We start from the raw sequence: 128,223 nt of genomic DNA, 5'->3' as shown, positions 1-128,223 counted from the left end.
AAGGTGAAGAAGCTTGGTGAGGTCTTCATTTAGTTTATTGAAATATGTATGAACTGTTTTTAAGTTTTAAATAAGTAACCAGAGTATGTAGCTTGCTAGTTGTGAGGCAAATGCTAAAGTGAGTGTTCATCCTGGAATCCTGATTATTGGATTGTAAATAGTAACGTGTTAGAATACTTGTTACTGAAACAAGGGTCAGATTAGAGTAACGCATTACTGATCAATCAATCAATCAAATTTTATTTGTATAGTGTCAAGAGCTGGTAGGTTATGGTGAGGAAGTGGACGCAGCTTGACCCAGGATGTAGTGAAAATAATATGTTTAATGATGAAACCCCAACAACAAGGAACAGCACGAGGAAAACTGGCAGCCACGGAGACAGACGATATCAATCGACAAGGACCCGACGAAGAACACAGACAACAGGTGAAACTAAATACACACGGGGCAACGAGACACACCTGGGAGACAATCCACGGGGAAAGACGCAGAGACAGGACTAACAGGGAACAAGATCACACAGAAACTCAAAAATAAACACATAGAAACACGGATCACGACATATAGCACATTTCAGCAGCAAGGCATTTCAAAGTGCTTTACATAATTAAAATAAAAACAGAAATAATCAGTGAGAAAGAGAGAGATTAAAAAAATTAAAAAACAAAAAACATTACATCATTAAAACGTCGGAAAGAAAGAAGAAGAAATTAAAAACATTAAAGACATAAAAACATGGAAGACATCAAAACCCGCACTCTAACCCTAATTTAGCCATAAGCAACAGGTGGGTTTTAAGTTGATTTTTAAAGGCATCCAGTGTTTCAGCTGTTTTACAATTTTCTGTAAGTTTGTTCCAAATCTGTGGTGCGTAGAAACTCAATGCTGCTTCTCCTCATTTGGTTCTGGTTCTGGGGATGTAGAGCAGACCAGAACCAGAAGATCTGAGGGGTCTATACGGTTGGTGCAGTAATAACAGATCTTTAAGGTTTTGTGGTGCTAAACCGTTCAGTGATTTATAAACTAACAACAGTATTTTAAAGTCTATTCTCTGAGCTACAGGGAGCCAGTGTAGGGACTTTAAAACTGGTGTTATGTTTCAATCTTCCTGGTTTTAGTGAGAACACGAGCAGCAGCATCTGGATCAGCTGCAGCTGTTTAATTGATTTATTAGTCAGACCTGTGAAGACGCTGTTGCAGTAATCAATGCGGCTAAAGATAAACGCATGGATGAGTTTCTATAGATTGCGCTGAGACATTAGTCTTCTAATCCTGGAGATGTTCTTCAGGTGATAGAAGGCCGACTTTGTGACCGTCTTAATGTGGCTCTGAAGGTTCAGGTCAGATTCCATCACTACTCCCAGGTTTCGGGCTGATCGCTGGTTTTTAGTTGTAATAACTAAAGCTGTGCATTGATTCTAGTTCGCTCCTCTTTAGGTCCAAAGATAATAACTTCAGTTTTGTTTCTGTTCAGCTGGAGAAAGTTTTGGCACATCCACATATTTATCTGTTCTAAGCATCTCTTCAGTGATTGGATGGGTTCAGAGTCACCTGGTGACATCGTGATGTAGAGCTGTGCATCATCCGCATAATTGCAGTAGCTAATCCTATGTCCTGTTATAACCTTAGCCAGTGGGAGAATATACATATACAAAAGAAGGGGTCCTAGGATTGAACCTTGGGGTACCCCACATGTGACCTTTGACCTCTCTGATGAGAAGTTTCCGATTGAAACAAAGAAATCCCTGTTCTTTATGTAGGATTCAAACCAGCTGAGCACTGGACCGGAGAGTCCGATCCAACTCTCCAGTCGATTCAGTAAAATGTCGTGGTCAACAGTGTTGAAAGCTGCACTGAGGTCCAACAGAACCAGCACTGTGGTTCTCCCACAGTCTGTATTTATATGGATGTCATTGAACACATTTACAAGGGCCGTCTCTGTGCTGTGGTGAGCACGAAAACTAGACTGGAAGGAGTTAAAGCAGTTTGTTATTGTTAGGAAATTATTTAATTGTTTAAAAACTGCTTTTTCAATAATTTTGCTCATGAATGGGAGGTTGGAGATCTGCCTGTAATTCTGCAGTAGTGATTTGTCTAGATTGTTCTTTTTTATCAGTGGTTTGATAACTGCTGTTTTCAAAGCATGGGGGAAAACACCTGAAGAGAGCGATGAGTTTACTATTTGGATCAGATCATTAGCAACAAGAGGCAGGACTTTCTTAAAGAAATGTGTGGGTAGGACATCCAGACAGCAGGAACTGGAGCTTAATTGACTTATGATTTCTTCTAGGGTTTTATAATTTAGTAGTTGAAATTTGGTCATTTTTCCTGCATTTGTTTTGTTTGGGCACAGCATTGGTACCGTTTTTGGAGTAGATGTGCAGATTAGTTCTCTGATCTTTTGAATTTTCTCTGAAAAGAAACTGGAAAACTTGCTGCAGGCGGCATTAGATTGAAGTTCAGGTGGCAACGTCATCGGATGATTTGTGAGCCTTTCAACAGTAGCAAATAAAGCTCGAGCTTTGTTAATGTTTTTGTTTATGACATCTGCAAAGAAAGCCTCTCTTGCATGTTTTAGTGTTGTGTGATAGTTACGTAGTCTTTCTTTATAGATGTCATAATAAACGTGCAGTTGACCTTTACGCCATTTCCGTTCGGCCCTACGGCAGAGTTGTTTTGCAGATTGAACTTTTTGTGCATTTCTCCATGGAGATTTCTTCCTACCAGTCACAACCTTCACTTTAATGGGGGCAATGTAATCAATGATATCTGAAAGTTTGCACTGAAAATCATCCACCAACTTATCTACGTCACTATAACTTAAGAGTGAGGAAGAACAGTAGATTTGATTAAATGTTTTTGCTGTGTTTTCTGTGAAAGTACGTTTTGTGATAGTAGCTTTTTGTACAAGTGGGTTAACGGATAAAGAACTGTCAGGGAAAACAGCAAAATGATCCGACAGGGCAATATCAGTTACAGAGACATTGGAAATATTCACACCCTTATTGATAACCAGGTCCAGTGGGTGTCCATGAGTGTGCGTTGCTTGTTTGACATGTTGTGTTAAACCAAAACTCTCTAATATATTACAGAGCTTTTTTGCCCCTCAGTCTTGGGGGTTGTCAACATGAATGTTGAAATCACCGACAATTATCAAACAATCGTAATCAATACATATGAGAGACAGAAGTTCATTCAAGTCCGTAAAGAAACCTTCCACATATGTTGGTGTTTTGTATAGAGTTAGTGTCAAAGTTCGTTTGTGGCCTTTTACCTCGATTCCAAGATATTCAAAAGACATAAAATTACCCAAAGAGATTTTACTACAGTTTAAGATATTCTTAAATATTGAAGCCACACCTCCTCCTTTTTTGAGTTTTCTATTCTCACTTAAAAAATTGTACGTAGGAGGCACTGATTCAATTAGTACGATTGCTTCATTATTGTCATTCAGCCATGTTTCTGTCAGAAATAAAACATCAATATTATGCTCAGTGATGAAATCATTAATTAATAGAGTTTTAGCACAGAGAGATCTGGTATTTAAAAGAGCCAGTTTAAGTGACTTGGGGGCTGAAAGTTCTTCAGTCTGAGGTTCCTTTAGGCAGGGGATCAGTCTGAGGTTTGAATTAAGACCACTGCTTTTTGTATTTCTGTTTTTTGTAACTGTTCTTGTAGTGATCCGGACAGGTATTGTCCTGCTACGCAATGTTGGGGGGCCAGACACATTCTGGAGGAAGACGGGTGTAAAGATAATATCTGGACCCCGGTCTCAGACCTCAGAAATGCGGAGTGCTGGATCTTCAGGGAGGTCAGAGGCAGGTGGCTTAGATGAAGTGAGAGTCGTGCCGAGGCGAACCTGTTGATCCATAATATCCAGCTGGGAGGAGAAAGAGTCCGTCCGTCTTTCTCTCTGACCTGAATTCTCCCCCAGCATTTTCAGGCGGCTCAGGTGAAGCACGACTCTCTTTAGTGGTTCACTTTCTGAGAAACTCTGATCTTGTGAGTGAGTGTAGGAGCAGAAAGGGAGGGGGGAAAGAGAAGGGAGGGGGGAAAGATGTGGGATGGGGGAAGGAGGAGGGGAACCAGTCATTCTGTTCACAGCCGATGTTTTATCAGTTTGTATTGGAATAGTTTGTTCTTGATACACGGAGGGCTCCATCCTAGTCAGACATCCTTGAGCCTGTTCTTCTGAAGCGATGGTCACATTGTTGTTCTTGTTGATAAAATGAAAAATGTTTGCAGTGAGCAGCCTTATTCCGTGTTTGTTAAGATTGCGTCCGCCTCTTCCAAAGAGGTGAAAGCGCTGCCAGTAGATCCAGAGGTTATCGATGAAGGTCACTGAGCTGGCAGAGCAGGTTTTAATCAGCCATTTGTTTATCATAAGCAGCCTGGAATGTTTTTTGTCTCCCCATTGAGGCGATGGAATTGGACCACTGAGAAATAACTTTGTTTTTAATTTTTCCATAGTGTTCAGAAGAATATTAAAGTCCTTTTTCAGAATCTCTGATTTTTGCTTTGCCAGATCGTTGGCTCCAACATGCACAACTAAAGTCTCAATGTTTGGCTGATCAGTGGTTAGACAGAGCACTTTGCCAGTCAAATCAGATCACCAAGAAAAGAAACCACTCTCGTTTTCTTGGGATTGCAAACATGACTGATTCCATTTACTGCCTCATCTCCAACAATAAGCACTCTTGGCATACCTTTCGTTTTCCTGGAGGTCACTTTGTCCTTCGGAGCTTTGTGCGGTGGATGCGTTGGTTTAGCCTCATTGCTGATGTTTGAAGGTGGGTTTTCACTCAGAGGCTCGTGCTGAAGTGCAGAAAATCAAATCTGTTTTTCAGTGGGATTCCCACGGAGTCGGAATGTTTTGAGGCTCGGGCTGGTCGCTTTGTCCTTGGGAGTGGGCTCGGTGTAGTCGTTTTGGTTCCAGCTGCTTGTTTGCCATTCTTTGGCGCAGCAGGTGTTGGAAGTTGAATGTGTGTTTCGGCTCAGAGCCGGCCACGCTGATTCATCCAGGTGAGGGGTTCTCCCCGTTAGTCGTCTCATAGGATCTGCAGTGTGAGACTTTTGTTTTGGCTTGGCGCCCTGAGCGATCCAGGGTGAGCTGCTTGGTGCGGGGTGTACGACCTCTCTGCTGATTTGAGGAAGAGTTGTTTCATATCTACAGGTAGCGTTGATCTCAAAGTTCACCTCCAGCCGTTGAATTTTTGTTTCTAAAAACTGAAGTCGTTGTAGAATACTGCTAATGTCCTTGGGATCGGACGGGGGCATTTTGCCCTAGTTCAACTTGGAGGTGAAGAAAAGTAAGGTAAAAATAAAAGTGAGAAAATCTCCCGGTCTTTAGGTTTGAAGTAATCCAGTTATGATGTCGATAATGTGAATAAAACCATAAAAATTGTGACTTTAAAAATAATTCACAAGCAAAGTTATCAGTAAGGACGGGAGAGAGCAGGATAAGCTGTTCCTCCTTCAGCTGCCAGACACAAATCAACACTTGAGATCAACGCTACCTGATGTGTTGATGGCATAATTGTTTGACATTTCTGCTCAAAATATTTACTGATCTGTCAGGTTTCCTATATGCGTCCCCCCCCAATGACAGACTCGTTCCTACGTCCTTGGGTGAAAGTAAGGGGGGTACGGCAGGGTACTGCATACCCCTAAAAGATTTAGCGGGGGTACGCAGTACCTGCAACAGAGGGGAGCGGCTGTCTGCTGTAAAAAAATCAGTGGGTTCACTGTGCAGCCTGGACTGTGCGCACTAATTAGCCATGACTGATTAGTTTTTCAAAAACAATCTGAAACACGACTTAATCAGTTATTGAATACATTTTTTCCCATTTCATATTGTTTCTGAACTGTTCGTTCTTTGCTAGAGCAGGGCTGCAACACGTCGATCGCGGAAGGTTTTGAGTGGATCTCGGCATTAGGTGACAAACTGAACGCAGCGCTGAGAGCAGCAAGTTCTCCTCTGGCTGGTTTAAAACGTTCATAACTTTATTAAAAAACAACAACAAAAATCAACAAAACGTGTTCAAATTAATGACCCAATAACAATAATAATCTCAGTGATTATTGTTTCAACAAGATGTTGCGCAATCCTGTGCGTTTCGGTTCCATTACCAAAATAACCAGCAGAGCAGGAGTTTAAAATTAACTAATCAACCACCACTGTGTTCAGGAAGCGCTTATCAATAATCGCAAGAATAAATATCAAGCCTGCAAACCTAATATTGTAACGGACTGAATGTTTGAACATAGTCTCTGGTCGGCTTGTGGAGCGCAGGAGGTTGCCATGGCAACTGGTGTGCTTAAATGACAGAAACGGAGAGTAAAAAGGTGCGAGTGGTTTAGAGTTGATCACCTGTTTGGGTTGTTTTACCTTTATCTTGGCGCGTCTCAGCCGCTGTAGTTTCTGAACGTTCAATAAACGACAAATTTGGACTAATTATCTCGTTCTTTGTGAGTATACGACACAACAAACATCTAACACGGTAAATAAGTTTCATTAAGTATTTAGCAAACAAATGGCTTCTACCGCGATAATTGTGTGAAATTAAATGAATTGTCTAATATATAAAAAATAGTTTGCTTGAGCACCTGCCCTTTTTGCTCCTTGCCCCCAAGTGCCCTTTTGGTCAATTTTTTGTTTTTATTTATTTTTTGTTGGTATTATTATTTCCTAAGCTCTCTTCAGACACATAAAAACATGTGCTAAAATTATTTGCTTTTTTGTTTCTTTTTTGTATAACATAATAAGCCCTCTGGTCACCTTGTTACCTTTGACCTTTTGCCCGTGACGCATTACGCAATTGCCTCTCGCGCAGTGAGATAAGGCGGCTAACTGCAGAGCTCAACGTAGCGAACGTTCCAGATTACAGAACAGTTTTTGGTGAATTAAAAAAAACATTTTTGGTGAATAAAGTGGAGTAGACTTGCTACTTGTCAGATGACGGAAAACGTTGAAGTATCGTTTCTGCTTCAGCTCGGAGTCGCGGTTTAAGCAGAGAGGTAATGAAATACAACAGACACAGACAGGCCTCTGCATCTGTCTTTCTCTGAAGAACTGCTGAGCGGGAGGAGACAGCCAGGTGAGGAAAAACTGTTCTGATCTATCGATTCAGTATTTTTATCATACAGACATTAGGCTGTTGTTGTTGTGCTATTAGCTAGCTGATAGCTAACAACTTTGCTGGCAAAACTTGATAACTAAAAGCTTCTCCCCTGTATCTAATGATATCAGTCATTCTTCAGTATCGCTTATGCAATAAGGGCACATCGCCCGTCCAAAACCGATCATCTCCATAATGAATATATGTCCGATCTTCTAATTTCCTTTGCTGCATAATGTACATTTCATTTATTCCAGCGTTTGGTAAATGTATCTTGAAGGAGAATAACAAATAATTGTCCAACAACATTCATTTAGAATTAAAAATAACTCAGCCTGAAGTACCATGATAGATATAATGAATGTAATAACAGTGTGTCATTAATGTAGGAAAAAACTCAATCCACACTTTAAGTTTAGGGTCTGGTTCGCAGAGTATGAAGTTAAATTTGTTTCCCAATTATTCAATGGAAAAAAAAACTAACCTCGGTTAAGTAAAATAAAATTGTAATCAAAACTTTTGGAATTGTAATGATTCCTTTAAAAAAAAAAGTTTTGTTAAAAGACTTTTTTTTTATTAACTCATTTTTACCAAACATAAACATTTGCACATATCAGTAATCTTTTGTTGTGATTTTAGGCCTTCTCAAGACGTCATGTGAGAATCACAAGCAAAACTTTGAGTCACAAACAAAAACTTAGAATAACAAGAAAAGATTTCTGACAAGCGCAAATAAGTTTGTTTTGTAAAAACGAAAGTTAACTTCATGAGTCAAAAATGTGTGATTTAAATGTTTTAAAAAGTTTTTTTAAGCTAAACTCAGTAGGCTTTTCTCATGGTGGCCTGCATTAACAATTCAATTTTTGCTTTTGTTTTTTTTTTTTTTTTTCGTTTTTCTGCAGTTCCACATGCAGCTCTGCTTTCCTGAATGGACCATCTTCATCTCCACTGCAGCAAACAGGCAGCTCTTGTTTTATAGATTACAGCCACTAAAAGGTTGCATTGTGCCCTTGTTTATATTTTTAATAGTCTAATTCTGTAAAGACAAAATATGTCTGGTGGTCTAGCTCTGATTTACACATCTTGCTAAATTGTGGGTTTGAATATTGAAATACTTTCCTATAACAAAGTAGACCTGCAGAAAGAAATTACTAATTAAATATCTTGCATAGGCATATATAGAGATGTTCGTTAGCTTTGATTGTATATCTCACAATTTTGTAATTTATTGTTGTTTATTAAACTCTGAAAGCTGAGAGGCTGTTAATATTCTGTCCTAGAATGAGGTTAGATGTGCCTTTTTTTGTTGTTGAGCACCTGCCCCTTTAGTGGTCTCTGCACGGCCCTGTTCAGATGAATGACCCAATAAAAATAATAATGATTATAATTTCAACACGCTGTTGAGCAACTCTTTGCGTTTCGGTTTCATTCGGTTCCAAAATACCTGGCAGAGCAGGAGTTTAAAACTAACTAACCAACCACTGCTGTGTTCAGGGAGCGCTTATTAATGATCACAAAATTAATATCAAGCCTGAAAATCTAATATTGTAACGGACTGAATGTTTTTAATGTAACCTCTGGTCAGCTTTGCGGAGCGCAGGCGGTTGCCACGGCAACGGATGTGCTTAAATGACAAAGAAAGAGAGAATAAAAAGGTGCGAGTGGTTTAGAGTTGATCACCTGTTCAGTTTATTTTACCTTTGCATTACAGCCGCTGTACAGTCATGGCCAAAAGTTTTGAGAATGACACAAATATTATATTTTCACATGATCTGCTGCCCTCTGGTTTTCATGTGTGTATGTCAGATGTTTTCATCACATACATAAATACAATTACAATCATATTATGAGTAACAAAAGCTTTTATTGACAGAATGAGTTAATGCAGCAAGTCAATATTTGCAGTGTTGATCCCTCTTCTTCAGGACCTCTGCAATTCTCCCTGGCATGCTCTCAATCAACTTCTGGACCAAATCCTGACTGATAGCCGTCCATTCTTGCATAATCAATGCTTGCATTTTGTCAGAATTCCTAGGTTTTTGTTTGTCCACCCGTCTCTTGATGATTGACCACAAGTTTTCAATGGGATTAAGATCTGGGGAGTTTCCAGGCCATGGACCCAAAATCTCTGTTTTGTTCCCTGATCCAGTTAGTTATCACCTTTGCTTTATGGCAAGGTGCTCCATCATGCTGGAAAAGCCATTGTTCATCACCAAACTGCTCTTGGACGGTTGGGAGAAGTTGCTCTTGGAGGACATTCTGGTACCATTCTTTATTCATGGCTGTGTTTTTAGGCCAGACTGTGAGAGAGCCGACTCCCTTGGCTGAGAAGCAACCCCACACATGAATGGTTTCAGGATGCTTTACAGTTGGCATGAGACAAGACTGGTGGTAGCGCTCACCTCGTCTTCTCCAAACAAGCTGTTTTCCAGATGTCCCAAACAATCGGAAAGGGGATTCATCAGAGAAAATGACTTTACCCCAGTCCTCAGCAGTCCACTCCCTGTACATCAGGGACAGAATATCAGTCTGTCCCTGATGTTTTTCCTGGAGAGAAGTGGCTTCTTTGCTGCCCTCCTTGAGACCAGGCCTTGCTCCAAGAGTCTCCGCCTCACAGTGTGTGCAGATGCACTCACACCTGCCTGCTGCCATTCCTGAGCAAGCTCTGCACTGCTGGTAGCCCGATCCCACAGCTGAAACACTTTTAAGAGACGGTCCTGGCGCTTGTTGGTCTTTCTTGGGCGCCCTGGAGCTTTTTTGGCAACAATGGAACCTCTCTCCTTGAAGTTCTTGATGAAGCAATAGATTGTTGACTGAGGTGAATCTTTCTAGCTGCTCTTCCCTGTTAGACCATTTTTGTGCAGTGCAATGATGACTGCATGTGTTTCTTTAGAGATAACCATGGTTCACAGAAGAGAAACAGTGATGCCAAGCACCAGCCTCTTTAAAGTGTCCAGTGGTGTCATTCTTACTTAATCATGACAGATTGATCTCCAGCCCTGTCCTCATCAACACCCACACCTGTGTTGATGGAGCAATCACTGAAACGATGTTAGCTGGTCCTTTTAAGGCTGCAATGAAGTTGAAATGTGTTTATGGGGATAAAGTTCATTTTCTAGGCAAATATTGACTTTGCAATTATTTGCTGTTAAGCTGATCACTCTTTATAACATTCTGGAGTATATGCAAATTGCCATTATAAAAACTGAAGCAGTAGACTTTGTAAATATTAACATTTGAATCATTCTCAAAACTTTTGGTCATGACTGTAGTTTCTGAACATTCAATAAACGACAAACTTGGACTAATTACCTCGTTCTTTGCGAGTATACGTCATTTACAACAAACATCAAACACGATAAATGTGTTTCATTAAGTATTTAACAAACAAATGGCTTCTACCGCGGTAATTTTGTAAAATTAAATTGTCTAATTAAAAAAAACAGCTTTTGAGACATTTTTCCTCTATCAAACAATTTTTTTGCCTCTTATTTAGTGGAAATATTGATGTTGATGATACGTTCTCCAAAATGACGACCTTTTTCAACCTTTATTGCTCCACTGTTGAAAATGAGAAGCTAACATTCACAAATGACAGTGAAATAAAATCCAGTCCAACATCTGGTTTGAGGTGATTCCTCTGGAACCAGTTGGAGGAAAAACATCCCAACTTCAGAAGATGAGCTTTAACTTAACAGAGCTCTGTGGTTCCTCCTGTCAGTATGAGAGTCAGGGTGAGGAGGCGCCATGTTAGGAAGATGAAGCTGCAGGATCTTCAGCACAAACAGGTCATGATGCTAGGCTACTGATTATCCCTCTGTCTGGACACAGGATCAATATAACCAGTTTAAAAGCTAAAATAAATGGTTATATGTCAGGCATGGAAAACTGGGATGCACTCCATGCCATGATTTTCAGGATTTAGGTCTCATGGCATCTCAAGGTGTCAACATTGCAGCCAGTGGGCTGAAGGAAATAGAGCTTTATTTTGTAGCAATTCAAGAGCTACACAGCTTTTATCGCTTCGCAAAAAAATTAATCAGCACAGAAAATTTTTGTCATAGTACCTCCAAGAATTTAAAACTACTTTCACCCCTGGATATATGGCTAATAATATCTAAAATTGATAAAAGAGGATTGAGATAACAAAAAATCTGCCTCCTATTAAGTTTGTTGTAAATCTGTCTGGCAATTTTTTTTATTTAACAGTCCACAATTAGTGCTTTGATAGACCGTGCTGTGATGTGGTGTCTGTGTTTCCACCGATGTACTGGAACCTCCTGTATTTATGTCACATGTGAATCCTATAAAAGATCAAACTGGGTCTGAAAGCTTTACAGTTGTTGTAAAACCCTGTCACTCTATTTCACATAGTGTTGCATGTCAACATATAAAAAACACATCTGGTTCTCAATGATCTAAAAGTGAGGTAAATTCAACCTCAGGGATCAACAGCAGGTCAAATTACCCTTCGTAGTAATTCAATTGACATAAATGAAGCCAAAACACAGAATCTGTGTTTTGAAACTGTCAGAATCTTGGGTTGTTTGAGTTTGTTTTGGGTTTTGTTATTTGTGTTCCTTACTGCTTTCTGCATTGTTTCTATTTTTACGTTCAGTTCTTTCTTACTGATTCTATTATTATGTTTATTCCTTGTGTCTACTCGTAGTTTCTCTAGTTTTTATTATATTTCTTAGGTCTAGTTCCCGGTGCCATTTTCTTTCTCTCTCACCTTAGCCTGTGTACTGCTCTCTCCCCTCACACCTACAACCAGTTTCTGTTTCTTGTTCAGTAATCCACAATCGGGGTATATACACATCTCATTTCCAGTTCTTCTTCGCTTGTTTCTCCCGTCTAATCCCGTCGCTTCCTGTGTTCTCCTTGTGAACTTCTGAATCTCTTGTCGGTTTTTTCATGTTGGGTTACTGTTTGTTTCTACCTTGTCTTTGTAAGTTTGCTCATCATTTTTTCTTTAAAACATTTTTTCAACATCTGCAAAATGCAGACCTTCTGTCTGCATTTTGGTCCACCATCAAGAAAATCACACCACATGATAGAAACAGTAAGAGAAAGACAAAAGTCACTCTTCCTGTTTCCAGATGATTCAGCAGAGTCAACAGCAGGAACCTCTGTGTATTGCAGTCATGGATTAATAATTCACCAGCGGGTGTGGACAGCTTTATAACAGTACAGCTTATTGCAGAATGTTGATCTATATCATCTCTGACATTGACAACACAATGCCAGAGAGGACATAGACTAGCGGTGATCAAAGGGAAAGGAAACCATGGAGAACATTCAAGACAGCAACTTATCTTCCTAGCAGTGAACCTACCCAGGTGGAAAAAAGTATACTTTAGTATACTTCAAACATACTTAAATTTGTGAAAGTACACTTGTGTTGCTAGCTGGTGGTAAGTTTGCTTATTAATTATCTTCATTTAATTATAAACAGTGCAGTAAAGATATATAACTTACACTGGTTTCTTAAATAATTATTTTATAAATTTTATTGTGACTTGTATGATTATTACTATAGCAATCATTCAGCTTCATGTTATAACTGCATGGAGGTTGTTTGTTGCGACTTATACTTTAATTCATAAACTAACCTGGTTTTAATTAAGCTCCTTAAGACAAAGATACTTTGATATTGTGAGGTTGTTGTTATAACTTGTTCATCAATGTTTTTATCTTCAACATATGTTTGCAGTCTTAAGCAAATGAAGATGAGAGATGAAGCCAGAGAAATCAGATGTTAGGAAATCTAAAGTCTTTTCTGTCTCAGAAGAAGCTCTGACTCGACCAGATCACCAACCAGCTCTAAGGATGAACCTCCACATTTTCTTCATGATGTAAGTTTGTTTTTGTTTTTGTAAAGAGGAGCTAGCTACATTTTCAACAACAAAAACTGCTGTGTTACCAACACTAAGTGCTTAATAAACATGATTTGATTTAAAGGTAACTGGAAAGAATTTTTCTCTTCTTGTTTATCTAACATTTATCTTTCTTTTTTTTATTTGTTGTTGATTTTCAGGGCCCTGTGATGGACTGGTGACCTGTCCATGGTGAACCCTGCCTCTCATCTGATGGCTGCAGTAGATGGGCACCACCAGCCCCCTCACCACCCTGCAAGGATCAGTGTGTTCAGTTCATGGATGGAAAGATTTTAAGGTAGTTTGTCTCCTTAAGTCCACACTTAAAACAGTTTCATAGTTAATGCCAACATCAGCTGATTCTATGACATTGCTGACTATTTTTTTCTACTTCTAACATTATCAGGCAAAGAAGACACCCAGAAATGTTTTTCCACCCAGGCATCCGGTCCCAATCATCAGTTCTTATGATGTCACATACATGGCGAGTCCACAACTTCTTAAAATTGTATTATTTTTGTATTTGCCATTTTTCTGTACTCTTTAAATACAAATGCTTTCTCTGTTTAATTGCTCTATTCTTTTTTGTAAGATTCTGTAAGGTGCAGTGAACGGGAATGTTCTGTCATTGATCCTCACTTTCATGTCACACTTAAATTTTCATGTTCATGTGTTCACTTTTGATGTGTAAACTGATAATTTATGTAAAGTTCATAAAGTTGTGAGTAAAATTGGACAATTTTAAAATGTCGGTAATAAAACAAAATATTTGAATTACCTTGAACATCTTGTGTAATTAATCTTTCCATTTAAGTGTAATTTAAATACATTACCAATATATTAGTATATTTAAAATATATTTGAAGCATATTAAATATATATTTTTAATATAATTCTGAGACAGAATTATTACACTCAAAATATAATAATTATATCAAAATATAATAATAAAGCTCTGAAATATGATATTTAAAAATTATACTTTAAGTACACTTGAAGTTGTTCCAAAAAAGTACATATAGTATACTAAAATATACTATTAGTTGTAATTTAATACTATTTAAATACTACTCAAGTGTACTAAGCAGAAAATTTGTTGTTCCAAAATAGTACAGTAATAGTACATCGATAAAAGTATACTAAAGTATGTTAAAATTTAGTATACTAAAGTATACTTTTTTTTCACCTGGGTATCTATTCACTCTGATCTCAGACTTTGCACAGCTCTGAGATATGACAGAGACAGGCAAAAGCTACATCTGACACACTACCAATAAGCTTGATGAATGTTACAGTTCATGTCCATAGCCCTAAGAAAATATCAAACTAGGACAGCTTCAGAAGAGGCCGTGCATGTTAGTCACTGATTTGTCCTGAATTAGATTTTTAAAATATAAATTTAATTGAATCAAATTATACTTTTGAACAATAATACTAATACAGTTACATAAAAAATGTTTGGGCAATGATTATTGCATCAATGCAGCGTTAGTCAATGAGATTAACCAGTGGTTCTGCTGAGGTGTTCAGGAAGTCCATGTAACTTAGATAGCTGCCTTCAGGTCATCTACATTGTTGGTTCTGGTGTCTCACCTTCCTCTTGACCATACTCAATAGATTCTCTTATGAGTTTCAGGTCAGGTTAGTCTGCTAGCTAATCATTGTAGGAGCTTTTGGTGCATCTCAGTGTGGGTCGGTACCAAGATCTCCTGGAAAATAAATTCAGAAAAGAAACAAGATGAAAGAACAGAAAGTCAGCTGTCAAGAATACTAGAACCTGTTTGATCCAGGTGCAAATGGTTTATTAAAAATGTTGGTCTGCTATGGATCATGCAACCATTCTTGAGGCCAAAATTATTTAAACATGATTATCATCATTTCTATTTTCTATCTTGAAGAACATTGTCATGCTGCACATTTAACATCATAAAACGGTCTCCTTTCCCGTACAACTGCTTTAAGAGGGTCATTTCATACCACAGCCTATAAAACATCTAAGACGCATCGCACAGACAACATGCTAAAAATGTTTGACATCAGCTCCTGTTTATTTCCCATTACAACATTTTACAACTTTGACAAAAGTTCCTTTAAAACATCTGAAATGACAGCAGTCAATGTGTGTGGCAGATTTGATCAAAGACTCTTCAGTCTTTTCCCCATCTGTATACATGTGCCTCATTACTTTTATAGGGTGTAAATGGCTATTTGATGGTTCCCAACATTAGCTGTGCTGTGTTTCTTTCCTTAACCATAAACTTTACATTTATGGTTAAGGTGATCAAAGGGAAACAGCCGTTGAGCAAACAAGCTCTATAAGCCCTTAAGTTTTCTCTTCCCTTCATTTTGAGTAGCTCAAAGTCACAACAGAAGCCATCTCCCAACATTGGCATAGAAACAAAACACTAAAAATGTGTTGCATCATTTCAGTCACTGGCAGAGTGCAGGTACAACTAAAACAATTAAATGTCATGACAAAAAGAATTTCACTTTTCAGAAAGTAAAAAGAGTGACAATTTCTGAAAAGTGTCACTCAGTATGTATAATGAGTGATGTATAGAGTGAAATTCATTATGTGTAGATTATATATATATATGTCCTTCTCAAAAAATTAGCACATTGTGATAAAGTTCATTTTTTTCCATAATGTAATGATAAAAATTAAACTGTCATATATTTTAGATTCATTGCACACCAACTGAAATATTTCAGGTCTTTTATTGTTTTAATACTGATTATTTTTGCATACAGCTCATGAAAACCCAAAGTCCCTGTCTCAAAAAATTAGCATATCATGAAAAGGTTCTCTGAACGAGCAGTTAACCTCATCATCTGAATCAACAAAGTAACTCTAAACACCTGCGAAAGATTCCTGAGGCTTTTGAAAACTCCCAGCCTGGTTCATTACTCAAAACCGTAATCATGGGTAAGACTGCTGACCTGACTGCTGTCCAGAAGGCCATCATTGACCCCTCAAGCAAGAGGGTAAGACACAGAAAGAAATTTCTGAATGAATAGACTGTTCACAGAGTGGTGCATCAAGGCACCTCAGTGGGAAGGAAAAAGTGTGGCAGAAAACGCTGCACAACGAGAAGAGGTGACCGGACCCTGAGGAAGATGTGGAGAAGGGCCAATTTCAGACCTTAGAGGACCTGAGGAAGCAGTGGACTGAGTCTGGAGTAGAAACATCCAGAGCCACCGTGCACAGGCATATGCAGGAAATGGGCTGCAGGTGGTGCATTCCCCAGGTCAAGCCACTTTTGAACCAGAAACAGCGGCAGAAGCTCCTGACCTGGGCTACAGAGAAGCAGCACTGGACTGTTGCTCAGTCAATCAGTCCAAAGTACTTTTTTTTCTGATAAAAGCAAATTTTGCATGTCATTCGGAAATCAAGGTGCCAGAATCTGGAGGAAGACTGGGGAGAAGGAAATGCCAAAGAGCCAGAAGTCCAGTGTCAAGTACCCACAGTCAGTGATGGTCTGGGGAGCTGCTGGTGTTGGTCCACTGTGTTTTCTCAAGGTCAGGGTCAATGCAGCAGCTATCAGGAGGTTTTGAAGCACTTCATGCTCCATCTGCTGAAAAGCTTTATGGAGATGAAGATTTCATTTTTCAGCACGACCTGGCACCTGCTCATAGTGAGAAAAACACTGATAAACGGTTTACTGACCATTACTGTGCTCAATTGGCCTGCCAACTCTCCTGACCTGAACCCCATAGTGAATCTGTGGGATATTGTGAAGAGAAAGTTGAGACACACAAGACCCAAAACTCTGGATGAGCTTAAGGCCATCAAAGCATCCTGGGCTCCATGACACCTCAGCAGAGCCACAGGCTGATGGCCTCCAGGCCGCATTGAAGGCTGCAAAAGGATTCCTGACCAAGTATTGAGTGCATAACTGAACATAATTATTTGAAGGTTGACTTTTTTGGTATTAAAACACATTTCTTTTATTGGCCAGATGAATGCTAATTTTTTGAGACAGGGATTTTGGGTTTTCATGAGCTGTATGCCAAAATCATCATTATTAAAACAATAAAAGACCTGAAATATTTCACGCTGATGATGGGAATAATTAACTTTATCACAATATGCACATATTTTGAGAAGGACGTGTATAATCCTCCAGTTGCATTATATAATTCATGCAACTGGAGGCCCAAACATTAGATGTAGATTATCTCAATATTTCAATCATTTAATTCTTGTAATTGTGATGATCATGATATACAGATAATGAAAACTCAGTGTCTGAGAAAATTTGAATATTGTGAAGAAGTATTGGGAATCAACTGATTACCTCAAAACACCTGCAAAGATTTCCTGAGCTTTAAATGGTCTGTCTAGGTCAGCGTGGGGAAGACTGCTGATTGAACAGATGGGCAGAAGACAATCACTGACACTCTCCACAAGCCACAAAGTCATTGCTAAAGAAGTTGCTGCTGTACCCAATCATGTTCATAGGTAGTTCAGTGGAATAAAAAACTGTTAGGAAAAGGTGCAGCAACTGGGTTGATCATAGCCTTGGGGGGTTACAATGAGTGGACTGAAGCTGGAGTCTGTGAATTAAGAGCTACTATCAGCTTTATTTATAATACCCTTTATATTTCAAATTGAAGTCTCGAAGGGAATATTCACACGCTGATGATGGGAAGCTACAGGAAACTGTAGCTACAGCTGACAGAAGGGAGGTAACAATTTTGCTCTTTCAGAAGAACCAAAGACCCTCTCAGTTGTCATTCATATGGCAAGTTGAACAAAGTCCTGTTGAGGCCTGAAGAATCTTATCAATATGGAGAGCATATATGGCAGTCATTTGGCCCCATCTACACCAGTCAGTGAAACAAACTTGTTCTTTTTGTGTTTGGATAAAATGTTCAATAAGTCTGAGTGTGGACAGAGTGGTTTCTCTTTATCCCTAATGACTGATAAAGATAAGATGCTTCAGAGGCTCATGAAAACAGACGCAATGAACAGTTAGAACCTGGTTTAGAATTCACCAACCCTTCTGGGTATCTAGTAATGTAGAAATCACCAGAATGTAACAGTTGGAGGAGTTCCTTTCCATGGGAAATACATCCATAATTACTCTTTCAGATGGTTGTTTTATCATTGGTATATTACTGTGACTTTAAATTAAGTCATAACAGAGTTACAAATTTAATCACTTTAGGCTTGATATAAACACAAAAACTTATGATTTGATTTGGACTTGAAGTACTGAGCTCCCTCAAAAACATACCTGGAGTGTATACATACCTTGATTCTGTCATGTATGCTTGGAAAACACATATTTATATACACACATATATGCACATACACAGCAGTCAATGTGCATCTAATAAATGCATGATGCAATATGGTGCATCTATTAGAGATGCACAATATTGGACTTTTGATCAATATCCAATATGCCGATATACAAAAACTCATTTGGCTGATAACCGATACCAATGTTGATTGATATTTATCCAAAGCTTGTAGAATGGACTGCTGGTGTTTTTTTGTTGTTGTTTTTTTCTCTGTGGTTAACCGCTCTTTCACTGTTCCTTTTGGCCACCATGAACTCATCGTAATAGTGGTTCTTGACATGGTTATTTAGTTGTAGGACTTTGTTGTTGTTCTTTTGTTAAAAACTGTACAGTAAAATTGTTCCAAAATGTCCCCAGTTGCAGGGCCGTGCAGAGCCCTTTGGAGGGGCTAGGGCTTAAAATTAAAAAAGGGGCACATCGAACAAGATCTTAAAACACCATACAACAACATAGCAACAACCCATATTAATCAAGAAACTAATATTTCATCGGATCATTGTCATCATGTGAGGGAAATACAAAGCAAATGTAGTCTCCGTTTTCCCCAATAGAGACTACATTGCTGTTTCTGCTGCTAAACAGACGATAGGAGAGAAGGTCGCTGGTTATGAAGCATGTTATGAAATAAGCTAATTTGCTGCTATTTTAATAAATAAGTCCTATTACTTATGTTTAACCTCTATAACAACTTGGCTGCAAACGGCTTTAAAGATCAAAAAAAGCTCAGGGGGTTAACTTTATAATATTTTTTGAAGTTAGCATCTTTGAGATCTAGAATTGTAAGACAGAGATACACTCCTGATCAAAATCTTAAGACCAGTCAAAAAATTGCAAGAATTTGCATTTTGCACTATTGGATCTTAAAAAGGTTCTAAGTAGAGCTTCACAATGTTAAAGGAAAAAATCAGTGCAAGAGACAAGATTTTTTGAGCAGGGAATTTTCTGAAAACTGCATTTACACTCAAACATGATTTTTTCAGCTGATCAAAAGTTTAAGTCCATAGTCTTTAAAAGCCAAAAGCTGTGCAAAAATCTGGATTCCATGTCATTTTCTGTCAAGTCTTTACACCGTCAAGACCTCCTGACAGCAAAAGCAAAAAGCTCACTGACTTTGAACGTGGTAGGATTGTTGAGCTGCATAAGCAAGGCCTCTCACAACGTGCCATCACTGCTGAGGTTGGACGCAGTAAGACAGTCATTTTCCATTTTTTAAATGATCCTGAGGGTTATGGAACAAAAAAGTCAAGTGGTAGACCCAAAATAATTTCACCAGTTCTGAGCTGCAGGATCCGATTGGCTGTCCGTCAAGACGCAGGATGATCCTCTACCCGAATTAAGGTGCTGACTGCAGCCCAATAACCATCAGACGGCATCTGCGAGAGAAGGGCTTCAGAAACAAAAAACGTCTTCAAAGGCCACCTCTTCTTCAACGCCACAAAATTGTCCGTTTGGACTTTGAAAGGGTGCACCAAACATGGGACATTGAAAGGTGGAAGAAAGTTGTCTTCTCTGATGAGAAAAAATGTAACCTTGATGGTCCTGATGGCTTCCAACGTTACTGGCATGACAAGGAGATCCCACCTGAGATGTTTTCTAAACGGCACAGTGGTGGGGGCGCCATCATGATCTGGGATGCGTTTTCCTTCAATGGAACAATGGAGCTTCAGGTTGTGCAGGGGTGTAAAACAGCAGCTGGCTATGTGGAGATGTTGTGGCTGTGTGGAGAGGGCCTTTGTGTGGTAATGATTGGGTTTTTCAACAGGACAATGCTGCAGATCACAATGCCCACCTGACAAAGGAGTTCTTCCAAGAGAATAACATCACTCTTTTGGACCATCCTGCATGTTCCCCAGATCTCAACCCAATTGAGAACATTTGGGGATGGATGGCAATGGAAGTTTACAAAAATGGACATCAGTTCCAGACAGTGGATGCCCTTCGTGAAGCCATCTTCAACACTTGGAGCAACGTTCCCACTAGCCTCCTGGAAACACTGGCATCAAGCCTAAACGATTGTTTGAAATCATCAACAAGAATGGTGGAGCTACTCATTACAGAGGCCTTTTTTCTTGACACTTTGATTTCTGTTTTGGGGGTTTTTCGTTTTTTTTTTAGCTATGGTCTTAAACTTTTGATCAGCTGAAAAAAATCATGTTTGAGTGTAAATGCAGTTTTCAATTAATTCCCCGCTCTAAAGTTTTTGTCTCTTACGATGATTTCTTCTTTTAACATTGTGAAGCTCTACTTAGAACCTTCTTAAGATCCAATAGTGCAAAATGCTAATTTTTGCAGTTTTTTAACTGATCTCAAGATTTTGATCAGGAGTGTATCAAGGCAAAGAAAACTCAGTAGCTGCTGGTAGGGCCGCTCCAGACATTCAGGGACCCTAAATGGTTGAATTGTAACACAGACCATAGATCTAACCCTGTAGCATTCATTTATTGAGAATGTCAATGTTATTACATTTTATTTAATGCATTCAACAGAGAAAAAATAGTACATTTAAAAATTAATTAGGAATTAATTAGTTCAGGGGGATGGGGGGTGGGGGATGGGGTGGGACCCCCCCATCTTGGAAAAGTCTAGAATTGTCCCCCTATCCCCCAAAAAAAAAATATTGAAGAAACGTTTGCTTTTAAATAATATCAATATGAAGAGGCAAAAGAAACAAAGAACAAAATAAATCTGCAATTTATCTAAAAAAAAAAAAAAAGAATTTTTAGGTCCCCCTCTACCATTGTTAGAATAAGGGTTCAGTCCATCTTGAAGGAGGAGCAACAGCAGCGCTGCGAGTGGCACAGGCTGAAATGATGAGCTAGCAGTTAGCTGTGGCTCTGCAGCACAAACAAAAACACCTCCAGTAAGTAAATACTTAAAGCAAAGGACATGCAACAACTTTTATTTACATTCACTGCTCAATAAGAAGAAACACATTAACAATAAAAATCAGACTGCAGTGTATTTTATTAGTTAATGAGCTGCCTCATTAGCAAAACTACTACATTGCTTTCATAGACCTAAGCTTTTTTGTCAAACATATCATTCATATTTAAGTTACTCTTTAAGTCTTAGTTAATGAGAAGAGTTTGAAACGGGAGGAGGGGCTGAGCAAGTGGCTGACAACTCACTGTGTGGGAGCCGAGAACAGAAGAGAGAACAAATAGAAAAACAGAAAGCTGCCTTTATTTCTCACCATCTTCAATGTAGAGCCTTTAAAACCACAAAATAAATCTGTTGAGTCCGTCCGTCCGTCGCGGGGGTAGCAGCTTCGGAAGGGAGGCCCAGACTTCCCTCTCCCCAGCCATTTGTTCCAACTCCTCCGAGGGAATCCCAAAGCGTGCCCTAGGTCTTCCACGGGGCCTCCTCCCGGTGGGACGTGCCTGGAACACCTCACCTGGGAGGCATCCTGACCAGATGCCCAAGCCACCTCAACAGGTTCCTCTCGATGTGAAGGAGCAGCAGCTCTACTCTTGAGTCCCTCACAGATGACAGAGCTTCTCACCAGGCACGTGCAGAGGGGGGAGCAGAGGGTGCTTGAGCACCTGCCCTTTTTGCTCCTTGCCCCAAAGTGCCCTTTTGGTCAATTGTTTTTTGTATTATTATTTCCTAAGCCCTCTTCTGACACATAAAAACATGTGCTAAAATTCTTTGCTTTTTTGTTTCTTTTTTTAATAACATAATAAACCGGTCACCTTGTTACCTTTGACCTTTTGCCCGTGACGCATGATGCAGTTGCCTCTCGCGCAGTGAGATAAGGTGGCTAACTGCGAAGCTCAATGCAGCGAACGTTCCAGATTACAGAACAGTTTTTGGTGAATTAAAAAAACGTTTTTGGTGAATAAAGTGGAGTAGACTTGCTACTTGTCAGATGACGGAAAACGTTGAAGTATCGTTTCTGCTTCAGCACGGAGTCGCGGTTTAAGCAGAGAGGTAATGAAATACAACAGACACCGACAGGCCTCTGCATCTGCCTTTCTCTGAAGAAGATCTTCTAATTTCCTTTGCTGCATAATGTACATTTCATTTATTCCAGCGTTTGGTAAATGTATCTTGAAGGAGAATAACAAATAATTGTCCAACAACATTCATTTAGAATTAAAAATAACTCACCCTGAAGTACCATGATAGATATAATGAATGTAATAACAGTGTGTCATTAATGTAGGAAAAAACTCAATCCACACTTTAAGTTTAGGGTCTGGTTCGCAGAGTATGAAGTTAAATTTGTTTCCCAATTATTCAATGGAAAAAAAACTAACCTCGGTTAAGTAAAATAAAATTGTAATCAAAACTTTTGGAATTGTAATGATTCCTTTAAAAAAAAAAAGTTTTGTTTAAAAGACTTTTTTTTATTAACTCATTTTTACCAAACAAACATTTGCACATATCAGTAATCTTTTGTTGTGATTTTAGGCCCTGCTTAAGACATCATGTGAGAATCACAAGCAAAACTTTGAGTCACAAACAAAAATTTAGAATAACAAGAAAAGATTTCTGACAAGCGCAAATAAGTTTGTTTTGCAAAAACAAAAGTTAACTTAATGAGTCAAAAATGTGTGATTTAAATTTTTTAAGTCTTTTTTTAAGCAAAATTCAGTAGGCTTTTCTCATGGTGACATGCATTAACAATTCAATTTTTGCTTTTGTTTTTTTTTTTTAGTTTTTCTGCAGTTCCACGATAAAGTTTGATGCAGCTCTGCTTTCCTGAATGGACCATCTTCATCTCCACTGCAGCAAACAGGCAGCTCTTTGTTTTAAAGATTACAGCCACTAAAAGGTTGCATTGTGCCCTTGTTTATATTTTTAATTGTGTAATTCTGTAAAGACAAAATATGTCTGGTGGTCTAGCTCTGATTTACATATCTTGCTAAATTGTGGGTTTGAATATTGAAATACTTTCCTATAACAAAGTAGACCTGCAGAAAGAAATTACTAATAAAATATCTTACATAGGCATAGTGTTATGCTCTATATGGAGATGTTCATTAGCTTTGATTGTATATCTCACATTTTTGTAATTTATCATTGTTTATTAAACTCTGAAAGCTGTGTGGCTTTGTTAATATTCTGTCCTAGAATGCGGTTAGATGTGCCCTTTTTTTGTTGTTGAGCACCTGCCCCTTTAGTGGCCTCTGCACGGCCCCGCTTCTCACCCCATCTGTAAGGGAGAGCCCAGCCACCCTGTGGAGAAAATCCAGTTCGGCCGCTTGTATAGGTGATCTCGTTCTTTCGGTCATGACCCAAAGCTCATGACCATAGATGAGGTTGATATAGATCAACCGGTAAATTGAGAGCTTCGCTGTTTGACTCAGCTCTCTCTTCACGACCTCAGGTCTCTCTTTACGACCGTGAAGCTGCTTCACGGCAGATGCTGCACCAATCCGCCCGTCAATCTCCCGCTCCCTTCCTCCCTCATTCGTGAACAAGATCCCGAGATACTTAAACTCCTCCACTTGGGCAGGGCGTCCCCCCCGATGCCCTGCCCCAAGAAGGCACTCTACCCTTTTCCGGCTCAAGAAGACCCTGGCTTCGTATTTGGAGGCACTGATCTTCATCCCGGCCGCGAACCACTCCAGCGAGAGCTGCAGATCACGATCTGATGGACAGTACACCACATTGATTTTTCCCTCTCTCAGTGCATCACGTATAAAATGATACTTCACATCAATGTGTTTGGATCTCTGTCTGTTCACAGGGTTCTTACACAATGCAATGGCCCCTTGGTTATCGCCATGAAGCATTGTACAGCTGTACTTTTTGTCATCAATACCATTTAAGAGTTGACTTAAATAGACTTTCTTGAGTAGTAGCTGTAGCTCCTTTCAAAGTCATTTTGTTCAAGATGATCGTTCAGGAGTTTGTACCAATTTCTCCCTGATTGTTTTAATCCATACAGAGATTTCTTTAATTTGTACACACATTTCTGTCCTGTTTCTGTCTGTTGTTCAAAACCCTCAGGCTGTTCCAAGTAAATTTCTTCTGCAATTGGGGCATGCAAATAAGCTGTTTTGACATCCATCTGATGTACTTTAAGGTTGTTCTGAACTGCTATCTGCATTAATGCTCGCACTGATGTTATGTTAGCTGTTGGAGCAAAGGTTTCATGGTAGTCAATACCTTCTGTTTGGCTGTAGCCTTTTGCTACATACCTAGCTTTGAAAATCTCTTTTCCTTCATTTTCTTTAAGCGTATATACCCACTTCCCTCCAACTGTGTTCCTACCTTCTGGTAGAACACTCAGTTCAAATGTTTCGTTTTCTTTAATCGAGTCAATTTCGTCCCTCATTGCCTGTCTCCATTTGTCTGCCTGTGGTGACTTCTGAGCCTCACTGAATGTTTGAGGGATACCAAACACAGCCCTGTAACAGTGATCAACATTAATCTGTGTTGCATCTTTATTTTTAGAATCTAATTGGTAATCTTCAAGGTATTTTGGGGGTCTGTTCTCTCTATTTGGATAACGATCACTTTGTTTTGTTTGAGTTTGATCATCAATTTCACTCCCAGTGATACAATCTGAAAACTCTGCATTTTGAGTTTCCTGAAGAGTAACGTCCTCTTTGTCACTTGGGGATACATTTTGGGTAACATCCTGGGTTAAGGGTGTTACATCATGTCTGTCTGCATCGGGTATCTGTGATCCTGGGTCCCTAGATCCCAAACATCTGTCTGTGTCTGTTGGTCAACACCATTTTCTTTGATGAACTTTACCAGCCTGTGTCTGGAAACTTTTCTCACCTGTGTACACCAAATAAGCTGGGCTGTTCTTGCTGTACCCTAAAAACAGTCCCTTTTCCCCTCTTGAGTCTAGTTTCTTGTGGTGGTTGTTGTACGAGTAACACTCTGATCCAAATACCCACATGTTTGAAAGATCAGGCTTTTTTCCCGCCATCAAGAAATATGGGGTGTTTTTGACGTTTTCTAAACATTACATTACACTACATTATTTTGTATTCTAAATAATGTATGTAATATGTCTCACAAAATGTCTGATTGATTATATTTTAAACTTAATGAAGAGCTTGAGTCTGAACAAATTGGTTTGTAAATGATTGTCTTCTACCCATTGTACATCTAATAATATTACCAACATTTCTCCTGTATATACTGATAATCCATCTGTGATTTGTTTCCCCATTTTAAGTTAAATTCTATTATCACAAATGCTATTCTTATTTTTTAAGTTTTTGATGCATATGTATAGATTAGAATACATTGACAATAACTGTTTATATATAGTTGTACTGAATGATTATAATGTAAGCTTCATCTTTCTTCTTTTCCATTAATGTTATGGAAAACACTATTGCCAAAGGTATTTGCTCACTTTGGCAAAATATACATATATCCAATCAAAATTGGAACACCTTATTTGGATTTCCAAATTATCAAAATCAGGTGTTCCAATCACTTCTATGGTCACAGGTGTATAAAATTAAGCACATAGATATGCAGACTGATTTTACAAACATTTGTGAAAAAGTGGGTCTCTCTCAGTCTGAGTTCTACACTGGAGCTCAGTGAATTCCAGTGTGGAACCGATAGGATGCCACCTGTGCAGCAAATCCTACAGTGAAATTTCCTTGCTCCTAAATATTTCAGTCAGCTGTATTATAAGAAAATGGAAGTGTTTGGTAATAATTGCAACTCAGCCACTAAGTGGTAAGGCCACATAAATTGATGGAGCATGGTCAGTGGATGCTGAAGCGCATAGTATGAAGAGGTCACCAACTTTCTCCAGTCAATCACTACAGACCTCCAAACTTCAGGTGGCCTTCAGATTAGCTCAAGAACAGCGCGCAGAGAATTTCATGTAATGGGTTTCCATGGTAAAAAGCTGCATCCAAGCCATACATCACCAGTAGAAGTGCAATGCAAAGCATCAGATGCAGTGGTGGACAGCCGCTGGACTCTGTTCCAGAGAACAGAGGTGTGTTTTCTGGAGTGACGAATCATGCTTCTCCATATCTGATGGACAAGTCTGGGTTTGGAGATTGCCATAACGGTACTTGTCTGACTGCATTGTGCCAAGTATAAAGTTTGGTGGCGGGGGATTATAGTGTGGGGTTGCTTTTTAGGAGATGGGATTTACTACTTGGTTCTAGTGAAAGGAACTCCAAATGCTTCAGCATACCAAGACATTTTGGACACCAAAACATATGAAAAGGTCTGGTTGCTTGGGTGTGTATGAAAAATATTAGCTGAAATATATAGAAATGGAGGACTCAAGATTACCAGATCTTTATCTGTTCTTTTGTGAGAAGAAAAACAACCCTTTGATATGTTTTTATCACAGTTTAATAGACCATCCTTGTAACACAATTTTCACTAAAGTTGGTTTGTTTATACATAAAGAATAAAATCTGTTCGAGAAACAAAATCTTATTTTATTACCTTAAAACATGTTCTAAATCTTCTGATGCTTCATTGTGTCACCATGCAAGCAGACTAACAAACACTTTGAAAACAGAGTAAGTGAGCTGTTAACCGTTTAGCCAGTCTTTGAAGTGAACACTAAATCTAAAAAATAATACATAGCTTAACTGAGAGCAAGCACATACTTTTTATTCTGATAGCCATTTCAACAGAACAAATGGCTTTTTTCTAGGTTTTGTTTTCTCTAATGAACAGAAGTGAGCCTAACAGAAAACAAAGTCACAATAAACTAATAAATTATACAGACAATAGAAAAATTTGTTATTCTGTGCTAGTGACTTGATAAAACTACAAATACCAAACATTTAACACTTATTAAGTATTTGGAGTGAGTCAAGTAATAGAAAATTGTCAGATTATTACCAATATGCTTGGAGTTGAAATACATCAAAACACAGTGAATACAGTGCTCATATTCACAAACTAACTCAGTGTGGCTGTGAGCTCCTAAAAGATTGAGCATAAAAATCCAAAGTTTAAACAGACAACTGAAAAAAAGGTATAAAATGTCTCCATCAGCAGCAAACTGTATCATTAAATAACTAAAAAAATCTGTCAGTGAATGAATCTACTCATTCTACTCCTTTAAATGCTGTTAGTAATCGTTACAAGGGAGTAGTGACTGAAAACTCCTTTGGCCTCTTGCCATTGTTACAAATTCCTATAATAATATCAGATATGATCCATATATAAATATTACAGAATATCGTAAGAAATTTGGGGACTATAAACAAACATAAGCTTTAGAAGGTGGAATCTGAATCCAAAGTCAAGGCATGTTTTTTTTCTATGCATAAACTCAATTGTTTTTTAAGAAACAATTAAAAACACATATAGTCTTTTTAACTGTTTAGAGACGTACTAAAATACATCACAGGGTGGTTGGAGTCAACTCAGGAAATTATTTAACCAGTAAAACAAAAATGCTATTTTTTCCCATACAGAATGAAGAAAAAAGGTATAATGAAGGCAATGTATTTTATAAATGTGTAGTCAGCCACATTTAGTATTCAGCCAATTTAGCCGAGACTTTGTAATGGTTTTGGTAACTAAGCAGTGGAAGCCATGATAGGAGTTAGCAAACTGTAACAGTGGCTCACAAGATGTTGGCTCATGTAAAAAATATAGAAAGTGGTTACAGGATATCTCAGGCAAAAAGGAAGCACACTAAAAGTCCCGAACACAAAGTGCACTTACAGTCAAACCAGTATACAACAGTAACAAGAAGAGGACAATGCATTTTCCCATACAGACCAGAAAAACTTGAACTTCCCTTTTGATGCGTTGATTCAGAACACAGCAGCAGGTACTTTAGAAGTTGGCACATCTGCTTTTAGAGAATAATAAAAGCTCAACAGACGTTCTTCATCACTATCTGGGACCCTTTCGCCATGTTTATAAAACATCCTTTGTTTTGGATGTAATGTGTATGACTGAGATTCTTTTCAGTCAGCACCATGCTTGGCTCCAGCTTCATCTTAGAGAGGTTGGTGGTTCACTTTTTGGTGTGGGCAGGTATTCAGTAGCAGTGTCTCTCATGTTGAGATTTATTGCCTATGGAGTTGCTAAGGACTGGAGCATCAGGCTTCAGAGCTCAAGGAGGTTCGTGTTGGACTGGGAGGGAGGCGAGCCGCTGCACTGTGCTCAGTGCGGAAGCTGTAATCATACTAAAAGATAAAAATACAAAAAAAAAAATAAAACAAATAAGCTAATTTTTCACCTCCAAAAAATGTGTCACTATTGGTCAACAACACATCAATTACACTATATTTGGTAAATAAATTTTGGTTTAGTTTTGTTGTGAGTGTTAGTACTACCAAAGTGGCATCTTGTGGACGTAATGTGTAACTACAAGGAAGATTTATTAATCCCCATTTACTTCTAGACACAGCGGGCGTCATTAAGCAAAAACAGAGAGATTACACCATTTGATAGCTGATATTAAATGTACTCAAAAATACCATCAAATAAACATGTCTGTTGATATGTCCTTAGAGTTGCAAATATCTATATTTCTGCTGTCATGTCAATACAGCACCTTGCAAAAGTATTCGGCCCCCTTGAACTTTTCAACCTTTTGCCGCTTTTCAGGCTTCCAACATAAAGATCTAAAATTGTTATTATTTTGTGAAGAATAAACAACAAATAGGACACAATCGTGAGGTGGAACAAAATGTATTGGATATTTTAAACTTTTTTAACAAATAAACTTGAAAGTGGGGCGTGCAATATTATTCGGCCCCTTTACTTTCAGTGCAGCAAACTCACTGCAGAAGTTCAGTGAGGATCTCTGAATGATCCATGTTGTACTAAATGACTGATGATGATAAATATAATCCACCTGTGTGTATTCAAGTGCCCATATAAATGCACCTGCTCTGTGATAGTCTCAGGGTTGTGTTTAAAATGCAGAGAACATCATGAAGACCAAGAAACACACCAAGCAGGTCTGAGACACAGTTGTGGAGAAGTTTAAAGCCGGATTTGAATACAAAAAGATTTCCCAAGCTTTAAACATCTCAAGGAGCACTGTGCAAGCGGTCATATTGAAATAGAAGAAGTATCAGACCACTGCAAATATACCAATATCTACTAATATTTCTGAGTTGACCAGTCAGAAATATTCCAGAAAGAATACAGGTATGCCAAAACGAGCTCAAGTCGCTCTCTGGATATTATTGGCATAACATTATTCGACCAATAATGTTATGAAAAAAGCAATTTCATAACATTATTGGTCAAATGTGGTGTCAATCAAAAGGGGGGGCTCTAGGCTGCCCAATAAAAATGGACATCGGCAGAGTTTAAACCCTTAAATCTCAGTCCCGGAAAATACAATGGAAAAACAGCACATGGGCATTCTGGTGCGGGTGAAGGGGTTAAAGTTTGCCACAAGCCACCTGGCAGACACACCAAATATGTGGAAGAAGGTGCTCTGGTCAGATGAAAGCAAAATTGAATTTTTTGGCCACAATGGAAAACAATATGTTTGGCGTAAAAGCAACACAGCTCACCCTGAACACACCATCCCCACTGTCAAACATGGTAGTGGCAGCATCATGGTTTGGGCCTGCTTTTCTTCTGGAGTGACAGGGAAGATGGTTAAAATTGATGGGAAGATGGATAGAGCCAAATACAGGACCATTCTGGAAGAAAGCCTGTTGGGAGTCTGCAAAACCTGCTGGAGACCTGAGACCGGGACGGAGATTTATCTTCCAACAAGACAATGATCCCAAACATAAAGCAAAACCTACAATGGAACGATAATTAATCCATTATCCAGGTGTTAGAATGGCCAAGTCAAAGTCCAGACCTGAATATAATCGAGAATCTGTGGAAAGAGCTGAAAACTGCTGTTCACAAGCGTTCCCCATCCAACCTCACTGACCTTGAGCTGTTTTGCAAGAAAGAATGGGCACGAATTTCAGTCTCTCGATGTGCAAAACTGAGAGAGATACACCAAGCAACTTGCAACTGTAATCACAGCAAAAGGTGGCGCTACAAAGTATTAACACAAGAAGGCCAAATAATATTGCACGCCCCACTTTGCAGTTTTTTATTTGATAAAAATAGTTTAAAATATCCAATAAATTTCATTCCACCTTATGATTGTGTCCAACTTGTTGATTCTTCACAAAATAATGAAAAATTAAGATCTTTATGTTTGAAGCCTGAAAAGTGGCAAAAGGTTGAAAAGTTCAAGGGGGTCGAATACTTTCTCAAAGCACTGTATATAATAAATAAGGGCCAAAAGACGAGTATTTGGATTCAATATAAACTGTCACCTGTTCTAGACAGGTTTCTAAGGTACGGAGTCCCCAAGAAGCGGTGTTTTTTTTTTTTTTTACTCTTTTGCTTTACCTGATAAAATGTTTGCGTTCTCTTGCAATAATGTACTGGTTCAATTATTTGGCATAATTAAGGTCTTTTTGCTGTAATATAACACTTTTGTAAGTTTTTTTCCATGTATGTTAATATCTCGTTTCTGAGATATCTGAATATATCTTCTTCTTGAGGATAATGCACCACAAATCTATGTGCAAGATGCAAAAGTAAAGCAAGTTGTGGGTTTTTCATCTCTTTCTATCCCTTTTAAGACAAACTAAAGTTTCCCTAAGAAGGACAGACAGAAACAATTTTTGAGTATTTTGAGTATTGGCAGAGAAATCATCTGATAGTTTTGTGTCTTTTTCATGTTGGCAGCCTGAATGGTTTAAAGGGCCGTTTTCATGTGGAGCCCCATCTCAAACTTACACAAACATGAACATGCGGATCAATTTTCAATGTTTTGTTGCACCATAGACTTAAGAATGTTTTCACCAGGGTCTTTAAATATGTATGTAATTTTAAACTGACATTTATCATTGTTACTGTATAAAAAATAAACCAGGGTGCTTTTGCCAATTTATTGCAAAAGAACGCAATACTTTTGCGAGGACACTCAACTGAATATATTTTTTCCTATGTCCCCTAAGGGCCTCCATACTAAAGAACTCCTCTAAGCAAATGAAGTGAAAAGTTTCTGTATTATATACTGTAGGTTTCTGCCCACAGAGGCTGATCTGCTATTTTGTATTTGAAGTCTGTTTTAAATACACTTCTTGTGAATCATTGTCAAGAAATATGTGAAAATGTGCTAAAAAATTAAGATAAATACAATAAAATAATAGCAAGCATGAGGTTTAGTGTTGGACACAGCATTGTTTCAGTACAGCATCTTAACTAATGAAAAGTGAATAAGTAATAAAGGCTTACTCTGAAACTAAGAAACCGTTTTTCCTCACCTCTTTTTCAATCTCAGCTAGAGACTTGATAGTAATGCCCATCAGATCCACCTGTTGCAGCTGGAACAGGACACAAGAGGCTCGTTAGACACACGAGCTCTATCCCAATGTTTCACTTCAGGCCTTTCCTACCCAAATATTTTTTTAAATCCATTAAACAATACATTTAGTACAGACGTCAGCAGCATGACACAATCCTTTTCCCACTTTCCCCACATCATAATGTTCTTAACGTTTTGACATGTGGTAGTCTCACAGGTAGGCACTGTTATACACATTCTGTTCTAAAACTTGGAACATTTTTAAAGGTCAAGTTTAGGTTTACAGCTAAAGATGTACAGAACCTAGTATCCATAAATCAACTTGTCACCAAGATCTTTCAGCTCCAGATACTTACATCAGGAGAGGTGCAGGCAAACTTCTCAGAAATCATAAAAGGCACTCCATCCATAGCTGAAAGAGAGAGAATTCTTACAACCATGCAGCTTTTACAGCCATAACAAAGTTCAAGCTAAAATGATACAACAGAACGACTTTAGTTCTTCAAAATTGAATTACTAAAGAATGTTTTATGATATGTTAAACACTCCAGGGCTGGTACTGGTGCATTCTGCCTCAAACATCTCTCATAATAATACAAACTGCTGAAACTAACAGTGACAGCTGAATACTGACCTCAACTGTATATCTAAGCCAGGCCCGGCGGCATTGGCCATTGTCCGCCCACCGAGACAGCTGTGCCCCACTCCCAGAACTGGAAGCTGTTTTTTTCCTTTTTATCAGAGTGGCCAACTTTCTATCATTCCCATCTCGATTTGGTACAGTAGGGGCTCCCGCACTTCCCATATCTGTGCTCTCTGTACCAGACTCTTTTTTTTAGCCGTTACAACAGTTTAATCCACTGTTAGGATGTTGCAACGTGTTTTTCCGAGCCACCTTTAAACTCAACATGAGTGCCAAGATGCTTGTGCCGGTTTTACACCTGTGCCGCAGCAACAGAGCCATGCTGCTGCTGCTGTTCAGAGCTGTGCAGGTGCATTAGAATCATGGCAGCAAACCAGCAAAAGGCAGAGAACTTTGCACAGTTTTTTGTTCACCCAAGCTAACCATTGATAGCTGAGTAATGCTGCTGGATACAAATGATGTTTTATATGTGATGACTAGCTAATGCCAATATATCACGTTAAGCTTGTTAACAAGTACAGTATACTAATATTGTTATTCATGTTCAAAAGTGCGTAATACTGGTTACATTTACTGGAGTAACTTTTTGAGAAAAAAGTAGTTAGAGTAGATTTACAGCAGTGTACTTTTTTCTTTTATTTGACTAATACTGGTATTGCTACTCTTACTTGAGTAGATTGATTTTGCATCTAAAGAAATAAGACTTCACATCTTGGAAACATTTGATTCTTAGAGTTCTGCAACACGAGCTAATGCAAATTTCAGCATAATTACTCAACATTTTATACATGTCGCTATTTACGTCCTTATTGTTTATTTTGTATTAATAAATCTGGTTATTATGGGTCATATACAGGTTTGGTATGTATTTATATGAAAGTAAAAGCTTGTTTAGTCTGCCCCTGCAAAAGAAGCCAATGCCTCCCAGCTAAACTCCTCGGCCAGGGCTGGTCTAGACAAAAATCTAAAATGATGGAATAAATCAAACTATTCCTTGGTTACCATTTTAAGCCAGGAAAATCATTTGGACTTAAATAACTTTTTTTTTTTAAATAAGAAAGTCTTACAGACCTGAGATAGCATACAGATTGGAGTTCTGGTGTTCATAGTCTGGTCTGGTGGTGTTCTTTCCTCTGAAGCTAGCTGGCAGGGTCATGGAAATATGCCTGCAAAAATGACCAAAGCAGTTTGCCTTTCTGAGGGCTGTTTCACAAAACCAGGATAGCAGATTAAGCCGGATTTGCCAGATATCCTATATTAATTAAGCCTCGATTCAGTGTCACAAAAGTGGCAACACATAAATTACCATGGCGATTTATCCTGTGCAGCTAGCCTGCTCCAGACCAGGCTAACAGCCAGGCTTAGTTATTCCTGGAGCCTTATCTGTTCAGTCAGCAGTCACATCTATCAGATCTATAAGGGCTCATTTTCATAAAATTATAGATTTTTAAATATTTTTAGTAACAGGCAGTGTGTTTTTAAAAAATCTCTAGGATTTAGGAAAACACAAGAATATTTAATACAATACATACTTGAATTTAGTATCCAATGAATATTTAGCCAAGCTTACTGACTCACCAGGGTCGATTTTACATATTTCTTTGAATTTATTTCACTTCTAAAAGAGACCACCATGGCATAGTAGCATAATTTAAGATCCACTGACTGACTACGTCTTTAGGATTTAACTGAAGTGCAAAAAAAAAATTATATTAATTGTATTCTTTTTATGTTTGCCTTTTTAATACTATATATTTAGTGTTTTGAGTATTGTCAATAAATAAATAAATAAATAAATAAATATTGTCAATAAAGTCTTGAAATAACACATAATTACCTAATCTTATTTTCACATTTCCTGTCTACTAGAAAAAAATTTTAAAACAAAAATACAGTGGAGCACTGTGGACTGCCTTAACTGCCCTACACCGTATGTTTTCTGGGAGAAATCCTGAGTTCACTGGACATACTTGGGCATAGGACCAGCTGAGACTGGAACAGTGGAGGAATTAGCATTTTGGACATTGTTGGTTGTTGGTGTGTGTGTCGAGTCTTGAGCACGAGGAACGTTTCCCATGCGATACCAGATTCCCATGTTGTTGAGCTCCCTGCAATCAAATGGAACACAGACAACAGAAGAAAAACCTTATCTAATTAAATAGCCCACACAACAAAACTCTCAATTACCAAAAATAAAAACTGAAGTGAACTTGTCTACAGTAGGTAAGTTGTTAAATATCAACTGCCATTACAATCACTATGGTACTAAATTTTCAGGAGAACATTTTTCAGTTGTTATAAATTCAAACCCTATTTGGTAAAAATATTTGCCCAAATGGACAGATTTCTGCTGCCTTTTTTCTATAACTAAATGTAGATTTTAGTGAATGAGAGCAATGGGGACACCAAGACAATGGAAAGAAAAAAGATGAAAATGTGGGTTAATCACAACTGATACTAACATAGCACTTTTCAGAACCAATATTGTGTCAAGTTTACATCAATTATGAAGAAATGAAATCAAGTTTTACTGACGTCATTTGGATTTTTAATTAGTGATAAGCTGAAAAGTCTAATTACTGTCACCGTTTCCAGTTGAGTGAAGTTGCCCCACTCACCTTCTTCAAATCTAACAAAATTGGTCTTAAATGTTTGTGCTACGTTGGTGCTAGTTTTGTGCAGAATTTTTTTTGTTTGTGCCGCTATCCTCATAAAGATATTAATAAATGTTTACATCGAATTCGTTTGAATTCATAAAAGTGGGTTAACTCAAATAAGTTTGTGCTGGTTTGTGCTGCAAAAATTTTGTTTTTGTTTTTCCCAGTATCATTTTAAAGATAATAAAAATGTTTCCAGGGATCATCAGAGGTCATCTGAGGTCGACCATCTCCAGCCTCTGCTTACATTTCCAAAATAAACAAATAAATAAAATAAACAAATTTTGTGTCAATCAATTTGGTTAAGCTTGTGCTGGTTGGTCACATGTAAGCATTTTTAAAAGAAATTCACAGTTACAACATGAACAGATTTTCATTGACCTTTGATGACCTCTGGACACTTTTTTATTATCTTTAAAATGATACCGGCACAAACAAAAACTTTTGCTGCACAAACCAGGACAGACTTTGCAGAGTTTATTGAAACCAAATTTATTTATTTTTGCAAATGTGACCGGGGAGCAAAAAGGGTGGTTGATCTTTGAAAACCCCTGAAGAACATGAAAATCTTTGCTGAACAAACCAGCACTAACATAGTCAAGTTGTTTGACACCAATTTTGTATGATTTGAAGAAGGTGGTGGCCTGGTTGACCTTTCATGACCTCTGGAAACATTTCCTAATATCTTTAAAATGATAGCGGCACAACTGAACATTTTTGCTGCACAATCCAGCACAAACGTAGCACAAATGTTTGAAACCAGTTTTATTAGATTTGAAGAACTTCCCTCAGAGACAACCACAGCATGCCCTTTTACACTGTGTAGCTTTCTAGTGATTCAAGCTGGAGTAGCTCAGGGACAGAATATTTTTACAACGCCAATTAAGTAGGATCAGTAAATGTGTCAAAGTTAAACATAAGAACACAACGATGAGAACATTTTTATAGTTTTAAAAAAAAATCTCTCAGTTTCTGATATTTTCAGGATACTAAAAACAACTTACAAATGTTCCTGATGTGACCAACAATGGCAATGTAATTTTAAAGTTTCTTATATTTTATATGACTATAAAATGTTAACAGCAGGATATTCTGTTGCACATGCAAAACATTGACACCAACAAAACATGGTTGATTGGTGCTTTTTACATTCACTCCTACCAGTACTCTGATAAGTGTGACAACTCATTAGCTACAATAGAACATATCCTGTCTAAATATTTGTGTAAACAATACTTTAACCCAGACTTCTTTTTCTTGATAACTTATTACCCAAAAGTTGACAACTGATATCAGATTGCTCACCCAATAAAAGTATACTGAGGAGGGGCCTGTTTGGTTCGTCCCAAGATACGGATGTCACAGATAGCTGCCTCTGTTGAATCTCTCGGAATAAACTTGATACAAAGCCGCCTCTTTCTGAAGGCCTGCTCCTCTGTAAGGGACAAAAAAGACAGTATCGCTGTACTACCAAAACAATCTCTAATAAATATTAAAAAAAGTGATAAGTACAGAGCCCCTTAAGGGACATGGGGAATTGTTTTCTTTTTTTGCGTTACCTCACAAAACTTTTGTGTTCCCTCGCAATATGCTTACTGCAATATTTGCTGGTCTATTTTGTATACAGTCACAAATGTAAATTAAAAATTTCAAATATATACACATTTAAAGAGTCTCAGTGTTTATTTTTAACTCTTTGGTGCAAAAAACTGATTGAAAATCGATTTATTCACTGCATGTTTATGTCTGTGTAAGGCTGCGACTGAACTGCACATGAAAACGGCCCTTTATTAACCACTCAGACTACCAACACAAAAAAGACGCAATCAAAACTGTCAGATGACTTATTACCCCACGATAATAATTCAATGATATATAGGAAATATCAGTACCAAGGATCAAGGCACAAGACAGACACAAAACGAAGTTCTGAATGAATGAAAAAACTACAATGAAAAATGAATGAACTTATAATAAACAAAACAAATTGGGTGGAGTACCTGTGAACTATAATACACATGAACAGTAAAATAAATAAACTAATAAATTCAGTGTCTCTCACACATAACCTTATATTAAAGCAGAAAGTACGCCGTCCGCAGTAAGATAAGGCTTACAGTATTCAATTATGCCGCATGAACTGATCAGTACATTATTGCAAGAGAACGCAAAAATTTTGAAAGGGAAAAAAAAAAAAAGGAAAAAAATGTCTCCATATTCCCGAGGGGGCTCGGTAATAAAGGACTAATACGGTTACTGTGATCATTGAGTTTCAACACAAACATTTGAAGATCAAAATAATTTTAGACTTTTGATGCCATTGGCTGGTTGCTGACTTACGAGTGTCGACAGTCTCCTGGATTGGGATGAAGCCCACTGGCAAAGTGTCCTTTATATCAATCAGCTTCATGTCTACGAGAACATTGCCTAAATGGCTCTAGAGTGACAGAACCAGAGCACATGAGAGAGAGCTGCATCAGTGCATACAAGGATAGATATCATATCCATATGAAAGTTAATAGAGGATACATTTTTTTTTAAGTTGTTAATGTTTCCACAGATTAAGGACAGATCATGGAATGATCATCTAGTACAGTGTTTCTCAACCTTTTTCGGGCCAGCGCCCCCCTAACCTCTATCCAGGTCCCTCACTGCCCCCCACCAAAGAATTTGCAGGCTACTTTGCACTGACCATTATTTTATCATTAATATTACTTTCACTATTGTAGATGTTTTGATTTTTATGCTTGTTTCTGTATTTATCGTCAAAAATAATTTCCCAGAGAACAAAAAAGCCATGAGAATAGAAATTATTTTCACAGGCGTCTACGAAAAATGCAATGAACATTCAACTTAAAATTGGTAGGCCTAACAGCCTAGAGCGGAAAAAAATATTTTGTGCCATCTTCTAGTTGTTAAATATTCCACAAAATGACCAGATAAAAGATGAACAACATGCCAGTTTAAACTTTGAACTATTTGCCAAACGACTGAGCTCTGCAACATTAAAACATGGATAGAACTGTAACTACATTAATCATAACTCTTCTTCTCTTCAGTGTTTCTGTCGGTTTCTGGTGGTACAGCTCTGTGCTGCCTTCAGGAGAATGGGACATCAGAGTATCATCCATAAAACTTCACCCACATGGCATTTGTTGTGCAAACCAGAGCTTTCAGTGGAAAAACAAAAGTTCCAGGTCTTTTTAATGCCATACAAGTATGAGACAGAAACATGGATTATATCTTTATATAGACCTGTCTATTGATTTATATATTAATAGTTTTACTGGACAGAAATTACAAAGAACAAATCTGGTTCTTAATCAAATCCTAATGAGTCAAATTCAAAGTGTCATGGAGTCATCAGCCTCATGACATTAACACTGACATAAAAAATAATATTGAAGAAATAAATATATCAAATCTAATTAAAAACATAAATAAGTGATCAGTTCTTTACTGTTATGGTCTGTAAGATATATTTATTCTCAGTATTAGATGTGGTCTCAACAAACCCATGACATTTCAACAATATTATTTTACCTTTTATCTGGAAATAGTGTCTGTTTATTCTTGCCATACAGTCTCTGTACTAATTATTGCTCGAAAGGTCTTGCCATACCAGTTTATTCCTTTGTATTTACTTTAGTTTCTTAGTTTATTCTTGCATTTTGTTCTTCATTCATTTACATTTCATTTGATTAGTATTATCCTCTCTTGGTTTATTGAGGATAATACCATCATCTTTAGTTTCTTTCCTGTTGCTAAATTTATTTTATCATTTATTTACGCTCACCATCAGTAATCTCATCACCTGCTGCGTCGCCTAATCATCATGTGTTTCACATCATGTGTTGATTTTTTCACTGTTCAGCGTCGGATTCTATTTTTATGCCATAATTCACATCTAGTTCGTCGCTCCGTTATATGTCCCGCTTCTCCTGTTTCAGAGTTTTGCGCAATGTGAACGTCTTTTTTTTTTAAGCCCTTAAGGTGAAGGGCCGTCGTGAAACATATCGATGGGGAAAAGGCAGACTGACATAAACCTTTTAAAACAACGGAAACAATTTCTGCATTCTGATTATTGAAATTTAAAAGTGCTGTGTTGTTCTATCACCCCCGTTTCATACCGGACCACTTACAGCACCGGTGTTAATGCTATAAAATGAACGCTCTCTATCGAGGTATCACCCATGGAGGGATTTCTTAATAAAAGATTTATAATAAAATGTCGACTATGAAAGAGACCTCCTCATCTAAACTTAAAACTTCATGGGAAGAAGACTTGAATATGGCTATATTGGATGAGAGATGGGCCTCTATACTTAAACTGGTGAATACAACATCTCTGTGTGCACGTCATTGCCTCATTCAGTTCAAAATAGTACATAGAGTCCATCTCTCCAAAAGCATACAATCTCGTTTCTATCCAGAAATAACCCCATATTGTGACAAATGCAAATCTGCTGTGGCCACACTGGTTCATATGTACTGGTCCTGCCCCGCTCTTGGTCAGTTCTGGACAGATGTTTTCCGTACAATGCCCAGGCTGGCCGGAGTCGCAGTAACACCTGGCCCTCTCTTGGCTCTTTTTGGCTTCAGTGGTGAGGGGTTGCCTTTACCAGTCTTTAAACGGCAGGCACTGGCATTTTGTTTGCCGTTAGCGAGGCGTACAGTTCTGACCAGGTGGAAGGGTGCTGCTCCTTCAACTCACAAGCAGTGGTTATGTGACCTTATGTCGTGTTTGAAACTGGAAAGAATTAAGACGCTCTCTTCAACATTCAACCAGTAAATTTGAAAAAAACACGGGGGCCCTTTCTTGACTCATTTCAAAATATACAATAAGGCTCCAGAAGTTAATTCACTTTATTATGTTCCACTTCTGTCAGGGATAGGAATGTAGTGCGTGGATCTACTGAGTAGTGACCTGGGTGGGCTAAATCGGATTACTTTGTAGGGATTAATTTTCTGTATATTATTTTGTATCTGTTGGATGAACACCTCTCTGTATTCACAAACTGTATGCATAAAAGGAAAGAACTCAATAAAAAGACAGTGATTAAAAAAATATATTTTTAGGCTAAGCCAAGTGAAGCAGACATCCCACTCACATGAAAAATTCCAGCAAAAAGCCTGAGTGGTTAATGCAATTAACATTTTCGTTTGTGCTACTTTGTTTTTGAGATATTAAAAATTATTTTTTAGGTCATCCAGAGGTCACCATCCCCCCATTACGCTCCAAAACAAACCAAAGCCTAAAGTGGCCCAATTCCAATTTTTTGGCAATTCCGATTTTTTTTGCCAGGGCACTGCAGGTAAATGCGACCTGTATGCGTTCTGCAGTTTGAACGGGCAAATGACCTGAAAGTGTCCTGCATGCGCAGTAGAGGGCGCAATAGTGTCAGCGTTCTCAGTGTTCTGCCAACCGCAATAAGAAGAAGAGCTCAGTGTTTGCGGAAATAAACATGGAGGCTAACAGTGGAGCTTAGCTTACATATTTGAAGTTGTTGTCCGGCCGTAGCAGCTTAACAACTTAATCCTCATATAGTCTGTCATGGTTGTTGTTTTTCTTCCCGCTTGCGCGTATCAGGACGCAGAATAGTGAGATCTGTTGAGTATCAGTGACGTTCAGTTCGGATGAATGCAACCTGGACGTTAGGTCGCATTTGAATCGGATACATATCGGATATGGCTCACATTCGAAAAAGAATCCGACCTCTGCTGTTCGCACTGCCATGAAAAGATCGGATACAGGTCACATTACGTCAAATAAATCGGAATTCAGTCACTTCAGGCTGCAGTGTGAACGCACCCTTAGTGTTCCGCTTGTGCAGGTTTGTGCCATTAAAATTTTAATTTGTGCAGCTTTCCGTCATCAGATATTAAAAGTTATAATTTTGGCCTTTGACATCACCAGCTTCCCATCTTGCTCCAAAACAAAGTGATCTACTTTTTTAATGCTCCGTTAGTGCAGGTTTGTACAGATAAAATTTTTGTTAGTGCAGCATTTAATTATTGTGGAGAGAGGTAAATATATTGGTGAGAAAGATAACATTACCATCTAAAAAACAACAATGCCATCTAAAAACATTACTCTGGGTTTCCCACAGTAAACTTGCTAAGCCTGGTGGTCAGGGCGCCAAGGTCCACCGTGTTTTTGTATTAAAAGATGTTAAGTTGACAAGAAAAGTAAAAATATTGGTAATTTTGTGCTACGGGAAAACATCGCCAGTGAAACAATATTTAAACCCATAACTAGTCTTGAAAACAACAAATCAAAAAATTAAAAATGAATATCAATTATCTGCACTTCTGTTTAATTCAAATTAAACCAGCGGCTCCATAAGCACCCACAGGCCTTCAGAGACCGATATGCTAATATTTTAACACAGACCACAGACTTACTGAGATTATCAACACTGTTAAATTTGATTTAATGGTTTCAACATAAATAACTTAATAGATTTTAAATTCTTTAACATTTAAATTTAAGATTTTAAGGAGCTGGCAAGTTTACTTTGTAAAAGTTCAAAGAACAGTATTTACAGTTAGATTGTTTTGTTACCATAGCAATAATCTAATGCTGTGAGTTTAATCTTGGAGTTTGAGCTCTGTTTGTTCACAAATACAAATTAGTTATAACGTATTGCTTTTTAGGTTGGCCAATTAAACTACTCCCCCTGTCCAAGATTTCACTAAATCTAACACAGAAGCTGTTAGAAGTGCTGATGTTTTTAGATATGGTTTGATGCATCGTGTAACCGGAAAAACAATACTAAAAATAATAATATGATCAGGGTTTCCCCCAGTGTATTATAGGCCTGGCGGCCTGCCATGCTTTACTAGCGCCACTGCCAGGCTAAGCCTTTCTTGTTTATTTTTTTAGGAAAATAAAATAAAAATTTTTAAAAATCACCTTTTTTTAAGCCGGATTCTAAGTGTTTCTGTTGTTCCGGGCATTTCACTATCAGAGCAGATTTATTCCTAAAAGATATGTTTATAGAAGATATGTTTGGAGTTAATGCATTTAAAGCCGGTCCAATCACACCACTGGGCCTCTGCGCGTTGCCTCGCGCGCTGCAGCAGCTGGATGTCTAAAGTTAACCTCAGCACGGATCCCACGCTCCTCCTTTCACTCAAACTGGGCACAGGTTGACCGCTATGAATAAACCCCCTGTGAGGAATTATGATTGGTTATGAGGAGTTATTAAGGTATGAGTTTAAGCCCACCGTGTTAGCTCTGGTTGCGCAGCTCTACGTGAACCGCAGGAATAACTTGTAGTCGCGCTTTCAGAGGTGCTTTGAGCAGCGGTGAGAATGATGTATATTTGTGAACAAAACATTATGCGGCGTTTGACTGTCTTCCCTGTAAAGTTTAGGTCTGTGTTCCCGGGTAGCCGATGCGTTAGTGGTTAACGACCCAGTGCTAATCACTCATCGTGCAGGTTTAACCCGGTGAGGAGCTTTCGCGCTCTCCTTGCAGTCACGCATCACGCTGATTTTATATTATTTTATTATTATTATTTTATATAATAAAATAATAATTATTATTATTATTTTATTATTATTACTACTATTATTATTACTAGTATTATTTTTCCGGTTACACTAAGCACCAAACCGTATCAAATGTTTTGCCCACTTAGTCAGACAGAGTTAATGCGTGCGGCCACCGGACATCTGAAAAACTCATCCAGAAACTCGACCAACCAAAATAGTTCCTGTGTCCCCTTGTTAAAAACTCAACAGACACGAAATGGAAGAGCTACTAAAGCCACATTAGCAGCATTGAATTAAATCTCCCATTTGTTGCGCATCTCTGCGCAGTGCAGCGGATTACCACATCATGCAGGGCCGGTCCAAGGGTGTATGAGGCCTGGAGCAGAATATGACTTAGGGGCCCCTTTTGTTGCTAAAAACATCAGCACGTCTAACAGCTTCTGTGTTAGATTTAGTGACATCTAGGACACGGGGAGTAGTTTAACTGGCAAACCTAAGAAGCAATAAATTATAACTGCAGCTTACTAATTTGTATTTGTGAACAAACGGAGCTGAAACGCAAAGATTAAACAGCATCAGATTGTAGCTGTGGTAACAAACCAATCTGACTATGAATATTGTTCTTTGAACTTCTATAAAATAAACTTGCCAGCTCCTTAAAATCTAACATATAAATGTTAAATAATTTAAAGTCTTTTAATTTATATATGCTGAAACCATTATATCAAATTTAGCAGCAATGATAATCTCAATAAACAAATGCTACATTTATATATCTGTGGTCTATATTAAAATATTAGCATTTATGGGGCACCTGAAGCTCTGGGGGGCCTGATGGAGCCGCTGACTTAATTTGGATTTAACAGAAGTGGACATAATTGATATTTATTGATTTATTAATTGGCATTTATTTGAATTGTATTTTTCGATTAGTTGTTTTTAAGACTAGTTGTGGGTTTATATAGCAGTTCACTGACGATGTTTTCCCATAACATATAATTAACCCAGTGATATTTTTACTTTTATTGTCTACTTAACATCTTTTAATACAAAAACACGGTGGACCGCCAGTGGACCGCCTCGGTGCCCTGACCACCGGGCTTAGCAAGTTTTCTGGGGGAAAAACCCTGATAATAATATAAAATCAGCATGATGTGTTACAGACTGTGTCACAGAGAGCACGAAAGCTCTTCACCTGACTGAACCTGCATAATCAGGTTAGCGCTAGTTCGTTAACTAATACACCAGCCAACTGGGAAAACATAGATAAACTTCATCAGCACAGGCAGAGCCGGGCGCTGGGCAGCATGTTGAGATGGAAAAGCCGCACAAAATTCTTTGTTCACAAATATAAATCATTCTCCCCGCTCGCTAAACCACCTCTGAAAGCGCGACTACAAGTTATTTGTGCAGCTCACATCGAGCTGCGCAACCAGAGCTAACCAGAGTGGTGTTTAAAGTCCTACCTTGATCAAAAACTCTGGAAAGAATCATAATTCCTCACAGGGGGTTGATGTAAATATCCATACAGGTCAGCCTGTGTCCAGTTTCAGTGAAAGGAGGTGTGTGAGATCCGCGCTGAGATAAACTTAATCCAGCTACTGCAGCGCGCGAGGCAACGTGCAGAGGCGCCAGCGGTGTGATTGGTCAGGCTTTAAATGCATAAACTATAAAATAAGAGATGTGCTGATCAGGTTTTTTCCTGCCGATATCGATATCGATCACCCATGAGGGCCGATCACCGATACCGATCACTGATACCGGTCACATAATTATTATTTATTTATTTTTTATCATAAACACCACCGGTTACATTATGTGGAAAAAGGAACCATAAATTCACCTTAATTTAGACAAAAACTTGTTTTTGATAACTTTTTCCAAGAAGAAAACTAAACAAAACAGGCTTTGTGCAAATTGTACTGCTATTGATAATACTATCTTTAACAGCACACCTCTACTATAAAACTATCTTCTATAAACATATCTTTCAGGAATAAATCTGCTCCGCCAGTGAAACTCTCAGAGCAACAGACACTTGCAATCCGGCTTAAAAAACAAGAAGAAAAAAAAGAAGGTTTTTTGTTTTAATTATTATTTTCCTAAAAATATAAACAAGAAAGGCTTAGGGGGCGTTTACACGACAACGATCCAACAAAAACGGCACTTTTGTTCCGTTTTTGTTGGATCGTTTACACGATAACGTTCTAATTACGATCTGTGTTTACACAGTAACGGTACACATCGAAAATGTGTAATGCTGTCGCTGCGCCTAGTTGGTGCTAGGTTCTTTGAAACTTTGAAAGTGCTCATGTGTTTAAAAAAAAGTTGTACTTGAAGGCATGTGGATTTGCGGGAGAAAACACACATTGTGTGCGTCTGATTAGGGCGCATGCAGTTGGAAAAAGTGGGATAACTTTGCTGAAACACCTTGTTTGAGCTTTCACAGTTTCCGTAGCGAGACCCGGACTGGAAGCTGTTTATTGGTTTTACCTTGGAATGGCCAACAGTCTGTTATTCCCATATCAATTTGATAAAATAGGAGTTCCCGCACGTCCCATATCCGTGTCCTCTGTTACCTTTTTCAGCAGTTAAAACAGTTTAATCCGTTGCTAACAAGTCGTAACTTGTTTTTCCGAGCCGCCTTCAAACGGCTCGCACTGGGTTTACACCTAAGGAGACCTGCTGCTGCTGCGCAGGTGTGTGTTAGAATTATGGCAGCAACCCAGCAAAACGTAAATAACTTGGCACAGTTTTTCCCCCCAAACTAACCGAGTTGAGTAAAGCTGTTGGATGCAGGTGATGATAGCTAAAAGATGACTAGCTAATATCAATACTGCACGTTAAGCTTGTTAACAAGTAGCCTGTAGGATACTGATGTTGTTGTCTATGTTCAGCTACGTAGATTCATTTTGCCCCCCAAAAATAAGTCGATGCCCCTCCTGTTAAACTCGTCTGGAGCCGGGGCTGGTCCGTAGTTCTCTAGATAAGAGCGCTGAGCAAGCAGCCGTGTATTTTGCCACCTGGGCGGTGCGGAGCGGTGAAGAGACGCTGAGGGAACCGTATCTGATGGGGAAACAGTAAGACCAGCATTGTGAGTAGTTTCTTCTTCTTCTGTGGATTATAGGAAGCAGCTATGTTTTGCGTCATACTATGCATGAGCTGGGGATTCTCTGGAAGAAAAGATCCATTTTCTAGGTTTACACGACAACGGAAAACGGTACGTTTCAGAAACATTGCACTCTGGAACCCGTTTTCAATCTGTGCCGTTGTTAGAGAAAACATTCGGTGGTTTTGTGTAAATGCACACTACAAACGCAACAAAACTCTTCCGTTTTCCCCCCGAATCCGTTGTCGTGTAAACGGGGCCTTAGCCTGGCGGTGGCACTAGTAAAGGATGGCGGGCCGCCAGGCCTATAATACACTGGGGGAAACCCTGTCACTTTGTCGAAGCTTTTTAATTTAACGACTTTCTGCCGGCAATATTACGTCTTTATTCTGCCAATATTTAAATTATTCTACATTCTTTCTTTTCACTGTCAAACTTCTCCATCTCTCCTTTATTACAGTAGATATATTTCAAAACATCTGCGCTTGTATCCTTCACGCCATTTTTTGTTTGTCCCCCCCCCCCTCTGTTCTGTTTACAGCAGGGCTGTGTAGCTACTTCTACTGGCTTGAACAGGCAGTCTGTTGATTAGTTTGAACACTGCTGCCACCTAGTGGACAATTATAAAGTCTTGCTTCTCACCACCCCCCTGACACTTCGCCATGCCCCCCTGGGGATCGCGCCCCACTATTTGAGAAGTATTGCCGTAGACATTGAAAACTCTGTTACTCTTCTGATTTGAGAGACAGATTAAAAGTGTTCATACATGCTAAATATTTTCTTTGTGTTTATTGATAAAGGGAGCTGACTTACATTTTCTTTAGAGAAAACTCTGGTGAAACACAGATAACGGGTCACCTTGGATTTGAAAAGGCCATCTTTCCACAAGTCTGCATCCAGGCCATCTGTTGTTATAGATATCTAGAGAAGGAAAATTGGAGAGAGGAGGAATCACTGATCTGAGACAATGATTCATCCAACTGTTTGCCAAAACAGTCACAACAGTATCTTTGGAGTTTTACAGCTTCTTGTTTTCTTCTAAATGACAAATATCTTTAGAAGACATATAGATCATATTGAGAGGTGTTGCAAGAAAACACCACCACTGAACAATTTAAAGTAGCACATTAAATGGCTTAGCTAGGAGAGTTGCAAACATAGAGCTCAAAAGTTTGTTCTATATGTTCACCTGGAAATAAAAAAAATGGCTGTTCACATTTTACTCAGTTCTAGATCATAATTTACATGCAACAATTTTTTTTTTTTGCCCGTTAAATATAAAAAATATTTTCTACTCTTTTTTTTCCCCTTTGCAGAATTGTTCAAATTTTTGTATCATTTCATATGTTCCAGGCATGCTTCATAGTTTACCACATCATATCCAGATGGGGCCCTGTTCCTGGAAGCCACTACTCCAACTCCAGTGATTGGATCCATAGACATCTCTGGCAAGGCCTCTGAAAGGTCCCGGACCTCAGGCATCTCTGCAGTGTTCTGCAACAAAGCATGATAGCTTGCTCCCATTAAAGGGAACTCTGAAACAAGATCCATTTTTAGATGCAAAATTCAGAATTCAGACTTCATCTGTAAACATGAGCATTTTAATAATTAGGCCTACACAGATTATTATTTAAGTAAACTTAATTCCTGTCTTACTGATCATAAGCTTTCAATTGGGTTCAGGTCAGGTGAAGATAGGGGGCCATGTTTGCCCATCATCTGCCCATCACTACCAGTCTGGACACATCTGCGTTCTTGTACAGTGGTGGTTGGGTTTTAGCTTGCCTTACCTGTCTATGTCTCAGAGTTCTGAATATCTGGTATTTGTAGTTTGTAGTTTATGCACAAATCTGATTCTTGCACTGGTAGTTTTATGAGAATAAGATGTGTACAGGTTGGGGTAAGAGATCTGTTATTGTAGAGGTGTGTTAGGTGTGTCTTTGTTATTGCATGGTATTGTTTAAATAAAAAATAATAAAATACTTTAATAAAACAAAAATTAGGATGTGGTCAAAATACTTACTTGCCTAATAATTGTTGGCCAAGTGAATTGTTATTAATCTCCAATTTCTTCACAGACCTCTAAAAAGAGTAGGGCCCCACACTACAGTTAAAAAGTCCTTGCAACTTACATGTTTCTTCTGGTTTTGCTTTTTTTTCTACATTTGAATGTTTTAGATTATCAAATAAATATTAATATGGGAACAAGATAACCTAAAAAAAAATACTAAAAGCACTTTTCAAATTATTACATTCATTAAAGTAAAACGTTACTGTAACCATTCTGGCACTATGTGTAATTCTCCTAACCCTGAGCTGTTTTTCAAGTGTGAAGTCCCCAAACTAAATCAACATTAAACACAGCTTTTAAGTTCTAGCTGACAACAAATCAACATTGCTTGAAAGCCAAGATAAAACAATATACAGTAAATATACAATATTTAGAAAAACCTAAATTTTTGCTGATTTTTGTATCTTTGTGAACAATTATTTCTTCCACCAACTTGGTGGAGAAAGTATTTTAAAAGCTCGACTTAAATAATTATTTAAAGTGGAGGAGCATGTGAGCATTGATTACCTCAGTATCAATTGCAATGACATATTCAGCTATAATTGTATCAGCTGATATATGTCTAATATATCGATTTAATGTAACTGGCCATACACTTAATTAACTTAACTGATACTTTTTTATATATAAAAAATAGAGACAATCCTTAGATTTTCAACCTGTTTGATGTGGATTGTTTGGGCCAAGAAGCTGACGAGAAGCATCAGAACTAACGATGACGATCACGTAAGCTAGCATGCTAGCCACAGATCAGCTACAACAGGCTAACCAGCTTGTTTTCACTGCAGGGCATTGTTTACCCTGTCTGCCTAATAATTGTTAGCCAAGTGAATTGTTACTACTAAGCTGCAGGATTTAACTGAGCCGCTTCCTTCATAAGCGTATCTCAGCAAGTAAACTTACAGCGAATAGACAGACGTTCCTAAATACCGACTGCGCAGTAGCCTCCAATGTTAGCTTATTAGCTTTGGGGTACAACTACTTACCCAGCAAAAGGGGAGCACTTCGATTACACCGGCCTACTGATATTTTCTCCAGTGTTTTCCTTTTCTGCGCCTTCTGACAGCTCTTGTGAGATTTGTGTACCTAGGAAATTTTCATGTTCAACGAAGTCGTCCGAAACAAGTGTTGCTTTGTGAATATCTGCATACTGAATCTCAAGTTAGCGGTATCAGAGGTAAACCAAGTCCTGGGAGAACTGGAAGAGCCTTTCCTTACCCCCTCCCCTTTATTGATAATAGTTTACAAAACAGGAAAATTAACAACACTAACAAATAACAAAACGGACAAGACAATAATGCCAGGGGGTTATATAGCAAGCACAAATAAATCTAAAAGTTTCTGAGTTAAAAAGTTAACTCAGAAAGATGTTAAAGTGAGCGCACATATCCGTTGTTTTAATGACTTTTCTGTTTTTTGAATACCGGAGAGTTCTAATATAATGTTTGAATTCCTCTTTAAAAGCAAGGTTTCTGATTTGAGAATTTAGATCTATGCATATAATATTTTGCAACTAATACAATTAGGTTGATAGTATAACATTTTTTTTGTTTGTTTTAATAGTGGGATAGGAGAAAAATCCAAACAACCTATTTATGTAAGTGAGGGAAAAGTCATCAAGAATTTTTTGGGAAATAAATGTACAAATATTTTGCCAGAAAATACATGAGAAATGGCATGTCCAGAATAAATAACAGAGATCTTCTTCAGATGGTTGGCAGAATGAACAGTTCATGTCAATATCTTGTTTGTAACGTTGATATATATATATTGCTTGTTTGTGTGCTTTGGAGTTTCTGTGCTGATAAATTTTTTTGCGAAGCGATAAAAGATGGGTAGCTCTTGAATTGCTAGAAAATAAAGCTGTATTTCCCTCATTCCACTGGCTGCAATGTTGACACCTTGAGATGCCATGAGACCTAAATTCTGAACATCATGGCATGATTCCAGTTTTCCATGTCTGGCATATAACCGTTTATTTTAGTTTTTAAACTGGTTCTATTGAGCCTGTGACCAGACAGAGGGATAATCAGTAGCCCTGCACCATGATCTGTTTGTTCTGAAGATCCTGCAGTTTCCACTTCTCTTCCTAACATGGCGCCTCCTCACCCCGACTCTCATACTAATAGGAGGAACCACAGAGCTCTGTTAGGTTAAAAGCACATCTTCTGAAGTTGGGATATTTTTCCTCCAACAGGTTCCAGAGGAATCACCTCAAACCAGATGGACTGGATTTTATTTCAATGTAATATGTGAAAGTTTTCAACAGTGGAGCTATAAAGGTTGAAAAGGGTTATAATTTTGGGGAAAGTCTCATCAACATCAATATTTCCACTAAAGAGGCAAAAGAAAATATTGTTTGTTAAAGGAAAAGCCTCTCAGACTCTCAGTCCGACTCCTGGAAAAACTAAAGAGGAAAATGGGCCTCAAAAGTAGTGATGAAAATTTGAATCAAGCTGACACAAGTACAACAAAACGGACAAGGACACATGCACAATCCAATAAAGGGGCTCTAAAAAAGACAAGACGAATTGAGCTGGGGTGGATTCATGATGGAAAACAAGTCAGGACACGCAAGGGAGGTGGAACAAGGACACTTGATGTACCCAAAGACACAAAGAAATCAGATCTTCTTAATTATTCCAAGGAACTTTTTTTCCCCAATGGAAAATGTAGATTTCCAAATCTTTTTTGAGACATTAAATCATGACATACTGGACTTCCAGGAAGAAGCTGTGCTTGACAACAATATCACAGTGGGAGAACTGTACTCAGTGGTCAAATTAGGAAGATTGAGATTTTACTTTTCAACAACAAGTAAGATCAACTTGGAGGGAGAGGAATCTGAAGGAAATAATGTACAAACAACAGACATAGATGAAAATGAACCTATTTTTATTCTGTCATCAGACTTGGATGAATCCGAAGTCACCTTCGGTCCAGTATCAAATGCAGAGCCTATTCTTGGTGAACTTGATGACACCATCATCTATCAGTTTGATAAAGACGAGCAAGACTTCATATCTCTGGAAATTCCATCCACGAGCGGAACTAGCTTAAGTCCCACATCAGATGATGAAGGAAGCACCAGCGCAGCTTCAAATGAAATGGTGTCTATCACTATAAAACTACACAGGAGCAATCTTCTTGAGGAGATGATAACACAGTTCAAGGATAAAATACTCCTTAGACAAACACTAAAATTTAGTTTCATAGATGAAAAGGGAGCTGATGCAGATGGTGTCTCAAGAGATGTGTATGCCACGTTTTGGACTGAGTTTATGGACTGAATAGCAGAAGGGGAGGAGGTAAGGGTTCCATCATTGCCTAACAGATGGCAAAAACAAGAGTGGAAATCCATTGGCTGGATACTGCTTAAGGGATTTAAAGATCATGGATACTTTCCTTGTCGCCTTGCCCCTGCTTTTACAGTTGCTCTCATTTTTGGTGAGAGTGAAGTCTCTGAGGAAATGTTGTTTGAAAGCCTTCTCCTGAACATCACTCAGTCAGGCAGAGACTTTGTGAGCAATGTCTTAAAATCAGACTGTCTAGATGAGGACAGAGACGAACTTGTTGATCTTCTGGATCGCTTAAATGTAACAATACTTCCAACACAAGATAATTTAGACTCCTTCTAAACGCAGCACACAAGCACCTGATCCAAAAACCAAGATATGCTGCAGAACAAATGTCGTCAACTGCTAGCCACATTTTAAAGGAGTCATTTTGTAGTCCACAAGCTCTCCTGCAGATGTACCAAGAAAAAAAGCCAACAACAAAAAGGTTTTTTGAAGTTGCTAGAAGCCTCTCCTACTACTCAAGTAGAGAATCAGAGCTTTCGTTTTCTACAGCAGTACATAAGAGGACTGGATGATCCAGGACTTAGAAGAATGCTAAGGTTTGTTACAGGTTCTGATATTATCTGTGTAAACAAAGTTGAGGTGATCTTCACACCAGTAGAAGGTCTGGCAAGGCGACCTATTGCCCAAACTTGTGGGCCAGCTCTGGAGCTTCCATGGACCTATGGTTCATACCCAGAGCTTTGTTGTGAAATGGACAGCATACTTATTAATCAAAACTCCTTTGAATTCAGCATAGTTTAGATCAAATTATGACATTTAGTACCAAACCAAAAAAAAAGAAGAAAATGCAGAGATAATGGGATTAAAACATAAACCCTGTAATGCATCATTATGGCAAAGGAAAGAAAAATAAGTGAGGTTTTCAAATTAAATAAAAAGTGCAGAATATGCTAAGAATTTTTTTCTCAGTAATGTTGAAGAGCTAAGTAATTTTCTGATTTCAGACCAGAGGTTTGTGTAGAGTTTGTAACACAAATATACACAATTATGGAACCATATGCTTTCATGGGAATTTTATTTTTTTACATAACATGCAAAACCCGTTTTAACAGAGTGCGAAGGATTTGAGTCTTTGAAGCACTGAGCACCATTTTGGTTTCAAACTGAAGGTTTGTGTAGAGTTTATAACAGAAATATACCGAATTATGTAAGCACGTTTTTCTGGTAAATGTGTGTTTTTTTCAGTTAATGTAAAACATTTCTATTGTGCAGATGAGTTTCAGAAGGACAACATTTCAATATGAGATTTAGTATTATACAATTTGGAAATAGAAAATAATCAGTTCATTCTTTACCTTCAAAGTGGTTTACGCCTCCAGTAATAAATATAATATTTCAGTAGCTGATCTGTATATTTTTATAAAGTTACAGAAAAAAGAAATTGTGCATCTGAGTAGTTGTTGATTGACAGATGTGAAAAATAAACATGTTTGCCAACAATTTTATCAATTTGATTTCTATATAATTTTCCTTTGGATATTCAGCTTTGTAATGGTAAACTGAACTCTTAAAGTTGAAGTAATGGGCTATATAATTATTTAATACCCAAACTACTAAAAGAATGGTTCGTTTTTGTAAGTGTTTAATGAATTAATTTGACGGCCATGAAATCCTCTATATTTGCATCATTATATAAACCTACAATTCAGTAGACATCAAAAAGCTAAAAAAATGCATGCAATTAAAAGACCAGCATCATCAATTGGTTAATGTCCTTTTCTATTTCTTGGATATTTCAGCTAAGTACAATATATATTATTGGTTCAGGGTTATTTTTATAATTGGTTTTCCAGATTTTTTTAATGAATTTTTTTTCCCCTCTAAAATATTGTGAAAAAATGTTCACAGTTACACATCAACGACAAGAAAAAAAGTTATGCTAACATGATAAGCTCCGTTGAACCATTTATAAGGCCATACATATGTATGTTCTAAGGAATATGTATAGAATATGATAGAGCACATTTTCTTTTAACAGGTAGATTGTCAGATATGTACAGTACATAACAGACCAACCTGATAATCAGATCCATCATTTCTTATCCAGTTTATGTTTCTGTTGATAAGAGACAGTTCCTCTCTGCACTCCACCAGAGAGATGTCCACTCACTAACAGATTATCTTCAGGTTGTTGGACTGTTTGTGACGTTTGGCCGGAGACACCAACATTCTCCTCTACTGCATGGAACAGTCTTCAGTCTCTGAGTAGGACAGTCAGTGTCGGTTTCTGGATCATAACAAACAAAAAACATAACAATGAGGAATGGAGCGAAGGAATACATTTTTACTACAACTCTAACAACAAGCCTCAATTAAAAGAAATGTAGAGTTTCAGAGATACTAAAGTATTTTTTTTCACTAGGGTGATGATGTGTCTGTTATTCGTTTTCCAAGTCATTTTTGGAGTTTGAATCTTCGAAGGATCCATGGAAGGATCGGAAGGGGGAGGTTAGGCTGATGACTGGCGATTCATCCGCAACCAGACTGGTTCTAATATATACAAAAAGACAATAAAAGGATTAAAACATGCTGCAAAACGTATTATTCACGTTAAAACGTTATTCACACAAAAGTGGGAATAACGTCCATCCATCCATTTTCTGTACACCCTTGTCCCTTAGTGGGGTCAGGAGGGTTGCTGGTGCCCATCTCCAGCTAACGTTCCGGGCGAGAGGCGGGGTCACCCTGGACAGGTCACCAGTCTGTCGCAGGGACACACAGAGACACACAGGACAAACAACCATGCACACACACACCTAGGGACAATTTGGAGAGGCCAATTAACCTGACAGTCATGTTTTTGGACTGTGGGAGGAAACCGGAGTACCCGGAAAAAACCCACGCATGCACAGGGAGAACATACAAACTCCATGCAGAAAGACCGGGGCCGGGAATTGAACCCAGAACCTTCTTGCTGCAAGGCAACAGCTCTACCAACTGCGCCACTGTGCAGCCACTCTCAACGTGAAAAAGCCTTTACATTTTTTCAAAGGAAAAAAATCGATCAGAAAGGTTGATAAATCTAACCAATATGCATGTAAACGTTCAACGTCATGAAAAAACACACTCCAGATTATTACGGATCTGTTCACGTTAGCCAAGAATTTGACTGAATGTTCACCGGCTCGATTTTTTTCAACAATTATACTCCGCTAACATTCGGCATGCTGAGCTAAATATGCTAACACCGAGCCGTGTGGCGAACGTGACGTCTATCATACAGGTCAAAATAATAGTTATAAACCATCTCAGAAAAAAAATAATTTACCAAGCGCAGTAAATAACTCAGACATGTGGAAAGTAAATAGTCCTGAAATGACTTGGCTTCTGTCGCTTCGCTTCGGTGGGAATCTGTGATTCTGGGGGCGGAGTCAGTGAATTAACTCCTTCAGTGTTAGAGCCGCTGTAGGAGTTCAAGAGGAGGAAGTCAAGAGTTATTGATTCCATTTTAACGCCTCTAGATTTGATACGGAAACACTTTAACACTGGATTTTAACTACTAGTTATAGCCTATACACCCCAGAGTTACATAAACAGAATGTGACTATAAGTGTAAAATTAACTCTGCTTTTGCACAAAGTCTACTAACACCAAAACATTTAACACTTTTGAATTTGCTGTGTATATTTACACTTGGACAAATACATATTTTGGTCACTTAAAGTATACTTTTATTTAATATATTTCTTAAAAGTGTATTTTGGTACAATTTTATTTAAGTGTGTTTAAAGTTATAATTTCAAAATTGGTACAAGCATACTTTTAGTATATTTCATATATATTTATAGGTAGTACACTTAATACTTAATATTCTTAAAATGTACTTTCATAAATGTAAGTATGTCTGAAATATACTAACGGTTCTCAACGTGGGCGGCACCGCCCCCCAGGGGGCGTTCAGAGGACGGCAGGGTCGCTGGCGAACATTTTTACAAAAGAGGGGCGCTGGGATGCCTTTGGGGGGCGTTTGGTCGAAGGTAAACTTTACACCTTAAATGCAATAACAATGCCAGTTTAGACTTTGAGCAACTTGGTAAAACTGTATTGTATAACATTAAATCATGCTTGGCTGCAACTGTATCGATGGCAGCTCTTCTTCTATTCAGTGTTTGTAGCTTCTGTTAGCTTCTTGGCGCAGCTCCGTTCTCCTGCTACTGGTAGCTAAAATAACGATACCCTCACTGTGTATCCCTCTGAAAAATGAACCCATTTAAATAAAGAAATAAAGAAATCCCTCCATGGGTGATACCTTGATAGAGAGCGTTCATTTTATAGCGTTAACACCGGAGCTGTAAGTGGTCCGGTATGAAACGGGTGAGATAGAACAACGGTACCACTTTTAAATTTCAATAATCAGAATGCAGAAATTGTTTCCGTTGTTTTAAAAGGTTTATGTCAGTTTGCCTTTTCCCCATCGATACGCTCCCTGACTGCACTGCACCTTAGGGGCTTAAAAAAAAATAGACGCGCACATTACGCAAAACTCTGAAACAGGAGAAGCGGGACATAAAACGGAGCGACGAACTAGATGTGAATTATGGCATAAAAACAGAGAATCCGACGCTGAGCAGTGAAAAATCAACACATGATGTGAAGCACGATGATTAGGCGGCGCAGCAGGTGATGAGTGAAGATTATTCGTCTTATAATGGATAAATGATCAACTAAATCTAGCAAGAGGAAAGAAACTAAAGTAGACATAGCAATAAACCAAGAGAGGATAATACTAATCAAAGGAAACTAAATGGAAATGAATGAAAAACAAAATGCAAGAATAAACTAAGAAACTAAAGTAAATACAGAGGAATAAACTGGTATGGCAAGACCTTTCGAGCAATAATTAATACAGAGACTGTATGGCAAGAATAAACAGACACTATTTCTAGATAAAAAGTAAAATAATATTGTTGAAATGTCATGAGTTTGTTGAGACCACATCTAGTTCTGAGAATAAATATATCTTACATAACAGTAAAGAACTTGTCACTTATTTATGTTTTTAATTAGATTTGATATATTTATTTCTTCAACATTATTTTTCATGTCATGACATTAACACTGTGTTATGAATATTTTTTCCACTCTGGCTGCTGTTAGGCCTACCAATTTTAACTTGAATGTTCATTGCATTTTTCGTAGATGCCTGTGAAAATAATTTCTATTCTCATGGCTTTTTTGTTCTCAAGGAAATTATCTTGATGATAAATACAGAAACAAGCATAAAAATCAAAACATCTACAATAGTGAAAGTAATATTAATGATAAAATAATAGTCAGTGCAACATAGCCTACAAATTCTTTGGTGGGGGGCAGTGAGGGACCTGGATAGAGGGCGCTGGCCCGAAAAAGGTTGAGAAACACTGGCCTAAAGTAAACACTGAGATGTAATTTAAAACATACTGAAATGAATCAATTAAAGTAAGCTTTAAGTGAATTTTAAGTGCATTTTTAAAAATTCTATTTTGAGCATATATTTTTAAATATATGCTCAAAGACATATTTTAAATATCTTTAAAACATATATTTTAAAGAGATTTAAATCATATTTTAAATATACACTTGAAAAAGTGTATATTTACACTTGAGCAAATACATATTTTGTTCACTTAAAGTATATTTTTATTTAATATATTTCTTAAAAGTGTATTTTGGTACAATCATATTTAAGTATGTTTAAAGTTATAATGTCAAAATTGGTACAAGCATGCTTTTAGTATACTTTATGTATAGGTAGTACATTTAATAGTAAACTTAAAATGTACTTACACAAATGTAAGTATATTTGAAATATACTAAAATATATTTTTTTTCACTAGGGTGATGATCTGTCTGTTATTCGTTTTCCTATTTTTATATTAAATTCTGGTTCTCCAAATGCTCTTCCTATTTTTTTATTTATTTTTGATGCATCTATAAATATTTCAATACTGTATATTGATAATAATTGTCTACATATAATTGTACTGAATAATTATCTTGAAAGGTTGGTATCCTGCAACTTTTAGATGTCTCTGGTTCAGCACACCTGGATCCAATATTAGCTATTGGCAGAGCTCTGTAAAGCCTGTGTGTATGCTAAGTCAGGCAGTTCAGCCTTTTAATTCAAGTCTGTAGATTTTAGATTGCGCATAGCTGACATCTCCCGTTCACAATGAACAGGAGATGGCAGCAATTTGCCCATGATGCCAGAAACCAAAGAAGCAGAAGAAATCCAGAAGAAGAAGAATGCTGTGTTCCATTTGTATTGAAATGCTGGAATTTTCCATTTACAAACGGAAAAAGCCCCCCAAAAAACTGAGAGGTTACTTACCAACCCTTTCATCTAATTCCAATTCAGCTGTTGCATTGACAAACTGTTCATTGGCTCAACGTCTGGACTGTATGTCGTTAATTAAGTTTCACGAATACTGTGTATTATTTTGTCACGTAGTCCTTCTAGTCTTTCATCTAGTCATTGAATGAAAGACATGCTTAAGGATTCGACCGATATCGCTAACCGTGATTGATGTAGACACTTTGCACAGTAATAGAGATCAGGTTTAGAGGGCAGATTAAGCTTTCCAACTTCAAAGTATTTTGGGGTGACGTCATTTCTATAATAAAGTTCCAATTTCCGAGGCAAACTAAACGCACCAAAATAGACGGAATTATCCTGGAGTAACGCTATGATTCTGTTATATGGTATTTGTTAACAATGAAAAGAACTATTTGCTTTATCTGAAGTTACCACAGATAATGCGCTGTCCCGCTGTTGGCTGTCAGTTCTGAAGGTGGGACTTTAAGAGGCTATGATAGCGGCTAACTACAGCCAGCTAACCAGATCCAGCCTCCGTGATCCCCGGGTTGGTTTACGAGGTAACTAAATCCATCAGATGCTGTTTGTAGCCTTCTTGCGTACAATGACATGTTGGAGCGTGTGGCGTGTACCTTAGTGCTAAATGTGTAGAGCGAAGATGAAGCTATTTTATTTTTAAAAGTTTAACGCAGCTACTTTTTAAGGTTAGATTAGGAGGCTCAACAATAGCCCTCTTTGCTAACATCAGCCTGCTCGGTTCATTATTTTTGAGCATTAGTCTAAAAATATAGCAACACGCTTTATTTACGCGCTCATCATGAAATCGCCTGAGCACAAACATTTCAACCAGTTGCTAACAAAAACTTGACACTAAGTCTAACCTGAACATCAGCTTGATGAGATTACTGAGACTTTCTAAGCTGAATTCACCTCCTTATAAACGCGTCCTGTTAGACAGAACTGCTGGATGTTTGCTGTGGAACACAGTCATTCCGTTGGATCTGATTTCTCCATTCCAACAGCAACATTTGTTGAAATTGTAGGCAGCCTTGTGTTTAGGGTTAACTTTTATAGTTTATGTTTGCTGTTCACTCATGTCTAACTGGAAACTGAACTACAAGCACTAAATCACTAATGTTCCTTGAGAGTTTATTACTGATTGCTGTTCTGTTTCACAAAACCTGGTGCTTGTCATGATAATGATGTCTTTGTGAAAACTGCATCGCCTGCTTCATGTTAACAGCCTTCTCACTCCAACCAGGTGCTGATAGTTCTACGATGGAGCTGAGTCAGTAGTTAGAGCAGCAGGAGTTGAGACTTCATCATAATCCACTGCTTTAACGCCATTCAACAGGAACTGTTTTGGAAAAGAGCCATAAGGTAAAAGAAAGCCAAACCTTCCTAAGTCTTGGGCTTTGCTTTGTAAAACTCAGGAAATGGCTTTCCTGGACAATCCAGCAATTATCCTGGCTCACATCAGACAGTCCCATGTGACCAGTGATGATACAGGAATGTGTGAGATGGTTTTAATAGACCAGGATGTGGATCTGGAGAAGTGCCAGCTTACTCTGGTACCCGGCGGCAGCTGTGGCTCATCTGAGTCCACCTCTCTCAGTGAAGATAGTGGTACCATGGTGGACAGTCATACTTGTGACCTCTCTCAGTCCATGGACATCACTTCTAGCTGGGACTTTGGCATCCGCCGACGCTCCAACACAGGTAAACCCATCTGCAGGCGCTTGCTGGTTGTTTGGGCAGGCTTTCTGTTGGGTCATACAGCTCAGGCAGCCAGAAAACCTCTTCCTCTGTAGTTCTGTGGTGCTGTGTCCGATCTGTGACTCTTATGGGTCTTTGAAAATGATTGCTGTTGTGGTGAAATCATGGGATCAGATGTATGTTAGCCATATAAAAATTATTCAGTGAAATGTGGAGAATTGACAAGATGCAACTGGAAGTAGCCAATTTTAGACAAGCAGGACTGGTTCAGTTTATTTATATAGAGCCAACTCATAACATCGTCTCAAGTTGCTGTAGAAAAAAGTCAACTTAATGAAGTCATACAGACAGATCCAAGGTCAGTTCCATCCATACCAACTTATCAAACTGTTGGTGTTGTCATTGAGTATGTGTTGCTGTGTCATGTTATTTAAATCCACAGCAGGCAAGCACTGAGCTAACTTTGTTTGGTTGTTGATCGAAGAGTTAAAATGACATTGCATATAAAATGAACACATCTTGGCAAACTCTTTAAAGCAAGTGCTTTCCACCTTATTCCCAGCGTAAACTATGGGCTCGATTTCTGTCACAAACCCGAATCGTCATTTGTTTACATTTTAGGAACTTACTATCCGGCTTTTGTCAGAGCTTTTAGGCTATAAAACTTGTGGGGACACCAGCTATCACACCTTAAATGTGACAGTATTGTTTTAACCCTGCCTACAGCTCAGTGACCAGCTTCACTGTTTTTCTTTTCTTTATTACTGTCAATTCTTCAGAGAAATGAGCTGCTAGCTGCGCTGCTAAGCAACTGTCATTCTGCTCCAAAACTTGATGATGTGTTCCTGGCACTCCCCGTGATTAAACCAACAATTACGATCCTTTGTATTGATCAGTTCTCTGATAGAAGACGGTGTGTCAGTAAACAAGTTTTACTTAATATTGTATAATAACCGAAAGAGATGTAACATCTATCATAATTTAGACTAGCAAAAAAACCCTACAAATTACAGTGAGATACTGCTACTTCCAGTGGACACTGGAAGTGATACCCATAATAATTTCCAGAGTAACCCTCCGAGGAATAAGGTGGATAAGAAAAGAAAAAAATAATCACACAATTTGTCTACCAATATAATTTTGTATATCACTTGCATATCGTAAAATGTATTATTATAACTTATGTAACATATATTTGTTTAGTGCTGACTTTGTTTATTTGATTATTAAACAGCTTCAAGAAGTAAATAAGGATAGAAAAATGCAACAGTCTCCTTCAGGAATCCAAGCAGAAGTCTTTGAAGTTGCACTGCTGTTAAAAGGGGAATCTAATTTTAAATTATATCATCATGATACATCAGTGTTTCTCAACCTTTTTGGACCAGCGCCCCCGTAGCCTTTATCCAGGTCCCTCACCGCCCCCCACCAAAGAATTTATAGGCTACTTTGCACTGACTATTATTTTATTAATATTACTATCACTTTTGTAGATGTTTTGATTTTTATGCTTGTTTCCGTATTTATAATCAAAAAATAATTTCCCAGAGAAAAACAAAGTAATGTGAAAAGAAATTATTTTCACAGGTGTCTATGAAAAATGCAATGTACGTTCAACTTAAAATCGGTAGGCCTAACAGCAGCCAATCAGAGTGGAAACAATATTCTTGTTCTGTGCCATTTTCTAGTTGTTAAATATTCCACAAAATGACCAGATAAAAGATGAACAACATGCCAGTTTAAACTTTGGTCTATTTGCAAAACAACTGAGCTCTGAAACATTAAAACATGGATAGAACTGTAACTACATTAATCATAACTCTTCTTCTCTTCAGTGTTTCTGTCGGTTTCTGGTGGTGCAGCTCTGTGCTGCCTTCAGGAGAATGGGACATCAGAGTATCATCAATAAAATTTCACCCACATGGCATTTATTGTGCAAACCAGAGTGGAAAAACAAAAGTTCCAGGTCCTTTTAATGCCATATAAATATGAGACAGAAACATGGATTATATCTTTATATAGACCTGCCTATTGATTATAGATTAATAGTTTTACTGGACAGAAATTACAAAGAACAAATTTGGTTCTTAATCAAATCCTAATGAGTCAAATAGAAAGTGTCATGGAGTCACTCAACAGCCTCATGACATTAACACTGACATAAAAAATAATATTGAAGAAATAAATGTATCAAATCTAATTAAAAACATAAATAAGTGATCAGTTATTTACTGTTATGGTCTGTAAGATATATTTATTCTCAGTACCAGATGTGATCTCAACAAACCCATGACACTTCAACAATATTATTTTACCTTTTATCTATAAATAGTGTCTGTTTATTTTTGCCATACAGTCCTCTGTATTAAGTATTGCTCGAAAGATCTTGCCATACCAGTTTAATCCTCTGTATTTACTTTAGTGTTGTATTTATATTTACTGGTATTGTTCTGCATATATGGTGTAAAGTTTACCACTGAGGAACCAGCTTTTCACACACTGCTTCTGCTTTCTTATTCCTATATGAATAGCCTCAGCATCTGGTCAAGTGGAGAAAGAATTGGTTCTAAATTGGGACATCTTATGAATGCTGTTTTATTTTTTTACCTGCCAGACCTTTCATCTTGACAAATGGCGAAAGAATAGAATCACGCAAATTAGACAAGCATATTTGTCTTAATTTTTCTTAAGTATTTAATACACAAAAAATTTAAATATTAGCATATTACAGGTTTCCCTGTTTTTGCTTAGTAACTCCCTTCTTTTAAAATGTCTCTAGACAGTACACCTGGAAATGGTCTCATTGATTCAGTCAGCAAATTTTTAAGGTGTTGCCTGAATGTCATTGAATTTACAATATAACCTGTTTGATACCATGATGAGAAGTGCAAGGCTTTCTATTTGATTGTCATAATACCAAATCTGCCATTTAAGCTAATCCTCAAATCATTCATTATTGTGATTAAGATGGGATATGGGTTTGTTTGATGCAGAGATGCACCGACGGAATGGTTCAAATCTGGTCGACCCAATAGATTTTTATTTCAAATGGACCCAGTTTTCATTTTAAACTTAATTTCAGACTGTAGGAAGTACATACCGTATTTTCCGCACTATAAGGTGCACCTAAAAACCTTCAATTTCCTCAAAAGTCGACAGTGCGCCTTATAATCCGGTGCGCCTTATATATGGACTAATATTGAGCCACAACAGGTCTAGCAACTACGGTAAGCAGCCACCGACTTCATTTTCGCCCGTAGAAGAAGAAGCAGCGTGCGGTGCATGCTGGGATAATTGTCAAAACGCTGGTTTGTTAATAAAGTTTGACTGACCTATCTACCTACCGACCTGATAACTAGGTCGTCTGCTGGTCATTTAGCACCACGTTCTCCACAAACATGCTGTGCGCGAACGGAGAAGGGTGACCATCGTCCGGCCACGCCCCGGCCCTGTCGCGGTCGGCTCTCCTCGCCGACCGGAGTCGGACTGTTTTGTTGACATTCTTTATGTCAACAAAGAGGCTTTAGATATTCATCCGGTGTACTTCGACTAGGGTTACCAAGGGACCAGCCTCTATACATTTAAAGCCGGGGGGGGGAGCGTGTCGGTTGGTCTGTTGCCCAGAAAGCATTTGGGCACAATATCACAACATCAACACCTTGAGTGAAACAATGACTGGGGAGGCCTTCTATATAAAGTACTCGGGGACCACTTCTTTATTATTACACATCCACATTTGTAGAGTACGGAACAAATCGTACTCTACAAATATGTAGATAGCTGTAGCGTCTATTCTATGCGCCTTATAATGCAGTGCCTTATATATGAAAAAAGTTTTAAAATAGACCATTCATTGAAGGTGCGCCTTATAATCCAGTGCACCTTATAGTGCGGAAAATACGATATTTGGAGTCTAGATCGTGCAGACAATGACTGTTTTGTTATTGACTGTGATGCAACACATTCACGGTTTCTTATAATGTTTACATGCTTTGAACTTTTAATAGGACTTGTTTTGTCATGTTAAAACTATGAACTTAAACATATTTTACTGGAATATTATTTGTCATATCAAAATAATGCAGAAATTCAAAGTTGCCAAAAAAACATTGAGTGTTTTGCATTAATATTTAGCATTAATATTCAGCTGTAAACTCTTTCTTCAGAAGTCACCTAATTAGGAAGTACAGTTTGCTATTGTGTAATTTAATCTCAGTGTTTCTGGCCTCTTAGGTTAGTTGGAGAATAACCAGCATCATGACCAAGGAACACTATAGACAGGTCAGGGAGAACGTTGTGGAGAAGTATAAAGCAGGATTAGGTTAGCAAACTATATATTCCATGCCAGCGTTTCCCCCAGTGTATTATAGGCCTGGCAGCCTGCCATGCTTTACTATCATGCAGGGCCGGTCCAAGGGTGTTTGAGGCCTGGAGCAGAATATGACTTAGGGGCCTCTTTTGTTTCTAAAAACTTCAGCACGTCTAACAGCTTCTGTGTTAGATTTAGTGACATCTAGGACACGGGGAGTAGTTTAACTGGCAAACCTAAAAAGCAATAAATTATAACTGCAGCTTACTAATTTGTATTTGTGAACAAACGGAGCTGAAACGCAACGATTAAAATAACAGTATCAGATTGTAGCTGTGGTAACAAACCAATCTGACTATGAATATTGTTCTTTGAACTTCTACAAAATAAACTTGTCAGCTCCTTAAAATCTAACATATAAATGTTAAATAATTTAATTTTAAAGTCTTTTAATTTATATATGCTGAAACCATTATATCAAATTTAGCAGCAATGATAATCTCAATAAACAAATGCTATATTTATATATATGTGATCTATATTAAAATATTAGCACTTATGGGGCCCCTGAAGCTCTGGGGGGCCTGATGGAGCCGCTGACTTAATTTGGATTTAACAGAAGTGGACATAATTGATATTTGTTTTAATTGTATTTTTTGATTAGTTGTTTTTAAAACTAGTTGTGGGTTTATATAGCAGTTACTGACGATGTTTTCCCTTAACATATAATTACCCTGTGATATTTTTTACTTTTATTGTCTACTTAACATCTTTTAATACAAAAACACGGTGGACCGCCAGTGGACCGCCTCGGTGCCCTGACCACCGGGCTTAGCAAGTTTCTGGGGGAAACCCTGCATGCTTTATCTTTTGGCTGCAAAGGTCAGGTGAGAAGATCGGTTTCCAGTCTTGCACTCAACAAATCTGAACTTTACCTATTAATCTCAAGAACAAAGTAATTTCTGAAACAAATCCATAAGAAGTTCTGTTTGTAGTGTGCTACAAGCCAAGGAAGACGCTCTGGACAAACGTCAACTTTTTGGTCTACATGCAGAACTGAAAATTACTACACCTGGATCATGCGTTCCCTACTAGCACAACTAGGTAATTAAATGGTTTAGATCACAGCATGTTCTTATTTGATAGAGTGGTCATTAAAAGTCCAGACTTAAATTCAACTGAGAATCTCTGTCAAGAGTTAAAAGCTGATATTTACTGATACTTCCAGTCTCACTGGGTTTGAGCCAATCTGTACGAAGAACCACATATAAGTGGTTTAACTTAAACACAATAAGGTTTTACTTTTACTTTTTATTTTTGACTTTGAAATCATGTACAATGTATTGATGGACTCTAAGGTAGAATCCAAATGGAATGCACTGAAGTTGAAACCATAATGTAACAAAATGGAGAAAAAGTTCAAAGCATGTGTAAGGCAATGGAAGGTAAAGCTTCAGAGTCCTGAAGGGGTTCTGACTCTTGACAGAACCAAACTGGTCTACCTATGAAAGTTGACCAGAATAAACTGGCCTAGTTCCTCCCTGAATGATCGGTGCATCTCTGATTTGATGGGATGCAGAAATCTGCATTTAGTGAGCCCTGATTAAAGGGGTAGAATTAAATCTGCCTCAAGCAACTTTCAGGCATTTTGACCGTTAAAGGTGAATATGGTTTTGCCATGAGGGAGTCCAAAGGTAGGGATCATGTTTCCTTTTGACTCTCTTGATAGTTGTAAACTGTTTGGTGGTGTGAAGCTAAGAGTTCTGGGAATGTGGTAGTATTCTACAATCCTCTCAGGTTTTGCACTTAGTTTTAAATACTGACCTGTGGTGGCTGTCTCATCAGGATTCCAACAGGAAAGCTGTGAAAAGCCTGGTGCTGCTGGTAAGATGAGTGGGGTAAAAAAATACCTTGGCAATAAGTCCTATGTTTTGGGGTTTTTTGTTGACATAATTCATATTTTTGTGTATATGCCCCAAATCAAGACATTGCTGTTCTCCACTGTATTTCACATTTGAATGTGTACATTGTGTCCATTTTATACAATGTAAATATGTTCTGATATGTTATTTTTATTCCTTAAAGTTAAAACAATTATTACCATCTTTAATTTGTTGTTTTAAACTAGACATTTTAATTCATAGTTATTACATAGATGGATAATGTGGCTTTAGTAGAAACTGAAGATGCTTTAATGTAAATGACTGTGTGACTGTCATTGTGTGATTTACATAAACTATGAATTTTATTCAACAGATTTGTACTAGCTTGGAAATGTTTGCATGCAAAATGTAAAATTTGTTTTTCTTTGCAGCACAAAGACTTGAAAGACTCAGAAAAGAACGGCAAAATCAAATCAAATGTAAAAATGTTCAGTGGAAGGAAAGGACAAGCTCTCATTCTGGTATGAATCCTTCAATTTTTCTGCTTCCAATATCAAAATATTTGAGCAAGTCTGTTTTGGCACTGTTGTCTTGCAGCAAGAAAGTCTTTGGTTTTAATTTGATTTGATTTATTTATTTCAGACAGGTTTTTAAAAACAAGAAAAAAGCAATCAGTAGGACAGAGTAAACATGTATACATAACCAAGAACAAAATAGTTTGTGTACCACTACTTTTCTGTTTGAAAAGGAGTAGGAAGAAGTGAACACTTATTTAGTCCTACCCCTTATCTCAGTTTAACGAAATATTACTACTGACTCAATGATTATCAAATTTTTAAAATTAAAACCATGTTATAATATTCATGTGCCTGATCAATATACTGGGCTAAAGAGCCAACAAATAAATTATATTACATAGACAAAATGGTTACAAACCAACTTGCATAACAAGAGAAGAAAATTTATAAATAATAATAATAGTAATAATGACAACTGCAAACAACAACTGGACATACAGCATCAGGATAATTGCCAACTCATTGCCAAAGTGCACCTAATAATTCTTCTTAATCTGTGTTTAATTTTTATAAAACAATAAATAAAATAAAATAAAAACACAGAGAGAGAAAAACTTATAATGATGGTAAAATAACAATAAGCTACCAATGGTGGAAATAGTAACACAGAAGAAACAAAGGAAAAACTCATATTTGTCTTAATCCCCTTCTTCCATGTACAATGTAAGTAACCTAGTTTTGCATTTATTTTTAAACAAGTTGATGCTTGGGCATTGTTTTAGTTCCATTTTGAGTTCGGTCCATTGTTTGATACCAGTTGCAGTGACGCAAAATCTTTTCATAGATGTTTGGATGCTACATATTTTGAAATTCAGTGTTCCCCTTAAATTGTACCCACCCTCCCTTTCATAAAACATTTCCTTAATATGTTTAGGTAACAGATTATAACAGATTTTATACATAAATAGTATAGTCTAATATTTTATAATGTCCTACAATTTTAATAAATTAGACTTGACAAATAAAGGATTTGCATTTGTAAGACAACTATCATTGTGCATTATTCCAACGGCTGTTTTTTGCAATAATGTTAGTGGCTGTAATTTTGATTTATATGTATTCTCCCACACTTCTGACCAAAAATGTATATATGACTGGCTCATTGAATAATACAAGATGTGGAGTGACTATTCAGATAATATTTTGCTTTGGCCATAATTGAAATAATTCTTGATACTTTTTTACAGACATATTTAATGTGAGGTTTCCAGAACGTTCTATTATTATTATTATTATTATTATTATTATTATTATTATTATTATCCCTAGCAATTTAGTTTCATGCACTCTTTCTATGTTAACATCCTCTGGGCACTTTTGTTTGTTGTTGGTGAATATCATGAATTTTGCCTTGCTCAAATTTAGTGATAAAACCTGACTTGATATGAATATGTTAATTTTAATGAATTATGAAGTAATGGTATCCAAAAGTTGTTGTAGATTCTGTAGATTCTCACCAGCAGAATGCTGGTGAGCAAGGGCGTAGAAACAAGTTTGTCGTTTTGGGGGGACACATATCGGAAACCTGACAGATCCATAAATAGCTTGAGCAGAAATGTCAAACAATGATGTCATCAATATGTTACTTAGTAATGCATTACTCTAATCTGACCTCTTGCTTCAGTAACAAGTATTCTAACGCATTACTATTCACAATCCAGTTATTAGATTAAAGTTGTGTATCCAAGTCACTGTGTGACTTGGATACACAAGTCACACAGTGACTTGTGTGTCATTTTAATTTATTAAAAACATTTATTGTTGCTTTCCTATTTTTCCTTGGGGAGTAACGCCACAAACGTAAATAATAGAGAGAAAAGAGAAATGCACATTTTCTAGCTGTTGGATTTTTCATTGAGTAATCAAGTTACTTTTCAAAGTAACTATGCTGTACCTGGTAATAAATTAACTACACTATATATCATATGTGTGTATATGTTTTATGATCTTAAGGTGGCAAACTGCCAAAAAAAAAAATCTTCCATTTCCTCTTGAACAAAATGGCTTCAGTCTTTAATCAGTATAATGACTGAACACTCACTTTATCCTTTACCTCACAGCTAGCAAGATACATACTCGGGTAGCACACACAAGCTACGAAATTCTGATGTATTTTATTGATCAAAATACATTTGATTATTGGTTAAAAATGCATTGCTATCAGTTGACTGGAAATTGAACTGATTCTGCCTCTTTCTAAAACCAATGTAAAAAAAACGGCTCATAAAATAGGACTCATCAGTTTAAAACAGTAGTTTGACCAACAAAAATAAAATCTAAAAGACAAGTTTTGTTGTGCACTGCTTCCCCCTCCTGAGACGCCGAATGGTGGATCAGAATCACCTCGAAACTGTACGGAAGTCTTTTTCCATGGCCTCTCCAAACTCCTCCCATCCAAGTTTTTGCCTCAGTAACCACTCACTTTCAACCGCCGGTGCCCATCAGCTGCTTCTGGAGTCCCACAGGCCAAAAAGGCCCGATAGGACTCCTTCTTCAGCCTGACAGCATCCCTCACCGAAGGTGTCCACTGGTTTGAGGGTTGCCGCCACGACAGGCACCAACAACCTTGCGGCCATAAGGTGTTTGCGGCCATAGGCTTGCTGAGGCACGGAACATGGTCCACTCAGACTCAATGTCCCCTACCTCATCCGGAACGTGTTCGAAGTTCTGGCGGAGATGGGAGTTAAAGCTTCGTCTCACAGGAGACTCTGCCAGACGTTCCCAGCAGGCCCTCACAACACGTTTGGGCAAAAATCCAGCTGTGCTTTGTGCCGCACTGAAACTGCTTCATGGATGATCATCAAAAATGAGAGATTACATTAATTTTGCCAACTGTTTGGTAACTCTGTAATCCATTTACATTACTACAAATAATAACATGCCAACGCATTTGAAAGTTCAATGACATTTTACAAAAAGCAAAGCTATATTTTGTATTATATATTCTCTATTCAGACATGCACAATGATAAACAAAAAAGCAAACATCCAGTTTAAAAGGTTGAGATCATGCCTAATTAGATATTACATGAAACTCTTTGGGAAAAGTAGAGAAGATGTTCTACGCTCATTTAGTTGAGATGGACATAATAAAAAACATATAAAAACATGAGATACGAAAAATGTCTCCTTTTCTGTTTATTTCTAAGCTTAACAGGTAAAAAGCAGCTGAGTAAAAAAAATTTGGCCCACTAGGAAAAAATCGGCTTTAAGACTGTTTCCCATTCTTGTGTTTTTTTTGTTTTTTTTTTTGTTTGTTTTTTTCCCATTTTCTGAAATGGGTCTCCAGAGTTGACCTAGAGAAAATCATTCATGCTTTTGTGTCATCTCATCTGGACTACTGTAATGTAATTTTTACCTGCCTGGATAGGTCCCCAATTTCATGTTTACAATCAATACAGAATGCAGCAGCTAGACTTCTCACCAAATCCAGTAAATTCAGTCATATCACTCTGGTTCCAGTCTCTACACTGGCTCCCAGTCGATTTTAGAATTCGTCTTAAAGTGCTTGCGCTGACGAACAGAGCTTTAAATGGTCAGACTCCAGATCATCTTTGTCAGCTTTTAACTAAATTCTCTGCTGCTCGTGGTCTTCGTTCCAAACACTGTATCTCTTGGTTGCTTCTCGTATGCTTCTTTCAGTCAGTGGCTGTGGAACAGTTTTCCTTTGCTGCTCCGTTTTGCACATTGTGGACGTTTTTAAAAAGCAACTGGGGTTTTATTTTCCCAGGCTTTTATGTCATAATTTTATTGTTTGCTATGTTTGTTTTATGCTTTGCATAGTTTAAGGTTGATTTTTATTGTACTATGCTTTGTGAGTTTATGTCTGTGAAAAGCACATAATTGAGCTTTACTTACTTGCCAGCCCACCAGCTCATGCCTGCAGGTTCGCATTTAACAATAATCACCCCAGTGTTGCCAACTCAGCGACTTTCTTGCTATATTTAGTGACATTTTAGACAAAAAAATTGGTATCAGCCAAAATCGGAAGTGCAGGTCAGGCTTTTTAAAGATCGTAATCAGCCAGAAAACTGCAATTGGTGCACTCTTATTAAAAACTTGTTCCTTCAATGATAATTCTCCATGATCTCTAAATAAAATTATATGGAAACTAATGAGTTATTGTACATTTGAGCTATAACTGAGTTGTGCTGCATTAAGTCTACATAAAACAAATATCAAGAAATAAACACAGACACATTATTTTGTATTTAGTTCACAAAAGTGTAAACACCCTGGTGAATATTCCAGCTATGATGAATCATTTCAAAGCCATTTTATTTCTTTTTATTTAATCTGCACAGATCAACTGAAGAATGAGCAGATTGTTATATGTGAAAACATAGTAAGGTTTAATCTGTTAACGTGCATATAAACACTCTAAAATTGCACTTTGAAGAGCCTCTGTGTGCATTACAGGGCCTAAACAATTAAACGTTCAATCTTATTTGTCGAGTATACAGCCAATCAAAATGTACTTTTGAAGTAGACCTAATTATCTGTGTTAGGATTTGTTTCCTGTACATATTTAAACAAAAAGCTTATGTGTAAATGTACAAAAGAAATAGGAGTGTGTTGGCTGCCAATCTAGGTAGTTAATACTGAATAAAGTTACTCTGATGATCTTTTTTTGTTCTTTGAGTTTACTTGAGTTATGTTTACTGAATGTTGTTTTCTTTTGTGTTCCAAATTTTGTTGCTTTCTTGTTTTCTGTCCAGCGGAAGATTTGGGGTCTCTGTTTGAAAAGTGGGACTACAAAGACAGGCCACGAACAGCCGGGGTCAAATCCACCTTATCACTACGGCTGGAACAGTGTCCACAGCAGCTCAACAACCCCTTTAATGAGTACTCTAAATTTGATGGCAAGGTAAGCTCATGGAGAGTTATGGATTGATTGAAGGGCTTTGGTATGGGTTAGTGATGAAACTCGATGAAGCTTTGATCACTGCCAAATAATTGCATCTATTCACCTTATTAAATTAATTTTATGTACTGCTAATGTAATTATTTGTAGAAATAAAATGCACCTCTTTGTTTAATGTAAAATGAAGAACATGACAGTGCCATGGAGTCTAGTACTATTTTTCAAATGTTTATCAATAAGTATTTTGTCAAAATTCAAAAAATTTGATAAGTGAAACTTGTTTTTAAGCTGTACCAGTTTTTAACAAGTTATGGTACACCAACTCATTATCTGTAACTTATGCACTTCATTCACTTATATTTAGAAACAAAATGTTGATGTTGTATTTCATTAAATGGCAAATACTCTGTACTTGAATAGCGCTGTATCAAGTTAAGAGGACCCCAAAGCGCTTCACAGTACATTCAGTGATTCACATGCTGATGGTGGTGAGCTAAATATCAAAATATTGTATTTATTTAGTAACTCCCTTGAAGCAAAGTTTGTCATTTTCTTTTAAAACATTACATGCTGCAAGAGAGATATTACATAAATACACAATTTTGATGTTTTCTTTCAGCATTGCCTATGTAAAGTATCGGTGCACTGATTGCAGTTTTCTGGCCGATTACCGATCTTTTAAAAAGCCAAACTTACTGATTCTGATTTTGGTCAATACTATTTTTTGTTTGAAATGTTGCTCAATATATTAAGAAGGTTGCTGAATTAGAAACAATATGATGACTATTGTTAACTGTAAATGTGCAGACATGACCTGGTCGGCCAGTTTGTCAGTCAGACCTTTCTCACGGGGAAAAAAGAGAAGCTCAGTGGTTGATTTTTAGACCTTTGTCGAGGTTGATAACATTGGTGGATAAGATGGGCTTCACATGTAAAAATTGGCCGATCACCGATCTCCCAATATTAAGGAAATCGACACAGATGAATCGGCTGGCCGATGTATTGGTGCACCCCTAATGTAGTCTTTTCTCTCTTTGTCTCAAGGGTCACATTGGTACCACGGCTACCAAAAAGATAGATGTCTACCTCTCAATGCAGATGACTCAGGAGAAAATGCATCCGATGACAGTGGTCACCATTGCAAACGCTCGTGTTCACGACCTCATTGGACTCATCTGCTGGCAGTACACAAGCGAGGGACGAGAACCCAAACTCAGGTGAGTACAAACAAATTCCAAATACAGTTTTAGGTTGAAGCTCTTCATTAACGGTGTTTCCTGTCCACCGTTGATGTCCTACAGTGAGAATGTGGAGGCCTACTGCCTTCACATTGCTGAGGATGATGGTGAGGTGGATACGGACTTCCCACCACTTGATTCCAATGAGCCAATCCACAAGTTTGGCTTTAGCACACTAGCATTGGTGGAGAAATACTCTTCACCTGGCTTGACTTCTAGACAGTCACTGTTTGTCAGAATGTAAGTATGAAAATGTGTATAAGCAATATTATAGGGCGCTCCACCCAGTCTGGTTGTTTATCACTGGGCAAGACACTTCATGCACCTGCTGATGTTGGTCAGAAGGGCCAATGGCACAAAATGGCAGCCTGGCTTCTGTCAGACTGCCAAAGTGCAGTCTGACACATTCACACATTATCAGTGTGTGAATGTGTCCTTTGAGATCTCAATTTGATATTAGAAGTGAATTAAAAATAAAATTGATTATTAACTAACATTGTGTTTTAGAATTAACAAATTATGTTTTTAATCATTTGTTCTAACACAGAATAATGCCATTTTCAGGCTTTGAAATTTTTGCTGTGCATTTATATTTGGACTGTCCATATCTGACTGTTTCCATCTTTTTCTTTTTAGAAATGCTGCTCATGGTTTCTCTTTAATTCCTGTGGATAGTCTGAAGGTAACCATGAAGGAGATTCTCCAAAAAGCACTCAAGAAGAGAAAGGGTTCACAGAAAGGGTCAGGTAATTATTATTTTTTGATCGCTCAAAGTTCTTGGTGTGATGTGCGTGGTGTTTGTTTTTGATCGTTATGATGCTATGGTTGTTTTGGGGCTAAATTTAAAAAAAGAAATTGTAACCACAAAAAACTCTTTCCCACTGGCAAGTCTCACTCTAACCGGTTAATGTGTGGTTAGGTTCTACCCCAGTAGTTCGCGTCTCCATTATGCGCTCTGTTCCTCACTGTAGTGGGCAGATTGTGAGCAGCAGCAGCTGTGGTCAACTCTGCTGATGTTTGCAGCTACATTCAGTATTGGTTTCTGGTTTTCGAGGTTTTGGTTCCGATGGACTCAAATAAACTCAGATATTTAATACTGTTTAATAGAAAGTATAAAGACTCTAGTGTTCCGGTGACGTCACCTTCCGAGATGGGCGCTCGAGCTGACTGCTTCTCTGGTAAATCTTAATTTGACACCCATTACTTGCCAAATATAACGAAGAATGAGTAAAATGGAGTCTGTAAGGGGGTCTAGAATGGGGAAAATGGATGGGAATTAGAAAACCACGAACGAAGAATTGGCACAAGAAAGAAAGACGGCAGGTAGCTCACCAACACATCAGCACCTCGACGAAGCAATATTAAAGTAAAAAAAAAGTATTGACTTAATTATGTAACTAATCAATTAAATGATGCAAGAGATTCAACTTAAATACAATAATTGTGACTCAAAATGTTCGTCTTGGAGTAGCTTTACATATAGTGCTGCTGGAACAAAACGCAGCGTTTAAAAACGGCACGTCTGCTGTCCACAGCTAAATTATAATGTTGTTTTGGAGTTTGATGTGAGGTCATTAGACCAAACCAACTCAAATTGGTTTGGTGCTGTACTCAGCTCGGTGTGGCTAGTACTACATCAATACATGAGAACAGCTGGGCAGAGCAGCGCCGGATTTGCTAATGGAAAATGACTCTGGTCGGGACTGACTGGGACCAAATCGGTTAGAGGCGGGCTAGTGGAAAAGTGCCTTTAGGATTCTTGTTGAAGCTGGGTAGGTGTGAGCTCCCAGGCAGCTGTTCTCTCAGGACTACACTAGTAGTCTTAAATGAAGCATACATAATTTCTTAGACATTTTCATTCATTTCATGTGTGTAATGCACATAAGTCTATTTTTCAATTCATAACAACCCACACAAAAGGTGTTGTGTTTAGCTGTTGTCCACCCTTAAAAATCTGATCGGTCTCTGCTGTCTTCGGTAAAAACATCCAGTCAGTTGTTGTGGAGAACATGTGAGCTCAAATGATGCACTGTACCCTCTTTAGTTCTGCAGCCTACTGGTACCATTTGTCATCAATCATTGCTCCCTCATACTGTCAAGCCACTCGGGTGGCTCGCTTTGATTTGGCATGTAGAGGCAGGATTAGTCATTTTAGAGAACACTTCTCCATTGAGTACTAAAGACATGGTCTTTGCTTCCTCTGCACTGACATTTAAACTTGAAATAATCAGTTAATGTATACACTGTAAAAACTCCAAAACGGATACCTCACTATATATGAATCTGACGTTACAGTTAATGCAAATCATCAAGAAAAAATTCCTGACAAATGATTTACAGACTGTTAACAACTACAAGGAACTGAATGGTAAATGAAAGTGACCCCTTGTTTCTCCCACAGGGCCCATGTATCGTCTGGAGAAGCAGATGGAACCGAATGTTGCAGTCGACCTGGATTCTACTCTAGAAAGCCAGAACACCCTGGAGTTTTGCCTGGTCAGAGAAAACAGTGAGTGAACTCGGCATGAAGGTTTAAATATGAGGTCTGCTGCAAACTTCATTTCAGTGACTGTTGTGGTGGCAATTCACCATCCCAGAATGTTGAATGAAATATTCTTCAAATCATTTCTATGCAATATATACAGCTAGTTTAGACCAAATGCAGTCCCACTAAAAACTCGATAAGGACAAGAGAAGGTTTTGTGAATGTGTTAGGTCTAAAACCTTACATTTGTTCACCAATCTGCAATAAAGAGACACAGACAAATATGAGCTGTATACTTGCAAGGAGAGTTGCTCGGAGACTACTCAGTTACAATCCTCCAACTGAAGCAGTCTCCGCTCTCCAGGCTTTTTATTTAGTTTGGGAACACTCTAGTTCCATGAGGTTCAGTTACTAAAAGGGGTGGGGGAAACACACCAACTGAAACCTATTCAAGCTTGCTTCATACCGCACAATCAACTCCTAACACAATATTCTACAGGAAACGGTCTGAGGGGTCAGAGGGGAAACGACCCCCTCTGCATTTCTCCTTTTCAGCGCTGTTGCAGATTCACTTGAGGGTGCGATCAATGCTGACAGTTGTCTCCTCCAGTCACGAGCAGTTTGTTGCTGTCAGTTATCTCCTTAAGTCACGCGCAGTCAGTTTCTGTAAAACAGCATAGTCTACACAAGAAGTTCTAAATACACACACACTTATAAAGATGAGATAAATTATATACATTTATTCCAACAGAATGAGCAGAGATCTTGTCATCAGGAGCTCTTGTGTTTTATTTAGACTTCTTTTCTTAATTCGGCTTATTCATTCTGCTGCTGTTACAGGTTCCAGAGGTGAAGAGAGCTCTGAGGAGGACCCTGCTATTGACATCACCACAGTCCAAGACATGTTGAGCAGTCACCACTACAAGTCCTTCAAGATCAGCTTGATTCATAAGCTGCGTTTCACCACAGATGTCCAGCTAGGTACATGCTACTCAGTGAGGTGGTGCTGTCTTTTCCAGATATGAAAAAGTTTTTGGACTGATTCTTGTGTATAAAGTCTGTTTTAAAACCACAGTTAAATGTGTGAAACATTGACCAATAATGACAAGATGTGCTGAAGGATTCTTGATGGAGGCAGTACTTTTAAAACTAATGGAAAATGATACAGACTCGCTGTGTGGCTGTCTCCACTCAGGGCAGTGTGGAACATGATAGTTGTAGAGGACTGTCCATATGAGCAACAACTCAAGTACCGTATTTTCCGCACTATAAGGCGCATCGGAATATGAGGCGCACCTTCAATGAATGGCCTATTTTAAAACTTTTTCCATATATAAGGCACATAGAATAGACGCTACAGTAGAGGCTGGAGTTGCGTTATGCATCCACTAGATGGACTAAAGGGAATGTCAACAAAACAGTCTGACTCCGGTCGGCGAGCAGAGCCTTCCGCGACTGGGCCGGGTCGTTACCGAACGGTGGTCACCCTTCTCCGTTCGCGCACATCATGTTCGTGGAGAATGTGATGCTAAATGGCCTGCAGACCACCTGATTCTAGACAGTCGATAGGTAGATAGGTCAGTCAGACTTTATTAATAGATTACAAACCAGCGTTCTGACAACTATCCCAGCATGCACCGCGCGCTGCTTCTTCTACGGGCGAAAATGAAGTCGGCGGCTGCTTACCGTAGTTGCTAGACCTGTTGTGGCTCAATATTGGTCCATATATAAGGCGCACTGTCGGCTTTTGAGGAAATTGAAGGTTTTTAGGTGCGCCTTAAAGTGCGGAAAATACGGTAGTCTACACATGCAAAGAAATGTAGAAAAAAAGTCCACAATTAAAGCTACTGGTAAAGAACTGGAATGATTGAACACAGTTGTCTACATCCCAGAAAGAAGGACACTAGGGGCTAGCTGTCTCTCTGGGGAATCGTTACCTGGACCTGGGAATATAGAGTGCATCTTCTTGTGTGTCTTTACACTTGGTATATAGATGTGTGTGCGTGCGTGCGTGCGTGTGTGTGTGTGTGTGTGTGTGTGTGTGTGTGTGTGTGTGTGTGTGTGTGTGTGTGTGTGTGTGTGTTTATCTGTGAGGTTGGGTCTTGGGCTGTCCCCTCTCCTGGATCATCTAATTCAATTCAGTTTATTGTGCCCATTCACAATATGTCATCTCAAGACACTGCAAAAAAAATCTTGTCAGCTCAATCACGCATACATTCCAATTCATCCTAGTTATCAAATAGTACATCATGTCCAGTTCATTGTTCAGATTAGTTTCAGATTAGAATTTTTTTCTGCAGGTGCTAAGGGGCTAAGCAATTTACTGAGGGTGCTATGAAGGATCTTTTTTTCCCTATTGTTATCAACACACACACACGCACAAACACACACAGGTGCACTAAAAACTGACATCAGCAGTCACCAATAAAGTGGATAGCGGATAATGTGGTATTCTACAATACAGTTAAAGCATATACAAACATAACACATTTACTGTATGTATAGAGTTTAGTATGTAAACGTTAAAATAAATTTGCACTCTATTTCCCCGAGAATAACTTCCCAACAATAACTGCTATTGTTATAGTTAGGGAGTTTTGATCCACTTGTTTCTTTTTAACTTGAATTCACTCCATGCTTTCATGCTTTTATTGCAATTTTGTGTTCGTCGCTTTCATGATGGCTCTTTAACGATGCAGCTGCTTTCCACCTATTATTAAAGCCAAGAGCAGTAAATGCTGGCTCTAAGCGGAATCTGTGTCCTCTTTTTTTTTTGCAGAGCAAAACACGGCATCTTTACTCACACTGTATTCTAACCCTAAATATTGATCAAGCCAGCCTTTGTTAAAACTTCTTTATTGCACTTCAAACAAGCATGACGGGTAATTTTGGTCCATCTTGAGGACTTCTGCTTGGATCCTCTTGTCCAACAGTGCTAACACTGTTAGCACTGGACAGCAGCGGTGGAAGGATAGCTGCACAGTTGCTCTCCTTCATCCAGATTAATATTTTCTTTGTTGGTCAGAGTCTACTTCCAAAAACTCATCCTTCTCTGATTCCATCTGTAGAACTTTTGGTTGCAAAAAACAATCCATATTTACATTGTGTTCCTCTCAGTTGCTTCCTGAAAGTGATAACACGCATGTGCAAAGTTCAAATCCTGAAGTTTTTTTTTAAACTCAATATATAATAATTGCGTTTTTTATTGAAAATGTTGTCTTTTGTGAAAAAATGTCACAATAATTACATATTAAAAATGTTAAATTAGATTGAAAAATAATCCAGTATTTCCTAGCTGTGCTTTTGGGGTGCTACGACTTTTACAGATTGAGCTATAGCGCCCTCTAGTGCCCTCTTGGCACCGCCAGCATTCATAACATTCACTCCTGGATGAACATGTAGCAACAATTGTTTGCGTTGTCATTGACTTTAGAGCAATCCCTCATACTGAGCATGCATGTAGCAATAGTGGAGAGGAAAAATTCCCTTTTAACAGGAAGAAACCTGCAGAACCAGAACCTGGTTCAATACAGGCGGCCATCTGCCAAGACACATTGGGTGTTTGAGAAGATGGAGCAGAATACACAAGAAAAAACAAACTGCTACAAGACTTTTTCTATGTTAATAAAAAGTAAAAGGTTTATAGCAGGAGAGGGAGATTGATTAGATGATGGCCTCATTATCTTTGCCGATGGTTTCCTCCAAGAAGAAATCACAGCTAAACAAAACACCGGGTGTAGCTTCAATGGAAAGAAAAATAACTGAGAATACAAGGTCAACAGTAAATAATGCAAATTGGAGAGTAGTAGAGGAACAAGATAGCAGACTAAGGAAGTCAGCTTGACCAACTTTGATGGTCTCACCTGCAAACTACACTTTTTATGTAATGTTTGTTTTTGGTGTGATGTGTAAAACATGTTTTCTCCAAACATGATCTATACAATTACATCTAAGAGTTCAGCTTTGTGTGAACTCTTAGATGTTCACACAAAGCATTATTCCAGATTATATTCTTAGTGTTTCACATGCTTGTCCAAATCTTCTGTAGCAAACATATGTTTTTCTTGAGGAATGGAGTCTTGTGCAGTTTGTTTGTTGAGTATGCTAGAAAACAAATGCACTAATTTTGTTTTCAGGGAAAAAGAAAATTTCACAAGAAAGTTTGTTCTAATATACAAACCCTCCTGAGATGCTCTGCTCAGCCAGTGACCTGATGTTACTTCCATCAATCAGCAAATACTACCCGAGTCTCCCCAAGTTAAAAGAAAGCTGACTTTTGAACTATTAAACACCTATACTTTACATGGCTTTATTTTCATGGATAGCTTTTTGAATAAATGTAATTGTCCAGGACTGGTTTAATATATTTTCCGTTTATTTAAAGCTTTCCAGTTGTACTCAAATCACCCTTCACATCTCATGTCTGGATATGTTACAAGTGTCTTAATCATGCCTGGTTGGTTTTTGACTTGTTGACTTTTTTTCAAGTATACGTCGGAGAACATTTTAGTGCAACATCCAGATGACACAATAAATCACAATAAATGTTCTGTGCTTTTTGACAAACATAATGATCAGTTTGCAGACAGGAGTCTCACAGCAGCAGGCATGTCTGCATTGTTGATATAAACAAGCATCTGCATCACAGCAGATCTGCAATGTCCACAGCATGCTGTCTTGCACAAGCAAATATATATAACAGGGCTGTTTTTATTTGCCGAGCTAAAGTGAACAGATGTCATTAGTGCATTATGTTGCTTGTCGGGGCTTTGGATGTTGGAATGAGTTGACCATTTGCATCTTGTCTTGTGGTATTGTCTCTAGGCCACAAATTGCACATTGCTCTTCAGTGCTCTTGCAGATCCATTAGATTTTATGTTGCAACAGGGCACATTAGCTCTGTGCTGTTAGTTGTTGACCTTTTAATTGAGTTTTTGACATTATATTTTGATTTTATGCAGATGCTTTAGATAAATTACGCTTCTAATGCTTACTTAAAAATAAGTGCTTTTACCACGTAACCCATCCCTATTAGCTTTTTTTTTTTTACCTTAAATATTTTCACCATCCAAAACTGTCTTTGCAGGCATTTCAGGTGAGAAAGTGGAAATCGATCCTGTCACAAGTCAGAAGTTTTGGATTCGGCAAAAACCCATCTCTATCGACTCGGACCACCTTTGTGCCTGTGACCTTGTTGAGGAGAGAAGTCCCAGTAAGTATTCTGATGAGGACAGAGAGCCTCTGTCTGGTCATCCTTATAAATTGATGGTTTCCGATTGTGTAATGTTTTAAAAATGAACTGTGTAATTACACCTGCAAAATGATTTCACATCTCATGAAAAGGTCTTGGCATTCTTTAGGCATGGAAAGGACAAAGTAGAATGATTGGGTCCTAACGATTCTAAAAGGCCCCAACTGTATTTCTGTTTAGTGTAACACTGATTTCACTCCCACTTTTTTTGGCTAATTCAAAGCCCTGAAAGCTGCAGTATGAAACCTCTTTGGATTTATTGAATTTCTTTGCCAATTTGTTCAGGGTTTCCCCCACAAACTTGCTAAGCCCAGTGGGTTGGTTCACCGAGACGGTCCACCAGGGTTTTGTATTAAAAGATATTAAGTTGACAGGAAATCTAAAATATTACTGGGTAATTATATGTTACGGGAATACATTGCCGACAATACTTAAACCCACACCTATAGAATCTTAAAAACAACAAATAAAAAAAATAAATTTAAAATAAATATCAATTATTTGCACTTCAGATAAATCCAAATTAAGTAATCAGTTAGTGGGTCTAAAAACACGATGCAATGATTACATTTAGCACTGGCCCAAGGCAAAAGTGAACTAAGGGATTATCAAATTTGATTTAATGGTTTCAGCATAGTTAAATGAAAAGATTTTAAATTGTTTAACATTTAAATGTAAGATATTAAGGAGTTGGCAAGTTTACTTTGTAAATGTTCAAAGAACAATCTTCATAATTAAATTGTTTTGTTACCACAATTACAATGTGATACTTGCAGTTTAATCTTTGAGTTTTAGCTGTTTGTTCACAAATGCATCTAAGTAAACTACAATTGTAATTCAGTGCTCGGCCAATTAAACTAGGCCCCCTGTCCCAGATTTCACTAAATCCATGGTGACATGCTGTTAGTGGTGCTGATGTTCTTTGCAACAAGAGGGACCCCTAAATCAAATTCTGCTCCAGGCCACATGTAACATTGGTGTTTGAAAAAAATAAATACATAAAAAATGTCAGATGCTTTTTGATTACGTTTCTGTGACATCACTGTGACAAGTCGATGTCAACTGAATTTTTACCATGTTAAGTCCAACTTTAAAAAATATGAAGTTGTGCGACCCCCCAGTCATGACAGTACGCTGCAAGACTAATAATCTTTGGTTAAAACCAACCACTCAGATCCAGGAGGAGGGTAAATTTACTGAACTTATATAGCGCTTTATCCAGTCATTTTGACCACTCAAAGCACTTTACACTGGAGTCACATTCACCCATTCGCGCTCACACATTTGCCCAATCGAACCTACAACCTGCCGATCGCAAGCCGACTACTCTACCCACACAGCGTGTGGGTAGAGTATGTCATCATACCATGCTGTCATGATATGATGACATATATGTAAAATAATATATTTTATAAAAGTTACATACTGCAGCTTTAAAATACCTTGACAGGGTCTTACCTCGCTGTCAAACTCTCATGTACTCTCTTCATGAGGCGCGAATGGCAGAGAAACATTTTAGCATTACAGGAAAATTGTTTATCTGCCATCATCAGTGGCTATGCTAACTGGACTGAGATTTCACAATAGAATCTGCTGAATAGGAAAAAGCTGTAGCGGTAGCAGAGAGAAAGGGGGTGAAGGGGTGTGGGGAAGAGCACAGGCACATGCGATTGTGATTGACAACTTCCAGGCTCTGATTGGTTGTTTTCAGTTAGCACTGGGAGAAGGCTGGTGAACTCAGTTTTTTTACATACTGCAGCTTTAAAATACTTCGACTAAAAAATTTCACTGTTATAAGCAAACTTTTGATATATAGCCAATCAATTCAGTCTAAGTTACATTTTCTGTATGTCAGAACATGACTTTCTGTCATTCCTCTCTCTCAAAGCTGCCTTTGAGAAGAATAGAGGCCCGATTAGAATCATATTGCTTAATTAGATGTGTTGGAGCTGCATCTCCTTTCTGTACATTTATAGCACATTAAATCAGTCAACTAATATAACATTATTTATGCCTGACCAGAACAAGCGTCCATAGTCCATACTATGGACGCTTGTCCATAGTATGGACTATGGACAAGCTTGTCCAAACAACTGAAAGATGTTTATGGTTATAGCTTTCATTAACACACAGACTAGAGAACAGTCTTATGTTCTTCGGCTGATGGTAGCTCCACAACAACTATAGTCTCATAGATTTTCTAACTTTCAACATGAACGGACTCAACACAGGAATGTGACATCATTTTCAGTGACAGTGACCTTTCCATCTGTACACAATAGAACAATAAGAAGCAATAGCCTACTTTGTTTTCTGGCTTACATTTTCTCTGGCATCTGGTACAAATACTGCCTATTTACAGTAGCTTAGCATGGTTTTTCCAGATAAAGTTTTATTAGATATGCCACTTCCTCTCATCTAAGGTGTGTTATTCTTACAATTGAAACCAGTCAATCATAAAGAGATTTTCTTTCTTTAATTTTCCATTTTTGATTTTTGATTTTTTTTTTCCTGGAATTATAAAAATGCATGACGCATGACAAGGAGAGAGACTGATTGCTTTGTGCGCTTTGTTGACCTGTTGAACATGGTTTCTGTTGTTCTACAGGTCATGCCATTTTTAAGATCACTTATCACAGCAACCATGACTACAAGGCTCTGTACTTTGAGTCTGATGCTGCTACTGTCAATGAAATTGTGCTCAAGGTGAGTTCCACATGAATGATGTGACCCTGCAGCTCCTGTACTGTAATCTGTGGTGTCCCCATATATACACTCTGATCTACTACATCTTTGGTTGTGTCTTTTATCTTGATATAAGACTCATCCAATTATTTACATGATTTATTCACACATGACTGTATTCTGACTTGCATCCACCCAAATTTCCAGCCTTCTAACCTTTTGATCAGAAGGTTGGAATTTTGTCCTGACTCATAGCTCCATTCGGTAGTGCCTGAAAAAAGTGTCTTAAATTAATCCTTTCAACAATAATCAACATTCTATAAAACCACATAACCAGTCCACAGCTATCCAGCTCAGTTATCCAGTTCTTTCCCCTCATCCTTATCACTGAAATTGTTCCAGAGTCTATTGTTTTGTGATTATCTGCACTGTAGAGAAAGTTATGTGTAAATTACTGCTACTCTTAGTGAGGAACAAAGGTTTTCTAACAGTATTTCTTTAGCTAATGCCTAACCTGTTAATCACTGCAATTGCAAAGTCTAAGGTAAACTTTATGACTAAAAAGTTGAAATACTAAATCATTTTTTTCCCCTTTTGCTAGGTAAACTACATCCTGGAGTCTCGGGCCAGCACCTCCCGGGCAGATTACTTTGCCCAAAAGCAACGCAAACTTAGCCGCAGGACAAGCTTTAGTTTCCAGAAGGAGAAGAAAACTGGGCAGTAGATGCACACTGCTGAAACCACTCTGCTGAGGCTGCACAGGTCCATCTGCCAGACATCTTTCACTTCAGTACAAAGAGCATCTTGGATGTAGTTCAGGATTTCAGATGTAGAATCTGATAGAAAGTCAAGAGACTAAAGAAATGGCAGAAAACAAAAGTTGTGCTTCAGCTGGTGCGAATTGAAAGCCTCTGTAACCCAATGAAGGAGCAGATTTCATAACTAGAGGGAACTTGCATGTTGACTTTTGGACAGATTAGCTGCTGTGCTCAGATTCTTCACGTGTTGCCTCTGTGTGCGAGTACTGCTCAAGCAAGTTGTTAAAGTTACACCTTGAAAATTTGTTTCACTTCTCTTTTGTTAACAGATTTGAATCCTCACCATTTTATGTATTGTATATACAAATTTTATAATCAGAAAATGAAATAACGTAAAATTATATTAGCCCAGTTTGACTTTAATTTCCACTTCTGCCTTGAATCATCCCCATTTTGCAGTCATTTTACTCATGTTTGTCTCTAGAACAACTTTGCCTGTTAGATTTTTCCACTGTACTGTTGTAAAATTCTGTTCTTCTTAATTGTGATTAATCTTCTGTTTGCAAAATTTCCATCAACACAATGTGTGTGTGTGTGTGTGTGTGTGTATGCGCGTGCGTGTGTGTGCGTGCGCGCATGCGCGTGTTTAAAATGTTAATTTTGTGAAGAATCAACAACAAATGACACAATCATGAGGTGGAATGAAATTTATTGAATATTTTAAATGTCTTTAACAAATAAACTGCAAAGTCTTTGCATGCAATATTATTTTACTTTCAGTGCAGCAAACTCACTCCACAAGTTCAGTGAGGATCTCTGAATGATCCATGTTGTCCTAAATGACTGATGATGATAAATATAATCCACCTGTGTGTATTCAAGTGCCCATATAAATGCACCTGCTCTGTGATAGTCTCAGGGTTGTGTTTAAAATGCAGAGAACATCATGAAGACCAAGAAACACACCAAGCAGGTCTGAGACACAGTTGTGGAGAAGTTTAAAGCCGGATTTGAATACAAAAAGATTTCCCGAGCTTTAAACATCTCAAGGAGCACTGTGCACGCGGTCATATTGAAATAGAAGAAGTATCATCCAGCCATCCATCCATTTTCTTTCACCCTTGTCCCTCAGTGGGGTCGGGAGGGTTGCTGGTGCCCATCTCCAGCTAACGTTCCGGGCGAGAGGCGGGGTCACCCTGGACAGGTTGCCAGTCTGTTGAGAAGAAGTATCAGACCACTGCAAATCCACCAAGAAAGTTTAGAGGGCCTTCTTCCACACTAAACATGTGGAAGAAGGTCCCCTGATCAGATGAAACCAAAATCGAACTTTGTGGCCACAATGCAAAACGATATGTTTGGCGTAAAAGCAACACAGCTCATCACCCTGAACACACCATCCCCACTGTCAAACGTGGTGGCAGCATCATGGTTTGGGCCTGCTTTTCTTCAGCAGGGACAGGAAAGATGGATGGAGCCAGATACAGGACCATTCTGGAAGAAAACCTGTTGGAGTGTGCAAAAGACCTGAGACTGGGACGGAGATTTATCTTCCAACAAGACAATGATCCCAAACATAAACCCCATCCAACCTCACTGACCTTGAGCTGTTTTGCAAGAAAGAATGGGCACAAATTTCAGTCTCTCGATGTGCAAAACTGGGAGAGATACCCCAAGCAACTTGCAACTGTAATCGCAGTAAAAGATGGTGCTACAAAGTGTTAACGTAAGGGGGCTGACTAATATTGCACTCCCCACTTTGCAGTGTTTTTTTTTTTTAGTTTAAATAGCCAATATATTTCCAGCTCACGGTTGTGTCCCACTTCCTGATTCTTCACAAAATAATACATTTTTTTGATTTTTATGTCTGAAGCCTGAAAAGCGGCAAAAGGTTGAAAAGTTCAAGAGGGCCGAATACTTTTACAAGGCCTACTTGTATGTATATATATATATATATATATATATATATATATATATATATATATATATATATATATATATATATGGCATACATGAATGTTGAATGTATGAGATTCTGCGGAAAAAATGTATCAGCTCATTATACAAAAATTGCAGCCCCTGTTTCCAGCATGTAAGAAATGTTGCATTTCTCCTCCTGAAGTCTACTTTGTTCCTGGCATTAATACCACATGAACTAAATTGCTTTAATATTTCTTAGCCATAGTAATCAATATTCACATAAGTGAAAATGTTGTTCAAAATTATTTTATGTCTCTTTCAAATATGATTTACTTGTCAATTATCATTTAGCACAGGAGTGTCCATCTCCAGTCTTCTGCATATTTTAGATAAACCTCTAACACACGTAAATCAAGTGGCTGAATTCCCTCATCAGTCAGCCAGCCCTGCAGAGGCCTGCTAACCAGCAGGCCTTGATTCAGGAGGCTGGAGCAGGGAGTCCCTGAAGGAGCAGAATAGTAGAAGATTTCATCTGAAAATCTGCAGGATCTGCAAATCCTTGACATTGCACAGATTGCAATTAATGTTTTCTGTGCTTTTTTATTAAAAAGCACACACTCTTCCTTTATGCAAACTGTTGGGTACAATCGTCAAATTAACCTTAATTGAGCTGTCCAGCATTCATTAGATTTATGTGTGTGTTGGAAATATTGAAATGCAGTACAGGAGTTCGGATTAAAAAACATGGTCCGATATATCAGTTTTTTCTAGACATGTAGGATTTATAACAGTGGAATTTGGATCACAATACACATCAATGCAAATATATTGATGGTATGTGGTGATAGACACCAGGGGAAACAAACTTACAAATCTTTTTTTAGTTCTGTTTGAGTTCAGATTATTATGGGTTGTTCACACATAGCTAAATTTGACCTTGTGGGTTTATTTTTCTATAATACAGTAAAAAGTGCATACAGTAGCTTATCAAGATTAAGTCTAATTATGAAAAATCTTGACTGAATTTTTAGAAGGGCAAAAACATCAGGGAATTATTGTCAATGTGTGATGTAACCAGTGTAATACAATGTAACCATTGTATTGATGTAACCAGTGAGTTGGTCACAAGAGTAACTTCTAGTAATTAGGAACATGCATGTTCCTAGCTACACTGCCCTCTCCTGGCCTCTTCCTTTATGACCCTCAACATTTAGACTTGAATATGAGACACTTTAGATTTCAAGTTTGATGTAATGCATACTTCATCATCAGTATACCAGTTTGTTTGTGCTGTCTTACTTAAACTACTTATTGACTACTTATTAAGTACAGACTGTTTAATATTTCTACTTCCATTTGTGGGTCATAAGAATAAAGAGCACAGTTGGAGGATTATTCAAATTAACTTTTTAAAGAGGGCTGCACAGTGGCCTAGTTAGTAGCAAGAAGGTCCTGGGTTCGATTCCCGGCCTGGGGTCTTTCTGCATGTAGTTTGCATGTTCTGTGCATGCGTGGGTTCTTTCTGGGTACTCCGGCTTCCTCCCACAGTCCAAAAACATGACTGTCAGGTAAATTGGTCTCTCTAAATTCTCCCTAGGTGTGAGTGTGTGTATGGTTGTTTGTCCTGTCTGTCTCTGTGTTGCAGACTGGCAACCTGTTCGCTGGAGATAGGCACCAGCAACCCTCCCGATCCCACTAGGGACCAGGGTGTACAGAAAATGCATGGATGGATGGACTTTTTAAAAGCTAAGGATTTGAAGAGCTGATTTCACTGATCCCAGGCTATGAACCTTTATAGTTGAATCTCACGTAAACCAAATCCATCAAAATGCAACAAATCTTTTACCTGCTCTCTTGCTAAAACTATTTTATTTTTCTTTACTTGTAAATTTTATTTGGAAATGTTTTACCTTGAATTTTCTTCCACATACAACTTTTCTAATTTGTGCTTGTAACCATTCTTTAGAACCTGGTTTGTGGTTCTTACTATTATTGCTCACATTTTTGCCTACAACACAGGTTTCCGGTTGTTGGGCATTTATTTGTTGGCTGTAAAATGGGACTGTCATAAAAATGAATTTTTTATTTTTTTTTTTTTAGATCTCCTGTTTGTTAGTTTGTACTTCTTACCTGATCACATTTGATCTGTTCATTTAATACATACTGAGACTGATGGTAACAATACAGAAAGTCATTATGGACAACATCTTAATGTTTTTCTGTTGCACTAATGTCACAAACACATTTTCAAGTTTCCAATAAGGATTAACATTGACTGGAACAGGCTAGCAGTATTACACTTGAGCCTCTGCAGTCTTTTATGAGTTCCAGAACTTGCAAAAGAAGATGGAGGTCCTAATGGTCTGGCCCATATAAAGCTTGAACAACACAGTGTTGAAATGAAATAGAACTTACCCATTAAAGAGTTTAACAAACTGAAGGTAAAGTATATTTGAATGTATAAAAACTCAACAATCTGAGGCCTCTCAAAGACGGCATCTCTCAACATGTTTCAATAGTAGAGGTCTGGTAGTAAAAATGACATGAAAGATTCATGGATGTGAACTTTATTTCTCACTTGGTGATATCCAGTCAGATTGACCTTTCTATTATATATATAAAAATCTAGTCACTAAATACATTGTGTAATGACTTGTTTATTTCTATTATTTCTACAGATCTAGAGGCAGACTTCAAGGGCGTTGACTTTTCTTTTCTCTATGCTTCTTTCTCTCCCTTACTCGTGTCCTTTTTTCCCTTTAAACCCTTTATCTTCCTTTCTCCCTTTCTTTTCCTACCCTTTGGAGGAACAAAGATCTGCATATCTTTGTTCCTCCAAAAACATACAGATCTTTGGAGAAACATTTACCAAGAAATCCTCCACAGAAAAAAAGGCCTAAGTACTTGAGTAGATAATATCAAACTAGATTAGTTGGGTTACCTGGTACAGACATAACACTCATAACAGCTGTTACAAATGCTGTTTAAATCAGAGGACCTCAACTGGTCAACAAATGAAAATGGCTCATTCATAATATCCTTGTCTTTTAAATGCTGATTAAAAAGCTTAACTTGAATAAATATCCCCTTGACAAAAGAAAGAAGGCAGTTCCTGTTCCATTTATTGGACATGGTTTATAAATAGACACACACACACACACATATGTTGAAAGTATAAAAAATACAAGATTACAGGATCTTCTAAACATTTTAGTGAGGTCTCATTGTTTAACATGGTAATGAAGAAAACAAATCTTGCACAGCATTGTATCACTTTCATTGGCTCATTCATCAAGCATGTTGCAGTTACTAACATGTTAAAATGAGATTGGAGAAGAAAAATCGAATAACATGCAGCCAGTCAACTTTTCAAGATTTTTTTTTTTTTTTTTTTACAGTACTTTGTCTTAAAAGTAACTTTTTAAAAAATATATATATATGTAAGCCTCAAGTTTCATTGTACTTTGTTGTACAGATTCTGAGGACTGAGAACGGTATGTCGCTAAAGGACAACAAATTGATCCACCTTCATTTGTGGAAATTTACATATTTGCAATATACTGAGACTTGTATGTTTTTGTGGTTTCAGGTAAATCATATTTAGATAGAATATTAGCACTCAAACATACAATAAATTCAAGCCACATTCTTCTTTCAATTCACCTCTAGGATAAAAGTACGATTTAGGATGCTACAAATACACAATCAACAGAAAGAATGAGGCAATATGGCTAAGTGGTATTAAACTTTCTACGTTTTTGTACCTAATAAACAAACGAAAGACTGATTCGCTAAAACTAATAAGGACATCCATCATACATGTAATAAACCTAGATCAGCACAAATTCACATCTAACTTCTTCTGTCCCTATTTCTGAAGTCTACCTTACAGTTACCGTGCCAAAATCTGGCTCACTTTGTTCAAAGGATAATAACTCCTATAGATTAATTTGTGAAAATATCTAAAAAGACAACTCATAAAATTGTATTTCAAAGAAGTTGCATTATATGTTGGTATTTGACCAAGTTGAGTTTTTGTTCAGATAACTTCCACTATTCACAGTGTTTAAACTGAAGAGTACAGGCCAACACCTCTAGTGGGGCTTGTAACTGGCACCATTTTAACATCCATTCTGAAGGTTTTCAAGTTTAGGATTGCTCTGCTAATTCTGCAGAGCAGAATAAAGAAATGTTATGCTGATATGAACGTCTCTAAGTATTCCTTTAGACAGAAGACTCCATGTTTTCAATAGAATACTTTTTCAAATCAATATAAAATTTTGTGCCTTTTCTGCTAGATGTTTCTTTCTCAGGCATCCTTTATGTCTAATAACAATTTACACTTCCATCAAAATCTTTACTTTGCACACCAGTCTCTAAAATCTCTTTATATATTTATATAAGAATATGTATGAATCATACATAATATAGCAAATGCTATACCTGCAGGAATGTGGTACTTGATTGATGAAATAACCTTGCATAGAAAATGTTTGCGTTTGCTACGAAAATAATGTTTCTTATTTCCAGCATGTCGTACCATTAAAGTTAGATATGAAAATATTTATGTTGTACTCACATATGTAGACAGTCATGTAAAGAGAATCAGGATAAAATAATAACCACTATTTACTTATCTGAGATATTAAAAAAACAATATGTGAGTTTAGTAGTCCCAACCAAAGGGAATGTCTTGTAACAGTAGAAAACCAGGAAATGACTTGTGTATGATTTAAAGCATTTTATAGTGTTAAAATAAATAACTGATATATTGTACTTCTTCACCTGATAAGAAATATTTTAATAATAATACTGACCAAGCAGGCATGAATGTATGTAATTTCTACAGTTGCACTACACACAACTGTATACAGCTAGACCAACAGAAATATGTGCAAGAATTTGTATGTATTTCTATACACTATTTTCAACAAAAGGTGCCCTTATATGATGTCATCAAGCAGATGAGGTGCGCCCACCCAGTCCAGTGTTCTGGGCTCAGAGGCAGCCATGATCATGCACATAAACTGTTTACCAGTCCTCTTATCAATTGGATAAATAGTTGTGGGTGTGAACCTTCTGTTGCTTTCTACAAATTCACAAAGCTGTTGATACACATTTGGGTATTCATGGCGTAGAAAAACTCCTCTCATTCTCAGTTCCCGTTGTATATTGATGAAACAGATTTCTCGTGCCTTCCGACCTTCCTCTCCTTCCATGTCAATATCAGCTGTTCCTGGAGGTGGTGTAAGGATCAGTGTTTCCATTTCACTCTCTTTCTTGTGAACCTTTCTCTCAGGACTAAAGGAAGCCAATGCAATTTTTGCATATTTTCTAACTGTAGGAGCTTGATTTCTTGGCGATGGCCCATCGGGCAGCTGGTCACCCACAGCAATGGATACATTCAAGATGAAACATTCGTTTGGGTCATATTCTTTACCAGCTTCTTGCAGCTCATTACAGTATTCCCCCAGGTTGTCCTTGAAGCTTTCAAGCTCCCGAAGAGACAGGTATGTAGGAGACATTGGTAAACTATTCAGGCCATACTGCAGGAAGCTACAAGATGAAGAAGGATTTGGAAAGCCAAGGAAGAGAACCCCCCTACCTCGAGAAAGGTAGCCAACTTTGGCAATACGGGAGAAGGCTTTGTGAACTTCAACAGTCTCCCGGCAGTGTTTTATAATATGCCGGCATGTGCTTCCAATTCTTCCATATAAGCAGCTTTCTTTGTGTATGTCCCAATCCTCTCTACGGCAGTTCCGAGAGCAGTAGTAGGTGTAACAGCTGTGGCAGGATTTAAAATAAAGACAAGCATTAAATAATGTCTCTGTTCTCCGGCACTTATTGTTGGAGCACATCATTGTATCATCCTCATCTGGACTTTGATCTGGAGAGCATTCCTCTGCGGTCTTCATTGCATTACTTGGCCCATCCATGTCACGAAAAACATCTGGATTAATTTTGATTGAAGTTGGCTGCTTGTCCAGAGGCAGTGGTTCGTCTGTATCTGGCTTTGAGCATTTTCTGGACAGAGATACCGCTTCTTCCTCATCAATTAACTTCTTTAATTGGTCCAAAATCTCCTCACTTGTCCGTCTACTCGGTGGCTTGTAGTCAGTCACAAGATCTGCTAGGAGCTCATCAAGCTGCTCAAGGCTTTGCTGAAGTGAGGCATTATCATGTGTCTTTTCTTTGGTTGAACTATCAAAGTCATGTAATTCTAGACCCTCAGCATTTCTAGAGTCAAGAATATCCCAACTTGCAGACCGTCCTTCAGCCTTGTTAAGATTTCCTGGCCTAATGTCATTATCAGTGATTGTTATTTCAGGAGTAACAAACCAAAGTTTGCTTGTGGGACTTTTTGACATCTCTGTTGGACTTTTGTCAATAAGTGAGTTATCAGACACTGATAAGGCTGCATAGCGTCTTGGTGAACTGGAAAGATTGACTACCACTGGTTTTGGTTTGTCACCTGTGGCCGTAGGCGGCTTCCTGGAGTCCAGTAGATCATCATAGCTCTGACCTCTCTGTACAGGAAGAGGTTGTTCTCTTTCTACACGTGAGTTGAGAATATTGTCCCAAGACCTGGAATAAGATTTGGAATCTGTACCTATTTTTTGAGGTTCTACACATGGATTGGTATACCATGGAGTTAGTACAGGCTCTTGGCGGACTCTGGTTGGAGTGATCTGCGACACATGGGAGGCTGGATTGGTAGAATAACCAGATGCATCAGAGCCATACCAGTCATCAGTTTGTGGTTGAGTGACTCTAGCGTGTCTTCGACCTTCAGTATAGTATGCCCTTGCTGGAACATGGTGCTCTGGGGGCACTGCAAACATATCACTGGAATAATAAAATCGTGGTGGTGCTGTCTGAATTTGATAAGTTCTTGGATCATCACCATACAATATACTTGTGGGGGGTGTGCTTATGATGTATGGCCCTGGTTCATTTTCAGCATATGGTTTGGGATATCCTGACTGCACAGAGCAAGGGTGGGTCTCCATTTCAGAATAATATGGTCTAGTAGCTACAGCATGCACTATTCGAGTCCTTGGATCTTGCACATACTGTACTTTATGACTGTATGTTTTACCTGTTGTGTAATGCTCATCATGAAAAAAAGATCCTGGTTTTGGAGCAGGAGCAGTCACATATCTGGCTACATCATCTGCGTAAAAGAAATTAGTTGGCACATTAGGACTGGAATGAGCTCTATGTTCTCTACCATAATAATCACTAGCAGAAGGCATTCTTTGTAATGGAAGCTCCATGTGTTGTAGGTAAGTATTTGGCATGCTTCGGGAATATTGATAAGCTTGCCTACTTTCCGCACCCATTGAGTCAGTGGGAGTTGGAGTTCTGGAGTAGGAGAAATGACGTGGCACAGTCAGACTTCTCCCAGTACTGTGATGCCTCTGCCAGGGTATATCCATTGCAGATGTTGTCTGTTTTTGACCTGAATGATGTAATGCCGCATCATCCGGCTTGATGTCCACTCGACACCTAACATGGGGGCTACTTGCTGATTTATCTAGACTTCCATCCTCAAATTTATCAGAAGCATAGTGTGGTGAATATCTACTGCTGTCACCAATTTGAGGCTGCAGCTTAATGGGATGTACTTCATGCATATGAGTTCTTGTTGCTGCATAAGATGACTCTTTAAGTGGGGATGCTTCAGCTCTCCAGCGAGAATCTCTTGGAACCCTTTGGGACTCTCTTCCTTTCCTTCCTGATGATGAGTAACCTTCAAAAGTCACAGGAGTGAGGCCAGTCTGAACACGAGAGGCACTTTTTGACCTGGTCCTTCTTTTATTTTCAGGGACAACTACCTCACTTGCCCTTTCTGCAGTCACTGATTGAGGAGTTAATCTGTGACTGAAAATGTCTGGAGCAGAAAAACGGTATCTCTGGTGGCGACCCAGGGCATTCCAAGCAACATCTGGGTTGGCTGCATGCCTATCAGCTTTTCTGTATGGGGACTCCATTGAGGACTTGTGTGATTTTGGGTGCTCCAATGACTTATAGTCAAAGGTTCGACAGTGCCTCTTATTAACTTTGTTCTGATTGTCCTCCAGTGTAATGCAATTTATAAAATCACATTGTTTGGAGGGTTGCAAAGATTTGTAGTGGGTCGATATAGGAATCACTTTTATGTCTTGATGCACAGTTGATACCAGTATATCAGGTGGGTCTGTTCGTGTCATCTTAAAGGGATCCCTTTAGTTTTCTCCATGAAGTTGCCTTAATATTGTGGTAACCTAAGGAGGCAAACAAACAGACAATCATTCTTCTTTCTGTTTATGTGACATGAAGGACATTTATGAAAAGACATTTACAGGACATTTTAAAGTTACACTTATGAGAAACATATCAAGTCAAATAACTTTTTTTTAGCTCACCAAAAGTGATTTACTAGCCATGCAGGGGCAGTGCATCATTACTCACATATAAAATCCAATGTATTAAGTAAAATTACTTGTATTAAACTCAACTTAACTAATCTAAAGTTTAAGAACTAAGGTCAAACTTACATCAAACGTTCATTACTTCCCTTCAGCAACCTAAGTGGCAAAACAAAAAATCTACAGTGGTGTAAAAAAGTGTTTTCCCCCTTCCTGATTTCCTATTTTTGCATGTTGGTTACTCTTACATAATTCAGAACATCAAATCAACTGAAATAGTCAAAGACAACACAAGTAAACACAAAATGCGGATTTTAAATGAAGGTTTTTATAATTAAAGCAGAACATTTTTTTTAAATCTATGTGACAAAGTGAACAACATGAAAAAGTGATTGCTCAACCAAGAAACTGTGTTGAAACTTCTAAGGAGTGACTAGTAAACCAAAATTACCCCAAGAGTACAGCAGTGACTCACTCAAGAAGTCTTAAGGAAACCAATGACCACAATAAAGAACTGCATGCCTCACTTGCCTCAGTTATGTTCAGAGATAATGCCTCCATTATAAGAGACTGGACAAAAATAACCTCCATGGTTATATATTGGTAAGATGAAAACTAGCAAAAAAACGTAAAACAAAAAGACCCCATTAAAGCTCCTCTCATTTTTTCAGAAAGATCTTGATGGTCCCCAAGAGTTCTGGGACAACATTCTGTGGACTGTCGGGATGAAAGCAGAACTCTTAGAAGGTGTGTGTCCCATTACATCTGGTATAAAATTAATACCACATCTGATAGAATAGATTATCAGATGTTCACACAATAGTACAAAAAGTGTTAATAAAACATATAAAAATAAGATGAACAAAAACATGAGAATTCTGTACCATTGCTTCATATCATTAAACTTCTTGTCATCATTTGAAAATCAGCATCTCTGTTAATTTTATTAGTAGCAGTGGTAGTTGTAACATGTTTCACCATTACCAATCAAGTAAAGATTTAGGCTATCAAAAAGTGCTGAAGGATATGCAGAGGAACATAATGTATACCACTTCTTCAACACAATGTTACAACCCCTCCAAAAGACAACTAAGGTTAAATTCTGGCACTGGGTGTAACGCAAAAACTGCAATAACTAAACAGTTGATATCAGTAGCAAAAGAGTTTATTTTACAATTTAAGTACAAACTGACTCCCAAGAAAAGGAAAAAACAGGGAAGCTTTAAGCTTCAGGGTCTCCAAGGCCATGTCAGCACATGGCCTTGCAACGCAGAAATACTGGAACTGGATCCCTATCCCCAGGAAAACCTAACTCTGCTTCTCTGTTTTAAACTCTACAGTTAGACAAATCCCTCTTAGCATTTTATCAATATATAGCAATATATTATTTATATATATATAATTACCTTTTATATTTTGATGCTGTTTGTAACATGCAAAACTGGATACAAAGAGAAGATGTGCATAAACCGACGAGTCATGTTCAAGAATTGGGTACTTTATATACGTATAAAAAACTTGTGCAACTTGTGTTACTAGTCAAATTCTTCATATCGGCTTATGTAGAGGAATATAATTATACTAAAAGTCGTGTTGATATATGTTTTTACTGGAAAGAAATGTACTGTGTCACTTGTACTGGGTCAATCTGACCTAGAAGTCAGAAAGGAATTCAGATCGAAGAGATGTGGAATAAACAATCCCAGAGAGGGAACAGTTAGCGAGGAATCTTGGCAAACGTCTTTCCTGCTTGCGTGCGAAGAAGTCGGCCCGGACTGAAAAAGAATCTTTGTTTGGACAGATAAGAACTAACAATTTGATTAATGGTCTCTGAGGGAGCAGATTTAACTTCCAGGAGGTCAGCCTCTGAATTCTCGGAACTTCCAACACACATCCAGTGTAAGACGGAGCCAAAAGCAAGGTTCAGTAACGCCATTGGTCAGAAGCTTTCCAATACACTACATTAGGGCTGGAATGGTATAAATACTCGATGTCAGAAATAAGAGTCAAGACATTTTGGATTCTGAGACGATGAAAATGAGACGATGAAAATGTAATGTGTGAATCCTCAGATGTGCATTAAATGTCTTCCTGTTTATCTATGAGCAGAGAGAATGGAGTTTGTGTATCATTTTCTTATTTATGTATTTCATGAGTTTAGCACCTTTAAATTCCTCTATACTTACTGGAGCTCAACGTAGCAAACGTTCCAGATTACAGAACAGTTTTTAGTGAATTAAAAAAGTTTTTGACTTCCTACTCCACTTTATTGGAGTAGCAATAAAGGGGAGTATACTTTATTGCTACTCCAATAGCAATAAAGTCGGATGACGGAATACGTTAAAATATCGTTTCTGCTTCAGCATGGAGTTAGCAGTTTAAGCAAAGAAATACAACAGACACTAGCGGTCTGATCCTCGGCTGCAGAAGCTGGCTCTTGGGACGTGGAACGTCACCTCTCTGGTGGGGAAGGAACCGGAGCTAGTGTTGCGAGGCTGAGAGGTTCCGGCTAGAAATAGTCGGCCTCACCTCGACGCATGGCTCTGGTTCTGGAACCAGTCTCCTTGAGAGGGGTTGGACGTACTTCCACTCGGGAGTTGCCCACGGTGAGAGGCGCCGGGCAGGAGTGGGCATACTTGTTGCCCCCCATCTTGGCGCCTGTACGTTGGGGTTTACCCCGGTGAACGAGAGGGTAGCCTCCCTCCGCCTACGGGTGGGGGGACGGGTTTTGACTGTTGACTGTGCTTACGGGCCAAACAGTAGTTCAGATTACCCACCCTTCTTGGAGTCCTTAGAGGGGGTACTGGAGAGTGCCCCTCCTGGGGATTCCCTTGTTCTACTGGGGGACGTCAACGCTCATGTGGGCAATGACTGTGAGACCCCGAGGGGCGTGGTTGGGAGGAACGGCCCCCCCGATCTGAACTCGAGTGGTGTTCTGTTGTTGGACTTCTGTGCTCATTACGGATTGTCCATCACAAACACCATGTTCTAGCATAAGGATGTCCATATGTGCACTTGGCACCAGGACACCCTAGGCCGCAGTTTGATGATCGATTTTGTCATCATTTCATCGGATCTGCACCCGTATGTCTTGGACACTCAGGTGAAGAGGGGTGCGGAGCTGTCCACTGACCACTACCTGGTGGTGAGTTGGCTCCGGTGGTGGGGGAGGAAGCTGGTCAGACCTGGCAGGCCCAAACGTGTAGTGAGGGTCTGCTGGGAACATCTGGTGGCGTCCCCTGTGAGACGGAGCTTTAACTCCCATCTCCGGCAGAACTTCAAACACGTTCCAGGGGAGGTGGGGGACATTGAGTCTGAGTGGACCATGTTCCATACCTCCATTGCCGAGGCGGCTTGTCGGAGCTTCAACTGCAAGGTTGTTGGTGCCTGTCGCGGCGGCAACCCTCGAACCCATTGGTGGACACCTTCGGTGAGGGATGCCGTCAAGCTGAAGAAGGAGTCCGATCGGGCCTTTTTGGCCTGTGGGACTCCAGACGCAGCTGATGGGTACCGGCGGGCGAAGCGGCATGCGGCTCGGATGGTCGCTGAGGCAAAAACACGGGCGTGGGAGGAGTTTGGAGAGGCCATGGAGAAAGACTTCCGTACGGCTTCGAGGCGATTCTGGTCCATCATCTCAGGAGGGGGAAGCAGTGCATCACCAACACTTTTTATAGTGGGGATGGTGTTCTGCTGACTTCAACTCGGGACGTTGTGGGCCGGTGGGCAGAATACTTCGAAGACCTCCTCAATCCCACCAACATGCCTTCTGTTGAGGAAGCTGAGCCTGGAATGGGTTTCAGTCTTCATACTAAGGATTTTAAACTCAGAAATGAATTTATGTAAGCAAAATATGAATAGTCACAGGAAATATTTATTCTTCCCACAATGCATTACGAGACCTCACTGCGCCTATAGACCCTTTTCACATGACGTCACACAACTTCCGTTATGGCTCGAAACGGTGTATCTTTAGTTCCGGTGTGTGTAGTTAACGCTGTTTCTGGACTCTAAAGCTGCTGCCACAAATATGATTTGAAGATATATCACTATTTGCAAACAATTTTTCTTCATCAACATAACCTAAACTGGACAAATTCCTCGCTGAATGATACCAGTTTGACTACGAAGGTACGTGTTTTGGTTTTTTCTAGCTGTTCGTTGATATGCTAGGATAGCAATAGTAATTTGTTAGCTGGCCAACATTACGTAGCCTTTCTGTTTTGGAAATAGGACGTATTTAGGCTCTAATCTTAATCAGATGTTTATAGTATAGACTGGGGTTGCCACCCGTCATTTAAATGCTTGATCGTATTAACCTCTCCTCACTAACGCTCATTTCACCACCTGCTAAGTAGCGACATTACCTGTAGCCACAAGTCCAAAACGTAACAGTTATGCCGCACACCCTCTACTCCATCACGTCCTGAGAAGTTAAACCCTTGCTACGATCGAGACATAAGGAAGACCGCTGTGTTAGATATAGATATTAACGTTTCATTGGAGAAATGTGATGATCTATCTATCTTAGCTCATTAACTTCACATTTCTCCAATGAATATTTATCAAATGTTATGATTAGAATGTTAAGTTTCTTATACTTTGTCTTCCTGCGGTTGTAGACTTGGCAGTAGAAAATTGATAACATAGGAATAACTTCATATTCCTTTCAACAGGTTACACTTGATTCTGCTGTGGTGCCTGTGGAAACAAAGTGCATGAAGTTTGTGCTTAGCTGGAAAAACCATGTGACATGGTGGGACTTCTGCTTCAAACTGCTCACTACAGTATATTATTGCCTCTGTCATCCACCAGTTCACTACAGACTGGCACTCGCCAAGGACCCTATATGGATGTCTTCTTAAATTTTAAACCCTGAGTACATACAGTTGAAATGAAATTGATATGCCTTTTGTAAATAAATTTTCTCTATCAATGACTTAAATTGTTAACTGTAGTAATTATATTTGTGTAATGTAGTAACCATGTACAGTGTTTAATATAATTATTAAATAGATGTTTTAAAGAAACAGCCACAAACCTTATGTCTTTGGTCCACAATGACAGCTTTAATTTGAGCATTTCCTCTCCTCCACATACTTCGTTGCCAGATGTGTAAAATTTACAAAAAGAAGCAATTTAAATGTAAAAGTTGCACATATGTAGATTACTCAAGAGAAGCTATTTACAATAGTTTTTTACAGAACTCTACACAACATCAATTCATTTATTAATACATACATATAGATATTAATTACAGAATAGATGCACAAAGATTTCATTTCTAACACAGTAGGCTTGTAGCGAGTGTTCATCCAAGAAGTGTGACTTGCAGGAGCAGGGAGGCTCTGTAATGGTTTCTCCTTTTAAATCAAGAGGCCCATGATAGTTTGACGTTAGGCAGCAGATGTCCCACAGCTGATTGACTGAACCTGCCATGGACAGAGGAACAAGACCATTTCAGATATGGTAGGTTGTTAGGTCGGCTACTGTTGAGAAAGATGAACAACAAAACAAAAGGAGAAATTATGAATCACATCAGAATATGGAAATTATTTGGCAGATAGCGCTTAAATCAATATTTAAAATGCTTTTCTAAACAACAGTGTTGGAAGATGTAAGTGATTTTAGTGAAACTTTTAACAACACAGCACTGAAAGGCAGCGGTGTACGTGTATGTTTCCTAACTGCCTAAAGCTGGTTTACTCTCAGATCGGAGGCTGGTTTCTTTAAATACAGTTGGAGAATGGTGACTTGACAATGACTAATAACGGCTAACACTGAAATGCTGTTTTATTAAAGTTGATACAGAAAGTGAACCTCTAAACGTTACAGCACTGACAATCCGCGGTGTATATATGTTCCCAAATGTGGCTAAAGCTGCTGCTAGCTGGTTTACTGTCCGATCGGAGGCTGTTTATTTTATATACAGTTAGAGAATGGTGGCTTGACAATGAGTAATGATGGTTATCGAACACTTTAATGCTGTTATTATTATCCTTACCTTTTATTATATCCTTAAGATAATGAGTATCCGTGAATTATTCAGTCAGGTTTCCCGAGGCAAAATCACACTGGAAGTAAAGATACACCGTTTCAAGTTATGGCGGCCATTGTCTGACGTCACTGTGAAAAGGGTCTATTTGTGAGACTGCTCACTGCCTCACGCTGGGCCCCGTTGCTATGGTAATTAATTATCTGCACCTGGGCTGGCTCTCTCTGTCAGACAGTATGCTGGAGACAGAGTTTCTATACTTGTGAGACACCCAGCAACTGTCTCAAGAACCCTGACAAAAAACTATAAGCCCTCGCAAAATTTTGAAAACATTTTACGGGAGCATGATCAACTTTGAGATCAATAGGCTGATATTTGTGCTTGTGAGGGGAAGTTAAAAAGAGTTTTGGAGTCAGACCTCCACCGTGCTGTGTGTGTGTTTCAGAGAGAAAGGTTAGTGATTCTGTGAGACACTCAGCCTCGAATTTTCTCGTTTTTCTCAATTTATGCAGTCATTTTACCTCAGAATCCCACTAAAAGCAATAGCTCCCTTCTCGGGATCAAGCTGAACGTTTTGATACCACTTTTGTGGGGGTGCCCGCAGCGGTTCGGGCCGCATTAACGGTGACGTAAGAAAAATAAATAAATAGACCACTTATTGGGTGTAGAACAATAGGTTACTGCCATGCATTGCATAGCAGGCCCCTATACAAGTCCAACAAGAATATTCATTTAGAATTTAAAATAACTCACCCTGAATTACCAAGATATATATAATGCATGTAATAAAAGTGTGTCATTAATGAAGGGGAAAAAACTCAATCCAGAAGTAAGTTTAGGGACTAGTTCGCAGAGTATGAAGTTAATTGTTTTTTCCCCCAATTATTCAATGAAAAAAAAAAAAACAACCTCAGTTAAGTAAAATAAAATTGCAATCAAAACCTTTGGAATTGTAATGATTTATTTTTTTTAAAAACAAAACGTTTTGTTTAAAAAACTTTTTTTTAATTAAATAACTAATTTTTGTCTCGTGAACTTAAAGTTCTTTGCCAAACAAACTATTATTTGCACACATCAGAAATCTTTTGTTGCGATTTTAGGCCCTGCCCACGACGTCATGTGAGAATCACAAGCAAAACTTTGAGTCACAAACCAAAAATGGAGTCTTGACAAAAGTTCAGTCTGGAAGACTCTAGTCGCACCTGCCTCATCAGTCACCGCCTCCCTCTCTGCAACCTGGACCTATCAGCGCCGGTCCAAGCCTTGCTCCAGCCATTCATCGTTTGGGCTCCAGTTCAAAAGGACCTTCACCCATAGCCTCCTCTGCTCACCAGCTGCGATCAACCCACCTCCGCCCCATCTAGCTGGTGGTCTAGCTCTGATTTGCATATCTTGCTAAATAGAATATTGCAATACTATCCTATAACAAAATAGACCTGCAGAAAGAAATTACTAATAAAATATCTTACATATGCATAGTTGTATGCTTTATATAGAGATTTTCCTTAGCTTTGATTGTATATCTCACAATTTTGTAATTTATCATTGTTTATTAAACTCTGTAAGCTGAGTGGCTTTAATATTCTGTCCTAGAATGCGGTTAAATGTGCCCCTTTTTTTTTTTGAGCACCTGCCCCTTTAGTGGTCTCTGCACGGCCCTGTGCTCATTGTTTTACTCAAAATAAAGACTAGTATTAGAATTAGATTGTGTTTCAGGCAGAAAGCTGGCTTTGTTGGTGCTTGATGACCCACAACTCTACAAAGAAAAAAGCTTTTAAGAGAGGATCCAGTTATTGGTTCTTTCAATCCTGGGGAGGATATGGAACTGTATTATTCTGGTTCCATGAGCCTGTAGAAAATGAGTCTGACATAGTAAGCATAGTGTACAAGAAGTTAGAGTGATATAAATTCTGTATACTGCACTTTGTCATTTGCACTGAAGTATGTTCCCTTTCAGTCAATTCACTCAGTACAACACATAGAGTATGGGATATCACGCCCTAACGCCGCGTGGCCTAACTGAAGACACCTTTAATCACGCCTTTAGGCAAATGACGTGTGATGACGGGCATGAGGCCCCGCCTGCATATAAATACACCCCCATCACAGTCATTATTCAGTTCTTGCGCTCTTCACCTCGCTGAGAACACCTAATTTCCAATCCGTGCTTTCTAGCTGCTGCTAGCTAGCATCGCTCTTGTTTTTCTTTTTCCAAAACTAGCTTAACTGCTCCTGTTGGTGTTAGCTACTGCTGCCTGCTGGTTAGCGTGTCTGCCCGCTGAGCGCTAGTTGTATTTTCTCATTTGTCTATTTTTACTTACTTTGGTTTCGTGGTTCGGGATGAGCACGAAGCAAAAAATGGCGAAGCAGAAGTCTTCCGTTTGCCCCCGTCCTCAGGAGTGCGGCTTCACGCTTCACGAAAAAGACCAGCATGAAGCATGCCCCGTCTGCCTTGGAATTGTCCATGCCAGAAGAGCGTTGTCCGAGGCGGACGCTTGTGCTTTTTGTAGCCAGCTTCGGCGCTCCACGCTCGAACGGCGGGTCAAGTTTGCGCAGAAAGTGCTGGGAGAGGCTGCCGTGTCACAACAAGACCCCATGCTCTCTGAGTCTATGAATTCGGTTTCGTCCGAGTCTGAAGAGGACGGAGGGGCCAAGGCTTCCACTTCCAGCTGGGCAGCCCCCGTTTCCAGCTGGGCAGACCATATGGAGTATGTGGACGGGTTAGCCGAAATGGTGCAGGACGCGGCGCCATCTCACTATCATCTAGAGGCTCAGGGTGATGATGACGTGCTAGACATCGGCCTGGAAGGTCACAGTCTTTCGGAAGACGATGATGACTTTTCCGCAGGCCAGTGTCCGTCTGCTGCCGCCGCCTCTCCTGTGGGTCAGGACGACACATCGTTCCTTTCCCTTTGCCAGCGTGCAGCTAATAAGTTAGATGTCGAGTGGCCAACCCCTGCTCCTGCTCAGAAGGTGTCCCGGTTCACTGGATTCTACCTTCCAATGGAGCCGGCTGCTGTTAAAAACCACCTGCCCATGTTCCCAGATTTTGTCTCGGAGCTAATGTCGTCCTGGAAGAAACCGTTGTCCACACATGTTACAGTGCCTGGCTACGGGCAGTACGTGGACCTAGAGGGTGCCGACAAAGCGGGTCTGATTAATTTACCACCAATGGAGGCGTCCTTGGCAGCTTACCTGGTGCCATCATACAACCAGGGTGTGTGCGGCTCTGCCACCCTGCTCTCAAAACAATGCAGGTTTTCCGCATCCCAGTTGGAGAAGATCTATCGCGCTCAAGCAACCACTGCTCATGCCCTGAGCTCAGCCACCATGCTTCAAACTTATCAAGCTCTATGTGCTTGTCCGAGCTAGGAGCTCAGATGCCTCCTGATAGCCATCTGACCCCCCTCTTAAATGAGATCAGAATCACTGCGGATTATATTCTTCGCACATCCCACTGTGTGGCGCTGTCACTGGGGAGAGGGATGGCTTCCACACTGGTTGCTCAGAGACACCTATGGCTATCGCTTTCTGACGTCCCAGATAGGGACAGGGCCATATACTTGGACGAGCCAGTGTCTACAGATGGGCTTTTTGGTCAATCCCTTGATGCAATCCAAGCTAAGTTCGAGCTTAAGAAAAAGTAAACTGAAGCTCTTCGTTGCATCATTCCCAGACGTGACGCTAGGTCCAGGCCCAACATGAGCGCACGCAAGCCGGTGACAGCACCGGTGCCACCAAAGAGAGCAGCACCACCTGCAGCTCTCAACACTACAATTTCACAGCTGTCAAAAAAGCATACTCCCCGCCAGTCAGCTTGGAGTAAAGGCCCTCCTCTGGGTTTTCTTTGAGATTTGACATCTCGAAAGAAAAAGCCTCAGTCATCCTAACGACGTGAGACAGCGTGACAGAAGAGAGGAATCAGAAGCAGGGAGACCTGATTGCTGCTCATTCGTTTATGCGCAAAAGACATCTTGTTTGTTCTGTTCAGGGTTCCAGCCCCAAGAGGCGCTGCGTTTTCCTAACACAGTCTCCCAAGCACAACACCCCAACACACACACTGTTTGCACCTTCAGCCCCAGGTTTAAGTGGCTTAAATGTTTTTCAAAAAACGAGAGAAAATGTTTGGAATGTTTGTGTAACTGTTCCACATGTTTCAATAAAGAGTGCAATTCCCTTGCCAAAATATCAAAAGCAAAACATTGTGTGCCACAACGTGCACAACAGTCAAACGGAGCTGCTCCTCTCCGTTCCAGCAAAGGGCAGCACCTCCTTGCCAACAGTGCGTCAGGTCAGCTGTCTGGCTGCACACGTACCTCTGTGGCGTGCCTGTGCACTTTCCCCATGGTTGGAAAGGACCGTTGCTACGGGTTACCGGTTGCAGTTCCAGATAAGACCCCCCGGTTCCAATCAGTTATGACAGTTATGACTTAATAGCCAGTTCCAGAGAGCAAGCGGCAGAACAGCTGCCGCAGGTGCTGTCCCACATTCAAGCCCTGGGATTCTCAGTAAACTTTCAGAAAAGTTCACTGAACCCGAGTCAACAGTTCTCATTCCTGGGGCTGGAAATATGCTCCCTGTCAGCTCGAGCTTGTCTCTCAGAGCACCGTGTGACCGCGCTTCATCGGTGCCTCACTCAGTTTCAGTTGGGGTGCAAACTGCGCTTCCGGACTGTTTTACAGCTGATGGGAATGATGGCCTCCATGATCGCGGTGGTGCCGCTCGGACTGTTAAAAATGCGTCAGATGCAGCGCTGGACATGCTCTCACTGGCTGTGCACGTCACTCCACCTGCACAGAAGGCTGACGATAACTGCTGCTTGCATGTCAGCCCTTCGGCCATGGAGGAAGCCCGGACTGCTGTACCGTGGGTCTCCATTTGGCAGGGTGTCCTTTCGCAAAGTGTTGTCCACAGATGCCTCTCTGAAGGGGTGGGGGCCAATATGCGATGGCGTAGCGGTGAAGGGGGTCTGGACATTAACCCAATCAAAGCTCCACATAAACTACTTGGAGTTGCGGGCGGTCTTGCTGGCCCTGAGGCATTTTTGCAGGGTTCTGATGAACCAGCATGTTCTGATAAGGACAGACAACACCATTGTGGTGTCCTACATAAACAGACAAGGGGGCACTCATTCACTTCCCTTGCTGAAATTGTCTCACAAACTATTGCAGTGGTGCAGCGTTAATTTTCTGTCTGTCAGAGCAACTCATGTTCCTGGGCAACTGAATTTGGGGGTGGATCTGCTGTCCAGGGGAGGCCCACTGGTGAGGGAGTGGAGACTGCATCCATCCGTGGTTGTGCAGATTTGGCAACGGTTCGGCAAAGCTTCAGTGGATCTCTTTGCCACCAAAGCCAACACCCACTGCCCCCTATTCTTTTCCATAACGGATCACAGTGCTCCACTGGGAGTGGATGCCCTGGCTCACCCATGGCCCAATGTGCTTCTGTATGCATTTCCCCCAGTGGAAATGATTCTGCCAGTACTGGACAAAGTACGCAGATGGGGCCTATCCTTGATTCTAGTGGCCCCTCACTGGCCAGCAAAGTCATGGTATGCAGAAATAATCAGTTTGCTGGTAGCGGAGCCTTGGAAACTCCCCGCCCGCCGGGATCTCCTCTCCCAGGCAGGGGGGGAAGTATTTCATCCACACCCAGAACTGTGGATGCTGCATGCCTACCTGCTGAGAGGTCCAGCTTGTTAGCTAGAGGCCTTCCTTTAGATGTGGTTGCAACCATTCAGAGTTCCAGAGCAGCTTCCACGAGGGGTTTATATGCATATAAATGGCATGTTTTTGAACAGTGGTGTCACAGCAAAAACATTTCCCCCTTCCAGTACTCCATTGTGGATGTTTTGACATTCCTACAGGAGCTGGTGGATAAAGGTCTGTCATTCTCCACAATCAAAGTTTATTTGGCTTCCATCTCTGCTTGTCATGTTGGCCTTGATGGAGGGACACCAGGTGCTCATCCCCTGGCTGTGCGTTTCTTAAAAGGGGTCCGTAGACTGAGACCAGGGATAAAATCTAGCATTCCTTCCTGGAATCTAACTGTGGTCTTGGATGCTCTTTGTAGCACTCCATTTGAGCCCTTTGAGTTGGTTGATTTGAAATTTCTATCATACAAGACAGCTCTGCTTCTTGCTTTGGCAACTACAAAACTGGTTACAAAACTGAATGCACTTTCAGTGCACCCCTCTTGTGTTCAGTTTTCAGCTGATGGTTTAAAGGTCACCTTAAGACCAAATGCTGCATATCTCTCTAAGGTGATTCCTTCGGATTACAGCACAATGACCATTGAGCTTTCTAGTTTTTATCCCCCTCCTTTTGCTTCTGAAGAGCAAGGAAGGCTGTATTTGCTGTGCCCAGTGCATGCACTGTGTCTTTACATCAATCACACTCAGAATGTGTGACTCTGTGATCAGCTGTTTGTGTGTTTTGCCAATCCAGCTAGAGGAAAGGCTCTGTCCAGACAGAGACTCTCTCATTGGGTCGTGGAGGCTATTTCTCTTGCTTACAACAGCAAGGGCCTCCCTTTACCTCATGGTGTGAGGGCACATTCAACCAGGGGTGTAGTGGCATCCTGGGCCCTTTTCAAAGAAGTCCCTGTGAGTAACATCTGCGCTGCAGCCAGCTGGTCTTCACCGCACACTTTTGTTCGGTTTTATCGTCTGGATGTGACAGCCCCTTCTGTGGCTCACTCTGTTCTTTCTGCTGGGTTGGAGGTTTCAAACTAACTCAGTGCATTTGTCAGGTTTGATGGCTGCTCCACGGGGCGTGTATATATGTCCCATACTCTATGTGCTGTACCGAGTGAATCGACTGAAAGGGAACGTAATGTTATGCATATAACTACTGTTCCCTGAAGGAGAGGAACAAGGTACAACACCTTTTTCTGCCCCGCTGTTTCAGCTTGGCTCAGTGAAGAGTGGCCATCGAACTGAATAATGACTGTGATGGGGGTGTATTTATATGCAGGCGGGGCCTGCTGCCCGTCATCACACGTCATTTGCCTAAAGGCGTGATTAAAGGTGTCTTCAGTTAGGCCACGCGGGGGCGTGATATCCCATACTTCGTTCCTCTCCTTCAGGGAACAGTAGTTATATGCATAACATTACGTTTTTGTGTGCTTGGAAACTGTTGAGGAAAAATGACTATTTTTAGTGTTTAACACAGTTTAAACCTTTTAGAACAAATTTCTTAATTTTGAACAGGTTTCTGTTAGTGATTTGAAACTAAAACTATTGCTGGGTAAGTATTGAAATAGAGATCTGTAGGACAGTTTCTGCTCAGACCCCTGGGGTTAAAGACAGGAGGTCATAAATTAACATATGTGTGACAGCTCTGTCTTTACCCGTCCGTCCTGTTATGCACACTCGGAGGCCGGTTGGTTGGTTTTTAGGTGATTTATTGCAATCTGTAATCAATGGTTGATAAAACACATATGGAACAGTGAGCCTCTCTACCGGTCAACCTATGGCTCACAACAGAGCGCTGAACCAACAATTATAGTGAATTCCGACATTATATTTTCTAGGCCATTTGATCGTATAGTTTTAGGATACAAATAAAAGAATATGAATAATAAATACAACAGCAGTCATTAAAAGCTCTGGGGATTAGTGGAAAAGAAACATGTCATGTTGCCATAGAAACCAACAAACAAACAGAATGGCAAACACAACTGACAAACTGATAAATATAACAAACTAACTGACAAACTGATACACATATCTGACAAAATAAATTACTGACATTTAATATAGCATAATTACCTGTAATCAGTGGTTGATAAAACACATATGGCGCAGTGAGCCATATGTCAACCTATGGCTCTGTGCAATGCAACAAAGATTCCAGTCACCCTCCTGAACACAGGATCTCTGGTCAAATGAGTCGTCATCATCTGAATGGGTTCCATCATCGCCGGACTGCATCAGCCAGTTGACCGTGCGGACATCACTTTCCTCCATCACATCAGGTACATCTGGACATAGACCACTTCCATGCGTAGCAGCAGCACTGTCAGATTCATGGTCCTCAGCACTCTCACAGGGCAAGAAGCTAACAGAGAGTAGCAGGTTTCTGTGGACAACTCTCTCTCTGCCCGTTAAGGACATCCTTAACTCTGTAGACATTGATATCAGACTTGACTGATATGACCTCATAAGGGGTAGATTCCCACTTGTCTGCAACCTTGCGTTTCCCCTGTACTCTTCTGTTGGTGATCAGTACTCTGTCTCCTCTTGCGGTGGTATAGCTTGGCATGGCGAGTCTGTTCTTTGAGGCTGTTTTTCTGCACAATCTGAGCATCCTCATGTAGGTTTTTCTTTAGGTCAGAGACAAAGTCTGAATAGCTGACAACAGTATCATTGATGAGGGCATGTTGAAACGTCACGTCAACAGGTAGACAAGGGATCCTTCCAAACCCCAGGTAGAATGGTGCGAACCCTGTTGTCTCATGCTCTGTGCAGTTATAGCAGAAGGTTAGTAGCTGTAGCATTTGTGGCCACTTTGTTTTTGGCTGCGGGGGAAGGGATCTGATCATGTCTCCCAGAGTCCTGTTGAATCTCTCTGCGACACCATTCCCCATGGGGTGATAAGGGGTTGTATGGGATTTCTCTATTCCGGCCATCTCTAGAAGCTCTTTGATTAGCTTGCTCTCAAAGTTGGCCCCTTGGTCAGAATGTATACGGCGAGGAAACCCATAAATGAGAAAGAAGTTGTTCCAGAGACGACGAGCAACTTCCTTGGCAGTCTGATTCTTGCAGGTGAAGGCGTGTGCCATCTTGGAGAAATGATCAGTAACAGCTAGAACATCTACAGACTTGTTCCCTTGCTCATCAGTCCAAAAGTCTATGCAGACTAATTCCATAGGCTCTGTAGTGACTATGTTTTGGAGTGGTGCACAACTGTGTGGTTCAGGTGTCTTCCCTACAATGCAGCGCTGACAGGACCGCACATAGTTCATGACATCACGGCTCATGCCACTCCAGAAAAACCTTTGCCTCACCAGAGACAAGGCACGGTGCTGGCCTTGGTGACCTGCCACACCACAAGACCATGAAGAACTTTCTGTTTCATTGTGTCAGGTACTATGAACTGGAGGATTTTCTTGTTCATATGAGGATCTTTCCTTGTCTTGTACAGCATGCAATTCTGTATGGTGACTCTGGTCCAGTGTTTCAACAGCTTAATCACGCTCCGTGATTCATTAGCCCTTTCACGTTTGGTAGGTCTTCTATGTCTCCGTACGAAGTACATGGCTCTGCTGATTGTGTTGTCAGCCTCCTGCCAATTGACAAGCTGACTCTGTGGAAATGCAGATGATTGGTTTTCATCCAGCAGAAAATTGGGGTCAACACCAGTTCCCATCATATGGCTCACACCTCCACTGGACTGAACATTGAGGATGGCAGCAACTTCCTCTGCTGAGACTGAGCCTTTTGTGTTTGGTGGAACTGTGTCATGAACTGGCTCATTTGGTATCTCACCACCATCGTCTACAATAGCTTGACAGTTGTTGGACACTCTGAAGACATCCTGCACGAGTCTGTCATTCACACTGTTGACCTGATCCAACAACAAGGTATATGGCTCATTTACGAGGCGATGACCCACACATGACTGGACAAATGGCTCACGACTCAAGGCGTCTGCAACAATGTTCTTTGAGCCAGGGATGTATTTCAGGTCAAAGTCGTATGCAGCAAGCTTTGCCACCCACCGCTGTTCACATGCATCAAGTCTGGGCTTAGTCAGGATATATGTCAATGGATTATTATCAGTCCATATGGTGAAGTGTCTGCCCTTCAACCAATGGCTGAATTAATCACATACTGCCCATTTTAATGCAAGAAATTCTAGCCGGTGTGCAGGGTAGTTTAGCTGGGAGCGTGAAAAGGTTCTACTTGCAAAGGCAACTGGCCTAGCCACTGTTCCACCAGACGGCAGTTATGACAGGACTGCTCCAATCCCATCAAAGGATGCGTCGACAGCTAGAATGAATGGGGCTTTGAAATCTGGATGGGCTAGAGTAACACTTGTCATGAGGTCGTGTTTCAGTGTGTCAAAAGCAGTCTGGCATGCATCTGTCCAATCAGCAGGTGTCAGCTTCACATGACCTCTCTCTTTTGAGCTTGTTTTGAGCATCCAGTCCAGCTGTGAGCTTAAACAGTGGTTTTGCCTTTGCAGAACATGCCTCAATGAAGCTTTGATAGTACATTATCATGCCTAGATATGATCTGATTTTGCTAGGGCAAGGTGTTTTCCCATCAGACTCCATGAGGTCAGTGACTTGGACATCATTTATGGCTTTCACTTTCGCAGGGTCTGTTTGGGCACCATTGTTACTGATGACATGTCCAAGAAACTTCACAGATCGCCTTAGGAAGAAGCACTTCTTGGGTGCAAGTTTAAGGAAGAGAAGATTGGGAGAAAACCATGTGTAGGTGGATGGAGTGCAGTTTCCTCTGTAGGTGCAAAAACCATCAGATCATCGAGGTAGCACAATAGGCTTGTGAAATTCTCATCACCGAATATGGACATCATCATCCTCATGAATGTAGCCGGGCTGTTGCATAGACCTTGAGGGAGGCGATTGTATTCATGAAGTCCAAATGTAGATGAGAATGCTGTATATTTTTTGTCATCAGGGTGCAGAGGGACATTATAAAAGCCTGATATCAGGTCCATTGTTGAGAAGAAGGCATTACCACCAAGAGCAGCCAAAGCATCAGCTTGATGTGGTAGTGGGTAAGCATCCTTCACGGTTCTTGCATTGAGCCATCTGAAGTCAGTGCAGACTCTGAGGTCACCATTTGGTTTCCATACCAGAACAAGTGCAGATGCATATTCACTGTTTGACTTCTGGATAATGCCTCTCTCTTCCATTTCATTCAGAGTCGTTCTCAGTTTCTCGTACTGGCTTGGTGGTATGCGTCTATAGGGTAAACGGAACGGTTTGTCATCAACAAGATGAATGCGATGAACAAACCCCTTAGCTTCTCCACAGTCCATCTTGTGACAGGAGAAGATTGACTCATGCTGCACAATAAGGTCAAGGAGCTTGTCTTTTCACTGCAGTGGCACTTCGCATGATTTCAGGTCAATATCTTGCAGACCCAGAGCTTTCAGTGCATACATCATGTCCTCCTCTTACTTTGGCTGCACAACTTCACTCTGTACACACTGTACATTACACTCAATCATGTCAGCTTTTGGCAGGTCCTCAACTGCAATACATGGAGACACGTCTGCTAATTTGGCAATTCTCCTCAGTACTACAACTTGGTCTGTCAGATTGATGACCCTAACAGGTGCCCATCGATCTCCCCAAAGAGGAGTGACAACTCTGCCAACAAGGATATGTTTTGGCCCAGCTTTAGACCGTGTTGGCTCGACAATCACTGTACTGCCTGCCGACATAACTGCTGACTCAGGTAACTTGCTCCAGACAAGGTGTTCACTCTGTGGTTTCAGGGTCACACAACTCTTGACTTTCACTGTCCCTACTTTATCTGGAATGCAATCACCCCTCCAACGTTCTGTGTTGGATAGCAGTGACAGAAATTGGCAGTGGTCAGGTGTCTGGCCATTGTTGGGTGAGGAAACTAGTCTCCAGTAACTGTCAGTGTTCTTTAGTTGGGTTAGAATGTGTTTGATGGCATTGCTGCCAAGAATCATCTGTTCTGTCTGGCCTGGAACAACCATTGTTGGAATTATCATCCTGCATCCATAAACCATGGCATCAAGGTCATACATGTCTTTGGGGGAAACCTGTTGTCCACCACGGCCTATGATGACATAATCTTCAGCCGTGCTTTTTGCTATGTCAGGACACTGCTGTAAAAGGGACTGAATAGAGGTCTGACTTATTGTGCAAGCCATTGAACCACTGTCTAACAGTGCTTTGAGGGTAGGCCCATTCTGTACAGACACTGGTGTGTAGAACAGGCTGTTAGTTTCTGCTATTCTTTGGGATCCCTGGAATATCAGTTTCTTGGATGGTGTCAATGTACTACTGTACAACTCATAGAGAGATTCATTATCTTGAATTTCTGGTAACTCATTACTGGTGGGAGGTTTATTGAGTTCATCTGCACTGTCCTCCCCTGTGTGAAGACCAGTCAGTTTTCCTGATGCTCTGGAGCAGTTCTTTTAGTTGGACAGTTGTGGCGTGAATGGCCTGGATCATAACACTTGAAACAAAGCCTATTTTCTCTGCAATGTGACAAGGCACTGTGGTCATCAGCTTTGCAAATAATACATGGTTTAATAGTGAAACCATCAATTTTGTCTGTACTGTTTACAGGTCGCCTGGGTGGAGCTTGTCTTCTTACATGTGACTGATCAGAGGCTCCATGCAGCAAAACCTTCTCTAACATGGTCATTACAGTTGTCAGGGACACATACTGAGGGCTGTGTCTGGGGGTACTCCTGACTGTTATGTGTAGGGACTAAGCCATGGCTCACCTCTGCTTTGTGCACTTTAATGTCCACTGTCTTCTTGTGGTGTACTGGGGAAGTTTCTTCACAGCGCATCTCAGCATGGTACTCATTCAGTACCTCGAGGACTTCACATGCTGACCACCTATCAATAGTTTTGGACCTGAAAGTGAGAGCCAGGTCTTTACAGGGACAATTCCTAATAAACATACGGGTCACCTCCATCTCAGGGTTTTCCAATGATTTGCCCTGCTCTCTCAGGCAGTCAGAGGCGAAGTCAGCTGCTCGGTTTAGTCTAAGTCAGTAGTCATATGGGTCTTCCTGGTCTTTGGGCAAAGTCGAGTAAAAGTCAGCTAAGGGGACAGCAGAGTACTTAGTAGAGCCGAAGTGTTTTCTGAGGAGATTATAAATCTTGTCAGGGTGAGCAGTAGTATTAATGTTGCTATGTCTAATCCCAAACTTAACTACATCGTTAGCTATTCCCCTCAGATGCATAAGAATTTCATCAGCCTGTTCTTCAATCTTAACATCGCTTTTCCTAGCAAATGTTCTCATCTGATCTTCCCAGTCATGGAATGTAATGGAATCTGAGCCATTACCTGCAAAACATGGAGGTTCTTTGACCTTTCTCTGCATGACAACCCAAACTTGGGATACATCAGATACACAACCGGACTGACCCACAGTACTCATAGTTTGTGTGGTTGTAGAACTGGGAGCAACTGTGTTATGTGGCTGCGTGACATAATGGTGTCAGCCAACTCATGTCCTATCTCCTGAATTGTTATTCAGGAGTCCTGAATTGTTATTCAGGAGTGATAGTTCTGAGTGCTACACACTCAGAACTATCACTATTAGCATTTGGTGTTAGTATAATATATGTGCATACATGTGCTGCCATGATAGTCAACAGGATTATGGACTCTAGCACCAGGAATCTCATCTAATGAGGGCATAAGACCACTTGGAGCAGGACTATCAACAGAAAAAGGAATAGGAACAAGCAGACCTCTTCCCCTACCAATACTAATGGGTGAGCTAAACCAAAAGTGGTTACTTTGATTAGACATTGTTCAGGAGTTTGACAAATGTAAAGATATTCAGAATCCAAAATACAATAGGAAATAAAATCACCAACTTGGAATAAATAAATAAATAAACAAAAGAAATCAAAGCAACAAAAGAAAATTAGTAATTTGTGAGTTACTGTAATGGCACATAGAAGTTCTCAGTGTACAGTAATATATTTACACTGCATTGTAATGCTACCGTATCAACTGTGAACATGATCAGATACACAGTGTGAACTGATGTCTTCAAAAACCGATGTGGCAGCTAGGACGCTCACAGGTTCGATGAGCTTGATTGAAGTCCAAGGTCACGGCACCAGACCGGTTGGTTGGTTTTTAGGTGATTTATTGCAATCTGTAATCAGTGGTTGATAAAACACATATGGTGCAGTCAGCCTCTCTACCAGTCAACCTATGGCTCACAACAGAGCGCTGAACCAACTGTGTCACTCACAAACAATTATAGTAAATTCCGACATTATATTTTCTAGGCCATTTGATTGTATAGTTTTAGAATACAAATAAAAGAATATGAATAATAAATACAACAGCAGTCTGGGGATTAGTGGAAAAGAAACATGTCATGTTGCCATAGAAACCAACAAACAAAAAGAATGGCAAACACAACTGACAAACTGATAAATATAACAAACTAACTGACAAACTGATACACATATCTGACAAAATAAATTACTGACATTTAATATAACATAATTACCTGTAATCAGTGGTTGATAAAACACATATGGCGCAGTGAGCCTCTCTACCAGTCAACCTATGGCTCTGTGCAATGCAACAAAGATTCCAGTCACCCTCCTGAACAAACCTTCAACACCATTTAGAAGAGAACCGGATTTGTTGACTTACCACAACAGAGCGCTGAACCAACTGTGTGGAATTTTTGGTTTCTCATCCAATTTATAGGTAACCAGTAGGGGACGCCAAAAACCACCAATTACAGGATAATTGTGAAACATATTTTAGCAGGAATTTCATCTGTATATCTAATACCCATTACATATGCAGGAAGGCAAAGGACAGTATCACTTGAATTACTGTGAGAAATGGAACTTTGGTCGGTTCACGTAACCAGGATGAGAAGTCTTCCAAAACTAACATCTGGCATGGTGCAAAAACTGAATATAACATAAAATGTTTTAAATCACTAACATTTAATTTGTAAGACATTTTTCTTAGTTATTAATAACATGTTTTGACTTGTATTATCTTGTTTTAGAATTAATTATAATTAATTCTAAAACAATTAGAATTGTCAATGATGAATGTATTTGAAATTGTATTATTTCGGACTATATTAGAATCAAATGAAAATGTTTTGTTTAGTATTAGAAAAATACTTAGGTTTATGGTGAATGAATGTCTTAATTCTTATTTGAATATTATATTAGGTTAGAAACAGGAATTGTACATTATTTTCCGTTGATATTATCTATTGCTTTTGGTTTGATATCAGGACTAAACTTTGGAGATGCTGAGTGCAGAAGAACAAATTGGGCTTCTGGAGATAACTTTTCATTGAATTAAAATACAGTATTAAAGGTTTGTTCCTGGCAGAGCAGGTTCAAGTCCTGGCCTGATGACCTTTGCTGAATGTCTTCCCCCTCTCTTGCAACTCACTTTCCTGTCTGACAACTGTTAAACAAAGGCTACTGGAGTAAACAAATCTTAAAAAGAATTTGCAGTTACACCAAAATTGGTGAGCTTGATCCATTTCAGCTGCCCAGTGAGATTATATGATAATTCCTTGCCCTCACCAAAGATATTTATGTTTAGCCCAAATTTCCACAAATCATTTGATTTGCACCAAACTGAAGATATTAATCTAGGAAAAAATCTCGTGGGTGTGGCAAAATACCTTCACAGCAGCCCACAGAGGCATTAAAACAATCAGCCTCAAGTCTTCATCAAGGATAATGAAATTTGGTACACATATCTCAAGACCTGCAGAGAAGTCTCTTGAAGCCATGATCCAAACCCCCGCAGAAAGATGGCCATTTTAATCCTCTAACACAGTTTACGTTTGACTGAACTCATCCTACAGATTTCCATTAAAAACTTAAAAATTACTCAAATGCTAATAATCTAAAGCTAGAAAAAACATTTCAGTAAAAAGTTTTTACAAAAAACTGTCGCCAAATCACATAAAACTGGTCATGAATGAACTTTTTCAACCCACAAACAGACATCGTTCATGATATAAGTGAAACTGTAACTAATAGCAGATAACTACAAATGTCATATTCCAAATCCTACAGGAAATCTTCACTAATCTTTCGCCGCCAAAAAGGAAGAGACTAAAACTTCTATTAAGAAGGTCAAATTTCAGCCATTTTCAAGTCTTCACATCAAGCCAGAACTGAAAACAACTGAATAATTAAAAGTTTTAATTATTATTAGGCCCGAGCAGCTAAGTGCAGCAAATATGTATTGCAATATAGTGTTTATTTTTATTATGCTTCCGTCAAATTCATTGGCTTTTTGAGTCCTAAACTCATATGTATGAAAACTCACCAAACTTGGCGGATGCAAAAGGCCTGGGTGAAATTTATGTATTTTAAGGTCATCACAAAAATCAGTTAAAGGAGAGCGTTCCACTGCCCATTGGACTCTCAATGAGTAGGCGGGTTTAAACCCGCCTAATGTGGAACCATACCAGAGCTATGGCAAACATGACACACCAATATGTCTTGTGCTTATCACAGATAGTGTTTTTCTGTCAATTGACTGTGCTGTGTGACACCATAATTGTACCGTATCATTTTCTTATCAACCCCATGGGAAGAGGGCCCATGAACAGTGCTGTTTTGGTCAGTTGTATTGGCCACTTTTACAATGGAAACAGACAAAACAGAATACTGAACCCCACTGATCCTCAGCTGAAACAAAACAAAACAGTGACAGCTGGTCTCTTACCAAATATCTGGGTTTTGTGCAATTAATGTATCTAGTAACACTTTGTCTAACACAGTAAATAAGAATGTGATCAAGATTCATGCGCAGACTGCAATAATATTACTAGTGAAATAGACACATTTGTAGCCTAAGGATACCTTAGTGACAAACGCATATTAAAGGAATTCAACAGGAGTAAAGTAGACCAGTGGAATGAAGAGAAAATTACTGACAATTGTTTTGTTGCAATGCTACAAGCTTGCAACAAAACAAGCTTGCAGCATTTTTGTGGGAATATGTTCAAAATGTTCTTTATTTGTGCATTGTTGTTGATGTCTATAGTCACTTACCAGAATTGCATGTGTTATTTGGATTTTTGTTATTTCTATTTCCTCCTTAAGATATTACCAAACTGATGAGAGATTTCCAGTGAACCCTGACTGCCAAAGGCAGACATGTTTACGACAGGAGCCAAGATATCATGATTTAATTATTTTCAGATTTTGTTGAATGATTTTTTTTCTTGATATATTTGGTTCTGATGGCTTCACCTAGCAAGAAATGGAGTAGTTGCAACCTGAAAAGAAGCCACCTTGGATAAAAATCCTGATTATGCTACCCAATCTTTAGGCCTCATTATGCTAGAGACCTAAAGCTTGAAGATACTTGTTTAAAGTCTTCCTTTTGTTATCTGGTGGGTTATAATGTGAAAATCTCAGTAAAAGAATCTGATACAATACTGAGAGTTTTTGTTTACCCACATTTAAACCTGGGTTGAAGGTGCGGATCTAGTGGGGTGGCAAGGGTGGCAGTTGCCACCCCAAACGAGAGCATCGCCACCCCTGTTGCCACCCCAGCTAGCGACAATGAATTCAAAAAATAGTTATGGCAAATTGGACATTTAGCGCATGAAACTCTTTTTTCCCCTACAACATTGAATGCAACACAATGTAACCTGACACCCACTGCTAAGTAGCGGGAAGTGCGAGAGAAGGACAGAGCGCGAGGCAGCAGCATTGATAGATGTATATGTTACTGGACTGGACATTATGTGATTTATCGTAAGTCACACATGCGCCATTGCTGTCCATTGAGCCAGGAATATTGGTGGTCAGGAAAATACTACAATCACGCAAATAATCAGTTAATTCAACCATAGATAATGGTAATAAGGGCTTCAGATTTCACAGGTGAGGAAAACTTTTAATTTAAAGAAAAGATTGAACAAGTGAGCAGTGGGTCAGTTATACTAACTTAACTGTTAGCCTGCTACTGACTTTGATAACCTTAACATGTGCTGCGCAGTTCGGTGTGTTTTGGTTCCGTTGGCACTAAAACAGGTCAACCCGCCCATACGTCATCAGTAGAGCAGCTGTTTATTAAATCAGCTAATCAACCGCCGCTGTGCTCAGGCGAAAACTTATTAATAATCCAAATATAGACATTAATCCTGACAGCATAATGTAACAGACTGGATGTTCTGTTTTAGTGTTTTTGCTACTTTTTTGTGTGGGAAATGTTTGTTTTTTGGTGTTGATTCCTCTGATTTGTAATCTCTGCTCTATGTGCTCGTTGAGCTGTTGTCTGTCGGTTGCCATGGCAACGGGTCCGCGTAAAGCGACACACAGAGCGAGAAAAGGCAGAATAAAAGTTGTTGGAGCTATTTTTTCTTTATTTCATTATCCATTTGAATTTTGTTACTTTATTCTTAAATTTCTATTTTTTGTATTATTTACAGAGTTTATTTGTAGGTTGATAATTGTTGATTTTATAAATTTTTTTGTTTTATTATTTTCTTATTTATTTTCTAAATTTAGACAGGAAGTAATGTGGGTCAGTCCACATAGATAAGTGCAGGCCTGGAGAAGGACCAGCAGGCATTTGGGTTTGGGGCCGATGGTTTTTAAGAGTGGTAGCATGAGAACAAATGAAAGTTTGATGAAAGAGGAAAATAAATCACCAAGAACAATCAATAAGTTTGGACATTGAACCTTGTTTTGCCCGTGTCTAGAATCATGACCCCAGTGCCTCAGTAGTGTCTTGGTGGAACTTTTATTGGATGTTTGGCTTGGCAAACAGTCAGAAGTGGTTCTGTTTGGTTCTTCACCTGTTTATCAGCTTTATTGTACCTTTATTGTGGCGCACTGCAGCCGCTGCAATTCCTAAAACAAGCGACAAAAACTGAGCTAATCCACTGTTCTGAAAACATGATGATATTTATAACAGTTGTCAAACTACGGCTCCTACAGCATATTTAAAATAAAACAATTGACCAATATAAGTAGATATTCACCCTTTCTTGTATCTTGACAGAACTAACAGAAACTAAACTGTTTATAGATTTGTATCATGGAGAATTTATGAAACATCAGTTTTCTAATCTTTATTTTAAGTCGTATTTAATAGATATATCCAATAACAAATGATGGCGCTACTAATATTTTTGTGACAGATTTCTCCTTGTCCTGTATTGGGATAAAATGGTTTTCTGGACACAATGCATGTCAATTGATATGCATATCAATTAGCAGGAGTATGAAAGACGTGAAAATAATTAACTATACTACATTAAGAAATTGTATTTAAGCCTCGGTGCTACATGAAGCTAATTTTGAAACAATGCAAGTTAAAAACAATATTTCGTATTGTTTTTAATACGAAATCTTAAAAAAATAAAAATAAAAAATATATATATATATATATATATATATATATATATATATATATATATATATATACCCCATAAATATTTTTCTAGATCCGCCCCTGCTGGGTTGTAATGATTAACCAGCAGACACTGCTTTTGTCAGATGGTTGAATAGCACTGGCTCCTGCCCTAATTTAATGTGAAATATTTCTGCATGGCCCTGTTCTACAGCATCAAGCTCTCACCAGTGCTCTGTCGAGTTTTTTTTAAAGAACAGTCATCAAAGCATCGATCCAGCCTCTGCAGCAGTCCCACACTGACGGCCTGCAGTCTGTGAAATAAAATAAACTTGAGCCGCCGAGCGCAGACATCCTAATGATCGACGCATTGAGGCGCTGAGCTTGCAAACGCTGCACGTTGGGAGTACTACACGAATAGCCGATGCCCGGAGCCAGAATCCTGATGAGGATGATGTCAGTGTTCGAAGATGGGAAAACAGCTAGTAATGAGCAGCCTGATTCTTCACCGCTTTACTGCATGCTCAGAGCGCAAAGCTGCACTCACTGCACGCTACAAATGAATTCAGACGAATATTGTGCAGATTTAAGCCTGCGCAGTTCACATCATGTTCATCATGTAATGACAGATAAATCACTGCACCAAGAATAACTAATCACAGTGAGCTTACAGCCCAAATATATAAATAAATGAAGCTTCACGTCTTACCGCATTAATCCCAGCTTCTGCTTGTCCATATTTTGTCAGGCCAGAGCGCTGGTGTTCTCCCAATGACGACATCTGATATGTGCACACGGTGAAACTGCAATGTGCACCTTATTAGTCAGACAGACTCCAGGGGAGAATTCTTTCTTTCGTCCTGATCTTACATCGCCAGTGAATCTCTGCGCAACACAGCTGCGCAGACCCGTCGCAGCGTCCGCGTCGATGTGGCCGCAACCACAACCCTATCCTCCCCCCTTCCCTTCTTCCATTCCGACTCCATGATAGCAGGCGCTCAGGACAGGGAGATCAGTTTTGTGTAATAATTTTTGAAGGATGTTGACTGGCGATGATTTAAAACATCATTAAAATATTTCTATCTGAATCTTTCCATTCAGATAGAAATATTTGTTTCTGTCGAACATTGGCAGCAGGGGAGTTTCTTTGGGGGGTTTCAATCCCAGTTCCATGCAGGTCTGAAGACATGTATAGTGGTGCATGTCTTCACCATGAGAAATTTTCATTTTGTGGAATTTTAAAGGTTAATACAAAAACATTTGTACAAATAAGAAGTTCGGTTCAGAGGCTTTTTCTAGAATTTACGACAGGCTGATTCCTGTCGTAAAGTTGGTCTAGAAAAAGCCTCTGAACCGTGGTTCAACCGTGCTTTTTCATGGGGGAAATTAAAAAAAAGAATGAAACAAAAAATAGGACAATATTTCATCATATGTAAGTGAGCCAAAAAGCCACTTGTGTCAGCCTCTGTCTAGAACAGCCTATGGGCTGCAGGTGGTGCATTTTGTTAGAATGTTTTGATTGTCATGTTATCCAAACTAGCAATGCACATTAATAAAATAATATTAATTATAGAGCACTGTATTTATAAAACAACATTTTTCCTAAGACCTAATAAACTTTTTTAATACAGAAAAAATAAACTGTTACTCTATGATTTGTGTTTTAAATTGTCATTCATATTATATCGACTAATAATTGTATGTGAATAAATATTTCATCTAAACTCAACATCCTAAGCAAATAACTATGATTTACCATAATAGTCGACTAAAAACACAATAAGAAACTGAAGCAATCATAGCAAAAATATTCTGTACCCTGTTAGCCTTAGGAGATGATTGAGGGATGAAGAGACTCTGATGTCTGGTTCTTTATTCTTATGAATTACTTGTTAATTTTTTTGTCTCTAAAGCAGACATTTAAAATCAGAGATGGTTTTTATTGAGTAACAGTTGAATCATGCATATAATTTGCCAAATCACAAGAAGAATTGCTTTTAAGACTATTAAATTGGATGTTACATTTAATGTGTATTTTTATTTTTATTTTTTTTTAATGAATCATATTACAATAAAAAATCACCATCTTGGAAATGTGGCAGTGCTCACAGAGCAAGCTGTATTTGTTGTTTAAAAATGTAAAATATTGAAATAATTATTTTACTCTACTGAACATGTGAGAATACATCGAATTTTCAAGTCATATAAAAACATGATGACTTTGGAAAGCAAAAATACCCATTTAAAGTACATTTAAAATAAATTTGTTGTTGTTATAGTTGTACTTTTTAGCAGTACAAATACCTAAAACAGTGACCGGTCCGCCATTTGGATGTCGAAGTTGAGACGTGTTCACTTTGATTGAGTACACACTTCATGGAGGGGCGTAGGATGTCGTGTTCAAAATAGCGTTGTACTGGCTTCATTTGACTTCCTACAGTAGCGGTTCTCAACGTGGGCGGTACCGACTCCAGGGGGCGTTCAGAGGACGGCAGGGGGCGCTGGCGGACATTTTTATTAAAGGGGGGCGCTGGGATGCCATTGGGGGGCGTTTGGTCGAAGGTAAACTTTACACCTTAAATGCAGAACAATGCCAGTTTAGATTTTGAGCAACTTGGTAAAACTGTATTGTGTAACATTAAATCATGCTGGGCTGCAACTGTATCAATGGCAGCTCTTCTTCTATTCAGTGATTGTAGCTTATTGGCGCAGCTCCGCTGTAACTAGCTTCACCGCATTGTCCCTTACACAGCGTTACACCGGCTGATGACGTTGCTGTGATTCACTTTGTCTTGTATTTATATGTTTTGGCAGTTCTGTGATCATGTCAAAGCAGCAACTTATATTAAAAAGTGTTTTATTGTCCGTCTGGATGCTGCCCGCTTCTATGGAAGGACAACAGAAAATCGCTCTTATAAACACGTAATTACTAAAATCACGATACCCCAATACACTGTGTATCCCTCTGAAAAATGAACCTATTTAAATAAAGAAATCCCTCCACGGGTGACACCACTATAGAGAGCGTTCATTTTATAGCGTTAACACGGTGCTGTAAGTGGTCCGGTATGAAATGGGGGTGATGGAACAACACAGCACTTTTAAATTTCAATAATCAAAATACCGCAATTATTTCCGTTGTTTTAAAAAGTTTATGTCAGTTTGCCTTTTCTCCATCGATACGCTTCCCGAGCGCTGCGCACCTTAGGGAGTTTAAAAAAAACGACGGACACATTGCGGTTTTTTCTAAAACAGGAGAAGCGGGACATAAAATGGAGCGACGAACTAGATGTGAATTATGGCATAAAAACAGAGAATCCGACGCTGAACAGTGAGGTTTAGGCGGCGCAGCAAACTGAGTGAAAATTACTGATGGTCAATAAACGATAAATTAAATCTAGCAACAGGAAAGAAACTAAAGTGGACATAGAAATAAACCAAGAGAGGAAAATACTAATCAAAGGAAACTAAATGAAATTTAATGAAGAACAAAATGCAAGAATAAACTAAGAAACCAAAGTAAATACATAGGAATAAACTGGTATGGCAAGACCTTTAGAGCAATACTTAATAAGGGGACTGTAGCTCTGCCATGTGGATGAAGTTTTATGGATGATACTCTGATGTCCAATTCTCCTGAAGGCAGCACAGAGCTGCACCACCAGAAACTGACAGAAACACTGAAGAGAAGAAGAGTTATGATTAATGTAGTTACAGTTCTATCCATGTTTTAATGTAGCAGAGCTCAGTTGTTTTGCAAATAGTTAAAAGTTTAAACTGGCATGTTGTTCATCTTTTATCTGGTTATTTTGTGGAATATTTAACAACTAGAAAATGGAAAAGAACAAGAATATTTTGGGAGTTCATTGCATTTTTTGTAGACACCTGTGAAAATAATTTCTTTTCTCATGGCTTTTTGGTTCTCTGGGAAATTATTTTTGATGATAAATACAGAAACAAGCACACAAATCAAAACATCTACAATAGTGATAGTAATATTAATAATAAAATAGTCAGTGAAAAGTAGCCTGCAAATTCTTTGGTGGGGGGCGGTGAGGGACCTGAATAAAGGCTGGGGGGGCGCTGGCCCAAAAAAGGTTGAGAAACACTGTCCTACAGACTTCCGGGATGCTGTGGTAAATTGTAAAATCTTAATTTGCAATAGGCTACATTTTCATTAACGTAGAAAATACTCCATCAGTTCAGCTGTTTCCCTTTTGTGTATCTTCTCTGTCTTCTCAAACCTCCAGTCGGTTTTGGCAGATGGTCGATTGTACCGAGTCTGGTTTCGGTTCTGCTGGAGGTTTCTTCCTTTGAAATGGGAGTTTTCCTCTCCATACATGTTCAGTATGAGGGATTGCTATAAAGTCAATGACACAAAGCAAGCGATTGTCTACTGTCACTCATCCAGGAGTGAACCTGACACTATAGGATTGACCTTGCTTACACTCCCCTCTCTCTCCCTGTCTTTGCTTCTCTCTTGGCAGTATTACTTCTTTGTATCAGGTCTTCAATGATAAGATTAGGTTACCTCACCTGCAAGTGATACAGCTTCATAAATATCTTGCTTTTCATGAATAATTGGCAAGTTTGCCAGCTAAGGTAAGCATGTGTACAGAAATAGGCTGCACACAGATAAAGCAGTCACTGTTTATGGAACAGCAGACCAAAGATGGATATTTCTGTTCTGCCCAACAACAATCACCCTCAAAAGTTCCTGCAGCTGGATGTTGGCATTTTGGATGCTACCCATGGCATGTTCCAGGTTGGAGCATTTATTTCCAGTCAGAGACGATGGCAGAACCGGGTCTATTTACAGGTATGGAGCAACAGAGCTACCATTACTCTACAGCATGCTCCTTCCTCACAGTGACTTTGTGTGTAATATGTGGTATGTTGTTCTTATAAATGATTAGTCTTTCTATACTTAATAAATATTTAAGTCAACGCTTGCATGTGAGATGCAAGCTTATGCTGATAAAACAGTAACTTAGAGTTTTGTTGTTGCCTCAACTACATTAAAAAGTAGTTTAGGAGTCCAAGTTTAGGTTACTTTGTAAATTTCTCTACAAAATCTGCAGTGTTAAGATGGTTATTTTATTCTCAGTTAGATAAAAATAAAATTATTCCTTTTTTTCTGACAGCGGGAACAAACAACCCAACATGGAAGAAAAATTCCTCCATATTCAAAGGGCAGTCCTGTGGTGTTTGTGGACAGATATCTGGAGAACCACATAACTCCAGTAACTCTGAAGTATAACATCAAAAGGAATCCTCTTTACATGGATATAAAATTCATCGACACGGCAGACAATGAAAGGTTTAAGCCTTCCTGGACCATCAAAGAATATGACACACAAACTATCCATGGCAACTTAACAGATTTGAAGGTATTTTGCAGTTAATGGCAGAAACCAAGGGATTTTGCAGTCTATATAATCATAAACTATATGTTCATCTTTAATCTGAACAAAGGCAATAAAAGGTCAGCTCATTTGATCAACCTTTAGAACATTTCCACCACATTGAGTCAGCTTTTCACCTGTGATCCACATCTAAATGTTTAATTAGGAAGCAACTAGATTTCTTGGTAACATTTTATTTGACGGGATGTGTGTAAGACTGACATGACAGTCAGTCTTACACACTGACTGTGTGTAAGACTATCATGTTTATGTTTTATCATAAACATGATATAACAGTGCCAACTTTACAATATTTTGTACTTCAATGCAAAGTGGGATTTTCAAGGCAAATTTTAGAACAACTTTGCATTAAAAGTGTCATTATTTACTAAATGTCACTTCATGACATCAGTCATAGACATTCATAAAAATGGCTTCATGTTCATGACAGTGTCATGTCAGTCTTACGCACACCCCGTCAAATAAAGTGTTACTGACTTCTCTTGTTCAACTAAACTCAATGTAGTTTATTGATAGGGCCAATTCACAACAAAATATGCCTTGTGAAATCACCTGGCAAGAAGAGGAAATGCTGCACTACAGGTGTTCAAATATGGACCTAGAGGCAGCTCTGGTTTAATGTAGAAGGCTTGATTCAATGCTGCTTTGCAGTTAATGACAAAGGACAGCTAAACAATCAAAGTTGTTTTCAGTCCAGATGTGCATCAAATGTTTAATGTTCAGCTGAGTTTGTTTTTGAACATAACCCAAAAGAAAAAACTAAGCAAGTGCGAAACTTGTCAGATATGTAAAATAGATTGTTTAAAAAGGAGTAGGCAGAAGTAAGTGTATATTATTCCACATCCACGATTATATCATCTTCTTAAATCATCCATCCTAATGTGGTTGCAAGGGGTGCTGGTGCCTTTCTCCAGGCGAGAGGCGGATTCACCGTGGACAAGTTGCTAGCCCATTGCAGGACAGCATAGAGACAGATAGGACAAACAACCATGCCAGCACACACTCATACACACGTAAAGAGAATTTAGACACCAATCAACCAAGTTATGTCTTTGGACTGTGGGAGGAAGTCAGAGTACTTGGAGAGAATCCATGCATGCACAAAGAGAACATACAAACTCCACACAGAAAGACCCCAGAACAGGAATTGTACCCAGGACCTTCTGATATAATGTCCAATTACCTTGCATTTAAACTGTTAGAAGCCAAAAGGTGAAAAGTTGTCTATGATGTCTCAAGACAGTTATGTCCTGTGAGACAAGAGTCAACAAATCTACAATATGACGTATAGAAAGAAAGCGATGCGATCTTTTTAATGAAGGTTTGGGGATACAGTGGGGAGAACAAGTATTTGATACACTGTTGATTTTTCAGGTTTTCCCACTTGCAAAGCTTGTAGATGACTGTAATTTTTATCATAGGTAACTCTTCAACTGTGAGTGATGGAATCTAAAACAAAAATCCAGAAAAATACAATGTATGATTTTTAAATAATTAATTTCCATTTTATTACGTGAAATAAGTATTTGATACACCAGAAAAAAACTTATATTTGGTACAGAAATCTTTGTTGCAATTACAGAGATCAGATGTTTCCTGTAGTTCTTGACCAGGTTTGCCACACTCAGCAGGGATTTGGCCCACTCCTCCTACAGATCTCCTCCAGAGCTTCAGTTTTCGGGGCTGTCGCTGGGCCACAGGACTTTAAGCTCCCTCCAAAGATTTTCTATTGGATTCAGGTCTGGAGACTGGTAGGCCACTCCAGGACTTCAGATGTTCCTAGGAGCCACTCTTTAGTTGCCTGGCTGTGTGTTTTGGGTCGTTATCATGCTGGAAGACCCAGGCACGACCATCTTCAGTGCTCTTACTGAGGGAGGAGGTTGTTGGCCAAATCTCACGATACATGTCCCATCCATCTTCCCACATATGGTGCAGTGTCCTGTCCCCTTTACAGAAAAGCATCCCCAAAGAATGATGTTTCCACGCATGCTTCACGGTTGGGATGGTGTTCTTGGGGTTGTACTCATCATTCTTCTTCCTCCAACATGACGAGTGGAGTTTAAACCAAAAAGTTATATTTTTGTCTCATCAGACCACATGACCTTCTCCTTCTTCTTGGATATCAGATGGTCATTTGCAAACATCAGACGGGCTTTGACATGCGTTGGCTTGAGGAAGGGCACCTTGCGTGCACTGCAGGATTTTAATCCTTGACGGCGTAGAGAGTTACTGATTGTTTTCTATGAGACTGTGGTCCCAGCTCTATTCAGGTCATTGACCAGGTCCTGCCATGTAGTTCTGGGCTCATTCCTCACCTTCCTCAAGATCAATGATGCTCCACGAGGTGAGATCTTGCATGACGCCCCAGACCGAGGGAGATTTTCCGTTATTTTGTATTTCTTCCATTTTCTAATAATTGCACCAACTGTTGTTGCCTTCTCACCAAGCTGCTTGACTATTGTCCTGTAGCCCATCCCAGCCTTGTGCAGGTCTACAATTTTATCCCTGATGTCCTTACACAGCTCTCTGGTCTTGGGTATTGTGGAGATGCTGGAGTCTGATTGATTGAGTGTGTGGACAGGTGTCTTTTATACAGGTAACGAGTTCAAACAGGTGCAGTTAATACATGTAATGAGTGGAGAACAGGAGGGCTTCTTAAAGAAGAACTAACATGTCTGTGAGAACCAAAATTCTTCCTGGTTGATAGATGATCAAATACTCATTTCACACAATAAAATGGAAATTAATTATTTAAAAATCATACATTGTATTTTTCTGGATTTTTGTTTTAGATTCCATCACTCACAGTTGAAGAGTACCTATGATAAAAATTACAGTCATCTACAAGCTTGGGAAAACCTGAAAAATCAACAGTGTATCAAATACTTGTTCTCCCCACTGTAAGTCATAACCATAAATAACATTTCTTATTTTCAAACTGAAATAACAAATCACAACTCTTTGCCAAAAGAAAAAAAAGCAATTGTTTTCCCTTTTGCTTCTGTTGTTCGGTTGGTTAAAATTTCCAGGAACAAATTACTATGAAAAAAGTAGAAAATCACTGAGAAAATGACGATTGGTTTTTACTTTTTTGTCCCCCCATATAGGACACAAAAACACCCAAGGAGCTGGACTTTTGGCTTGAAGACCTGTACACTCCAGGATTTGACTCTCTGCTCAAGAGAAAAGAAGCAGAGCACAAGAGAAAAAGACTTTCCAAAATTGTTCTCTCAGTAATTTTGGTCATTTGTGCTTCTGTCATTGTCATAATAGTGCCTATTGTAGTTTTACAACAGAGCTGATTTGGATGCAACTATTGTGCTATAATCAACATCATCTACTCTAAAAGACAATAGGGAATGGTTAGTGATACAGTGTCCAAACTATATACCAAGATCAAAATCATTACCTTAAAAATATGCCAATGTAATTGGCAAAAATGACAAAAGTACACAATGCATATTGTTACGGCCCTGGGCCTTAAGGACTGGGCTGCAGTTGCTTTTGTCTGTCCTTGTGCTCCTCCCCTTTACAGGTGCTGCTGATCAGGTTTATTGGGAGTGCAGAGTACTTAAACCTGGCTGTCTCCATCTTCTGGGTCGCCTTCGGCGTCCACTCTGCTGCTTGACACTTGTGGTGTTTTGTTGCCAGGCCTCAGCGCCCCTCCTTTTTGCACATTTGCGTTTGTCTTTGTTTTGGCACTTCAACACTTCCATATGCACTCATACAACACATTCAAGCATTTGCATTACACTAATGATATCCACAATCCATTGTTATTTTTGTTAATAAATATTCATTTTTCTACACTTTAACCCCTGCATGATCTCCCGTTTTTGTTATGACATTGAGCGAGTCGTAACACATATTATTAGGGCCGTGCAGAGACCACTAAAGGGGCAGATGCTCAGCAAAGAAAAAAGGGCACATCTAACCGCATTCTAGGACAGAATATTAACAGCCTCTCAGCTTTCAGGGTTTAATAAACAATGATAAATTACAAAAATGTGAGATATACAATCAAAGCTAATGAACATCTCCATATAGAGCATAACACTATGCCTATATAAGATATTTTATTAGTAATTTCTTTCTGCAGGTCTACTTTGTTATAGGAAAGTATTTCAATATTCAAACCCGCAATTTAGCAAGATATGTAAATCAGAGCTAGACCACCAGACATATTTTGTCTTTACAGAATTACACTATTAAAAATATAAACAAGGACACAATGCAACCTTTTAGTGGCTGTAATCTATAAAACAAAGAGCTGCCTGTTTGCTGCAGTGGAGATGAAGATGGTCCATTCAGGAAAGCAGAGCTGCATCAAACTTTAACGCGTAACTGCAGAAAAACGAAAAAAACAAAAGCAAAAATTTAATTGTTAATGCATGTCACCATGAGAAAAGCCTACTGAGTTT

At 39.0% G+C, this 128,223-nt stretch overlaps 4 protein-coding genes across 9 annotated transcripts; 2 read left to right on the top strand and 2 right to left on the bottom strand.

Annotated features, from left to right (window-relative positions):
• Positions 1-26,580: 26,580 nt before the first annotated feature.
• On the bottom strand, positions 26,581-48,788 carry mvb12ba (multivesicular body subunit 12Ba). Of its 3 annotated transcripts, none has more exons than XM_008423077.3 (10): positions 48,533-48,786; positions 46,847-46,969; positions 46,289-46,396; positions 37,207-37,303; positions 36,172-36,301; positions 34,180-34,317; positions 33,281-33,375; positions 31,923-31,978; positions 31,526-31,585; positions 26,581-28,408 (listed from the first exon to the last, which is right to left on the bottom strand). In XM_008423077.3, exons 2-10 carry the CDS (start codon positions 46,955-46,957, stop codon positions 28,322-28,324), a joined length of 882 nt encoding a protein of 293 aa, XP_008421299.1. In that variant the 5' UTR covers positions 46,958-46,969; positions 48,533-48,786; the 3' UTR covers positions 26,581-28,321. The 3 variants fall into 3 exon arrangements, with proteins under 3 accessions (XP_008421299.1, XP_081469536.1, XP_017163458.1); XM_081613410.1 differs by lacking the exon at positions 48,533-48,786 and adding an exon at positions 48,450-48,471; XM_017307969.2 differs by lacking the exons at positions 26,581-28,408; positions 33,281-33,375 and having other exon boundaries at positions 48,533-48,788.
• An 8,712-nt stretch (positions 48,789-57,500) lies between these two features.
• On the top strand, positions 57,501-86,970 carry mapkap1 (MAPK associated protein 1). The gene is made up of 12 exons (XM_008423070.3): positions 57,501-57,763; positions 58,465-58,922; positions 65,540-65,629; positions 70,404-70,552; positions 71,594-71,766; positions 71,851-72,027; positions 72,424-72,533; positions 74,189-74,296; positions 75,113-75,253; positions 79,359-79,484; positions 82,132-82,229; positions 82,810-86,970. Exons 2-12 carry the CDS (start codon positions 58,640-58,642, stop codon positions 82,930-82,932), a joined length of 1,578 nt encoding a protein of 525 aa, XP_008421292.1. The 5' UTR covers positions 57,501-57,763; positions 58,465-58,639; the 3' UTR covers positions 82,933-86,970.
• A 1,014-nt stretch (positions 86,971-87,984) lies between these two features.
• Positions 87,985-119,353, bottom strand: ajm1 (apical junction component 1 homolog). Of its 4 annotated transcripts, XM_017307838.2 has the most exons (3): positions 119,086-119,353; positions 113,078-113,154; positions 87,985-93,150 (listed from the first exon to the last, which is right to left on the bottom strand). In XM_017307838.2, exon 3 carries the CDS (start codon positions 93,094-93,096, stop codon positions 89,827-89,829), a length of 3,270 nt encoding a protein of 1,089 aa, XP_017163327.1. In that variant the 5' UTR covers positions 93,097-93,150; positions 113,078-113,154; positions 119,086-119,353; the 3' UTR covers positions 87,985-89,826. The 4 variants fall into 4 exon arrangements, with proteins under 4 accessions (XP_017163327.1, XP_008421295.1, XP_017163328.1 ...); XM_008423073.3 differs by lacking the exon at positions 113,078-113,154 and having other exon boundaries at positions 119,086-119,352; XM_017307839.2 differs by lacking the exons at positions 113,078-113,154; positions 119,086-119,353 and adding an exon at positions 112,999-113,021.
• A 3,232-nt stretch (positions 119,354-122,585) lies between these two features.
• Positions 122,586-127,550, top strand: minar2 (membrane integral NOTCH2 associated receptor 2). Its single transcript, XM_008423069.3, has 3 exons — positions 122,586-123,195; positions 123,521-123,766; positions 126,910-127,550. The coding sequence occupies exons 1-3, from the start codon at positions 123,049-123,051 to the stop codon at positions 127,102-127,104; spliced, it is 588 nt and encodes a 195-aa protein (XP_008421291.2). The 5' UTR covers positions 122,586-123,048; the 3' UTR covers positions 127,105-127,550.
• Positions 127,551-128,223: the final 673 nt, after the last annotated feature.

The sequence above is a fragment of the Poecilia reticulata genome, chromosome 12, assembly GCF_904066995.2.
Source record: "Poecilia reticulata chromosome 12, P_reticulata-male-v2, whole genome shotgun sequence".
Lineage (NCBI taxonomy): Eukaryota > Metazoa > Chordata > Actinopteri > Cyprinodontiformes > Poeciliidae > Poecilia > Poecilia reticulata.
This window is presented reverse-complemented; position numbering and strand designations above follow the sequence as displayed.

Excerpts from the sequence above, each read along its gene's own strand:
- mvb12ba (XM_008423077.3), bottom strand. The coding sequence starts at position 46,957 with ATGCCTGAGGTCCGGGACCTTTCAGAGGCCTTGCCAGAGATGTCTATG. Across the intron at positions 46,397-46,846 it reads CCCCATCTGGATATGATGTG|ATATCTATAACAACAGATGG; the intron begins GTAAACTATGAA and ends TTCCTTCTCTAG. Across the intron at positions 28,409-31,525 it reads TAGCTGAGATTGAAAAAGAG|TATGATTACAGCTTCCGCAC; the intron begins GTGAGGAAAAAC and ends TTTATCTTTTAG.
- ajm1 (XM_017307838.2), bottom strand. The coding sequence starts at position 93,096 with ATGACACGAACAGACCCACCTGATATACTGGTATCAACTGTGCATCAA.
- mapkap1 (XM_008423070.3), top strand. The coding sequence starts at position 58,640 with ATGGCTTTCCTGGACAATCCAGCAATTATCCTGGCTCACATCAGACAG. Across the intron at positions 70,553-71,593 it reads ACTCTAAATTTGATGGCAAG|GGTCACATTGGTACCACGGC; the intron begins GTAAGCTCATGG and ends CTTTGTCTCAAG. Across the intron at positions 72,534-74,188 it reads GGGTTCACAGAAAGGGTCAG|GGCCCATGTATCGTCTGGAG; the intron begins GTAATTATTATT and ends TTTCTCCCACAG.
- minar2 (XM_008423069.3), top strand. The coding sequence starts at position 123,049 with ATGGATATTTCTGTTCTGCCCAACAACAATCACCCTCAAAAGTTCCTG. Across the intron at positions 123,196-123,520 it reads AGAACCGGGTCTATTTACAG|CGGGAACAAACAACCCAACA; the intron begins GTATGGAGCAAC and ends TTTTTCTGACAG. Across the intron at positions 123,767-126,909 it reads GCAACTTAACAGATTTGAAG|GACACAAAAACACCCAAGGA; the intron begins GTATTTTGCAGT and ends CCCCCCATATAG.